The sequence below is a fragment of the Triturus cristatus genome, chromosome 5_1 (assembly GCF_964204655.1).
Source record: "Triturus cristatus chromosome 5_1, aTriCri1.1, whole genome shotgun sequence".
Lineage (NCBI taxonomy): Eukaryota > Metazoa > Chordata > Amphibia > Caudata > Salamandridae > Triturus > Triturus cristatus.
Genome location: NC_140587.1, coordinates 393,280,111 through 393,424,289, shown reverse-complemented (window position 1 = coordinate 393,424,289; position 144,179 = coordinate 393,280,111).

Sequence of the window (144,179 nt, the reverse complement as noted above, 5' to 3'; positions counted from 1 at the left end):
CTTCGAAGGGGTTAGATTTACTATTCATATTGCATTCAGTGAAATAATAGGGAAATAGGGAAAGTGTTGGACTTTGGAGGAGTTGAATTTACTATTCCTACTCCAGTCAGTGCAACAGTAGAGAAAGCATTTAACTTGAGAGAGGTGACATGCACTATTCCCCCTCCAGTCTGTGCAATAGTAAAGAAAGGGCTAGACTTCTGAGAGGTGAAATTTACTAATCTCACTCCAGTCATTCCCACTCTAATCTCTGCAACAGTAGGGAAAGTGTTGGATTTCAGAAGAGTGACATTTACTGTTCCCACTCAGAGCAACAGTATGGAAAGTGCTGAGTTGCAAAGAGGTTCATGTTATTTTTCCTACTGAAGTCTAAACAAGAATAGGGAATGACTTCACTTCAAACACAATACATGTACGAGTAACCTCATGAAAGAAGAAAAAATATTAAACTCTTGATAAAAAGCTAATAATTAACATTATACATATATATGTGTGTATGTATTAAGACAATGAAACAATTAACTCACATCAATGGTCCATTCAATAAAAAATTGATTTTCAATTAATAAATAATTGTTATTAAATTATTAATGTAGTAACTTCCCATCCTCTACCTCTACAAACCTAGCAGTCCACACCTAAAATATAACTAAAAAAATAACTATTCCCTAACTGTAAATTTGAAAATAAATAATAAATTAATAATTATTTCTTAAATATTTATTACTTAGCTAACGTCTCACCCTAGACCCTAACATGCTGTAACGAAAATAAGATGAAATGAACTAAGTATTCCACAATTTACATATTTAAATTTCAATTAAATAATTATTAGTTAACTAATTCTTACTTAACTTTCCACCCTTTACCCAAACAAACCTAGCAGGCCGCAACTAAAATATAAGACAATAGATAAGTATTCCATAAATTACATTAAAATCCAATAAAAAAGTAATTAACAATTAATAATTAATTGTTAAATAATTATTGCTTAATTAACTTCCATTTTCATGTCAACTTTATTTCGGTCACTAGGACCATAAAAGAGTAGAACAGATAAACATACAGAAAAGTACATACACTCTGAATGAAAAATAAAATAAATCAGGTAAAATTAAACCGTAATTATCAAGAAGAATGTTCATTTACAGTGTTCAATTTTATACAACGGTTGCGGCTGAACCACATTGCTGTTAAAATTTCGCAACTCCGAATACTGTAGAAGCTAATAAATCTGTTTTTAAAATTCTGTAAGCTGGAAGGTGCTGCCTAAAACCCAGGTTTTTTAATAGTGGAACCAGCCAATGTTTCCTTGGTCTTTGGTAGGCTCGGCAAAAAAATATGATGTGCAGGTCAGACTCAGCTGGATGACCACATGCCGGGCATTGTGCTGAAGGCTTCAATTCTGACCAACTGGCCATAAATACCCTGAGGGGAATGGTGCCATAACGCCATTGCAAGTAAAGTTTCCTTGTTAATGGTGGTCCTATATTATCAAAAACGAGCTCTCGATGGTATGTATCTTTACACCTCAGGAAGTAGTCGGTAAGAGACCCAACCCGAACATTCATAAGAGAGACACGTAAGTTATACTCGTAATAGGCCAATGAAATAGATTTGCGTGGGGTTCTGCGGCATGCATTGACCGGATCTGACCACAAGTCAGGTCTTCCTAGTGACTCACAGGTTTGTTTCACGTACTTTAGCCATGTAACTTGGACAACTTTTACAAGGCGCAAGATCTCTTGGAGCTCCATTCTATAATACTGGAGCTCTGGTGTACACCAAATTTTGCGCCAAAAAATTATAGGTTTAAGTCCAAGCTCCTCAGTAAAGGGTCTTAGACCCAGGTCCAATCTTAATGGAAGTAATGGTGTACTAGGCGGTAAGGCTGTCAAGTGTCTTAGGAGGTTGTTTTTGATGACCTGTAGTTTCTGGTTAGCTGTATGGCCCCAGATTTCACCTCCATATAGCCCTGCCGCCCTCGCCTGAGTTTTGTAGATGTGAAGACATGGGCCTAGTGGCTTGTAAGTCGATCCTTGCATCATCCTACAAAAGGCACCCGTCATCTGGGTCAACTTCAGTTTTACTTTAGTATGGTGTGAATCCCACATCATGAACTGATTGAATATAATCCCCAAATATTAAAACGTGTATACCCTCTCCAGTCTAGATGCCCCTATCCGAGGACTCAGTCGTGTTGAGGAGGGCGGGTTGAAGATCATGTACTTAGTTTTTGAAGTGTTGATCTCCAAACCGTGTGTCTTGCAAAAGTCCACAAATCCATCTAGGACTTTTTGTATGCCCATAAGAGATTTGGAGAGCAGCAGGGTATCATCTGCAAACATGATTGCTGGCACCCTGCTGCCAACCAACTTAGGGGCATCAATGTTGCTTAGGTCGTTTAGGTGGCTAAAAACCCCGTTGACAAAGAGGCAGAAAAGGGTTGGTGCAAGCACACAGCCCTGTCTAACACCCCTGTCAACGGGGAAGCTATCTGAGAGGTATCCTCCTCTACCACACCTTACCCTTGCGAAGTTGCCCTGGTGTAGTTTCCTCAAGATTAACAAAAGATCAGCAGGGACCCCTAGATCCGTCAAAACGGCCCATAGTTTGTCCCTAGGGACTAAATCAAAGGCCGCTCGCAGATCAACGAACACCGTATATAGGCTACCCCCCTCAATTAATACAGACTTCCAGTAGAGGAGGTTCAGGCGGAAAATTTGATCCACCGTTGACACACCTCTCCTGAACCCTGCTTGGAAGGGGCTCAAAATTTGACAATCATCAAGCCAGACCTGAAGGCGATTTAATATCAGTCTACCGAAAAATTTTTGTGAAACATCGATGAGACTGATAGGTCTATAGTTGGCTGGGAGCAGAGGCGAACCCTTTTTATAGATGGGGACCATCTCTGCGCCCAGCCAAGTACCCGGGACCTTCATTCCCTCCAAGATAGAATTAAATAATAGAGCTAAATAGGGTGCCCATACATCCGGTACCTGTTTAGAAAGATCGCCCGGGAGGCCATCCAGGCCAGGAGCCTTGCCTGATGCCAACCCGGCGATGGCTACTCTGACCTCCTTTATTGTAAAATGCACCACTTTTACAGGAGAAACCACCAATTCCCCGTCTGGTAGAGGATATAACGATTGGAAGTGGCCTGACCAAACCCTAGCTGAAATATTTGGCTCCACTGCTGAGGCCAAGTCCACGGAGCCGGTATTCATGGTGCGCCAGAATCTGCGTGAGTCCCCCCCTAGCAAGAGAAATGGAGAGAGTTTCCCATTTGGACAGTTCCCATTCGCATTTTGCGTTGCTAATTAAGGTTTTATAGGCAGCTCTCTTAACCCTAATTTCCTCGCTTCCCATACCCGCCTTGATGGAAATCAATAAGTTTGTTTTTGCGTTGCGGCAAGCCTTGTTATACCAAACTGGACCTGCAACACTTCCGTTGGCCCTTTTTGGTAAGCACGTAAGGATTACAGATACTGATTTAGAGAGGTCTTTGTGAATCTGCCCTAGTTGTTTTTGTGCACTCTGAGTTGTACCATGGGCCATGAGTGCCTGTATCCTTTCAAATATGGGAATAACCCTTGCATAAAGCATGGGTAACTTCTCTGGGCTGGACACTAATCTCTCCAATTTTACTCTGCGTCTGTTGTGTGTGAAGCCAAGCCCCGCCTCAGATGTCACACTCTGTCTCACCTTGGGGTCGAGACCAGGATGGTCGTATTCCAGTTCCAGCGCATTGTGGTCGCTGTCTGCCCTAGGTGTCACCCGGAAGTCAGTAATGCGTGGCCACAAAGCTAGTGGAACGAGAATATAATCCAGTCTAGACTCCCTACCCACTCTATTGTAGGTATGTCTAGCTGGTATATCTGAGTTTATCCTGCCATTACAGGCCCGAAGACCATATTTCAGGGTCAGAGAGGTAATTTGTGTAGCTAGGGGTGTCCAGGCTCTTGGTGCCGATACTTGCACGGGAGGTATAGACCACTCCAGGTCCTCCTCCTGAGCCAAGTCCACCAATAGGCCCGGGAGGGGCTCAAAATGGCAGTTAAAGTCTCCTCCGATTACAATAGGAGTACCCTGGGGAATTTCATCTAGAACGAGTGCCAACTCCTCTATCGTGCGTGAAACCTGCGAGATATTAGTTGGCCTGGAGTATACATTAATCAGCAGGAGACTATTTGCGTTTGGCCACTCGAGCCGAACAGCAAGAATGTCCTCCGATTTTTGTCGGTGAACGACAGCCCTACATCCCAGGTCATTAGCCACCCATATAGCCAAACCTCCCGAGGGGCATCCTATACCTCCCCATTTTGCTTGCACGACAAATGTTGCAAAGCCTAGGTGGGGAAGGTGGTCTCTCGCCCAAGTTTCTTGAAACAGGCAAATGTCTTGGGCCTGGATGTAGGCACACCAGTCCGGGCACTTTACTTTATTTCCCAAGCCTGCCACGTTCCAAGATAAAATTTTAAGGGAGGGGCAGTTACTTCTCTCCATTACTAAATTTAAGGGTGCATCCTCTCCCAGGGGAAGCCCTGTAGATGGAATATTAACTAGACTGGCTACTTGAGGTGCAGTTTCCTCTTGTAAGCTGGGATAGGTAGAAGAGTCCCCACACCTTTCTCCATGTCTAGATGGTCCCATCTGGCTTTAACCTACTCTGTTGGAGCTAATTTCCAGGCTTGAGTTTCCTTGATCTTTTTGGGCACTGTAACCTCCTCACCCGCTATCTTATTATGTCAATCCACCATGTCAAGGCTACTAAATCTATTGTGAATAGGTACGCAGTCAAGTCTTGGTGGTCTAGGATGAGGGTTTATATTTGTGACCATTGGAGCCCGGATACCTCCCCTCCTGGTTACTAGTTCCCATCTCTCTTCTTCCTGTACTCGATTGACAAGTGGATAAAAGAAAGATAGGGGGAGTGGGTGTATTGATGTCCCTCGTGCCTGAAGTGTCCAGCTACATATATGAGAGACGGTGAGGGGGTCCCTAAAATTAATCAGGACGCAATCACCTTGGATTGACTTTCTGGTGTTTCCTATCCATGGGACCCGCCTCACCATTAACACCTCGCTATATATTCCTGTCGGAAGAGGCCTATGGGCAGAGAGCCAATGAATTAACTTATTCTTCAAGGCCCCCTGAGGTTCTCGAATAGAGGGGTTTAATTCTGGGATACCAGTTAAAATAACTGTATAAGGTATGGCCTCCGGTGGCAAGTCAATGGATCTATAATTTGCATCTTTATCATGGGTGCCTGTTAAAGGTTCAGCTATCTTCGCATGCTGGCCTATGCCTTGTGCATTCTTTGGGAGGTTAGAATTTGAAGACTCTAGGATGACGGGCATTGGCTGTTGCAAGTGTGTAGCCTTTGATGTCCTACAGCCTTCCTCGGTTAGAGGCACAAATGCGGGGGTCACAACAGTGTCGGGCAATCTTCCACCTTGGGTCTGGTTATTTATGTTTGGTCCCTCTACTAATTGAGTGATGCCCTTCTGAAGGTGCGCTAAACATGTTTCTATCTTTATTAAGCAGTTTTCAAGGGGATTCAGTAAATCCCTCAAGAGAGCATCAATATTCAGCAGGGTAAGGCCCTCCTCCCTCAATGCGACATTTGGGCTGGGGTTTTTCTGGGGCAGAACATTAGAAGGTAATAACCCTTGTTCTCGAGATTTACTCTGGCCCGTTTTAGCCAAACCCTCTAAATTGGTCCCGCAGTTAGGGTTATGTTTAGGATTCTTGGGCTTTCGCCCTCCTGTTGTTTGAGCCCTTCTTTTACTTTTCGGGATGGCTCCTTCCCGCGCGTATTGAAGTGTTTGGACGGGCTGGGAAACCCCAGTAGTGGGTTGCTCTCTAATTGATGTACAAAGTTCGACATTTATGGGAGGTGTGGGTAAAGTAGGTAGCGGATGGGGTAATGTGCTGAACTCTGTAGAAGCAGAGATGTCGCAGTCAGTTAATGGAGCACTGAGATTGCTAAGTACAGAATGATCAGTTGTTACATTCGGTATTACGTTTGGTCCCTCCCCTGCTACCAATGTGCAACTAGGCAAAGAGTCTGGAGTTGTGGCATGTCGAAGAGGACCCAAGGATGACCTTCTGACCCATTCTATTTCTTGCGATATACGCCTTTCAAGTGTAGTGATTTCGTCTATGAGGAGAGACCCCGCCTTGGCAAAATACGTGTCCAAAGTACCTTTAGGGGCCCCCGAGGCCAATGATGTTTTGCTCCTCGTTTCTCTAGCAGACATCTTCACCAACTCGATTTCGCAGTTCGTGGCGCAATCTGGAGCCAAGGATACTGGCCCTAGCCCTACCTCGACCGTTCTCGAACGGCCTCAAACGGCCCGCTCTTTGCCCGGTCTTCGCCCCGAACTTTGTCCCGCTCGCGTTCCGCTTCGCGAAGGGGGCGTACACCTCTTAAATACAAAGTGTAGCACAGTTGGGAGAGGTGGGAGGGAAGATGCACCAGCTGTGCTGAAGATCGTCAATGCGCTAAGCAGGCTGGTCCTCGCCGTCCCGCCCGTCAATGGCAATGTCTGTAGTCTCCCCCTGCGGGATTCAATCCGGAGTAGAAGCAAAGCACCAGTGTTACAGCCGCAGGTGAGCTATTTAAGGCGGCGAGCGGTTCCTGCGAAGCGGGGGCCGCGAGTCGTTGTTACACTGCTGGGAGAGGTGGGAGGGAAGAGGCACCAGCTGCGCTGAAGATCGTCAATGCGCTAAGCAGGCTGGTCCTCGCAGTCCCGCCCGTCAATGGCAATGTCTGTAGTCTCCCCCTGCGGGATTCAATCCGGAGTAGAAGCAAAGCACCAGTGTTACAGCCGCAGGTGAGCTATTTAAGGCGGCGAGCGGCTCCCGCGAAGCGGGGGCCGCGAGTCGTTGTTGCACTGCTGGGAGAGGTGGGAGGGAAGAGGCACCAGCTGCGCTGAAGATCGTCAATGCGCTAAGCAGGCTGGTCCTCGCAGTCCCGCCCGTCAATGGCAATGTCTGTAGTCTCCCCCTGCGGGATTCAATCCGGAGTAGAAGCAAACCTTTACCCCTACGAACCTAACAGCCCGCAATAGCATATGATGAAAATAACTCAGTATTACATAAATTACATAATTAATATCAATCATATAATTAAATAAAAATGTATTAAATAGTTCTTAATTATATATTACCTAATTAACTCCCATCCTATCCCCAACAAACCCAACAACCCCCTACAACACTATAAATTACTATTAAAAATTAATGGAAAGGTCTAAATCATTAGAAGTACAAGCTCTATTTTAAAAACAAATAATATTGATATAAACAATAGTAGCACACAACATTGATATATCAACTAGAACAATTTAAAAACTGTATTTTCACCCGCTATAATTGTGAAAACAATATTAAAAACATCAATGTTATTTACAATGATATTACGTACTTCAAAAACGAAATTCTTGTCAACAATATTTCTTCATCATAATATTTGTGTGTCATGATATTTAATTTCTGATATTTTTGTCTCCCAAAGTTGTTAAAATGATACAAATTCTTAAAACACTCCCCAGTCCGATTCGCATGGAACTTTGGAGTTCCTTGCCTATGAGGCTAACGATGGCTGGAAATTAGCTCATTTTCAGGAAACTTCTTAAGACTTGGCTTTTTGTGTATGAGCATTTTTTGCCTGAATGGTCCAGAGCTGGGAGGCCTGATTCTGGTAGCCATGCACTTTATAAGCCTTATAGAACAGTACAGTATAGAACCCTATGCAAAAATCAACTCATTAATCTATGTCTGCAGGTTTAGTGCCATATAGGTGTGCATATATACACATGTGCACTGTGGGAAGTCTTTGACAGCTGTTGGGGTTTCTAGAGAACGCCTGGAAATGTTTCATGAAATCCAGAATTGCATTTATGCTGAAACGTAATTGTATGTTAGCTAAAATTGCACATGGGGAAATGTAATCTCATTCGTATATTTTTTCCAGACTGGTAAAACAGTTATCTCCACAGGGAAATCTTTTTACTGGCACCTCAACCAATTTTAGGAGAGTTCTCTTTCAATTGCTGCCCTTGAAAAGAAAGGAAAAAGATTTCCTTCCACCCTTGTCAGTATTACAGTTCCAATCAATTTAAGGGCGCGGGTGAGTCAGAATGTTTTTATCAACGCCCGCTGCCTCCCACTAGAGTAAACATTTCTCCTACATAATATTGCATGAACATGGGGTACTATTGCCCACATGCGATTAGACTTATGAGGGCATTTTTTTAAAATTCATTTGTCTCATAAAGAAGTCGTTTGCTTTGAGTTGCATGCACAAATGACTTTGTGTATTGTGCTCCTATATTTTATAATATTGTTTTTGTTTTACCTTGACGTGTATGGTGTCATTTCGACCGTGCCAGTTATCTACCTAACATATATTTTATTTGCTAATACATTTCTCACTTTCTCTTTAAAAACAACTATTTCCATTAACGGTCTGCTGATTCCCTGAGTAATCTAAAAAAACTAAAAGAATCCTTTCGCTTTTTCTTTTAGTTGCCTTTATAGCCAAATTTCCTCTACCTTAATATTTGGTAAGGTCTGACCCAGCCATGGCACAGTTATACTGTGTTACAATCAAGTTAATAGATACCATGTATACTTAGGTAGCAGCTTTTGTTTATAATTTTAAATTGCTTTTTCTCACAATGCTAGCCCCAGAATACATACAGTGAAAGCACTCTACAGTTTAAGTAGCCAGCCGTCATATTTTTTTGCAGTAGGGCAGCGTTTTCCTAAAGTTGAAAATGTGTTCATATTTTCGCCTCATTTGCAGAAAACATTCTCCACATCAATGCCAGGATTCTCCTGGCTCAGTACTTAATCTGGACAGGGCCAACGGCATGCAATATGTTTGTTGTAGAATTAAGTTGTGTTTCTTTCATAGCCAATTCTGAGCTTTTACTTGAAAAGAATGCAGTCGAAAAGTAGTCTTTCGTCAGTAAAAATGTGTGTATGCTTAGCTTCTGTCTTTCTTCGAGTGTGGAATTCCTAGATAAATTACAGCAGTCTTTTTGAAAATATTTTTAATCTTTCTGTGCTTCCCGTATTGATTTCGGTGCTCTAGCTACGAGCATACTGTGTAACTTGTGCACCCCAACTAACCCACAGAGCAGAAAGGGCTGATATTTCCCCTTTTTACCAATTTTTTACTGCTTGGACCGCTGGACACATGAATTACACTGAGATGTGCAGCTGCCCTTGCCAGCAGTAGCACTGTTTCTTTTGATCTATTTCAGGATGTAGTCCTTCCCACTATTTGTATGAGTATTGTCTAAACAGCCCCTCCCATACACAAATGTGCTTCGACACCTAAAGACAGAAGTGACACTTTCAATGCAGCATTGGGATTGCAGACGCATGTAAGGTTGCATTAATGTAAAAATGTTTCAACGTCATAAAATTTGCAAAGGAGGTAGGCGGAAACAACTGATTTATTGATTGTAAATGATGATCGTGTTTTGTTTGCAAATTTAGCATCTATTTCGAACAATATTTACCTTTAACTCATGGTTAGTTATGAACTCCCTGGGAAATGTTTACCACCAAATTACTGTAGGCCAGATGTACGGCCCCATTTAGGGGTCTCAAATGTGATGTGAGGAAATGGCCTTTTTGTAGGATCAACTCCACTTTTTGCCCTCACGTTTTTCTAAATTTAGTGCTGGTCTACTGATCTTGAGTACTGGGTTGTTGACGCCCAATGCCCAATGAATGTGCTCTGGCCTCTGAAGTACATGTGCAATTGGCTAATCCCTGATTGGCATATTTAATTTATTTAGAAGTTCCTAGTGTATGGTACCCAGTGTACCCAGGGTCTGTAAGTTAAATGACATGAGTGGAATGTAGCACACATTGTGCCACCACTAAAGCAACACATTGCAAAGCATGTTTTCAAGCCTGCCCCTAGAGTGTGCATTTTTAAGACTGAAAAGTCAACATGGCAAAGTAAATATTTCACCAGACCCAAACCTGCCTTTCTGATACTTGTTAGTCTCCCCTAAAGGAGACCCTACATTTCCATAGGACAGGGTGCAAGGTATTGAATAGGCAGGATTTATGTGTTTAAGTTTTACATATGCTAACAGCGAAAAATCTCCAAAGTCATTTTGTACTGTAGGCAAGTTGGCACTTCCAGAGAAAGCACTGGGTTACATTATAACACTTTATAATGTTTAACTTCAATTTTGGAAAAGCTAAAACCATGATTCAGGGACTCAAATTAATAGTAATTTAAAATCCAAACTTATGGTAACGTCGGATTTCAAATTATTATTTAGAAAATGGCACTTTTAGAAAGTTGGCATTTTTCTGCCTAAAGCCCACTGTACCCCTTCGGCGATAATCCCCAGCTGTTGCCAGGCAGCCTGCCGAGACATGTGAATGGCTCTCAGAAAAGGGAACAAAAAATACCTTGGCTGGGAGGAGGTGTCACTCCATCTTGACAGGTCATGGGGATGTGGCCACAACTATACAAGCTTCAAAGGAGCAGCCCCTGTCACAGGCAAATGTAACTCACATCTATGTCTGCCCCTGCCATTAACTAGACCTGGGTGGAGTTCGCGGAGTTGCACTAGGCGGAACTCCACGATGTGGCAAAAAAAACTCTGTCGTTCTACTTGGAGCTCCGCAAGCAGCGGAGTTCCAGAGAAAATTGCCATTCGCGGTGCAATCATTGCGAATTGCACCTTGGACAGCGCAAGTGGTCCCGTCTTTCCTTTTCTGCCACTAGAGTAAATTTTTACTCGAGCGGCAGCTTTCTCAATGCGAACGGGCAGTTCTCAACACAAGCATATGCGACCACTCGCAATGAGAAACCTGATCCCCCCGCATTGAGAAATCTCACCGGGAGGCTTATTTTCCATGCGTGCGCTCTCCAACTTGATGTTGCCGATCGCGAACGAGGAAAAATCTCGCTGGGAGGTGGATTTTCCTCGCTCGCCAACTTGACATTGGCGAACGTGAGTGAGGAAAAAACTCTGCTCCGCTGCGCGAAGCGGAGTTTCTTGGAACTCCGCGTAACACAGAGTGCGGAATTCTCCGCAAACTCCACGAGCAGAGCGGAGTTCACTGCCTAGGGTTACCATTAACTAAGTAGTTATTAGTTTGGAGTCATGGGCCAATGCCTCTGCGCTCATATCGAATACTCAATATGGCTTCAGGATGGGAATGAGAACAAACGAACAGTGCCTCAATCTGTCCCTGATTATGGGAAAGTACATGAGGGCCAGGGGCGGGTCAATCCACCTGCCATTCATGGACTTGTCCAGTGCTTTTGATACAGTAAGTCGGGGAAAGTTGTGGACACTGATGGAAAATATGAGTTTTGAAGAACCTCTCGTTACCCTGTTGCGCAGGCTACATGTGTCTACCATTGTAGCTATTCGTTTTGGTCCTGGAGGAGAGGAGACTAGGCCCATCGGTTTTACTGAGGGGGTACGCCAGGGTTGCATTTTGGCCCCTTTTTTATTCCTAATATATACAAATGGATTGGAATCATTTCCGTTAGAACAGCAATTGGACTTACCAAGTATAGGAAGCAAAGTGGTTCCATTGTTGTCATATGCTGATGATACCTTTTTGATGACTTTAACAGCTTTACTGAATTTATGATGGCATTGGACCTAAAAGTAAATTTTAGCAAATCATTTATTATGGTATGCGGTCCCAATCAAACTAAAACAAGAACATTTATAGTGAAGGAAAAAATCATTGATAAGGTGCCAAATTTTGCCTATCTGGGGAATGTTTTTAGTAATAAATTGAATTGGGACCATCTAATTGTGGCTAGGGTTCAACACACTAACAGAATAATAGAGGGGCTGTTTCGCTTTGCTTGCAAGCTTGTACATAAATCGGTAGCAGATATGATAACTATATACAAATCAAAATGTTTGTCAGTAGCTACCTTTGGGGCAGGAGTATGGGGATACCATAAAAGTTGCCAGATTCTGATTTTAGAGAACACATTCTTAAAAAGATTTTTGACGAACCCTAGCAGTTCTTCAACACTTTTCAGTCACTCTGAAGTGGGCCTGGATTATGTAAAATATAGAATAAATATTGCCCCATTGATTTTATGGGGGAAAATCTGGACTTCAGAGCACCTATTATTTTCAAGTTGTATCCTTAGAGATTGCATTAATCTTGATAATGCACTCCCCTGGCTTCGTTATGTCAAGGATACTTTTTATAAAATAGGCTTAGAAAAATACTACGATAATCCTGATAGTATTCAACCCAACATGAAACTGGTTATAAAAAATGCATATCGCACTGAATGTCTAATCAGGATTGTGGAATACTACATTGTGCGTCCCTAAGCCATCAGCAATTTTATTTGTCTTTCACTATGCATGTTCAATTGCGTTTCCTTATGACTAGATTCCATCTTTGCAAATTGTACTTTCTTGTTGCTCTTCCCAAACAGGCAGGTTGGTGTGAGAGACTAACCCCCTGTCTCTGTAATAACTTAGCCCAACAGAGCACAATGCACTTCAAGCTGTTTTGCACACTATATAAAGATCCAAGGGCACATTTCATCAAGCACGTTTTGAAGGAAATCCGTCACTGTTCTTGTCAGGAGGGTTTTAATTACTTGCGGTCACTATCTACTGCTGTTATTTGTAGCGCTGTGCTTAACTTCATTAGAATTGCTTTTTCCAATCAGGAAACGGTATGAATTGTAAAATGAATTCAAGTTTTAAGTGATTTTTTTTATTTTTAATATCTCGTATAAATGTGTTGTAGAACGATAGGAGGCTTTTACATTTGATAGAATCTGTGCTTGCGTAATATGACTTAGGAAAAGATAATATTTGTACTGTATGTTTAATCTCTGTATAAAGTTTTTTATGAATATTCTCTCTTATTATTTTATGTAGGTATGCAAAATTTTTATGATTCGAATGAATCGAATTAACTTATTTGAACTAATGAATGAATTAACTAAGTAGCCAGAGTGGCACCAATGCCAGTGGGGGAAAACACAGGGTTTTCCTTGAAGTGGTTTTCCAGGGGGAGTTCTTCACTTACCTTTTCTGAAGATTGTCATAAATGAACCAGAGGCTACTATGGGATCACCGTCAACCGCAGTTGTTACATCAGCAGCTGAACTCAAGTTACTGGGTTGTCTCACTGAAAGCCGCCCAAATTCGAGAAACGTTTCTAAGTTTCAATGTGAAGGGCTTAACCGGGACTAACGCCAAGCAGCACTCTGCCGTCTCTGAGCCCTCTGTTAGCTGAAGCCTGCAGCACACCACACAGATGCAAAAGTTTCAACAAAAAAAAGACTAAGTCAGAAGGTAAACTCTTCGCCGGGATGAACCTTGTCCCTTTAGCTAACCTGTGCTCCAATTCGGTTGATCTTGACTGTTGACTTTGACCTGTTGTAGCCCCAACCAGAACCCCTGCTTTTTGGTTTAAGAAAACTCTAAATGTCCTAAAAATCATATCTTTGGTTTCCTACATTGGATTGTAGTCATGTTTATGTCTGTTTAAAGATAAAAATATATGCTATTTCAATAGACTGGAGTGGAGTTCTCCACAGCTGGCCATGACTGCGCTAAGGTTTACATTAAAATGACTTAACTGCACCTGATACAGAATAGTAACTTTATTAATATTACGTGAGATTTCACAACCACCCCAACAAATGATGATCCACATTCTCACACCTGTGATTTGCTAAATCAAAGGTTTGCAGCTCCAAAATTGCTTTTTTGGTACTTAGTAAAACCAATTTGCAATTCAGTAACAGGCTACCGAATAGTAAAATTGGTTTAGAAGGGATAATGAGTCGCTATTGTTAAGCGTAGTTTTTAAGATGACCCTTCCAAACACCTTTTCTTTTTGATATGTATGATTGTATTTTGACCAAAATCATGTCAAAATACTGATTCATAGCACAGGGTGGTAAGCCATTCCCTTTCTGAATGTAAACAAATGTTTATTGGGGAGTAGTCAGTGTTCAGGGTGACCACTGTTCACAACTTTTACTTAAACACAGTCATGCCACCTTTACAGAAAACAGGTTGCATTCACAAAACAAATACAAAAGCGATCACAGATGTGGTGGTCTACTGACTACACATGTGATGGCCACCAATCATAATGAGAAGCAATTTGTTAGCTACCTCATGGTACGTCAGATTGTGATGCACAATGATTTAAAATCTTGTGAACCAACCTACTAGTACATGGGTCGGTTTGCAAAATTCCACACTGGACACAAAAATACTGGGTTCAATTTGTGACCAGTAAAGTGCAACCAGTGTTTTTTTTCAGCTGGCCCTAATTTCCTCCAATGTTTGCAAATGTAATGATAAAGAAGGTGCTTTATCTCATATGATCTTCCATTGTAAAGCTGTAACAGCATATGGTGTGGGAAAGTTGCTGTATCAAAAACATATTTATAAGTTGAAAGGACCGCGTTAAAAATTATCGCCGGTTTGGCGGCAGAAAACTGCCGCTAAAGCGGCGATAATGGGCTTGATAATATGCCCTTAAGAATTCCAATAGAAGTCCATGTTCTAGTGTGAACATGGGCTTCTATGGGAATTCTCCAGGGCATATTATCAAGCCCATTATCGCCGCTTTAGCGACAGTTTTCTGCCGCTAAACCAGCGATAATTTTAACACCGTCCTTGATAATATGCCCCTGAAATCTTTTGTAAAAACAGAAGAAGTAACCTAATGGGTTTGAGAATTAGATCTCTTATCACCTCTAATTGGAAGTCAGAGATGGGTCTATCATTTAACGGTTAGTGAAAGTGAGCTAGCTTGAAAAAAATAAAAGAATGAACATGAATATATCTCAATTATATATGCGATTTTAAGAAGTTTGTCTTTGTGTGTTCCTTTAGATGAATGTATGAACAAAGCATTGTTGGTGTATTAGTTGTTCTGTTTCTCTGTACCTGAAGTCATTATATTCCACTATATTTCCCCAAATATGGATGATGCTATCTATCTATTTGAACCTGTTTTACTTTCAAAACTTAAAAAAGAACTTTAAAAAGGTTGCACTACTAATATTCATGTGGGCTTAAGACTTTTAGTAACAATATGGTCTGAAATCGGTGGAAGTATACTTGTCGGAAGAGATGAGTCTTTAGAACTCTCTAGAAGGTGAGGTAGTCTTTTGCTCCCAAGTTGGTAAAAATTACCATTCTAAGACCATTTCTCTATCAGCCATTCTTCTGTGTACATAGTCAAAGTGCTAAATGATCTGAAGAGCATATTTGGCCAGATGAAAACACTAACAACACAAAAAAGAAGTAGGAGTAAATGAATTTATGCTATTAAGTTAAGTGGCAAGAGTTGTCTGTTTGAAAAACTGCCCTCACCCACACATTTGTGGCATGCTTCATCACAGGGCTCGCTAAACAACATTCCTGCACAGACCAACGTCTGGGATGGAGCAAAAGGGAGGAGGAAGACAATATAAACATAAAGAAAAGTAGGGCTAAATAAAGAAAATTATAAGTGCAGATTATAGAGTTTAAAACGGCTCAGTAATATCCAGTTTACTACTTTATTCCCAGATATCCTGGTCAGGATTAAAAATAGAATGAAGGATGGTGGTGATGGGGCTGATTCGTAACCTTTCACCCCTCCAATCTGCATGTATGCCAACATATTTCTGCTGGTTATCGTGTCTTTACGAAATTTGTCAGGACTAACAGATCCCCTCTATGTTACCCTCGTTTCCTACCTTACTTCAATAGTTCGAGGTTAGACCCTCTTTGGTTTGAAATTGTGTAGTCACACTGCAGTAGAACTTGTAGGTGGAAATATAATCGTATAAACAAGTAGTCCATGTAAATCATGTCATATACAAACACGCTAGTTCCACTTATATTGCCCATTGCAAGCGTAAAATAAACTATGGGGTGTAGTTTGCATGCTCCCCTGATTCACCAAGTTTCAGGTTCATGTATTTACCTGTACGTTCTAGTAATTCTATAAATTTACATGCTTTGCATTATCATCTTAACATGACAAGGAGAGAGCCACACCCGATCTCATCAGGAGTGGGGGTACCTTTACACAAAACAAACTAAAATCTCTTACCGAGTTTCAAAGTTGAAGCTCGAAAAGGCGTGAGAGCGATGGTGACTCCCTGTAGTCAAACAGTGCTTATAGTGGGCGGTAATGCATATAGTTAAAACACTGCTGCTCGGCTTTTACTCGAAATTCCTAGGAGCAGCACAGTGTTTGCCCACCTCATAGACTTGCATTGGTTCCCGGTCAAGGCAAGAGTGAAATTTAAGGGACTGACCTTAGCTCACAAAGCTTTCTGTAGACTGGGCCCCACCTATCTGGCCAAGCCTCCAAGAACATTGCACTCTACGGATGCTCTAGTGACATTAGTGCTCAAGACAAAGAGAAAAGATGGGCTGATTCTTCATTCTTTGCCATGGCTACCAGAGGCTGGAATTCTTTGCCCTGGTCTCTCAGAGCCATTAAGGTTCCGGAGATTTTTTAGAAGTCAGTTGAAGACTTGGCTTTTTAGTTAGATGTTTTAACTCTCATTTGTAGAGCCTCTCGCTTTTCTGACCTATTAGCGCTGGGACATTCTATTTATTAGCCGTGTGCTTTATAAACATGTTTGATTCAATTTGATTTGAACTGGACTTCAACCACTGTTGTTTCAATAATCATATGCATAGGTATACATCTATTTGGGGACATTAAGAACATGTTGCAAAAATGGAGATTATTAAAGATTCATGTGTGAAGGCACAATCATTTTCCCTCTACGCGGTATATACATGACACTACTGCCAGTGCCATGAATCATGACATCCTTAATCAGATCACACAGCTTGTAACATTTGCAACATAAGAGACCTAGGGCCAGATGTACGACCATGGCATTTTGAGACTTGCAAAATGCGACAAATTGTGAGTCGCAATTTGTGAGTTGCAAAATGCTATAGAGAACAGTGAGACTCTGTTTGCGATTCCCAAATTGCATGCCACATGAATAATAATGAGGCTGTCGCAATTCGCGACCCCATTGAGAATGGCTGGCACTCGCAGGGATGGTGGCCACCATGTCTGGGACTGCTTTGTCAATAAAGCAGTTTTTTTTTTAATGCAGCCCTTTTTTCTTAAAGGAAAACGAGATGCATTTAAAAAATAAAAATGAAACTTCTCAGTTTCATTTTTTAAGACCACTGCCTGCTCTTAAAAAAAATTGCGCAAGCATTCCCAAAGGGGAAGTGATACCCTGGGGACCCCTTCCCGTTTGCGAGTGCCTTACCACCCTTCTGAGAAGGGTGGTAAACTGCGAGTGTTTTGTGACCGTAACTGCGGTTGCAAAACATTCATACATGGGTTCTCGACTCGCTATTAGGAAGGGACGCCCTTGGCACATCCCTTCCTAATAGCGAGTCGCTAACCCTATTTCGTGAGTCGCTAATTGATTCACGATTTGCAAAATAGGGTTGGTACATTGGCCACACGTTGTTTGCGGTCGCAAACGGGACTAAAACCTCTTTGCGACCTCAAAAAACATTTGTACATCTGGCCCATAATGAGCTGAGGAAAGTATTGTACACCATAGTACTTCTGCGTTCCATACACACATCAAGTTGTTATATGTTTTCCACATATACCATTGACTGTAATGCGTCCTGTACAGTTTCTTAACACAAATTTCTTTCCTACGTTTGATAGAAAGTCTATTTTCAAATATAAGCATCATATACACATACTGTAGCGGCAGCTATCGGGCAGTAGTGGTGAGGGTGAGGGGGGATGTTAGAAAAAAAGAAAAGGGGGGATGTCGGCACTCTTCCATCCTCTTCGTCCATGAGTCACACAAGAACAGGAAGCACTCAGGCTCCCCCAGCCAATCACAACGCTGCCTTACAGGAATGTTGTGATTTGCCTGAGAGCAGGGGTTTAGCGTTCAGACGGGTACTGGGAGCCTGGGAATGTTCTCCACCAGGCTCAGTAATGCAGCCTGGTGGTAAACATGCAAAGTGCACATGACTGTTTGGCCGGCACAAGGCGGCCGACCAAGAGGTCATGCACACTTTAGAGTGTGCTCTTCACTCCTCCCCCTGCTCTGTGGCCAGCTCTTCCCTGCCCCGCCCGCACCTTTTCAGAGCCAGAGAAAAGTGAAAAAAAAATGATAATAACATTGTTATTATCATTTTCTTTTTCTGGTGAGGCGACACTCCTCCGCCTTAGCGGAGGAGCCGCCACTGTACACCTACCTTTAGGTTCAACATCATCTTTGAACAACATTGTAAGACATTTGCCACTTTCATACACGTACTTTAGTGCGCAGACTGTTTAGATTCCTCTGGCTGCAGTGGCAACAATCCTAGCCTTAACAACTTTAGCTGTCTCACAGTCATAATGCAATCTATACAGAACGAGGAAAAAAGCACCTCTGAGCCATTGGTGGCTGTGCCATTCACATCTTGATCAACCTACATTCATTAGTTATTGACTGATTATCACTAATATTCAGGACACATGGAATTTGGTTATTGCACATTCTAAGCCGAGCTCCTCAAATTTCAGTGGTTCTCAGGGTTAGAAAATGTCAATAGTGAGTTTTGGAGGATGCAGTGTAATTAAATAGTACAATACAGAGGTGGTATGTCTGAAATAAGATTGAGATTGGTTCTGATACTAGAATGACCAGCTTTTTTATAGCACATTTGGAATACTTCTCTTCTTCAAGAGAGCACTGCAGCACTGTGGGAGAGTAACGGTACACACCTGACCATGCAAAAGCAGTACTGAATATTGTCAGAGCATGCACTAAAGTTTAATAAGTAATGCAATATTAATCAATCACACTTCTTGTTTTTAGATTTGTATGAACCATAATAACAGTCCCTACAGCATTGCACAGCAATACAATTCGTAAAACTAAAAATCAAATGCAACAGCTGATTTCCATAACAAAAAAACAACATTCTTAAAAATCATAGCAATTGAAGCTAGTCTTTGTAGTGGGTAGCAAACTTACTGCAATGTATGTGGACATTAGTGTCACACTTGCCAACATGTATTTCCTCACTGCGAGGCAAAAGACATGGGTCTCCAACATTATTAGCCTGATATAGGAACGGTAGAAGGACAAAACCCCCTTGTCCGCATTAAAGGCTAGATAAGTCTGCATCTTGACGAAACATAAGAGTTGGCAAAGAATAAAAAATGCACGTTGAACTGCCTTGAATGATGGTCCCATGCATAAAAAGCCCTTTCTTCCAACAAAGGTCAAGTAAGCTGAGTATAAAGTCCTATAATGCCCCTTCTAAAAGCTATCAGGAGGTTTTTCATTAAGATTTCCAACCAATGAAAGACATCCTTCAAAGCCGTGCGATATGTAAGTTGTAATTGTCATTTTAGAGAGGCCAGTAATCTCTTTTACTTCCCATCTTTGAGAGAAGGTGCGTCTTTGATGGGGCTCTGTCAGTGGCCATGACTTGTATGTGGTTTGGAATAAAATATAGGGCTTCCTAGGCTTGTACTACTAGAACAAGAATAAGCCGGCAATGGGATTGTGGGACGGATAGGTGGAATGTTTCTTAATGGTGGCGTATTTTATTGAGTTTTATAAAAAACAATTGTTTCTTATAGGTATGAGAGTTGAAGTCAGTGTTTCTGCTAACTTCCTCTTACTTCTTTTCTTCCTCTAGACCATCTACTTCGTCCAGGTGCCAATGTGAGGATCACAGAAACAAAATGCATAAGGTAGCGGTAAGTAGTCAGTTCCCCTTAACTTTGTGCAGAAGAGGACCCTTACACCAGACCCTTGTGACAGCACGAGCCATACTACTCTGGTGCAGTGGGAAAAGAAAGAAAAAAGCTTTCTAACTATTTCTACTCATTATTCCCTTTCACTCCTTAATTCTCCAAGGTTGGAAAAAAGACAGTCATTAGATTTTGGACTGTTTCATCCTGAAATGGCTCCAATTAGATTGAACTATACGACCCATGCTCGGGTTTATGTTCTTTTACCCCATGTGTCCGAACATGAGCAAGAAGGGGAGGTAACTATTCTGGTTTCAGCAGGCTAAAATTAGGGTGAGACTCTGTGAGAAAAAAGTGTGCTCCAATTACTCGTCCTCCCCATTCTGTACTTCCCTTCCCTCCTTTCAGTGCAACCCACATTACCCTCTCCCGTTTGGTTCTGTTGGTTCTGTCCCTGACCCACGTGCAGCGTCTGCCAGAACTCTCCTGAGTTGCGGCAGCTTGTGCGAGTCCTTCGCCGGGTGACCACCACTCCTCGCTCCAATCTTCCGAGGCTCCATGAGGTCCTGCATCCTCAGGTCCCACATCTTCCTACCTGGGTTCGTCTGCTTCGAGTTTCCCAGCACACTCTGACCTCTCCGGTTGTCAGTCGCTCACTGTAGTGTCCTTCTGGACACGTTCTAGAGTCTCAACAGGCACTTGTATTTCCAGCCACTCCCTCGAGGGCTGGACACACATGCACCCCACACCCATCCATCACAGGCGTCATGAGTGACGTGACCCTGTTGATAAAAGGGCCCAAATGCATGTGCTCGTGGCCAGTTTCAGCACCCAACTATGCCAAGTCATTCCCAATCTGATAGCAGCCTTTCTACTAAACCATCTCTTACTACTGCTCAGAACTCCCTGCATCTAGATTCCCAGGAACAGCCTGCTATTGGGTCACCGGCTGCGCCTACTATTATGGCTCCTTGTCTTGACACCTGGCCCCTTCTTAATATGGATTCCCTTAATTTAATTCTAAAAAAAGTAAAATCTGGTTCTCCCAACGGCCCTCTACCTCCTGCTATTCTCAAACAGTTAGAGTCTTCCCATATGCATACTGTTCTGAATGTTCTCAATGCATCTCTCAGCGAATCGGTAGTTCCAACTCTGTAGAAGCACGCTATGGTGACTCCCTTATTGAAAAAGCCATCTGCTGATCCCCTCATTCTGTCCAACTACCGCCCGATTTCTCTTTTGCCAATTTTTTCCAAGATTTTAGAGAAACACATTCACTCTCATTTTGCCCATTTCGTCGAACAGAGTAATATCTTTCATCCTTCTCAATCTGGCTTCAGGCCCAACTTCTCCACGGAAACTACCCTCTTAGGCGTCACAGAGAAGATCCGCCACCATCTTGACTGTGGAGAAACCGTGACGCTTGTTTTACTCGACCTCAGCGCAGCGTTCGACACCATACTACATTCTACACTTATTAAAACTTTAAAATCTTTGGGCCTAGCAGGCTCTGCTCTCGATTGGATCGTCTCCTTTCTGAGTGGTCGCACTTTCCAAATTTTCTCAGCCACTCACAATTCTGACACTCATTCCTCCCCTCATGGGGTCCCTCAGGGCTCCATACTTAGCCCTCTGCTTTTTAATCTTTATGTAAGACCTCTTGCAGATATAGCCGATCAAGCTGGCCTCACTCTTTTTTCCTATGCAGATGATTCACAAATCATCTTCTCCCTCTCTTCCTCTGATTCCCATTCAACATCTGACCTTCAACATGGCCTGACTAACATCGCCGCATGGATGGCCAAACACCATCTTAAACTTAATGGTGACAAAACCGAGGTCCTAGTACTAGGTAAGGAGAAAAACCTCTGGGGTCCCTCTCATTGGCCTACTGAGATGGGTACCCCACCAATACCCTCTAATCATGTAAGAAACCTGGGTGTCTACATTGACGACACTCTGTCTTGGCACCAACAGGCCGTCAGGGTCGCAGCAACATGTTTTACCATCTTGAGATGGCTGCGTAAAATCATTTGGATGCTACCCCCTACCACTCAAAAAACCGTGATCCATGCCCTTATAACCTCAAGGCTGGACTACGGAAATATCTTGCTACTTGGTGCCAATAAGACTGTAACCCGCAAACTGCAGCTTGTTCAAAATGCTGCAGTCAGACTTCTATGTAAAATTCCCAGAAGCTCGCACATTTCTGGTTACATTCGTGATTTGCACTGGCTCAGAGTGGTAAGTCGCATAAAATTCAAAGCACTGAGTTTTATGTTCAAGATAAGACAGGGTTCAGCGCCACCGTACTTGCGTTCTCTTATCAGCCCTTACATTCCCATACGTCACCTTCGCTCCTCCACACAGGAGAAATTCACGATCCCTCGTTTTCGACTTGCCAGGATGGGTGGCAAATCCTTTTCCTACCTTGGCCCCTCCCTCTGGAACTCTTTGCCACTCACCATTCGCAAAGAAACCAACTACTCCTGTTTCCGTAGATCCATAAAGACCTGGCTTTTCAATCAATAATTTCTCTCGTGTACCTCATTAGTCTGTTTCACTGCCGTCTTGGCGCCGGGAAACCCTTTTTGGGTAGCTGTTGTGCCTTATAAATTTAATAATAATAATAATAATAATAATAATAATAATAATAATAATAATAATAATAATAATGTCTGAATGGTCCTTTTCTCACCATGTGGGCCAAGGACCCATGACACGACATTGGCCACGAGGGTGGGATCCCTCGCTGTGCCACCTGCAGCCACCATTTGTGGAATGGGAAGATAGCCCTCCCAATATACCACCGGTGTCACCCGGTCTGAGAAAGAGGTCACGTCGCCCTAAGATGAAAGGCACCCTCTTTGTACCTTGAGGGGAGGAAGGAAACTGCAGTGCCTCTGTCTCCTCGCCAGAATAGTTATCACTCGGTGAGAGTGCTTTGAAGGGAGGATAGCGCTATCATCAGGAGACTGAAGATGCATTGTCCTGACCTCGCCTATTACAACGGGGCCCAGCCAGGCAAGGCCTGAGCCGGCCGACATCCATCCCGACAAGAAGGGAATCGGCAGCGTGACCAGAGAGTGCCCCTGATGCGTCCCTGGTAACACCACTGCCTGTGAAGAGAGAAGGGACTGTCCTTCCTTTCCACCCATCTACTGCCACAGAGTCAGCAGTACCCCTGGAGAGAGGCACGTCAAAGTGTGCACTGCAGGTCTCAGATTGTGGCCACATCATAGTGGAGCAGCTACCCACCTGCACAACACCGTGTTGTGCACAGGAAGACTGCTGCAATCAGTGAGCTGTCAAGAACCAGACCAAAAGCACACCCGCATTTTCAAGCTCCGTAACTGCATCTTCCGTACTTGCCTGGACAGAAAAATGAATGAAGTCTGCCGTGGCCGCAGCGGCACCTAGCGGTCTCATGTTTACACCGCACCCATTGCTTTGTGAAGGGGCCTCTAACAATACCGTAACTGCATGTGGTGAAGCAGAAATATCCACTAACAGTAAAACACACTGACGGACGGCTGTTTTGCAACTGCTTTGCCTCACCTGCCTTCTAAACGTCATGAGGTGCCAAGAAGAAATGGCAGCCTGGTAAGTGGCTTCGTCATCCATGCAGCCTGCTACTGTTTGAGCACCTACTCACAATGAGACTGAGCCTGCATCTGCAACGAATGTACTGAGGCTGCATGTGTTGGATGCCCCAGCGCCCCTCTGCACACGCGAGAGCTTCATAGCCCGCAAGTGAATAAAAATTCTGCAGCTGGAAGGGAATCAGTAGCTGCCGCGCCACCTAGTGGCAGCCTGTTATTAAGAACCAAATCAGCAAGTGGCTCACATGCTGCGGTGAGAGAAAAGGTAGTGCAATCCGGCCTCCTGCATGGAGAAAAGCCTGTGGCACCCCCGCGATGTTGCACTACACAGAGGCCCCACTGTGCACTCACAACAAAGAGCATGCAACAGCACACACTGTCGTCAAGAAAGCTGCCCAGCTGAACTGCGCTGTATGTGGTGCCCACTCCCTGGAGTCGAACAAACAACTGTTGCTCCTAGCAGACCTAGCATGACACTGACAGTGCCCTGTCTCTCAGCAGGGAGAGAAGATATCTGTTGGGCATACCCCCAAAGCAAGAGAAAAGCACTGACTTTGTCTTAGGCATAGGAAGGAGGGCCTAGCTAAGAGTGCTCCACTGGTGCTTATCTAGTGGTTGGAGGGGAGTGACTGTAAACCCCTGCAGAGAAAGTGCCCTAGGTAGCCCACAGCAGCCTCAAGAACCCAAAGTACATTGAATTCACAACACACAGAACGCTGCATGTGTACTGGCCAGAAAGCAGAGGCCACATCTGGACAAGTAATGTCCCAGGTGAGAGAAGACAGCGCAGCAAAGTAGCGAGCTCCCGCCACCGCAGTCAAGATGACATAGCTGAATGCCCCTGGTGGTGAAAAACCACTACCGCAAGCAAAGGTACAGGCATCCAAGGCACCAGCTCACCAAGGTGCCCCCTGGCAAAGACAAGGTGCAGAGAAAATGCAAGAGCCCCAAGATGCCCAAATCTGCATCAGCCCAGACAAGCATCAAATAGACATGAGTAGCAAAGTCCAAGAAGACACCAAGCCCCACATAAAGTAAGCAAAGAATGTGTATAGAGCTTGCACCCCCAGTGGCTGTCTGACGCCACCGCATGTGAGGAAACTGCGCCACTCGCCCTCAGTGGTGAGTGGGCATGCCAAGCGCCAAAAGAGGGCGACCATGAAAAAGCCAGAAGTGCGCAGAGAGCTGCACTAGAAAACCTGACAGCACAGGCAGGCTTCCGGGAGATACCAACATCTCCACAGAGAAGAAGCAATGCCGAAGGCAGCAAGGAGAGCATTCATATCTCGTCCACATCAGCGAAACCCTGCAGCGGGCCTAAAGCAACAGAGTGTCCTCCCTCATACTGCCTCAAGACGGAGTCGCCGGTGACCCAAGACAGGCAAGAACAGAGTCGCACACTCCATGTGGCAAGCTGCCACCACACTATGGTGCTCCAAGGACACCGCAACACGTGGCCAGACGCCACATGCGTACTGAAAGCATGGAGCGTATCACTCAAAGTGACCAAACCTGCTAAGTATGCCTGAACAGACGCAGAGGCAGATGCCAAGACCTCAAAAAGAAGAGAGAAGAGTGACTGGAGGTCTCGCCCACAGGGCCCAGAGACCATTGAAGTTGCTAGGCCCTGTTTGCCTGTTTGCAAGAAGGTGCATGCTACAGCACCAGGAGGAAGAACCGAAAAGAAGAGTGACAATCCTGTCACCATGAAGAACCGGACAAACACAGGTGCGCTGGAGAGAACAAGAGGAGAAGCACAAGGAGGTGTATCACCACAAGCCAAGAACGCACCCAGAGACACCAGACAGCCATCAAGGCGGACCAACGTCCCCGGAGACAGCCCCATGGGAGAACCAAATGTAAGCCGCAGCAAGTGCAACCACATCTCTCCCCAACGCTTCCCAGTGCAACCCTCCACCCCCGAGTGTCAGCAGTTCAAGTTGCACAGCATCCCAGCTCCTGACTGCAGATGCCATGGGTGAAGGAGCAGCATCAGCAAGGCAGAGACATGTAGCTGCAAAGTCCTTCCAGAAATCTCCTCTCCTAGAAGACCACCTATCATCCATGTCCAATGACAACCGGAGGGTCTACACTAGGAATCTGACGACCGACCAAGTTCAGGAGGGGAAGTCGTGAGTGGCTGGGTCGGATGTTGAAGAGAACTTGAGCTGCTAAAGGAGTGCATCCCGACACACCTACAGCAAGTGAAGTGGGTGACAACCAGAGAATGGTCTGGCACCCGCTTAGCAGGAGACCGAGAGTAAGCCACAAGCCTGCGCGAACAGAGTCTCATGCCTTACATTTCTCAGCGTGTTCATCACGCCACTGTCATCGATGTTTTAGTAGCCCAAGAAGTCCAAGTGCAAGGATGCAGATGCCTCCCCAAAGGAAATGGAAGCACCTGGCCACCCCCACTCTCGGTGATCGACTCAAGAGCGAAGGCCTGCAACCATCACGGCAAGTAGTCACCAACTGTTGTCCAGATTCACCACATGGCTGGCAATGCCATCACGCCAATCCTCGTCAAATGCGTCAAACACTACCATCTCCAGAGTATCAATGGACTGGAGTCCTACACCATTGCCAAACCAGCTGACAAGAAGAACCAGAGGCTACCTGCTAACCTGGCTTACACCTGAACTACGGCAGCGAGAGCGTGTCTTGACCAAGACTCATCCACCCCAGAGGTTTGTGCGAGCGACTAGGTACTGGCTCCTCGGTGGTCTTGCAGCTGCCCCCGTATTGGCACACAAGCAGCCCCAGCGCAGCCTACAAGCAGTCCCATACCAAACCCAACAAAGGGGCCTCCCCAGGTGGGAGAGTTGGACTTGATATTGCCCCATTGCCAGATTACAGGATACAGTGAAGTTGTCTAACAGGAACTTCAGTCGACATAGCAACACATTTGTGAACCTTCACAACGGACTTCAGCCATGCTCAAGACGCACCCTGTTTTAATGAACTGTTCAAATCCACCATAGACCATCCTCAACGTCATCAAAGGGAAGCAACTTCAGACCAAAGGACAAGTTCCCACTGGTGCGCGACCGGAGTGCAACTGATATCTCCAAGCCAGCATTCGTGCCCTGAACCAGTCAGGTTAAATTAGGAGTGCCAGCGAAGATTGTCCAGCTTCTGTCAGTGACCAGCCCCGTGTCTGCTGTCTTCCCCCTGCTCAACTCATGGGGCTGATGGACCCTGTGGTGTTTAGTTGACTGTTATTTACCCCGACAGGTTGGACTGGTGGTTTGTTTTGTTCTTCAATAAAGTTTGGGAGGAATATGGTGTCCTGCTGGACACGTTCTAGTGTCTCAGCAGGTACTTGTCTTTCCAGCCACTCCCTCGAGGGCTGGACACACATGCACCCCACACCCATCCATCACAGGCGTCACGAGTGACGTGACCCTGTTAATAAAAGGGCCAGAGTGCACGTGCTCGTGGCCAGTTCCAGGACCCAACTACGCCGTGTGTGAATGGTCCTTTACTCAGCAAGTGGGCCTAGTGCCCACAACTTGACACTCACGTCCCATGTCTTCCTGGTTTCTCTCTCTCTCTCCACCTACAGTCTTCATCTCCTTTTTCACCTCTTCCACACCCGGTGATCTTCTTCTCTCCACCTGATTTTCTCCTGCTTCCTGCTGCTCCACCTTTTCCCTGCATTGGACAATGGTAGTCCTTCTTTACTTTTGTAACTCTGGCTACTGTTTATTTTTTCCTGTTCCAGGCTCCAGGGAGCCTGTGGAACTAGACTCGAGGAGACTTTACCCGATAAGGAGGTAAGAAAGGGGGGTTCTTATCAGGGTCTCCCTGCCCTCCCTCACAGGGATGTGACCAAAATGTTCTCTCTATAATACGTCTTTCAGCTGTAGGTGAAGTGGATTTCTAGCTTCACTCATATCACTATCCACAGTATCAGCGCAGCGACTAACACAAAATCTTCCAAGAAAGTAAAATATGTCTCATGTTGCAGACCATATGATGAGGCTGAATGGTGGAAAGCAGAACACAGACAGCATAGGAACCCCTGCTATAATGAAATATAGTTAGTGTAGCTGCACACCAAGCCCATAAGCCACCAATGGGACACATTGTCCGTGGTGCACTTTAAACAAAGCAGCAATCTGAGCTGTTGACAGGTAGCTTCTTGAGCATGGATAAAGCATACATGTATCTCTGCAAGGAACTGCCCCATTTCAAGCTGTTTGCAAAAGTCAGCCCTGGGCATGTGAAGGAGCTTGCAAATCTTAAAGGGTGTAGTCTGAATCCTTATGTTAGTTTTATTGGACACAGTCCAGTCCCCATGTCCTCTGGTAAGATTAGCTGCGACATCTAGCTTATATTCTATGCATTCATTGCTAAACTAGATATTAATCTTGTTCTATGTGTGAAAATATGGTTTGCAAGAAAGCATTAGTCACTGAGTTAATAATTGTTGGTTTCAGAGACAGATCTCAAAGTCCTTGGTTGTAGGAGATATGACTCTACATACAGTGAAAATTGGGTCAACACAATCCCAATTCAGATGTTTCTGATCTTTGCATGAGCGAAAGTTAGGCTCTGAGGCAAAATAAACTTATAAGCTTGATCTATATCTGGGGAAAGTGAGTTATTATCACTTTATTACTTGTTGACGACCGTACAGTGTTAAATATTTGTTATGATGCCAAGGAAAATTGAAAAGAACATCAATAATTGGGTGTTTTCCTCTGGCCTGATAGGTTGGGTTGATCTGGAATTTCTAGCAAAAATACCATTTTCATTAAATATATCGAACTAGGCCAACAAGCCATAATGTTTACCTCATGATCATCTACAACATACATAAATGGCATGCCTCATCATTCCCAAACCTCTGTCAAACCCCAGAAAAATGTCACAGTTGCTATTTTACAATTGCAACTATCATCCATCATCACACAATCAACACAATCATATTTCTGGTGATGATGAAAGACTGCTAAGCATTTACTTGATAAACTAGTACAACTGTGAAACCAATAGAGTATGGTATTGCGAAAAAGAATTATCATAAAAAGTCAGAATGCTTCAAAATATCTACAGAGCAAGTTACAAATCCCAGGGGCTTGTATGTTAAGGAGATGTCCAGCAGAATTATAGCACCGCAAATGTAAACATATATCTACATTTGTAATCCCTGCATCTGTCTGAAGAGTAAATTAGAAGTTTATTGGCCCAAATGTACATAAAACATGATAGAAGCCATAAACAACAATAAAAAAAAATCAAACATGGTACTGAATAGAGCAATCAAAATTAAAGTTCACAAATTCCTGTTGGCTATACTTCCATATTTGATACAAAGTAGGAGATGTGCTAAACCTACAGCAACATCCTAAAAATTCATATGAGACATCAGTAAAATTGCTTCATATCTAGACCCTGCTTGATCTTTATTCGTCTGCACGTAACTAGGGAACTTCACATTCTATCCCAGCGTGTCATTGCATTCTTCTCTATATATATATATATAGATTTATATGTTTATAGAACACACAACATTTAATAGAACCATAAAAATAAGTGGGCACATAACGTGTAAGACCAGTTATGTTGTGTACATTCTTAAATGTCCTTGTGATAAACTATATGTCGGGAGTACAACACTGCCTGTACACAAAACGGTGCTTCAGCACATTCGTGCCATCACAAACAACGGCCGTAGTTACCCCATTGCATGACATTTTGAAAGAAGTCACTGCAGCAATCCAGTATACCTGAGGTATAGTTTTATCACCCAAATCCCCTCAAAAAAGAGAGGAGGGGACAGGGAGAGGGAGCTTAGGAAACTGGAAACTCACTAAATATTGGAATTGGACAGCAAAGAACCTAACGGCTTCAACATTGACGAGGAATTGTATGCCTATACTAGTTTTACTCTCAAGTATTCTCTTCATACAAAGACAACCATGTTTCATGTTTTAAATTTATAGAAAAATGCTCTTTAAGGGATGCACTTAGACACTTTGTTCCACCTTAAATATAGTTAGCCTTGCTTACATCCACCAACCCCTGTAAAAATAATTACAAATATTAAATGCTCACCCACTTTGTAAATCAAAGGATAATAGAGTTGTTCAAGCTTTCTGTATCGTTTATAAATAAGAGGGGAGGCAAGAATATTATATATAGACCGGGGATGCCTGTGTATTTGGACATTACGGGTGTATAGAGTGTAAAAAACAGGGACTTTAGCATCTTTACACCTTTAAGTACATATAGGCAACAATGGATTTGCTGGAAATAACCTGAATAGTTTATTCTGGGGGTTTCAAATCATAAACAAAACTCGACAAGTACCATGTGTAGCCTATGCAATAGGGAGAGTATTTATTTTCCTTGATTTGGGGCGCTTTATAAATCTTGTAAATAGCACTTTAGAATATAGGTAATGGCCATTTGTTAGTAACACGTCAGCACTTCATCATGAGTCCTTTGAATTAATTGTGATTTTTTTATATTATTTAAAAATTATATAATGCTTCATTGAATGTACAAATTATTATTTATTTTTATATAAACACAAGAAGTAGAATGCTTTTTTTATTAACTTTTTTAAACATAATCATGAAACTGATCAATAATGCTGTTCCAGAAACATGTTCAAAGGTGATGCTGAATGAAATTGCTTAGCACTGTCACTTCAATATAGTCCTTTCCCTATTTTCATAGATTGTACAATCCATTAATATAATTTAGGCACTGGCCAAGAAAAAGCAATACATCAGCACTTTCTTACGCCCATCGTATATTGACAGTAACCTCAGTACAGTATGTGTAATTGAATGAAGTCTTATAGAAAAGTATATATAAAGTAGAATGTTTTACAACTCACTTTTAATTATGTAACTTTTATGTCAAAATGAAATTTAGAAAAAAAGGTAATGTCATTTTTAAAACATGCTCAAATATGGCGCTGAAAGAAATTGCTATGCACAGGCACTTTATTTTAGTCCTTTTTTAATTTTGTTGATTGTACAATCCATTTAAATTATCAATCACATGGTGTTTGTTGTCATCATGAACAAGGCTATGGAGGTGGCCGAAACGTGTGGATGCAGTTAAATGTTTCGTAAATAAATTACTTTTGAAAATCCTACCGGAGTGCTGATAGCGTCCTTATCAAGGATTGTTGTTCAAGTGGAATATCTATATATATTTTCTATGTCTCGTAACAGCCCAGCCACATACACCAGACAGGACTGGTGTAATCCAACGGGTACGGGTCAGGTAAATTAATATTGAAGATGGCGTCTCACAGGTCAGTTAAAGCACACATGAGATATTGCACCCAGCGTTCAGTTTCAAAATGATTTATTCACAGCAACACATTTCGACCTGAACAGGTCTTTGTCACAGACTCATTACAAAATGTGTGCTCCATCAGCCATAGATATAATCCTCCACCGTTATAGCCATAAACAAGATACTATAAAGTGCATGACAGAAATGGAATGTGCAAAAAGTGACATAATGAGATTCAATGATACAGGGAATGTACCCAAAAGAATTTAAGAATCACAGGTCAATCACAAACACATATTAAAAAAATATATATAAGGGATATCTTGATACATGTTGGTGGCTAAACTCGTGTGTGTACTGCCAGTATTGTGCCCAAAAGTGCCATATGAGTTCATAGGTCAAACTCTATTTAGGCACCAGAGAACATTCCAAACTTATGATAGAGCACAGAATATAGCCAAGCGGCCTATTAACAGATAAAATTATAAAAAATATTTTTATTATAATATTTATCCGACCCAACTAACCAAGTGGTGTGTGGTGAAGATCTCTCTATGCACAGCATTAATTGCCTCAATGTTGTCCAGAATCTGGCCAATTGGACTATTGGTAGACAACACATGTTGCCCCACACACACAATTGATACAACATATGTTTGCTAAATTGATCCAGATACCCGCCAAGTGGCCCATTTCAAATCAATTATACGTAACCTATTCAACAACAATGAATTAACTCATATAGTCACATCCCAGGTTTCTGAATCCTAAAGTGCTCACCCTCTCTATAAAAGAGAATAACTGTGTCAGTGTGCTTGCACTGAAACTAAAGAAAATATGTGAAAAACATATATAAGAAAACACAACACAAAAGATGCTTCAAAGGATGAGCTCCAAGATATGGTGGGGGGGTGGATGATAGTAGGCATTTTGGGAGTATTTATCAGCATAAAGAAAATGGTAGTGGGCAGAAAGAGCGAAAATAATACCCTCAATTTCATAGACCCTCAAGAAATGGCCACTGCATCACAGCAAGGGGTAATATGCTGAGACATGTAAATCATGGAAGACAAACTGGGGCCCGGGGGAGAAAGATGCGTGAGGAAAAATGGAATGACCACACTTCAGTAAAGTACAACATCAGCCAATGAGTATATGAAGCTCCTCACTCTCATTCAGTCCTCTGGCCAGCAGAATGATGTATTCAGACTCTTTCTGCCACAAGTGGCTCTCTCTGTTACCACCTCTGACTGTCTTTTCTCTCCTGTAAATAGCAAAGAAAACAAGGAACTCAGCATTTTGTTGATGGAACTTGGCCCAATGCTAGCAACTGGGTATGCCTGATCCAAATTCTTAATTTCCCTGTAGTGTTCTAACACTCGCTTTTTGACAGGACCTATAGGACAGCCAACATATTTCAGACCACATAGACATATGAGGACCTAAATGCAGAAATCAACTCCACAGGTCATAAATTTGTTGATGCGTCTCTGTTTCCCAGTGGCTGTGGTAAATGCTCTGGTATTGCTGCTCTTCTTACAATCCTTACACCTGCCACATTCATAGTAACCCTTTTGCTACCATTACCAACCCTCTCTCCTGCTCTGGGTATCTGGATAACTGTGTACAAGGATAACACGTAATGTTTTAGGTTTGCGATATGTGATCTGGGGAAATTGGCTCACCGTTTTGCCAATGACCGGGTCACTTTTGACAAGCTGCCAATGTTGAGTAATGACCTTTCTGACCTCCTGGCTTTCACTATTGAAATTAGTGATGAGTCTAACCGATGTCTGGCCATCGTAATTTATTTTCTTTTTCACCAGTAGAGTGTCCCTCACCACCTGTAATACCTTGTCACTGGCTCTTCTACGGATTTTACTGGGATAACCCCAGATGTTTGAGCATCCTTTTCTCTTCTTCCTCATGCATAGTAACAGTACTGCAATTACGTTTGGCTTGTAGATGCTCGCCATTCAGGATACTCCATTTTAGGTTCTGTGGGTGATGGCTATCAGCATGTAAAATGCTCTTACCCGCTGTTTCCTTGCGAAACAGTTTGCTGCGTACTTGCCCTGCACTTATCTCTACTGGATTATCTAAAAAGTTCATCGTAGTGTGATGTATTTTATGTGTAAAAGACAAATTCAAAACATTCTGACCAATATGCACCGGAAACTCCTCCAAATCATATTTAGGGCCTTCAATTATGATAAAAAGGTAATCAATGTGCCATGTCGACAGAGTAATGTGCCTAGTCCACTTCTCATTCTCTTCTATCAAAACATGGTTTGCTTCCTACCACCCCATGAAGATGCAGGCATAGCTTGGTGCAAAACAACTGCCTATTGCACTGCCGACCAACTGTCTATACCACAGGTCATTGAAAACAAAGATATTGTTAAGGCAATATTCCAGCATTTCTAGCAACATATTAGTGTGGTAAAATCTAGCAATGGGTTTATACCTAAAGAAAAACTTGCATGCTTCAATGCCCAAAGTGTGAACAATGCATGTATACTATAGCTACTTGGAGGAACTTTTGTTTCGAACATTATAACATGTGTATGGTTCTTAGGGGGTGTTATATAGGGAGTGCGAAGGTAAATTTGTGTGTATGAATTTGGTATTTGGAAAATGGAAAGCACTGACTCTTACGGGTCTGATGGCGCTGGGGGAGTAAGGTGAGGTGCTGCTGGAGTTGGGAATAAAGCTGATGAACTACTGACCCCTATTGTGAACTTTTAACGTGCACGTGCCGTTGAATGTACGATAAAATGTTGCAAAAGTATATCGTTAGGTTAAAAAAAATATGATGAAATTTTAACCTGCAGGTGTCATAGAAGGTTCCAGAAAGTGTGGTGATGAAATAGGTTGAACTTGTGACCTGTATGTGGTGCAGAATAATAAGTAGCTTTTCCGAAGGAAAATTCAAAATTAACCAATGGAGGTAAGTTTTGGAATGTCGTTGAAGGAATGAAGTATTCTGATTTGTTCTTTACATGTATTAATCTTTGGAGTGACAGAGAAATTGTGCCATTCCTGGTTTCATTCTTGATGAAGTCGGAGCTTTACATGTATTATGTGAGAAAGAGAGAATTGTATGTGTGTGTCATTTGAAATTTGGATAACAACTACAAAGGTGAGTTAGAAATGAACAAGGTGTGTTATGTGTTTTACAGTATTGATTAAGTATTTGAGGTGATGTTTTTAATTTTGAAAGTATTTTTATTTCAATGTAATATAGTGTTAGTAAAGTGTGGTGTTTGATATTGGTTATGAAATATGCATAAAATTTGAGCTTTTGTTTTTTTACGTATTTTATATATGTTTAGGAATTTTTCACAGAGAAGAAGTGTAGTTTGTCATCTTTATAGAACTGTATTGTTTTGAAAATGAGGTACAGCATTAATTTGAGTTTGTAATGTATTTGGGGAGATAAAGAAAATGTTGCACGTTTGCAACTGATACTTTTTGTAGAAAAAGTGGGGTGGGGTGGTGGTGGTAGGAGACGTATGTGTTATTAAGTTAAAAGCGATAAAATGAAATGCAGAAATGTTATGTGGGCAGGTTGTGGTCTTATTTTTTAAACTGAGAGGTAGGTTTGAATGTCAGTCAGGGTAGGTTGTTGTACAGTGGGGCCGTGTACAGTGTTTTGAGATTACATGGAGAGGAGATGGAGATAGGAAAAGTGATACGTTCCTTTTATATCTATGCATAGTTTGAATCATGTGATCCTAAGTTGAGATAAATATGAATATGTTTTCTGGATTGCATTTGGGTATAGTGAATAGTTTTTGTAGTTTCTGACTAGTGAATAATAAAAAGGTAGATGTACTAAAATATATGGTAGTAAACGTATTAATTATTGTCTGTTCTTATGGAATAGAAGTAGTTGGAGAGTTCTTCTTTAGAAGAGATGTTTTATAAATGTTTGAGAGATAAAAAAAAGTAAATGTGCAGAATGTTTTCTGTATGAGTTTGTTGACATTAGAGAACTACATGTGATTATAAGTGAAACTATTTGTCAGGCTGTGTCGCTGTGGCGGATATATGTAGGTGTTGAAGTGGTTCGTGTTTTATTGATGGTGAGCTTCACTATCCCTTTTGAGACACTTGTCTATTTATTCATTCCATTTAATATCTTTAATATAGATACAGTAAAGGGACTGTATATCAAAAGTTTGGGAATTAGAACTTTGTTTACTCTCCCCATGCCCTGCTATACACTCGACAGAGTGTTTAAACGACTTTCGTAACATATAGATATCTAGCCAGTAAAGGTGGTGTAGTTCGACTGGGCCCATTTATAAACCGTGCTATGGGATGGTTTATGTCTTACCCGCCGATTTGCATGTTTGAATACTTTTTGCTGATAAGTGTTCCGGCAGACACCTGTTAAAATTAACGTTTTATATGGGTATAGTGGCGCTTCTGGGAATGGTGGGGGTTTCTGTTTGATTTCGTACGGTTAAGCAAGGGCGGGGGTAGGTGTGGGGGAGGTGGTTATGTTGCTGATTGAAACACAGAATATAGTAACGTGCAGAGCTACTAAAGGTGATCTAGTACCACAGGGAGCACTTATAAAGCGCCCTATGGCATGGGATATGTTTTAGTGGCAAATTTGCATGTTTCAATACGTTTTGCTGATGAGCGTTTCGGGAGACATCTGTTGAAATTAAAAATAATCCGAACAAGACGATGTGGGTCCAAATGTTAAGTGCACTGGCAGGCTATTTAAACCAAATAAACACCTGCTCAATATTCATTGTGTTACGTTCTACTTCTAGTGGTCCATCATCAACCAACCACTAATCTGTTGAAATTAAGTCTCTGTTTGGCTATAGTGGTGCTTCTACGTTTGCTGGGGCTCTTTCTTTTATTGCGTAAATTTAAGCAAGGGCGGGTGTTGAGGTGGTGTAGTGGTACTGTGACTATTTATAAACTGTTTTATGGTATGGTGTATGTTTGAGTTGCAGAATTGCAGGTTTTAATAGGTTTTGCTGATGAGCGTTCCGGCAGAGACCTGTTGACATTAAGTCTATGAATGGCTATAGTGGCTGTAACGGCAGTGCTGGGGCTCGTTGTTTGATTTCGTAAGGTTAAGCAAGGGATGGGTGGGGTGGGGGTGGTGCGTATGTTGCTTATTAAAAGACTGATATTCGTAACGTGGGCATGTGTAGTTACTAAAGGTAATGTAGTTTCACTGGGCCCATTTATAAACAGTGCTATGGGATGGTTTATGTTTTACCCACCAATTTGCATGTTTGAATAGTTTTTGCTGAGAAGTGTTCCGGTAGACACATGTTAAAATTACACCTGTGTATGGGTATAGTGGCGCTACTAGGAATGGGGGGTTTCTGTTTGATTTTGTACTGTTAACCAAGGGCGGGGTGGGTGTGGGGGAGATAGTTATGTTGCTGTTTGAAATACAGAATATAGTAACATGGAGATGTGGAGCTACTAAAGGTGATGTAGTACCACTGGAAGCACTTATAAAGCGCCCTAGGGCATGGTATATGTTTTACCCGCAAATTTGCATGTTTTAATACGGTTTGCTGATGAGCTTTTCAGGAGACATCTGTTGAAGTTAAGGCTGTGTATGGCTATAGTGGTGCTTCTACGTTTGCTTGGGCTCTTTCTTTTATTGCATAAAGTTAAGCCAGGGCGTGTGTTGAGGTGGTGTAGTGGTACTGTGACTATTTATAAACCGTATGGTGTATGTTTGAGTTGCAAAATTGTAAGTTTTGATAGCTTTTGCTGATGAGCGTTCCGGCAGACACCTGTTGACATTAAGTCTATCTATGGCTATAGTGACGGTAACAGGAGTGCAGGGGCTCGTTGTTTGATTTCGTAAGGTTAAGCATGGGTATGGGTGGGGGATGTGCGTATGTTGCTGATTATAAGACGGACATTTGTAACGTGGGCATGTGTATTTAGTAAAGGTAATGTAGTTTGAGTGGGCCTATTTATTACCTGTGCTATGGTATTGTTTATGTTTTTCACGTGAATTTGCATGTTTGAATACTTTTTGTTGATAAGTGTTCCGGCACACACCTGTTAAAATTATTCCTGTGTATGGGTATAGTGGCGCTACTAGGAATGGTGGGGGTTTCTGTTTGATTTTGTAAGGTTAAGGAAGGGCGGGGGTGGGTGTGGGGGAGGTGGGTATGTTTCTGATTAAATCACAGAATTTAGTAACGTGCAGATGTCAAGCTACTGAAGGTGATGTAGTACCACTGGGAGCACTTATAAAGTGCCCTATGGCATGGTATATGTTTTACCCGCAAATTAGATGTTTTAATACGCTTTGCTCATGAGCGTTCCGGTAGACGTTGTTGAAATTAAGTTCTTGTATTGGTAAAGTGTGTTTACTAGGTTTGGTGTGGCTCTTTCTTTAATTTTGTAAAGTTAAGGAAGGATGGGGAAGAGCGTGGTGCAGTGGCAGTGTGCCCATTTATGAATCGCTTTATGGTATGGTATATGTTTTTCTGGCAAATTCCCATGTTTTAATACATTTTGGAGATGAGTGTTCCAGCAGACAGGTACAGAAATTACACAAAATTGCTGTGGATAAGACATCTTCGTGCTGATAGACACTCTTGTACTGTGGTAGAAGGCTGATAGCGTTTGATGGAAAATTATGAAACTTGTTGCCATTGTAGATTTTAATGGAAGGTTATACTGTTTGTTTGCTACTATGGTGTAGTTAGGGTTCTAAGTGTGAGCTTTGCAAGTTGGGGCGTGGTCTAAATCAAGATAAGTATCATTGTGTGCTTTAGAAAATCCTCTCCAATTATCGTAGGTTCGGAAAAAAACATTGTTTAAAGGATTTCCTTTTCTTCTACAACGTGGATAACCAAGCGTGATGTCTCCAGTTCTCAATAGTGAGCAAAATAAGCATGCGTACATCGATGTGCATGCTATTACTGCAGTGCAATAAAAAAATGTACTATCTTTGAGAGGGCCGAAAATAGAGCCTGGTAGAGAGTCGTTTGGAGGCTGCCTGAAAATAAGTGCCGGTCCCCAGACCCGGCCCAATTAAAGCGCAGTATCTATGCATCCTAAGCACTGCGCCATTCAACCATCTTTTAATTGATGGATATATTCCTACTTATATATATACATAAATCTGTTTGTCTGCTTATCTTAAGCATCTATGAGCGCACTCGCCTATAGTAAGCACTGTGCCATTCATGCAGCTATACGCCTATATATGCATAGATATATCTGTCCCAGAATCAATCCTAAGCATTTATCAGCCCACCCGTCTATCATAAGTACTGGTCTTTGCATTCATTCATCCTTCCATCCATCCATACATTGATACATTGATCTATGTATCTATCCATTGATGCATCTGGCCATGCATCCACTCGCCCTTTATTCAACTATACTTTCTTATTTCCGTGCATCGGCCACCCCGATCTTAAATATGACGTATTATAGTCATCCAGCTACCCTCTTAAGGAGTTGAAAAGGCTTGCGAAAAGCATTGACAGGCATATTTTTTAATAAAGAATAACAAAGCTTTGAGTTACTCTTTGTGGAGCATACTTCAACACCCTTCTCTGGTGGTGTTTTAAACAAAGGTACATCTAGCGAAATAAATGTAAAGGAGCTTTTAAGTGTAATACGTTAATTTAGAAACATAACGTTTTGTCGAGTTGTTTATAGGTACACTGTTTTAAAGTGGCCGTGACTGACAGATACTGAATACCTGTACTTCTAATATTTGAGAGAGTATACCAGAGGGCTAATTTGGGGTGGTAAGAACCTTGAGTTCTATATTTCCATGTGAAGTACAGTATAGGAATATAAAAGTAATTGGAAAGCTTTTATGTTCATATTAAAGAAGGGGTGTGAGAACTTAGTGAGGCAGGCACAGTGTGTGTTTTCGTAGCACTAAAACAAGACCGTGTGTAAGGTGAGAGCAGGTTCGTGCTGGAATTGCCTTGTTGTGGTCGTTTGCAGAGGCGCAACCAGAGGGAAATTTCGGGGGAGCCTAATTCATTCAACAATAGGCAGAGTGGGCATGTAGGGGTTGTAAAAAGGGGTGAAAAAGAACAGAGTCTCCTTTACAAAAAAAGGATGTTTTGAAGACCGGTGAAGTACTCGGGTGCGGCTCTGTGTGTGCTCCTGAGAAGCTGTGTCTGAGAGTCCGGGGCAATGGGCGTTGCGCACATGGTGGTCTGTCTGCTGATCACCCCACGATGATGTTGCTGGTGGGTTGCAAAAAGAGAAGGGAAATACTGAGAGAAAATGGCTCTCTTTAAAGGATTTCCCTTCTCCTACAATGCGAGTCGCTTGGCATGATGTCTGCACTTCTAAGTAGTGAGCAATGTGCATGCTCTAACAGTGTCACTGCAGTGCAATAAAGAAATAAAGAAAAAAAACGGATTACGTTTGTGAGGTCGGAAAATAGAGCCCTATAAAGACCTGTTTCGAGGCTCCCAAAAATAAAGTGCTGGTGGTCAAATCCCCACAGACACCCCCCAGTTAAAGCCCTGGGTGCAGTGTTATGTTTGCGAAGTTGTTGATAAAATTGTTAGGTAATAATGGAAATTTTTATGTGTGCTGTTTGGTTGATAATATCATTCTAAGTACATAGATTAAAATTTTTAAAAATACTATTTATAAAGTTGTGTGCGGTGGGTTGCAGAGAAAGTGGTGTGGGGTGGTGGGGTGTGGCAGAGAGTTGAAAAGTATGAGGTAGTGCAGTTATATATAAATTGTAAAGGAGTATGTAAATAATTAAATAAATACTTGCTGTATGTTCTATGGCACTACTTGTCATCCTAGTGCTCATCTGTCATGCTCCATCATGTTGCAGCACTGGGTCTGGAAGTTGTTAGTGGAAGTTTTGCAATTGTATGGTATCATTTTAACATTGTGAAGAAATGTGAAAAATAATTGAATCTATTTTTGTTTTTCAGAAAATTATTTTGTTTGGATTGAAATGTGGAAATGCCTAAAAGAAGTGAAAAAAAAGAGAAGAAAAATATATATTTGACAAAAAGGAACGATCTTGAAGTAGAAAAAAATGCGAGTAGTATAGAAACTGTTTGTTCAAGTAAAAGCAAAAGACAATTTTTGAAAAAATATTAAGAACATTTAATCAGAAAAACATCACACAAAGCAAAAAGAAGAATTTTTCAAGTAAGATGAAGCAGAGTTCAATTTCAAATACGAGGAAAAGGAAAGATGATAAAGAAATAGTGTCTGGTACTCGGAGACAAAATTTCCAGAAATTCATCAGAGACTTTTTTGATTTAGAGTGATTCAGAATTTATTGAAAACATGCTGCAAATATAAAAGAAGAATGTTCCAATTCAAAGAGAAGCAGTGTATTGAATGTATAGTGGATACTGCTTTCAATTTGAAACAGAAGTTGTTCATTTTGATTTTAAAGACATTGAAAGTATTGGATAAAATCGTCAGAGTATTGAAAGACAAAAGTAGAAAAAAAAACTTGTGAACAGAACCAACTTTTGTAAAATCTTTAGTGGACATTGGAGACATACTTCTAGTACTGAGCCTTTTTTTAATGGGGAAAGTCACTTCCAGGAAAATAGTTTAGCATTTGCAGTTGATACTGGAGGTCATTGCTACGAATTTCAGGATGGTGTTGCTCTTCCAAAGGCGGAAATGGTTGGTAAAAGTGCAGAAGAGTTAATAGCTGAAGAAGTGCAAGGGAAACGTCCACGAGCTCCTGTGTATAAGTGGAGTTGTAGTAGCATTTGTAGTATTCGACAGGAATCCATTGATAAAATGCGAAATTTGCTACGAGAATATACTCAGAAAAGTATAAAACAGAAGATTAAGTTGTTACAAGGACTAGATCCATGTAATGTAAGATTATATACTGAGAAGTATGGGCATTCTCTGGCTTGTCTTTCAAGAAAAGTTTGTAAAAGTGTTTTTCATCATTTGAGGATGTTAGAAGTACACCATTCAGAAATGCAGAACTTTGTAAAGAAACTATACTATGTAAAAAGTCCTGCATTAAGTTTAAGTGAACTGAATAGAAGTCTTTTATATGGTTCTTTATCAGATGTTCCAAAAAAGTGTGATGATATTGAATTGCAATATTTTGGTTCAGAAGAGCAGTTCATAGAAAGTGAAAGTTTGACAATTACAGATGTTGGAGGAGATGAGAAAGTGATTAGCACTTATCAGTTTGAAGAAGAAATTGGAAAGTTTAATGTAGTGTGCTGTGTTTGTTGTCGACGTACTCATTATAAAAGTCAAAGTAGGAAAGTTGATTTGTATTTGAAAAGTGAAAAGGAGAACAATGGTAAGTGGGAAGAATTTGCAACTTACTTGTTTGTTGAAGGTTGATTTGAGTTAGGTAGTGATCAACGTATATGTAAATATTGTTACAACAAATTAGAAGAGAAGAAAATGCCTGCTAGAGCAGTCCATAATAAGTTGGAGTTAGTAGCTATTCCGCAGGAGCTGGCCAAATTGAATACATATGGGTCGGTTCTAATTCAATCTGTTCATCCTTTTCAAACTATAATTCGGATGGAGCCTAAAACAGGTAAACTGCCACCAACAGACTTTCAAAGAGGGCTGAAAGGAAGAGTGGTGTACTTACCTTTGGATTTTAAGAAAAGCATTGAAACTATTGCTGGAGAGAAAGAGGAAGATGAGGCAGTAGTTATTTTAGTAAATGGTGTACCCACAAGGAGTCGGAAAATATGGCAAGAATTTGTGGATGTTACTAAAGTTGAAAAGGCTACCTTATATCTTATAGAGAACAATATTTATTACAAAAATGTAAATGTGGCTGAACAGGTAATACGTTTAGAAGATGATTTTGAAATGTCAAGTGGTCAAATAGAGATAGTGGACAAGTCAAGGACTGAAGAGATTTTTGAACATTATACAATATGTCCTTTGCATTCAAAAGAAGTGATAGGAAGTAGCATTGAGTTATTTCAAAAGAAAAAAGCACAGGGAACTCCAATGAGTGTATGGGAGAAAAGCTTGGAAGCTCGTTGTTTTCCACAGTTGTTTCCTACTGGAGAAGGTGGACGATATGATGACCGACCTGTACGGATTCCAGCTTCAGAATATCGGTCAACAAGATTATATTCTGAAGATCCTAGATTTCGACAGTGCATTCCATACATATTTCACCTTTTGTTTGAAAGTGATCTGTCTTCTCTCTCGTATGCAGTGAATCATATACTTAAAACTTCATGAATCACTTCTTTCTGCGAAAGAATTTGTAGAGAAAGTTCAAGAAACAGATGAAAATTTAGAAGTACAGTTGATCAATTTGATGGCATGTCAACGTAGAACAAATTAGAATTGGTATCGTCGTCAAGGAGAACTCAAGTCTATGTTATGGAACTTAGGTACACCAACATGGTTTGTCACACTTAGCTGTGCAGAGTATGCATGGGAAGATTTGCTAGAGTTTTTAAGAGAAGCAAATTCTAATATAAAAAATGTTGAAATAAAGACTCCTGGTGAACTGTGTTCATTGGATCCTGTAAATGTGTGCAGATATTTTAATCATAAGTTTCAAGGTATGATGTCTTTTATCTGTAATAAAAAAGAATCCACCTCTTGGAGAAGTTACCGATTTCTTTTGGATAAAGGAGTACCAAGCAAGCGGTGCACCTCATATAAATGTGCTACTATGGGTCAAGGATACATCTAAATTTGGAACTGATTCTAATGAAGCAGTATTGTCTTTCATCGAACAGTATGTGACATGTGAGATTCCAAGAGCAGGAGGAGATAGACGCTTGAGACAGCAAGCTTTACGTTTCCAAAGTCACCATTGTGGAAAGTACTGCAGAAGAAAATACAAGTAGGCCTAGGCGGTAAATTCCGTTCCGCTCGCGGAATTTGCGGAATTTTGATAATTTTGCGTTCCGCGGAGAACGCGAAATTGCACAAAATTCTGCTTTCCGCGACTTCGTGAAATTTTTTCTTGTTCGCGTTCTCAAAATGCGTGTTCGCGAGTTATTTCTCCCCGAGCACGCAAACAGCAACTGTGAACAGGAAAAAAGCATCGCGAACAAGCTATTCCGCGTGTTCGCGGAATTTCTGCATGTTCGCGGAGATTTTTTACCGTTTCGCGGAGATTTGCGAAACGCGATTACGCAAATTCCGGCCACCCCTAAATTAGGCCTGGGCGGCAAATTCCGTTCCGTTCGCGGAATTTGCGGAATTTGGGTAATTTCGCGTTCCGCGGAGAACGCGAAATTGCCCAAAAATCTGCATTCCGCGACTTCGCGAAATTTTTTGCTTGTTCGCGTTCTCAATATGCATGTTCGCGAGATATTTCACCCCGAGCACGCAAACAGCGATCGCGAACGGGAAAAAAGTATCGCGAACAAGCAATTCCGCGTGTTCGCGGAATTTCTGCGTGTTCGCGGAGATTTTTTACCGTTTCGCGGAGATTTGCGGAATGCGATTACGCAAATTCCGCCCACCCCTACCCTAAATACAAGTCTAAAGGAAAATTTTACACCAAATGTCAGTTTGGTTCTCCCCGTCAAGTCATTTGTAAAGGAAGAGCAAATTCTTTTTTTTCCTCTGTGAGGCACACAATAACTCAGAAATCTCCAAAGAATACCTACAACTTAAAAAGAACAAAAGTGTCAAAGTATATCAATGACTACAATCCAGTCATTTTAAAAATGTGGAATGCGAATATGGACATCCAATGTGTTGCGGATAACTCAATTGCTGTTGCGCATTATGTTACATCGTACATAACAAAATCTGATAAAAAAAGAGATGAAACAAATGTGGGTAGAAATTGCACAAGAGAATAGTCTTAGTAAATAATTGCACAGCTTTAGTTTGAAAATGCTTTCCCACAGAGAAATTGGATCGTATGAATGTTCAGACCGCTTGTGTTCTTCAAGTTTATATTCAAAGTCACGAGGAATCATTTGGGTAAGTTTAGATCTTGCCTGCAAATGAAATAGAGTGTTGAATTCATTGGAAGAAATTGAACAATTAGCAGCAAATGAGCCAGATAGTACAGACATTCTTAAAACTAATATGATAGACACATACTATCCGAAAAGGAGTCAACATCTGGAACAGCTATGTCTGTATGAAGTACTTCAACATTACAGCTTCAAAAGAAATGTTAAAGAGAATTTAAAAGAAGGAAAGTTTGCAGTAGGTGGATGTCATGGTTGTTTAGTAAAACATGCAAAGGGTAATCTTATAAACCAAAAGAAACTTAGTAGTGAAACTCCAGATAAGCGAGAATTTTACTATTTAGCATTTCTGCAGCTGTTTAAACCATGGCGTAGCGAAAGTGAATTACTTGGAGAGTTTGACTGCTACGAAGATTCTTTTAATGCTTGTAAAGATAGCATTCGATGTCCAATTTTCCCAACATATTTAAAATGTTGAATGATGAAGTTGAACAGGAAAAGACTATTGTAGCTGAAATAGCCCATGAAAGTTCTCAAGATAGTCAAAGTAGTGGTCCATGTAGTCAAGATCCTCTTGGACAACCAATGCTGGAAAATGAAGCAGCGATTGCTATGCATGAAGTCGAAATTGCAATGCAACAAGCACACGAGGAGAATATAACATTGGAAAAGTTAGAAGAACAAGTAAATGTCGAACAGAAAAAAATATATGTGCAAGTGAGGGAATGGATAGAACATGGTTTGTTGCATGAAAAAAAAGAATGTCTGTGTTCACCTTTTAAACCTCTTCTGATGTACATCAGTGGTGAAGCTGGGAGAGGTAAAAGTTTTTTAATTAAAGTTTTGACCAGTTATCTTAAAAAAACTACTGGTTCACATTTATGTTTTGTGGTAACAGCTCCAACTGGATTAGCTGCACACAATGTTAAAGGAGTTACTTTGCATAGATTATTGATGTTACCGGTTGAGTATGATAATAAATTAGAATATCAGAAGTTGTCTGGAGAAGCTTCTTATGAAGTGTCAAGAGTGCTGAAGAAAATGAAACTTTTAATTATTGATGAGGTGAGCATGGTCTCAAACTTAATGTTTGCTTTAATACACTTAAGAATGCAAAAGGTATTAAAAACAGATTACGACATTCTCTTTGGAGGAAAATATTGAATTGTATTTGGAGATCTGCTACAACTAACCCCTGTAAAAGGAGAATCAGTGTTTAAAACTCCTCTACGTGAAGACACAACAAAATCTCTGGGAAGAATTGGAAATGTGAATCTGTGGTTAAATTTTGAATATAAAGAATTCACTCAGAATATGTGACAAGCAAGAGATGAAGATTATGCAAATATTCTAAAAGATGTAAGAATTGGTGTTCTAAGCGAACATAGTAAAGAAGCTTTTCAAAGTCGCCTACTAAAGAACTTGTTTACAAATGAAAACACACCAGCAGTAATGTACAAGAAAATGAAAGAAATAAAGTCTATAGTTTGCTTAATGCCTACAGTGGAAGAGTGTTATACATTTAATAGAGAGTTTATGAAATTGGAAAATCAAGAAATAGTTCACATTGAAGCTAATGATAAAATAGAGCATCAAGGAATAACAATTGTTCTTTCAGAAAAACTACAGACTAAATTGGATTCTTTAGAAAAGTCTGTATCAAAAACTGCTGGCTTAGCAAAAAATTAAGATGTATGTTTAAACTGTCGGGTAATTTTGAAGCATAATCTGAATGTAGAAGAAGGTTTAGTGAATGGAGCAATGGGGAAAGTTGTTGATTTTGTGAAATATCAATATAGAAATGGAATTGAATTTTTGAAAGTTACATTTGATCAGATTGCAGAGGTAAGACAAATTGCACGTTCTGCCGCACATTTTTTGCTTGTAAAAGACTTGTATGTTCGTAGAAAACAGTTTCCCTTCTGTTTAGCATATGAAATAACTATTCACAAATTACAAGGTTTAAGTGTAGATAATGCTTAGGTAAATATTGGAAAAACTGTGTTTAAAGAGGGAATGGCATATGTTGCATTATCTCGAGTTAGAACGTTGTCTGGTTTGTATTTAATTGATTTTGATGAGAACAAGGTTAGTGCTGATGTTAATTGTGTAAGAGAATATAATCGTTTGAGAAGGCTTTATGCTCCCCATTTAGGTGAATATCCTATTTATGAGAAACGTGTTGTGTGTTCAAAACATAAATATGTTGAATAGTTAACTATGGTTGAAAAGCAGAAAAAAAATCAACAGAAAAGAAAAGATGTAAAGAAGGCGAAAATGCAAACAAGTGATGATGTTGTTGGATACCAATTAGAAAATGCTTCTGGTTTCAACTGCTATGGTAATGTCATTCTAAATGTTATATTTTATCTTGAAGAAGTTAGTGGTGAAATTATGGAAAGTCAGGAAAAAACTTTATGTTCTGCACTCTACACTTTATTTCAAGAATTGAGAACTGATAGAAGTAAGATTCATTCTGCTTCTGGTATTCGCCAACTTTTGGATACATGTACTGGATCTTTAACGTTCAGTGCTAATATACAGCAAGATGCACAAGAATTTCTGATGGTTATGCTTAGTACTAAAAGATGAAGGAATTCAGATTGAGAGTTTATTTGGACTCGGTTACAAATGGGAACATAAATGTGAACAGTGTTCATTAACTTCAAGCACTATAGTTGACAGAGAAAGATTTTTATATTTAACAATACGTGACTGTAAATCTGTACCATTTTCCAAATTAGTAAAAGAAGCTGATCATGAGATGATGTGTTCTTGTTGTAAATCAAGAATGCTATCTGCATTATGCCTACAAAGATATGGAAAATATTTGATTATAATGCTGCAACACTGTCGACCAAATGGAAGAAAAGTGGAAACCAAAACTAAATATTTTGTTGCTAATCAAGTATCTATTTCTGGAAGAACTTTTGCAATAGTTGCTATTGTTTTCCATGCTGGAAGTACTACTACAAGTGGACATTATACAGTTTATTTAAAGTGTAATAATGGTTGGAGTCACTGTAATGATAGACACTTGGAAATGAAACCGAGATTGCCTTATGAATTACCCAACTCATACTTAATTTTTCTGAAACAAAGATTTTAGATACACTATTTGGCTTTAATGGGAAGGTGTATAGATCTTTAAGGAATTCATACTGGATGCTTTCAAAGCAAATTTTTGATACATTATCTGGCATATTGGGAAAATGTGCAGAGAAATTACATAAGATCTTTAGGGAATTCATACTGGATGCTTTCAAAGCGAAATTTTTGATACATTATCTGGTGTATTGAGAACATTGTGCAGAGAAACTATGTAAGATCTTTAAGGAATTCATACTGGATGCTTTCAAAGTTAAATGTTTGATACATTATGTGGTGTATTGGAAAATGTGTGCAGAGAAACTATGTAAGATCTTTAAGGAATTCATACTGGATGTATTCAAAGTGAAAATTTTGATATATTATCTGGCGTATTGGGAAAATGTGCAGAAAAACTACATAAGATCTTGAAGGAATTCATACTGGATGCTTTCAAAGCAAAATTTTTGATCCATTTTCTGGCGTATTGGGTACATTTGCAGACAATCTATGAAGTAAAGGTAAGCTTTGAACATTTGAAGTACTATTGGATGTGTTATTTGTGTTGATTTTGTATTATATTTTTAAACAATCTAGTTGATTGTTTTTTTTCCCCCTGCTGTTTATGATGAAACTACACTGGCATCACTGTGAATAGTGAAGATAAGTAGTAGCTGATGACAGCAAAAAAAGGGAGAAAAATTGTTATCTGAATGTTAAATAGTTTTGTATTATTTAAAAACTCATTGTAATTTGTGAAATGTATTACGTTACATAATACTTTTGCAGTTTATTTTATGTAGTTGAAAAGTTAGAAAAATAGTATTAATGACAAATACACAATAGTAGTTCGATATTTAAAAAACCTTTGAAATTCATTGAAAAAAACATAGGTTTCAGAGATGTTATACTTAGGAATTAGCATTTAAAAAACCTTCGAAATTCACTGAAAAAACATAGGTTTTACAGAAGTTATAGTTAGGAATTCGCATTTAAAAAACCTTAGAAATACACTGAAAAAACCATAGGTTTCAGGGGCGTTAAGGTTAGTTGGACATTTGACTCATATAAAACCAGTGAAATACCCCTGTTATAGTTAGTTGAGCTAACTATAACTCGTGTGCCCGCAATGCACTGCGGATGATATCACATATTACATCACTCATGACATGGTCCGTGACATCACTGATGACATCACTGATGACATCTCAAATGACATCACTGATGACGTCACTCATGACATCATCCATGTGACAATCTGATGCACATACTGATGCTCTAATATAAACTTTGATACACCCATTGTAAAATGCTGACTACTATTTTTGAAACCATACACTGAAGAATGCCATATACTACATAACACTCGCTATTTCCTAGGTCTACACGTACATCCAGTCACTTATACATGTAGTTACTCATCAATAGAGGACTATAATATGCACTCATACATCTATACATGCAGTCACACGCTGCCACTCATCCATAGAGTTACTCACACGCTTAGTCAGTAATGCAACGAATGAATCACATACCCATTTAATCATGCATACAGTTATACACACCAACTTTGTTATTTTTAGACATACCACATCACTTATCTATACAGATACTAACACATATTTACTGTCTTATACAATGACTGATGGAAGCAGACACTTAGTTATACACCCACTCTTGAATCAAATTAGTCTCACGTATACTCATTTATATAATCCAACACTCACATATAGTGGCTTAAAACATATGTAGTTAGTCACAGATATACCACTGAGACATGTATTCACTCACCAACACACCCATAGACACACTAACCCACACAGCCCTTTCCAGATGCACTTTTTAATCCATACAACCACTGAATAACCCACTCAGACATCTATGCACAGACTCATACACCCACCCACCCACACAGACACTCAGGGACCCATACAGATACTCAGACAACAAATCAATAACCTATATAGACACTCATGTAGGTATTCAGCAACCCATGCAGTTGCTTACACACCAATGGAGAGACTAATGCAGACTTTTACACAGTTTAGTCACTAACCCATGCATTCAGTAAGACACGTTCAATCACTCACTTATAAAGTCAGTCACACACATACAAAATAATTCCTTTAGGCACTTGTAAATGCATTCATTCTCCAATACTCCTTGGCATATATATATATAAAACATATTTACATTTTATAGAAACACACATTCACTGGATGATGTCATGAGGGATTTCATTTGAGATGTAAAAACAACAGTTGATAGACAGAATGCAGGACAATGTCATACATTCACCCCAGTACAGAGATCTGGGCCTAAATCCATTGTTTTTTTGCTCACCATGCCGTTCCAGTTTGAACCCAGCCATATGCAAATCAGTCTTGAACCTGTGCCTCATGGGTACAATCCAGCCTGAATTGCCAAGCCAGGTCCTCCCTGGACTGGAAACAAGCATCCTAGGACCGGTTTCTGGGTTTCACCCCTCTTCAGCCAGGGTAGCTTGATTCCAGTGGCATGGAGAGCACGGGACCCACGTCTGGGCATACCCTTCCCACTCGGGGTAACAAATGCAAAAACAACAGGTGATGTACAGAATACAGAACAATGTCATGCATTCACCCCAGTAGAGAGATCTGGACCTAAATCCATTGTTTTTTTGCTCACCATGCCGTTCCAGTTTGAACCCAGCCATGTGCAAATCAGTCTTGAACCTGTGCCTCATGGGTACAGTCCAGCCCGAACTGCCACGCCAGGTCCTCCCTGGACTGGAAACAATCATCCTAGGACCGGTTTTGGGGTTTCACCCGTCTTCAGCCAGGATAGCTTGATTCCAGTGGCATGGAGAGCACGGGACCCACGTCTGGGCATACCCTTCCCACTCGGAGTGACAAATGCAAAAACAACAGTTGATGGACAGAATGCAGAACAATGTCATACATTCACCCCAGTACAGAGATCTGGGCCTAAATCCATCGTTTTTTTGCTCGCCATGCCGTTCCAGTTTGAACCCAGCCATATGCAAATCAGTCTTGAACCTGTGCCTCATGGGTACAGTCCAGCCCGAACTGCCAAGCCAGGTCCTCCCTGGACTGGAAACAAGCATCCTAGGACCAGTTTCGGGGTTTTACCCCTCTTCAGCCAGGATAGCTTGATTCCAGTGGCATGGAGAGTACGGGACCTACGTCTGGACATACCTTTCCCACTCGGGGTGATAAATGCAAAAACAACAGTTGAAGGACAGAATGAAGATCAATGTCATACATTCACCCCAGTACAGAGATCTGGGCCTAAATCCATCGTTTTTTTGCTCACCATGCCGTTCCAGTTTGAACCCAGCCATATGCAAATTAGTCTTGAACCTGTGACTCATCGGTACAGTCCAGCCCGAACTGCCTAGCCAGGTCCTCCCTGGACTGAAAACAAGCATCCTAGGATGCTTGTTCCCAGTCCAGGGAGGACCTGGCCGCCATTAATTTGGATCGATCTCGATCTGTTGATCAGTGACAGCTCTGATATTTATATAAGCGGGGTTATTTATATCTCCACGATAAGGACTGATCGTGTTGAGTCGGATTAGAAAAGGGTCCTTCCTCATATGCAATATCTACTGTCCTGAAGATGGTCTGACGGACTGATGCCATTTAAGACTGAAACTGCAACTCCATCATCTGTTTCCGAAATACTTATTGTACTCAAGTGACCATTATTCTCAGCAGGAGATATGTCATTGTTGATTTTTTTGGAAAAGATATTTTTTTCCATGAAGAGTAGGATACATTTGATTTCACCTCTTTCATGAGCTATTGCTGAATTAATTGTTCATATGTACTCCTTTTTAACTTGATTCATATATATAAATATTTTTGTATTTTCAACAAAAGATATCCCAGTGTTTCGTGCTTTGTATATTCATTTATTGGTTTTGTCAAATGACAATTGGGTGTGTGTTCTAATTAGAATTACTCGCAGAGTAATTCCAGTATAAATAATTATAGAATTTTCTTGAAACAAAGTCCCTTGTAGGCATCTTTACCTGACACACAACTTCTAAAAGTGGTATTCCTCCACCAGTCACCATAAATCTGCGCACACCATTGCGCAGCATTCTTTCTCACGAGTTCATACATACTAAACTCGACCTTGCATTCCCCTCATACCAGGAATTACCATGGACACATTTATCCCCCGTGCATTCCTATGGGAGGGCAGGCCAATCTCACCACACGCACTCAGATAGCGCATGCACTTTACACTGGGCCACAGTGCTAAAGTGTCCAGAGGCCTAAAACCACTACCACCATGTCAGAGCTTAAGACAAAAAGTTCAGGGGTGAACCTGCCAAAAAGGGCCAAGTCCAACAGAACCCCCTTCCAGCCAAACCACAGGGCAGATCAATCACCACCGTGATGGGCTTCCCTGCTTGCAGCGATAGAACACGGATGCGGGCCCGCACTACAGGGACACCCTCCGGTTCTACGCCACTCTGAACCCACGTGGTTCCCTCTGAAAAAAGAACTCTCAGGCCCAACTAGGCTACCCCACTGGTACTCCCTAGTTGTCCACGGTGAGGACCAGGCCCTAGGCTACCCAGACGTCACTGGTCCTTGCCAATTCACAGAGTGAGTGACATAAACCCCTGGTATCCAATAGCCATTCTCCACTTTCCCTCTCAGTGTAGTTACAAACTACCACTGATCCTTCAACCTAGAGTCTGCACCCTCAGGCTGACCAGAGGTCACGGACAAAGCGTCTCCTCACCCTACCTCTACTTCTAGGGTTACGCACCCTCCCAGGGGAAGCACCCACCAGAACACACTCTCCCACCAGTTCAGGACCTCTCTCCATCAACTGGTCTACCACCTGGGATCCACATTCGCCGGATGCACCGGGGTCAGAGGCGAGGACTCCCTCCCTCTGCACTAGGGGTGGGCGGAATTTGCGTAATCGCGTTATGCCAATCTCCGCGAAACGGTAAAAATTCTCCGCAAACATGCAGAAATTCCGCGAACACGCGGAATTGCTTGTTCGCGATGCTTTTTTCCTGTTCACAGTTGCTGTTTGCGTGCTCGGGGAGAAATATCTTGCGAACACGCATTTTGAAAACGCGAACAAGAAAAAATTTCGCGAAGTCGCGGAAAGCAGCATTTTGGGCAATTTCGCGTTCTCCGCGGAACGCGAAATTATCGAAATTCCGCAAATTACGCGAGCGGAACGGAATTTACCACCCAGGCCTACTCTGCACCCCCTTCCAGAGTTCTGCACCCTCCCACTGTAGAGCAGGGTCCCTTCACTTAAGATGGGCTCCACCTGCTCTCAGGGTAGTACTACCACATTCATCCAGGGACCCTAAGGATCCCGGCTAGGCCTGCACCACCCCTTCTGGGAAACACAGGGTCCCTTTCCTTTAAGATGGGCCTCACCTGTGTTCAGAAGGGTAACCCTAGAAGGCAAACCGGCCAGGACACTGATTACAGCCGCCCTGCCGTTCAGGTCAGGAAACACCTGCTCCTGGCTCCCCAACCCAGGGACGGTACCCTTTGGTCAGATGCCCAGTGAACCAGTACTTCACAGGGAGCATGCATGCCACCCCTAGGGTGACACATAACTAATCTGTCGTGTGACAGTCGGCCTGGCGCAGATCTCACAACCTCCTGTCCATCTGACAGTGCGTGCAGATCCCCCAGGACAGAAGTGGCGTGACCATGGCCAATCATTGGCAACTCAGCCCTTCTGGCTGGCCCCTGACCCACTGGTTCTTCCACTGGGGACTCTTTCCCCCTCTCACCTCTCACTCTGGACTTCTGCACCCTCCCAACTGGAGCGGTACTGCCAGACACCAGAACAGCTGGAGCTCTGCTTACAGACGCTCTATGTTCTCCAGACACTAGGAGATCCTCCTCAAATGGCCTATCAGTACAGCCTAGGCTCCCAACCTGGTGTTCCCCTAAAGAACCATCCAGGCTCTGAGACCGGGTTTCATGGACCTTGGGACACGCAGTCTCACACTCACTTCTTCTCCTCTGAGACAGGACGTGAGTCCCTACATCCCTCCCACTACACCGGGACCTAGCTGGGCTACTCTGAACCTCTTCCACCACTCTTGGCTGGAAGACACCTCAGCCACTTCTTTTGGAATCACTCCCCAATGCCTCTTCAGATCCTCTAACATGGGGAGGTCCCCCACACAGAACAGTCCAACAGGACAGACTAGGTTCCTTTCCAGGTGTTCCCTATAAGAACCATCCAGTATTGGAGACGGAGGTTGAGGCTCGGAATACGGCCCAGTCTCACACCTACCTCGCATGACATTATGTGAGGCCTTGCAACCTCCTCACTATAACGGTACCTAGTTGGGTTCCTCTGAACCATCTCAGCCACATGGGTTGGGAGACACCTGCACCATTCCTTCAGGGTCACTCCCCCATGCAAGTTCCCTGCAATCAAATCAAAGAACTCACACCCAATCGTCCAGTGCAACACACCACTTATCCACATACACCCCCCCAGACTAGTGAGACAGTTCCTCACTGCCCCTGAATCTCAACTTGAACCCCTCTTAAACGGGAACCAGGTACCATACTCTGGGAACTGGGACTGAGACTTCCTGCACTGCACTACATATTGCTGCCACCACTGGATCCCTCCCTTACTGGTGAATCCAGACAACTCACACTGCACTTAGGGGATAATCTACCCTCCCGAGCTAGTTACTCCATGCCAATTAAGTCACCACTGTAGGCCAACTCTAGAACCAGAAGACAGCACAGGGGCAGTCACTCCTTCAGCATCAGGTGAACCCAAGAACCAACATGATGGCACAAGGGCAGTCCCTCCTTCAGCTTCAGGCCAACCCAAGAAATAGCAGTCTGCACAAGGGCAGTCACTCCTCCAGATTCTCTGGTTTCTGTCCTTGGCAGGGCACCCAACTCATAGTGCAACAAGAAGCACATTTCAACAGAAATGACACATTAACCGAACTCAGAAACAATGGTCCCTTTCCATGTGACTATCTAAAATGCAGAGCTTTGTAATCCAGCCAGTTGGCGCTGTGGTACTGGGTAAACGCAAGTCCTATCCTCACCACTGACAACCAATGTTAGAAATGGGATCTCTGGTTGGCTAAGGCTTGCGCCAAAGCCAGGCAGAGTCCACCACTCTAGTCAGGGCAAGGGAGATACACAACAAAGATAACCCCTGCTGACCCCCTTGGTAGCTTGGCACGAGCAGTCAGGCTTATCCCGGAGGCAATGTGTAAAGCATTTGCACACACACACAGCAACAACATCCCAGGCACACTACAAAAGGAACTCCACACAAGGTTATATCAAAAATAGCCTTTGTATTCTCATAACACATTAGAAAAGTAATCACATAATATACATTGTGCCACGTGGCACTAGGTCATATCTACAAGAGATTATTTACACCTGACAGGGCTCTCTGGACCACTGTCAGAACCATCACAAAGCAAACTTAGTAAAAGTAAGACGTATCATAAACGCACAACCAGTAATCACTGGTAACCACTGTACTCTGCGTCAGCCTGTAACATAAACCACATTATGCACAGTATCACATTAGGCGCAAATTACATTCTGCACCAACCTCACCAGCCTAAACACATTATGCAATCCCCTCATGAGTCTTAATGCATTAGACAGTAAACTCACACATAAACACATTATGCATAAAACAGGGTGCGTAAATCATAGTACATGAATCACATTTCCTAGCACCACATAAATCACATTTAGCACATAGTCTCCTAATAAAGGCTATAGTAGAGAAATTAATCACATTAGGGCCTGGCACCCTATTAATCTCACAGGCCAACTGGCATTCTCAAAGGGGCTCAAATGCCCTGTGTCCAAAATGTCAGGGCTGCTGCCTGGCAGTGGAATCCATGGGTGCAACTGTGCAAACCTAAACGTAGCAGCTACCCACTACTTGCTGGGCAGCTGGGAAATTCACTGGCACCTCTGTGCCTCTGGTCCTCTCAGGGACATCTCACACTTATTCCCCTCTCGTTGGAGCTGCCCACGCTGGTGTGGCACATCTGTGGCACTTTGTATGAAGGTGGCCCGGCACCTTGGTGCCCTCTGGACCCCCTAGTGGCATTAAACACATGCCCCCATCGTTGGGGCGGCCCGCTCTCTGGCGGGACCGCCCAGGTGCCGACAATGCGCCTCGATCTGCCCCCGAGACTCTGGAGCCCTCTGGGGTCTTTCATGCACAGGAGAAAATTGCCCCCAAGCATTGGAGCGTCCCGCTCTCTGGCGGGTCCGCTCTGCACCAACATCGTCAAGGTGCCTCGATCGGCACCAACAATGTGTCTCGCCATGAGGGGGGCACCGGGCCCTCTAGACCCCTGTACTTCGGGTTGGAGCGGCCCACTGTCAGGCATGGCCGCTCTGGATTCCCCCCAAGCACCGGTCATCTGCCTCGATCTGCACTAAAACCCAGAAACATCACGGAGCCCCACTCACTGGCTGCGGGCAGGACTCCTCCGGTTGTCGCTCTGGGTCTCTTCCCTTCGCAGGTGGGAGCGGCAGTACTTCTCTCGCGGCGCGGGGCTTCCCTTCACTCCTTGGAGCCCCGCGCTGCCATCGGCGGCCTCTGCTGCCTTTTTCTCTTCACCCGGGCCCCCTCCTGGGACCCGGGACTCTTCAGCGGTGCCCGTAAAGGCGGGGTAGGCTCCCGTCTTCCTTTCTTTGCCGGGGCTCTCCTCTCACCAGCGGTGTGCGCAAGACTTCCCTCAAAAAACCGGAAGTCCCGCCTGCCGTCAGGCACCATGTTGCCTGACTTCCTCCCGGCCGGGGCGGTGATCGTTTTTCCAATGCGGCAATGAGGGGTGGGCTCCCTCTTGAAGAAGGCACATGCGGGGTGGGCACCCACCATGGCATAAAAACGGGGGCTGGGCACCCGCTCCTCTGGCCTAACGCGGCCACAATAAACATAAAGCGGGTGGGCACCCGCTCCCCCAGCATCACCGGGGGAATCCCTCACACCGGGATTCCCTCAAAAAAGGGCGGCAGCACAGCACTGCGCAGCCCACACTCTTTGCAGATAAGAGCTAGGGGCTCTTTAAAAGTGAAAGTCAAGCGCTCCCAAGGCGCTTAGGAGAAAAGTCCTGCAGTCAAAAGAATCAGTCCTCTATGAAGAAGGGGCAATGCAGTGCCCAGGGAGGCTAGCCCTACTGGCAGCCCCTCCTGGGCCCCAGCAGCAGAAAGCCCAGCAGGTTCAGAAACAAATACAGCACATCTTCATGGGGTCACAGCCCCTATATTTATATCACAAAATCCCTTTGTGTCATAGCACAGGGCGTGGGGATACCAGTCAGAACTGGTTGAGGGGGGATTTGAAGCACTTTGTTTTGTCAAGCTCCTCTTCCCCTTTGTCAGGTGGGGGCTCAGTGATCAGACACACCACAGGGGGCAGAGCCAGCATTGTACTGCCTGGGCACAGTCCTATTCAGAGTCAGGAGATTTCTCCTCCCACTACTCTCAGCCCCGGTGTCCTATTCAGCCTAGCTGACTCTCCCTGCCCCTCCTGGAGCCACCCACACCTCTCAGCTCCTGTCACTCACAAGCCGGACATGCAATTCACATCAGGTAGACAGACACATAGCACAAAGAAATGCCAACTTCTAAAAGTGGCATTCCTCCATCAGTCACCATAAATCTGCGCACACCATTGTGCAGCATTTATCCTCACAAGTTCATACATACTAAACTCGACCCTGCACTCCCCTCATACCAGGAATTACCATGGACACACTTATCCCCCATGCAATCCTATGGGAGGGCAGGCCAATCTCACCACACGCACTCAGAGAGCGCATGCAGTTTACACTGGGCCACAGTGCTAAAGTGCCCAGAGGCCTAAAACCACTACCACCATGTTAGAACTTAAGGCAAAAAGTTCAGGAGTGAAACTGCCAAAAAGGGCCAAGTCCAACAGTAATCATGTGTGAAATTAAACCTTGTGTTATAACTGACTTATGACATACAAGTTGTGGGGTAGCATAACATTTCTGTATGCCTAAGGTGGGTGAGAACACCCAAATGAAATCTGATTCACAAATCCCTTCCTTTCTTCTAGTGATGTGCCCTCAGGGGACTAAGAAGAGCACAAGTAGTAAAAGAGAAGAAAAAACAATTAATGAAAATGCACGCCAAAATGCACGCCAGTGGGAAATGCTATGTTATGTTATGTTAGGATGTCTTGTAAATCGCGCAGATGTCCCAGCCAAGGGAAGTCCCGGCGCTAATAGCAATAAAGGCAGCTGACAGCGAAGGTAACCTATCATGACAAAAGAAAAAAAGACCAATGGGCTGTTACAAGCCACAGAGCCACAGAGATGGACAGAAGGGCATGGACTACAAAAAAATAAAAGCCTAAAGTGAAGGAAAAAGATGTGTCTTCAGTGCTTTACGAAATGCCAGATAATTATCCATACTCTGGATATGTACAGGTTTAGGTGCCAGTGAGCGAAAGGAGCTCCCCCCGGCGTGAGCCCTCCTGACCCGGGAGACAACTACCAGGTGTTGACCCACTGAACGAAGATGGCGAGTGGGAGTGTAGGAGGAAAGCAGGCCCGCTAGAATGCGAGGGGAAGGGGAATTCAGGATCCTAAAAGCAAAACGGAGGGACTTGAACTCCACATGTCTCGCCACTGGTAGCCAATGTAGCTGGCGAATGGCACTGGAGGTGGAGCAGCATCTAGGCATGCCGAGAAGAGTTCTGGCGGCTACATTTTGGACTCTTTGCAGTCTCAAAATCTCCATCTTGTTGTGCCCCAAGTAAAGCGAGCTGGCATAATCAAGTCTTGACAGCACAGATGCTTGGACAATCATCTGTTGGATGGAAGGGCAAAAAAAAAAGCAAAGTATTGAGCCCGCGAGGAATACCAAAGCATGTTGCTGCCACCTTCTTAGTTTGGGTTTGGAAACTAAGAGCTGAATCGACCCAAACACCAAGGTTTTTCACCACCTGTTTGGTGGCGGGTGCACAGCCCAAGGTGGCGGGCCACCACTGTTTGCCACGGCGGTGTATATGAGGAAATTAATGAAAATATCTAATAAAACACACGTGTGTGTGTGTGTGTGTGTATATATATGTAGAGATATAGATATATATAGATATATATGTATATATCTCTCTCTATATATATATATATATATATATATGTGTGTAGGTCAAGTCCAGCTGGGTTATAGCATAACTGAAATGGCCTGAATATAAAAGACAGCTAAAATACTGCGATGCTGTGCGGCATGCATGAAAACATAAGCCCCAGTGGGCAATGACAAGCCTGCATAGATGAAACTGGGCATCCCTGGAGTGGGAGGGCAGAATAGTGTCCCCAACTATGTAGAAAAGGATATATTAGCTCTTTTGTTTCCGTGTGCCATGAGGGTAATCCCTCTAGTGTCCAATGTAAAAGCCACTTGAAGAGACCTAGTGCAACTCCGAAATCCAATACAGGTGCATACCTAAAGGTGCAACATAAACACAAACCCCTAGCTTAAAAAAATGTTAAAAACACAGATGACATAAACCCTTCATCATACAAGGATCCAACAAAGTTAATCAGATAAAGTTTATTTTAGTCCATAGTTTACACAAAACAGATCCAGATGCAGTTGAGCCCCCATTACTTAAACAAATACCTCAACTCAGATGTACCGACAGCTCTTCATCCAGGTTGAGGCCAATCAGTTGTAGGGTGCTGTACCTGATAATCATCCTAAATTATAAGCTCTTGAGTTCTAATGTCCTATTGGCCCTCTAACACTAGACGGTATACTGTGAAGTACAGCAAATTTGAGGAGGTTAAGCTTTCCGTCATGTTCCAATTCGAAAGGTCTAGCCTCTCTTCTTCGCTTTATGTATTGTACTGCCAATTTAATATTTATCACATTGGCAGAACACTGCTTAAGAGCTTCAGTATTTTGAGCTGCCTCCAAGTGGATGGAAACTGAATCATTTTCTTGTTCTCACTGTGCTTGCATTCCTTGCAGCTACCCAACTAAAAAGCCGTGGATATTTTTAGGTGGGTGATGATTTTACTACTGTGTTGTGTCTGAGGGAATCTTGTAAAGGGGTACTTCTCCTAAATGTTAATTTGGGGAGGTCCTCAATGTGGCACCCCAGAAATTCATCCGTCCTGACAATGTGCCAACATTTGGAGAAAATCTGTTCACAAACATGCACAATTAAATCTCTTCAATCAATCTTTTGGCACTTTGTTTGTTTGACCTGATCTTGGAAACTGGGAGCTGTCATCACCATTGTTCAGGATATCAGTTAATGGTGTAGAGGCAACAGCAGTCATTGATGTTTCAGACGCACTCTCTCCTTCAGCAGATCTCATGAACGATTTGTTAAATGCCAAAAATGAGTAGAGTCTCTGGTAATAAACTTCCCAGGGTGCTGGGCAGACACCATGTGTCCCTTGGTAGACACCACTTGAAAAGGTCCTGCATCAGATGGAGCATCAGATTTTCTGCTCTGCATTTGTTGTGAGAGCACTAGATCTTCTTTCTTAAAGATGTTGTTTTTCGCATGTTGTCTTTTGTCAGCATATGCGTTGACTTTTTGTTTGTTAACCAAGTCCTTCTCATGAGTCTTTCTCATCTTTCTCTGATCTGTCCACTGTGGTAACTTGGTGTTGATTGCTCTGCTGAACATCAATGTCACAGGACTTTCACCTGTGGTCCAGTAAGGTGTTGAACGATAAGCTTTCAAGGTACAATTTAACATAGTTTTCAAATTGAGCTTCTCAGGAGTAGTACGCTGCACTGCTTTCTGTACCATACTCCTAAAATGCTCAACAGGTCCATTGGTCAGCGGCCACAAAGGTGTACTTTTCTGAAGCTTTATATTCAAATGCCCCAAGAAATCTTTAAACTCTCACCTGTTGAATGGAGGGCCCTTGTCAGACTTCACTATGGCTGGAACACCCCATGTCGCAAAGATGCCATCTAGTCTTTCAATGACTCGTTCTTTAGTAGTAGATGAAAGATCTTCAATTAATGGAAATTGTGAGTATGCGTCCATAATCACCAGCTGGTGATGTCCATTGTCAAATGAACTGAAAATGTCAATAGCTATACTCTCCCATGAATGCTTTGGGGAGTTATGGCATGTTCAAGGTCTGGTGAGTAGTTTTTTTTAGAAAGGTAGTTGCATAGATGAGAGGACTTTAATTCCTTTTCAACCCTGTCATCAAGATAAGGAAACCAGATTTGGTCTTGGAGAGATCATTTTGTGGCAACAAGTCCATAATGTCCTTTATGGACCACTTCAATTATTTTCTGTCACAGACTCTCCAGAATCAGAATTCTTGACCCTCGTAGTACAAATTCTTCCTGATTTATGAACAGTTCATCCTTGACATTTTGGGTATTCACTATCACTGATGAGCTGTTGGATGTGTTTCGTTCCATGACTGATGTGTAATTATATCCTTCAACTTGAACATGCCGCTATCATAGCTCGTAAAAAATCAACACCGGGTTTTGGCTCAAAAAACTCAGTTGGACTGAGCCCAATTAACTGGAAAAACAGAACAAATAGTACAAGCTAAGACTAACTAAACCTTATACTTTTATAACTCCTAAAATGAAATGAAACATGAAAGGAGGGTTTTATGGATTTCCTTATTAATCACAGGAAATGATTTTGAGGACGGTGCAAAACAAGGACCAAACTGGTCGACGCGTTTCGAACCACTATCTTTTGGGTTCTCTTCAGGACCAACCAATTTCTTCAAAAAGTGCCTCCACAATGGAGTTCTAGCTGCCTGAAATATGTCCGACTCGTCCCAAACGATGTGGAACCAGATTAGGGGATGATGCCCTCTTTTCCGGCTGAGAAACTTGTTTACTGTTTCTTTGCTAGGTGAGTTCGCTCGTTCGTCTCACGTAGGGTACCCGCGCCGGATTCGGGATTCTCCTCTCGTAGCTCGATGTCCGTGTCACTCCATTGGTAAACGCGTCGACCAGTTTGGTCCTTGTTTTGCACCGTCCTGAGATTTTTTTGATTCAAAATAATACTTGAACTTTATTGTTTCAACAAAAAAGACAGAACACTTTTGTTGTACAAACTGATTTGTAGTCAATCTACCAGAAAAGAAAGGGTGCTACTAGGACCAGGTTTACAGTGCGTGTGTAGTTTTGTGTATGTAGGAGTATATTGGCCATGAATGTCTGAAGAGTGTATGTGTGTTTGTTTTACTCATTTAGGGGATCATGAGTATCATGTTGATGTATTAAATGTAATGTAAGATATTGTTTTGTACAAAAGATAAATGCGCAATGAAGTAATGTTGCAGCGCAAAATTGTTTAGAAATGTGAAATAAATCAAAATCATTTCCTGTGATTAATAAGGAAATCCATAAAACCCTCCTTTCATGTTTCATTTCATTTTAGGAGTTATAAAAGTATAAGATTTAGTTAGTCTTAGCTTGGACTATTTGTTCTGTTTTTCCAGCTATCATAGCTCGTGGCAGTGATAATCTAGGCTAACAAAAAGAAAGCTGGTGTGTTCAATTTTACAATGTAGTTATTAAAGGCCTCAACCGTCTTGGATGGAGTACTGTGACCTTGTATAGGCACTCCAGAAAAGTAGTCAGCAGGGCTCTGATCCTTCCCTGGACAATGCACAATGATATAATTATACTCTTGAAACTGTATGCTCCATCGTTCAATGTGAGGAAGCATTTTGGCCCTTGGATTGCCAAATTTAGTCAGTAATGCTTGATGATCACTTACCATTGTAAAAGGTTTTCCATACAGGAATACATGGAAATGTTCACAAGCCCATACCACAGCTAAACTTTCTTTTTCTGGTTGCGAGTGAGCATGTTCTGTCTGGGACAAACATCTGCTTGCATATGCCACAATAAGCCTTCTAGCATTTGGGTCTCCACTGTTCTGTGCAAGGATAGAGCCTAACCCAACTGGGCTATCATCAACAACTTCTGTCTGAAGTTTCGGATTGAAGTGTGCCATTTCAGTAGCATTTTCAGTGGCCTGTTTGATTGTCTAAAAAACATTTCTCGCATTCATGTGACCAAAGAAATTAAACATTATTTTTCGTCTGCTCTTTCACTGGAGCACTTACAGTGGCAAAGTTTAGCTTCGTCTTATGGAACACTTATCTGTATTTAAAGTCAAACTCTCCTCAGCAAGTAAGCAACATATATATGTAAGAGTTTTATCCGGTTCCTTTTGTGTAGCTCCGAAAACCAATATGTCATCGCTGTAATTGAATGCATTCATGAAATGCTGTATGATACATTGAATGAGGTCTTGAAATAGTTCTGCAGCCGATGACATACCAAAACTTGGGGCCTGAATACAAGTTAGGCGGACAGGGTTACCCTCTCACAACCGTGACGGATATCTTGTTCGCTGTAGTACAATTTCATTATATCCTATGGAACTTATAATACGGAGGATGGGCTATCCGTCACGTTTTGACAGAGTTTCCCATCCACCAAACTCGTAATCAGGCCCTTAATTTTTTGTATCAAACGAGACCAACATCTGTAGAAAAGGTTGTAATGCACTAACCATCTTCTTCAATTTCCAACTGACGATAAGTTTTATTTAAATCAAGGCTAGAGATGACCTTTGCACTATTTAATTGTATTATCATGTGAGCAATGTGTGGACCGGAATGTCATTTTGGTCCATTTCCTTGTTACCTGACGCATGTCAGCGACTATGTGTACATCTCCTTAACTGTCCTTTTTAGGCACTACTATTATGGGAAAATAAATGGGTGTTGGGCGTTGGACCAGTAGACCGCTCAATAATATCATGCTTAAGTAACGATTAAAGTTCTTCTTCAACAGCTTCTTGCAAATGAAAAGCAATTTGTCTATGTCTTTGCACAACAGGACGGGCATCCTTATTAATATGCAACTTTAATTTCATAGTCTTAAACTTTCACAAACAATGAAATAATAAGCAGAACTGACTTACTATTTTGTGATGACCATTCATGTAGTAATTCACAGAAATCAACCCCATATCAGCAGCTAAGCTGAAGGTGGATAGACAGGCACTTGATGCTGTGCCTTGAAGCAAATGGGAGCTTGCACCTTTGTTTTCTTGTGTTTCATTGTTGCTACAAATAAACCATGACTTTTTAAAGATGTTGATGCAGCCCATGTATACACTCTGATTTTCAATGGCATAAGTTGTGGCAATGGAGACAATTCATTGTATTTCTTCTCCTGCATAATGTTTATCAATGCACCACTGTTGATAATTAAAGGTATCAAAAAGCATTTACTTTCAGTGTAATCTTTGGACAATATTTGAATGACTTTGGTGATTTGGCACATTGATGTTTCTTTGACCGACATTTTTCTTCACAAGCGGCCAAACCAATATGCACACGGTTTTCTGAGTTAAACATCAACATGGCACAATAATGTTCATCGCTTTCGCTAGATACTGACACAGAAGAACTGTTTGACAATGATATAGAAGATGATCGACTTCGTTCAGTGTTGATTTTTCTTAACTGATGTTGCCTCTTGCCCTTGTGGTTGAGTATTGAACGCTGATTCTGGAACGTTCTGGCGTCCATTTTTTTTTCATGCCATGATGCACTTAAATTTCCTTCACATTACAAACCATTGCACAATGGTTCTCCTTCCCACAGCCTTTACAAATCTGTCCAAGAGAGGGACATTTACCGTTGTGTGAAATCTAAAACCCAATTTCTTTTTACATGTAGACATCACTGTGTGTCCTTCAGTCTTTTGTTTTGTCTTACTTTTCATACTCATGGTGGATTCATTCTGGGAACCTCTAACTTCCATGTCAGCAGCTTGTCTATCAGCATGCAGTTCAGCTCTGGCAGCAATTAACACTTGGTCTAGACTCAGTGTATTTCTCAGCATTCATCTTCTGAATGAATCTGACAAGCATCCGTCAATAACTCTCAGACGCACAGCTTTATCATTAAACTAATAGAACTTACAATGTCTGATGAGTGTTGAGTCTCTCTACAAAGTCATCAATGGTTTCACCAACTTTCTGGCCTTCTTGGATGAAAATGTATTGTGCGTAATAATATTTGGCATTGGGTTAACCTTGAGATTCAATACCTTTATAATCTTACGATATGAGACTTCTTCATCAGTTTGCAGCATTTGTTTAATGATTTCTTTTACATCATCACCAGCAACATTTTTGATAAACTTGCCTATTTTTTTGTCATCAGTCTCTTCAAGTGCATCAATGAAATCAACAAATGTCTCTATCCAAGCAGTTCATCTATTGCCAATATTTTACTTTTTGGCAGTATTGAATGGTGGTGGTGGTTTCCGGAACACTGCAGCATTGTAGCCTTTTCTGAGAGTGTCTGACTTCGAGGGTGAGCTCTCTCCGCTTTTCTCAACTGTTCATCTTGAACCTGTTCATGTGAGCCATCTTTGAGGCCTTGAGACGTGCTGACCTCTGGATCATCCTTGATGACTTTTGAACTGACGGCTTCTGTCTTTACCTCCATTGGAAAAGCAGTGTTTCACTATTCCAAACTATCTCCAACCATTCTGATTGTCGCCCACTGCTATGTTTGCGTTCTGACCACCTTTATGTCCCTTCAGTCAGCTTGACAAGTTTCATCAGTGTTATAAACACAACCCTTGCGCTCTTCCTGGGTTGCGGCATCTGATGCTGAGGTCGTACTGGCTCACTTTACTCATGTTCTGTTGAGTAAATAAAAGTTTCATCTTTTGGCGTCTCTTTGCACTCTCTTTATCTTCAACACTTTTAATTGTGACACTATCTTGTAATTTGTGATTATCAATAGCTGCTTTCTGAAAGCTTATTTGTATCTGCTTTCAGCATTAATTCTCCGGATTATGTATGATTGTATTTCACATAGTAGCATGGTACCTTTATGTACAGTCTGACCAGCAGGTTCCCTGTCCCCAATATGTAGATTTCTTTGCAATACTTTTGTTGTTTTCAACTTATTTACAGCAGCTGAAGTTGTGCTTTGACTCCACATGCGTTAAGTGTTGGTTCCATACTTCAACTGCAACACACATGGCATGCATGAGCAGTTTGCTTGGACCACGGCAAACTCTCTGGGAGAGCACTGTTGATCTTTGGGTTAGTTATCCCCTAACTTACTGTTAGTTGTAGCGTCCTCCCCAGCCAAGGTTCCCACCAATGGCTACATCACACATGGAGCTGAGTAAAACATGTCTTTATTCGTCTGCGTGAAACTGCAAACTCCACATTCTGAACTAGCGTTCACTGCATTCCTCTCCAACACTTGCATCACAGTTCTACGGAGTCCATCAGGAACCAAAAGAATTCCATAATTTCGAACTCACAAGACACTACAGTAGCTTTGATATTTCCATTGACTATTGATCGATATACAGCTTATAAAGGAGACTTATGGGGTAGGAACCTGCCGTAAGGTACTAAGATGTTAGGTTACAAATTGAACCATGGACTCCATGGGTAAACTGAATAGCCATATTAAGGTTACATTCTCAACTGACTCCCAGATATGTCTAGGGTCCAAGCATAGAACAGCCACCCCGTTCAAGACTAAAAGAGCTATTTTCCCACTCCATGCTTTCAGCCGCGGTCGGTAGTAGGAGTAACTGCAGGGCGGTGACGTGGGGAGGGGGAGGGGCAGGGTGGGGGGTAGTAAAGTATGGATTATGGAGGTTTACAGGTAAGTTAACATATAAATTAATAAAACGGCTGCATGCTTTCATAAGAGGATCCAATGAAAGCCCATAATACATCTGATCAAATTCAACAAGTGATCCAGTCTATAACAAAACCCTTGCTTTTACATGTGGGCTTCCCAAATTGTGTTACTAGAAAATGTACGACCTAAATATTTATATTGTTTCACTAATTCGATCTGCATTGCATCAAGTTGTCATTTAAAGTTTTATGTATGTGTTGTGAATTTCTCAAAAATCCCCCCAAAAATATTAAAATTAAGTTAGCATATAAAGTTACTTACTTTTTTCCCAAAAATCATAATCTTGTTTTCTCAAGATTTATCTTCAAACAATTTTCTTTATAATATAATCCTAGAGCATTGAGTTGCAGCTGTAAAAGAATAACTGTATAATCTAAGAGGATAAAATCATCCACATAGAGGTTACAGGGTATATGCGTAGAGTCCATTTTGGATATCTGCCTATTTCAAGAGAAAGGAATGGTATATTCTAAAATGTTTGGTATCATCCAGTAAAGAGCAGTAGTGAACGAGGTTTGCTTAAATATCAATAAGAAAAATCTTTTCGCAAAATGTATCCTGGAGTCTGGAATGCACAGCTTCTTTGTTTCATGGTATCATCTTACATGTTGAATTGTGTGGCAGCGGGCCATATGAAGTACCACAAATATGGGCAGGAGAATTGCCACTGCAATTTGAGGGTGCAGGAGCTCACAAGTCAGTTTGTGTCCTCCATTTTGGTGAGCACATCATAATGATCTAGAAGAACAGGGCCAGGGCCAGCGGAGTGACGAAAAATGCATTAGATACCTCAAATGTGAAGTTCTGTGGAATGTCAGGGCTGTCACAGCCTTGAACGGAGTTATATTATCTTTTGAATTCACTAATAATGGACATTGCCATTCAAACTACCTATGGAGGTTGTGTTGTTGTCGACATTGGTCGGGTTGACGTAGAGTAAGAAGATGGGATTGGAAGGGCTGTGTTCTTGGCTATAACCTTCTCAATTCTGTGTAACCTTGGAGTTATCTTTTGCACAATGGATTTGAATGATAATAGCGCCTTGTGAACATTAGCCAGGCAGTATAGAGAAATGGTAAAAATCTAAGCTAGTCATCAGGATTTTTTGAGTGATGGTGTATGTCAAAATAAGCAATAAGGATTAAAGAGTGATGATGACAATCCAAACCTGCTCTAAGATTTCCTGTGTGAAGGGCAGCTCTGAACATCCATGTAGGATTAGAGAGATATTGCAAAACTAGGCATGCATTGAAGATTAAGGAGAAATGGTGCAAACCTATGCATGCATTTAGGATTACTGGATTTCCAAATATGTATAAGAACTACTGAGTTATGCTGAACTTATTGACATGAACTTGGGGTTACTGAGTGGTGGTGAAAATCAGAATTTGTACTAATGATGACTGTATAATGGGGTAAAACTGAACATGCATCAAAGGTTACCGAGAGATGTTGACAATCTGATCATACAATAAGGAATAATAAGTGACTGCAAATATATATATGTTACCTACTGGCGGTCGCCAGTAGTTAGTTATATTTAGGACCTTGTTTCTATTCAAAAAGCATTTTTTCTTTTCCCAATAACTTTAGCGCCGGTTGATGAATCATCGTGAAATTTTCTAAACTAGTGAAGCGCTCTGGTCAGCTCCTGTCTTGAAAGTTTCGGGGTGATTCGGCAAATGGGGGCAGAGAAAAAAGGGGGATCCTAAATCGTGTTTTCTCCATGTTATATCCCATAGGAAACTTTAGACACAACTATAGCCCGAACTGCTGAACGGAATTACACCAAATTTAGCAAAAAGGTAGCCCTTGCTTCAGAAAGAGACCTTTTTGTTAAATGGTGTAAATCCGTTCAGTAGTTCCTGAGAAATTAAAAAAATAGAGGTTAAAATATCAATTTTCCATAGGAAACTTTAGACATGGTTACAGCCGAAACTGCTGAACGGAATTACACCAAATTTGGCAAAAAGGTAGCCCTTGGTTCAGAAAGAGACCTTTTTTTAAATGGTGTAAATCTGTTCAGTAGTTGCTGAGAAAATCAAAAAATTAAAGTTTCGATATCTATGGCCGCAGTGGATCCGCGGACCCTCCCAACCACGAGCTTTATTCTAATTGGCTGTCAACGCTCCAAACCAGGAAGTGTTGGCAGCCATCTTGTGCCTCGGTAACCGAGGCACAAGAAAAAAGAAAAACAAAAGGTAAAAAATAACAAAAGGGGGCAGGGTAGAAACACCCTGACCCCCTGACCTGCCAAAAAAGCATTTTTTTAAAAAAAATAATCAGCCGAATTTGCGCTGGGTACGTGAATCCGGCAGGAAGAATAAAAAAAACAACAAAGCACGGGCTCCGCGATTCGTTGTATTAAAGCCCCTGGTTGGGCCAGGTCCCGGGGGCAGTGAAAAAAAAAGTGTGGGGGGGGGAAAATCCACCTCCCCGGGTCAAGATTATTGAGTTGCGAGGGGGCACACAGCCCCCCCGCGGCCCCAGGGACCGCCACCCCGGGCATTCTTTTTTAATCTGTGGGGGCCTCCAAGGCCCCCCCAAGCCCCCACCACCGCTGCCCGGGGATTTCATTAATTATTTGCGGGGGGCCCACTGCCCCGCCACACACCCCGGGGACCGCCACAAACATTTAAATTTGAGGGTCCGTAACGGACCCCCAAGCCCTGGGGACCACCACCCCCTGGGGCTTTGCGCGGCCCCCCTCATGGAGCCAGTGATGGCCCTGGGGACCGCCACCCCCCAGGTCCGGCTCCTGCAGTGTCCCGGGGTGCCCACCCCCAGGACACTGCTGTTTGCTATGGCAGGGTGGTAGCCGTGCGGCTCCCGCCCTGTCATTGCAAACTGTGGTTTGGGTTTTGAAAGCGAGAGCAGGAAACCTGCTCTCGCTTTCAAAAATCAATCCACATTGATTTTCCACACGGGGAGCTGCATGTCAGCAGCTCCCCATGTGGAAAAGCAATGCTGGCTCCCGCAGGAGGCGGGGAACCGGCAGGGACCGTGGGGGCATTGGGGCTCCCCCCACGGTCCCCAAAGGAGAGGGCCAGCCCTGGGGATGGGGTCCCCCGGGCCATTTTTGGCCCCAGAGGGGGGCCACGTGGCCCCCCCTTGCCCCCAAAAAATAATAAATAAAGGCGGGCCCCGGGAGATGGGGTCCCCAAGGCCAATAGAGGCCTTAGGAGGGGGTAGCCATGCAGCCCCCTTCCTATAAAACACCATATGTTTGGGTCCCTGGGGGTCAGCTAGCCCACCAGGAACCTCCAGTATGTGCCAGGGAGCTGCGTTGCAGAGAGGTGTTCAAAGGCTATGCCCCTTTTTACACCTCTCTGCAATGCAGCTCTGTGGCACTTACTGGAGGTACCTAGTGGGCTAGTTAGACCCCAGGGACCCTCAGGATTCAAGGGGACTTAATCCCCCAACTTAAAACACGCCACAGGGCGCATTTGCGCAGTGGTGAAGGGAGGGGGCGGGGCCTGAGGTGACATGTGTGCAAACATGCCCTATGGGGCATTTTAAGTTGGGGAATTAATTCCTCTTCAATCCTGAGGGTCCCTGGGGGCAAACTAGCCCACCAGGTACCTCCAGTAAGCGCCACAGAGTTGCGTTGCAAAGAGGTGTAAAAAGGCATGTGGCCTCTGAACACCTCTCTGCAACGCAGCTCCCTGGTGCATAATGGAGGTACCTGGGGGGCTAGTTGGCCCCCGGGGACCCTCAGTATTCAAGGGGAATTAATCCCCCAACTTCCAACGCACCAGGGGATGCGTTTGCACAGAGGTGCAGGGAGGGGGCGTGGCCTGATGTGACAAGTATGTAAACACGCCCTGTGGCGTGTTTTAAGTTGGGCAATTAAGTCCCCTTGAATCCTGAGGGTCCCTGGGTGCCAACTAGCCCAGCAGGTACGTCCAGTAAGTGCCACAGAGTTGCGTTGCAGAGAGATGTAAAAAGGGGCGTGGCCTCGGATCACCTCTCTGCAACACAGCTCTGTGGTGCTTACTGGAGATACATGGTGGGCTAGTTGGACCACAAGGACCCTCAGGATTCAAGGGGACTTAATCCCCCAACTTAAAACACGATACGGGGCGGGTTTGCACAGTGGTAAAGGGAGGGGGCTGGGCCTGAGGTGACGTGTGTAAACAAGCCCTGTGGCGCATTTTAAGTTGGGGAATTAATTCCCCTTCAATCCTGAGAGCCCCTGGGGGGCAACTAGCCCACCAGGTGCTTCCAGTAAGCTTCACTGCGCTGTGTTGCAGAGAGGTGGTCCAGGCCATGCCCCTTTTTACACCTCTCTGCAACACAGCTCTGTGGCGCTTACTGGAGGTACCTGGTGGGCTAGTTGGACCCCAGAGACCCTCAGGATTCAAGGGGACTTAATCCCCAACTTACAGCGCACCAGGGGGCGCGTTTGCAGAGTGGTGGAGAAAGGGGGCATGGCCTTTGTCTACATCACACCAATCCCACTGCATGGGGCTAACTGGAGGTAAAAGGTAGGCTAGTTGGCCCCTAAAGGACTCCCAGCAGTGAAGGGGACTTCAATCCCCATCCAAGAGCGTGCCAGGGAATGCGTTTGTAGACTGGTGGGCAAAGTGGGCGCAGCCTGGTACGAGTACTTACCAGTGCTGCTGTGTGGGAATGACTGGAGGTAATAGTTTGGGAAGTTGGCCCCCAAGGATGTCCTTGGGGGTCAACTCAACTACCCCTCTTGTTACCTCCAATAATGCTAATGCAATTGCACAAGGAGCCCCTGTACCAGTCTCGTGGAAAGGAGCGGAAATAATCCCTGTGTACAAAAAAGGTGATAAGTCCTTGCCGAGGAATTACCGACCCATTAGCCTGATTGACTCAGTACAAAAAATAATAGGGAGACTGATCCTCAACAAAATACAGGACTGGGTTGAGGAGTACAGTATATTGTCACCCTTACAAGCTGGTTTTCGTGCTTCCATAAGCACCATTGACCAGGTGTTTGTTTTGATTTAATACACTGGAATGCGGTGGTCTTGGGCAAAGGCAGTCTGTATGCTGCCTTTGTCGACTTAAAATCCCCCTTTGATCTTGCTCCCCACTCTAGCCTCTGGGCAACCCTCCATGAACTTGGCATACCCACTGAACTCCTGACCCTCATAAAGAGAATGCATGAGGGTAATTATGCTAAGATACAATGGGGTTCCCTGGGACAGGTTACTAGCTCTTTCCCTGTTGAGCAGGGGGTGCGCCAGGGTTGTGTTATGGCGCCGACCTTGTTCACTGTGTTTATTAACAGTGTAGTTGACTGCATGACCCGTGTGAACACTGATGCTCCGATTTTAGCTGGGTCTAAAGTCTCGATTTTAATGTTCGCGGACGATACGTTGATAATTTCGAAGACCCCGAGTGGGCTCCAATAAGCTCTGAAAGTATTTGAGGATTTATGTACTGCTCGGGGTCTCGAAGTCAACGTCTCAAAAACAAAATGTATTACTTTTAACCAACACAAAGTTTTTAAAGGTGGCATCATAATGAACAATCGCCCTCTGGAGCAAGTTAGGGAGTTCATATATCTAGGGGAGAACATACAGAGTGATCTCAAGTGGAATCACCAGATTGATGTGGCCACACTGAAACACAGGCAACTTTCGGGGGGGACCTTACGTCTTGAGCACAACAGGTCCTTTACGAAACCTATCAGACCGGTGCTCCAGGTATATGACACTAAAGTGGTAAGCTCAGCTTTATACGGTGTTGAACTATGGGGATTAGATAACATATCCAAGCTCAGTTTGTCAGAAAACAAGTTCCTACGGGGTATTACCAACCTTCCACTAAGCACGCCATTGTGCCCGCTGTTTTATGATCTTGGGAGAAAACCCCTTTGTGACACTGCAAAGCTACGTATTGTGTTATACTGGTGTAGACTGTGGACTACACCAGAACTGGCACCATATGCCGCTGGCTTTGCGGATATATTAAAATCTGACATTTTCCACAAAATCAGCTGGCTTCGTGGCATTAAAGATATTTTAGCCAAAATTGGTATGTTGATGCTTTGGGAGGACCCCGCTACTGCTTGTTTTCCCTCAATAAAGGTTTTAAAAGAAAAGTATTGGGAAATGGTCGTACTCAACAAATCAATGACTAGCGAATCTCCCTCATTAACAGGAAGATTCTTGGATTTTAAAATCATCCCGAGTCTGGAATCTTATTGGGATTCTGTCACTAAACCACGGGACAGGAAGCTGTATTTTCAGCTGAGAGCAGGTTCGCTGCCCTTAGGGTCTTTTATATCAAGGTGGAACAAATCAGGCAACAGTAAGTGTTCTAGTTGCCAGGCATGTAATGAATCAGTTACACACATGCTATTTGTTTGTCCAGCTTATGAAATACCACGAAGGGTGTGGTTGAGCCCTATTTGCAAGACCAAGGGGACAAAAAGTAGTTTGGTAGCAGAAAGAATCCTGCGCACCAATACCGCACCCCTTATCTCCCTAGCAGTTGTAAAATATCTAGGGTGGATGTGGATATTCAGGTTGAAATCCAGCCCTGCCCAAAACGTGCTTGCTTAATTGATTGAAACATCTCTCAGACACAGTGATTTTATCGTTTTAGTATGAACTTTCATTCATAGTGTTTCATGAAATGTGATCTTTGTGCTAGGGTCTGACCAACTGCTATAGTAGAGATTGTTCCAGAAGAGAACTATCTATTGCTGTTTTTATGATGTACATAATTGTTTACTGGTCAAACATGCTTATTTTATAATTCGTTGATATTTATTGTATTATTGTAACACTTTATAAATGTTTTATGTGCTTTTATGGCTATACGTCGACTAAAGCTTGCTTGACTGACTGTTACCTCCAATAAGACCCACACAGTGGGATTGCTAAGACGTCTTTGGAGGCCATGGCCCCCTTTCTCTACCACTCTGCAAACGTGCCTTGTGGCAGACTACAGGTTGGGGGATGAAGTCCAATTTAGTCCTGAGGGAGTTTTGGGGCCAAGAATCCCTTCTGGTACCTCCTGTAAGTCCTACGCAGTGGAATTCCTGAGCGTTGGTTGGACGCCCAACACCCTTTTTCCACCACTCTGCAAACGCGACTACTAGTTAACCCCTTTGGTTCCGTCATGCGCATCGGTTGCGCTGTGCGGATGACGGAACCGCTCCGCCATGGCCCCGCCCGCGCACGATCCCTTCAGCACAGCGCGGTAATCCGCACCGTGCTGAAGCGGTTAAAGTAGCATATTTCTGCACCTCTGAGTGAGAGGTAGTTTTAATCCCCCTGCCCTATTATGTACTAGGGCCTTACAGAGGAGGTCATCACAGGGGTACCCCAATGCATAGTGTTCCCTAGTGTATGTAGGTGTTTCCACTGTATTCTAAGTGTCTTTTAGCATAGTATTTGCTCCGGTCCTGGTTAGTCAGAGTCAGTTACCACCAGTACCTGTCACTAAAAAGTTGGGGGCACAGGAGGACTTTCTGCTCCTCTGTTGGTTCTTTCTGCACATCTCTTGCATCTTCATGCACTTTTCTTTGTCTTTCTGGACTTCTGTTGCCTCTTTCTGCATTTGTCTTACTTCTTGCTGCGCTTTTCATCCTCTTTCTTCACAAGTCCTAACTTTGTAGGCATTGTTAGAAATTAGCATTTAATAAACCATTGAAATTCACTGAAAAAACAATAGGTTTCAGGCACGTTATAGTTAGAAATTTGCATTTAAAAAACCATTGAAATTCACTGAAAAAACCATAGGTTTCAGGCACGCTATAGTTAGAAATAAGCATTTAAAAAACCTTAGAAATTCACTGAAAAAACCATAGGTTTTAGGGAAAGTTATAGTTAGTTGGACATTTCACTTGCACAAAACCATAAAAAGTCCCCCGTTATAGTTATTTCAGCTAACTATACCTCGCGCCCCCGCAATGCACTGCTGAAGATGTCACATATTACATCATTCATGACATGGTCAGTGACATCACTGAAGACATCACTGATGACATCACTGATGGCATCACTGATGTCATCATTGTTTACTGGTCAAACATGCTCATTTTATAATTCATTGATATTTATTGTATTATTGTAACACTTTATAAATGTTTTATGTGCTTTTATGGCTATACGTCGAATAAAGCTTGCTTGACTGACTGTCACCTCCAATAAGACCCACACAGTGGGATTGCTAAGACGTCTTTGGAGGTCATGGCCCCCTTTCTCTACCACTCTGCAAATGTGCCTTGTGGCAGACTACTGGTTGGGGGATGAAGTCCAATTTAGTCCTGAGGGAGTTTTGGGGCCAAGAATCCCTTCTGGTACCTCCTGTAAGTCCTAAGCAGCGGAATTACTGAGCGTTGGTTGGACGCCCAACACCCTTTCTCCACCACTATGCAAACGCGACTACTAGTTAAAGTAGCATATTTCTGCACCTCTGACTGAGAGGTAGTTTTAATCCCCCTGCCCTATTATGTACTAGGGCCTTACAGAGGAGGTCATCACAGGGGTACCCCAACGCATAGTGTTCCCTAGTGTATGTAGCTGTTTTCACTGTATTCTAAGTGTCTTTTAGCATAGTACTTGCTCCGGTCCTGGTTAGTCAGAGTCAGTTACCACCAGTAACTGTCACTAAAAAGTTGGGGGCACAGGAGGACTTTCTGCTCCTCTGTTGATTCTTTCTGCACATCTCTTGCATCTTCATGCACTTTTCTTCGTCTTTCTGGACTTCTGTTGCCTCTTTCTGCATTTGTCTTACTTCTTGCTGCACTTTTCTTCCTCTTTCTTCACAAGTCCTAACTTTGTAGGCATAGTTAGAAATTAGCATTTAATAAACCATTGAAATTCACTGAAAAAACCACAGGTTTCAGGCACGTTATAGTTAGAAATTAGCATTTAAAAAAACATTGAAATTCACTGAAAAAACCATAGGTTTCAGGCACGCTATAGTTAGAAATTTGCATTTAAAAAACCTTAGAAATTCACTATAAAAACCATAGGTTTTAGGGAAAGTTATAGTTAGTTGGACATTTCACTTGTACAAAACCAAAAAAAGTCCCCCGTTATAGTTATTTCAGCTAACTATAACTCGCGCCCCCGCAATGCACTGCTGAAGACGCCACATTTTACATCATTCATGACATGGTCAGTCACATCACTGAAGACATCACTGATGACATCACTGATGGCATCACTGATGTCATCAGTCATATGATAACTTGATGCATCTTCTCACACCTTAATGTAACCTTTGATACACTGTGTCCAAAATACCTAATACCATTTTCAAAAACATAGACACACCAATACCAGTTACTACATATGTAGTAATTGATTTTTAGGTCTACACATACATCCACTCATTCACCCAAACAATCACTCATACATGCAGTCACTCATCAATACAACACTATCATATGCACTCATACACCTACACAGACACTCATACACCAGCACTCATCCACAGTTACTCACACACCTAGTCAGTCAGGCAAATAATCAATCACACTTCCATTTACTGACCTATACAGTTATACACACACCACCTCACTTATTCAAACATATACTAACACATACATACTCTATTATACATTCACTGATACAAGTACACACTCATCCATACAGCCACTCTCAGAATCCCTGACTCTCACAAATAGTCATTTTTATACACCAACTCTCACATACACTGCCTGTTACATATGTACTTAGTTGGACATGTACCGCTGAGACATCCATTCAGTCACCAACACACCCATACACACACTCGCCCACCCATACAGCTGTTTCCAAATGCACCCTTTAACTCACACACCCAGTCAATCAACCACTCACACATCTATGCACACAGTCACACACCCCCCACCCAACCACACACACACTCAGTCTCCCATACAAATACTCAGGCAACTAATCAATAACCCATATAGAAACTCATGCAGCTACTGACCAACCGATGCAGCAGGTTACACACGAACAGACAGACTGATACAGACATTCACACAGTTTAGTCACTAACCCATGTATTCAGTGGGACACATTTAATCACTCACTTAAACAGTCAGTCACGCTGTTGCAGAGATTCTGCTTATGCACAGAACTATGCACAGGAAACCAGGACCTCAGTGAATTGCGGTATACCAAAAACTCACCTCAGTACCCAGAACCCCTTATCCGACCAGCATCAGTGTCCCATTCATTATCCGAGGTTTATCTCGGCGGTCCCAATGTATAGACAACCCAGAACAAGTGACTTAGTGTATTTGTCAGGAATGGTGGGAATCAGAAATACCTGTTCGTAATTATTCTCATATCAGACCACAACAGAATAAACAGAGACACAGTAAAGTTTAAAGAGTTTATTTTATAAACCTCGTGTCCTAAGATGCAGTACTTTGGCTAACATAAGCAGACAAATTATTAAAATCAAAACCATCAGCATAGTTACAATACCATAGAAAATGAAAGGAGTAATCATACTAAAATGACAGTGGATCTCAGCCACCTTCCTTTCGCTAGCAAACTAATATTAATATTATTAGACTCGTAAAAGGCCTCTAGGCTTGAATGGGGAACCCCATACCGTAAAGATCAGCTCAGTGAAATCACATCACAGGATCAGCTAGGCTCTGCTCCTGGGAAAGCTCTTCTTCCGAATGTAATGAAAAACATGTAACACTGCAATATTAAAAGCACCCGACTTTCAGGTATTTGCAGTTGCATGCATGTTATGGCTAAATAGTGGGCCGATCAACCTGAACCCAACAACATGCACCATCTAGCGACCCAGACTGTTTCTTTACACGATGTGCAGACCAAGGTCGCTGCTCACTGTCACTGATGTGAACAACAGACAGTTCTCATGTGAAGCAAAGTCGAGCAAGCATTTCTCAATTAATAACATGTAACTACAGTGTCGTGTGCAAAAGCAGCAAAAGCGGCAAGATAGCTTTCTAACATCTAACGCGGTTGTGCTAACTTAGCATTATACGTATATAGGAAGACAAACACTCACAGTGGAACCTTCACTAAGCCAGCACCTAACCCTGTATCACTCTCCCTATCAAAACCCTATATATTAGGGAAAGACGTGTGCACACTCTGTGGCACCCACTGCAACAATGCCTATTCCCGTAGGAATCAGAGTATATAACAAAAAACCCAAAGGTGCACCACATACACAATATAAGAATAAGAAAGTCCTTTGTAAATAACAATTTTCTTCAGAGGTCACTTATTGTAAACATTTTTAATTTTCATTTAAATAGAAATTCCAAAACATATAATCAATCCATCAGTGTGATTTAATGAACAGTCCAGCCGACGCGTTTCGTCCTGAAACAGGACTTCTTCAGGGCATAGATTGATGATGTAATTCATAAATGGCAGAGTCCTTATGGATAAGTTTAATCCTTGTGAAGAGTAAGCAAGGGTCCAGTGTATGATTCTATCAGATATAGGCGTCAAAAGCAAGTGAAAAGCTCCTCGTGGATATGTATCATTCCATAGCCTCTTATATTAGATGGAAGTGTAGTACTAACAGGGCTTGAGATTATTAAAAAGACCGCCACGTCAAAGTAAGCAATGTAGCTGCCAAAATCTGGGGGGTAATAATCCCAGGGGTTCCACAGTCAAAATTGATCTCAGGCGGACAACATGTTTATATTAAACATCATTCCAAGGTTCTGCAGAGCTGGAAGCTGCCGGCGGCTTCGATCGGAGCCGCCGGCAGCTTCCAGCTCTGCAGAACCTTGGAATGATGTTTAATATAAACATGTTGTCCGCCTGAGATCAATTTTGACTGTGGAACCCCTGGGATTATTACCCCCCAGATTTTGGCAGCTACATTGCTTACTTTGACGTGGCGGTCTTTTTAATAATCTCAAGCCCTGTTAGTATTATACGTATATAGATAGCAATCTTCACTACACCCCCCCTTGATCGGACCACTAACCAGTAGGGGCGCACTTGCAAGAACGCAGAGTTCAAGTTTGATAGAACGGAACCAAGGGCATGAACTGTAAGTCCATATAAGGTAAGTGAAAAAGTTCGAAGAGAAAAAACAAAGAAAAAATAAAAATAATTGAAAAAAACCATTTAAATGATCCAAAAAAACATCATTGAAGGACGTATGATGAAATGAAGGTGCAAAAAGGTCAATCCATCAATGTATAAGCACAATAAGTTGCAACAGCTTCCAAGAGGAAATCATTGGAACGTTCTGCAAAATTTTCTGCATCCAGTTCAGCACGGGGAAGGAATACACATGCTCCTCGACCACCGGAGCCTCCAGCACTATTCGAGGACAACTGGCGTGCTCTTCAAGATAACTTCTCGCTAACAATTCAGTTGCAGCCGTTCCGATGTCCCAATTCCCAAGGACTCCACGTGCTGCTCCACAGGCCATAATCCCGACGCCAGAACAGTCCAACTCATGAACCACTAAGGGACTCATCAGCCGATCATAATCCGGGGCAGGAGACACCGAGTTCGACAGGCACAAATCCAGAGCCCATTGGAATGGACAATCTAGGCAATGAAAGACGGGCTGTACACAAGTAAAGTAGGGAAACCGGAAGGACAATCCATAGGCTATGCTTAAGGTCGTTAGTGGTAAAGTGCCATAGTATTCAAGCATCCGGTTACGAAGATGTAAGAGCCGGGACCTGCTGTTGTGAGACGCAAGTTGTGCATCCATAGCGTAGTGCGCAGATCAACAAACGTACCCCAGCTACGAGGGCGAGAAGCAAAGGGAGACCTCCGAAGACGCTGGAAAAAATAGAATGAAAAATTGCCAGGATCACACCAAAAATAGTTTGAAAGGAGGTCACGAGGCCGGAGCCCACAATTTTAAAAAAATGAGCCAGGCCACTCGTTGACGAGGCTTTAAAGATAGTCTGAATCAGGTTCCCAAAATGAAGTTGGAAATCAGTATTCAAAAGCGCTTGCACCTCAGTTCGCGTGTTTGCTACGTGAAGGACAAATGTTTCCCGGGATGAAGTCAATGCGACTTCTTTTTGAGACAATAGAGCCCTTATTCTGCTCATCTTATTGAACTCTGCTTTCAAGGTTGGAATGGAAGGCCAGATGGATACATCGAGCCGTCCATGCGAGGGTGGGAAAAGGATGTTATTACAGCAAACAACTCTCTGTGATACAGTCACTATGTAGGGAATTCCCACTAACATCCCACAGCAAGCTTCATTATTTAATAGCAAATAACTACCATTAGCAAGCAGTGTAAAAGATGGTGTTATAACTGGCACAGGGATCCCTTTCAGGACGCAAGCTAAATTAGGAGCGGGCACATTACATGCACCATGCAATTGAATGTGCCTACACACTACAGAGTGATCCGGAGTGGAAGTGCACTCTTCACCTTTTAAGTATACTTCCTTTCCGTCTCTAACACATCTATACGTGAATGGGAGTGACCAAACTTCGTGCAGGAAGGCAGAACCAAGTTTTTCATATCTGCCAAGGGCATAATGTTTCATGCACGAACTGAACTTAAACAGAGGGAACGGTAATGTGATCAACCCGTGGATAAGCCACACAGCGGAATTTAATTCGGCAACAGAGAAAGGTAAAGGTTCTAACTTTTCAATGTGTAGCAATGAATATGTCGCATCTTTCATGGACATGAACTGTTGTTTTGCAGTTAAATTAAAAGGAAGGAACAAAGATGAAGTATTCATGTAATCCCAAGGGACTTTCCCAGCCTTTAACGTCTGCAATGTCCATGCAAACTGCATAATAGAACGCAATTGATTCTGACCATGATACAAAACAGACAAATCATCCTGCACAATGTCTACCACAGATGAAACAATATTATCTAAGGTATAAATTCTGGAAGACAGGGTGTTAATGCTATTATCTATTACAACCAATACCTTTTCCATATTGGCTTGATCAATAGCACGTAATCTGGATGCAGCCTCAATTTGTGATAGCTTCCAAACTTCGTTATAAACAGCATATACCCATCTTTTGGACCTGCCAACCGCAGGACCCTTAACAAAATCATTCAAATCTATTTTGTCGTTTAATCGTGCTAAATGAAGTTTAACAGATGCTAAGGTGGAATGTTGCAGCCAGGATTGGCATAACTTCCCTACTGAGTAGGTAGTTACAGTGTGAGAAGACTCAAAACGTGGGTCTACACGAACTTGTGTATACCCCGGCGCTAAATCCAGAAACTGATGTTGACAGGAATCCGAAATCGTTTGCCACACCAACCACCCTTCCAGATTCAATTCAGTAATATTGAAGGATGTGTTGGAAATGCATGACTGCAACGTAGCAAGGGACAGATCCGTATGATTACCCCAATTACGATAAGCACCCAGACCCGGAATGGAGGGAGAATTTAATTTTTTAGAAGTAGCCAATCCAAAACAGGTGGTCTGAAAAATTGACAAATTTCAAAATAACATGTGGTTCGGTATAAGGCAGGCACGATGCAAAGCTTCTGTTCCCTGTACCTGCCATGGTTTAGAACCCCAAACCGATTTAAGATCGATAGTAGCTTTCCATAGATCATATCCACCAATTGCCAACTCGTCCATAAAGGACTTGGAATACAATAATTTGGTGTGTGTCAGTCTAACTTTAGAAGCAGACTCAGCCGCAACCTTAAAATAAAAGGAGGCCGGTTTTGACACACTGAAATCAGAAAAATATGTGAATTTGTCTACTAACGTGGTGGAGCTGGCCAGCCTAGGGGCGGGACAGTGTTCCCATTGTGTATAATTTACAAAATTTCTAAACGTATTTGCTTTGTGTAGGAAATGCGTGCCATAATGTTGATAGCAGAATTGCTCATCATAATTAGCAGTATGTAAATACAAATCCTCAGCATCAAATGCAGTATAATATTTCAAATCAGAAAACAGCGCTTCTATTGCTTGTACATCCCAATCATCTGAGTGGATGTTCTGCTTGACTACATCACCCATAGAAACACAAAATACATTTGGCACATTAATTGCTTCAGTGGGGCCATGAATTTGAAATTTTACAGCATCCCAATCGATCCCATCACGTACAGGCCAGGCAGTAATGTTCACAAAAGTCTGGTCCCTTTTCATAATATGTGATGAGGAGTGGGGGGCCAAAGTTCCATCAATTAGTCGAATTGTAGATCTTTCTTTCAGGTAGTGTCCATTGATAAGTCTAAAAAACACTACCACAAAGCCAATGGACATAAACAAAAAAATACATAGGAGCACCAGCCAAATGTAATTCCAAGGGGGAATTAAAAAGTGTCTTTTGAACCAGGCCACAAAAATCGAAACTTTGGACGGGGCAATGGAAGTCACCGAATTAGTGTCAAAAGAGTATCGTGACTGGGTAACTGTGGTGGATTGCAAAACAGGCAACGGAACATCCGCAGGATAAGCATACTCAATGGGCCCGATTCACAGAACTAACTTAAGTCAAAATCCTAAACTTACTACCATTTTGGTATTCACAGAAGGCACTTACTCATTTTGGTATTCACAGAAGGCACTTACTCATTTTGGTATTCACAGAAGTTAGGAGTCCTAACTTTAGGACTCCTAAATGCCTTCTGTGAATACCGAAAGTCTTAAAATTAGGATTTTTCTCCGTTTAGTAGTAGTATAGTTAGGACTCCTAACTTTAGGACTCCTAAATGCCTTCTGTGAATACCGAAAGTCTTAAAATTAGGATTTTTCTCAATTTAGTAGTCCTAAGTTTAGGACTCCTAACTTTAGGACTCCTAAAAGCCTTCTGTGAATACCGAAAGCCTTAAAATTAGGATTTTTCTCCGTTTAGTAGTAGTATAGTTAGGACTCCTAACTTTAGGACTCCTAAATGCCTTCTGTGAATACCGAAAGTCTTAAAATTAGGATTTTTCTCAATTTAGTAGTCCTAAGTTTAGATTTAGGACTACTGAATTGAGAAAAATCCTAATTTTAAGACTTTCGGTATTCACAGAAGGCATTTAGGAGTCCTAAAGTCAGGAGTCCTAACTATACTACTTCTAAACTGAGAAAAATCCTAATTTTAAGACTTTCGGTATTCACAGAAGGCATTTAGGAGTCCTAAAGTTAGGACTCCTAACTTCTGTGAATACCGAAATGAGTAAGTGCCTTCTGTGAATACCAAAATGAGTAAGTGCCTTCTGTGAATACCAAAATGGTAGTAAGTTTAGGATTTTGTCTTAAGTTAGTTCTGTGAATCGGGCCCAGGATCTTCAGGTAGACCACCAGGTGTCGGTGGCAATAAAGGACCAGTAACTGTATGCATCTCGACGGCAACATCAGGCAAGGTGTTAGAAGCTGGGGCCACAACAGAATTTCTCAGCATCGAAGGGCAAGAAACTGCCGGTGTCATACTAAGAAGAATCGGCCACTCACTGTAGCTTGACATTGTCAATAGAGATGTACCTGTTATCCTTTCGACCAGGAAGTGGAGGTAAAATTACTGTACGTGTACCCTGCACTCCAAGCACTGGAACTGGTGCTCCTTCCTGTTTTCCACCTTCTCACAGACCAGATCACCAACTCGAGGTAGCCAGCCAACTACCGGAATCTGAAGCGCAGCATCAGATGAGGAGGGTACGTGTTCCTTCGCTAGACTGTCTCTGGCTTCTTGAAGATTCTGCAATACAGCACAGTGATCATCTACGTCAAAGGGTGCGGCCGCCGCCGCCATGTCTAGACCATCAAGGTCCGGGACAAACATTCGTATGCCAAAGAGCATCATGTATGGGGTCCGCCCACCCAGAGACTTTCTAGGGAGATTATTAAGTGCACGTTGCACGTCATATAAGTGGGCTAGCCAGTTCCGTCCAGTACCTAAAACCCTGGCTGTCAAAGATTGCTTTAAGTCACGGTTCATTCGCTCCACTACACTATTACCCTCATGTCGGTATGGAGACGAAAATTTGACTTGGACCCCCAAAATTCTCATGGCATCTTTGTACGCCTTAGAGGCGAACGCAGGACCCTGATCAGAATGAAAGGTACCACATGCAAAACTTCCAACAAAGACACGCAAATCCTTGATGACAGTACGGGCATCAGCACTCCTTTGTGGCCACACCCACAGAAAACGTGTGCACGAATCCACTGCAACCAAGATGTATTTGTACGCAGTATCAGAGGTAAACGGACCGCAATGATCTAAATAAACACATCCCAGTGGTTTATTAGATATGTACAACTGAGTTTGTGGTGGGAGCGCCGCAGTTGAAGGTTTTATTTGCTGGCAAATGTCACAATTAAGAACATAAGCTCAGGCTTGTTTATATAAACCGCACCACCAGTATCGTTGTTGTAACAGAGATACAGTAGCTGCAACGCCGGCATGCGTGGACGCCATGCCCTCGTGAGCTGCTAATATCAAAGATGGTCTGCAGTCCGCGTTGGGAATCAATCTGTCACCAATGTCATTAATCCTCACTAATGGGACGTTATCAGGACTTAAGCGATAATGGTAACGAGAAGGGAAACCTCTTGGATATTTCGTTCCCTTCTCTGTAGCAGCAATAGCTGCCAAGATGTCATCATCGATCTTACTTTTGGATCTTGTAACTGCTGCTACTAAGTATGTTGCCACTGCTGTTTTTGCTGCCTCGTCAGCCAGGCTGTTGCCGACAGCATGGACACCAACTCGTTGGTGACCAAGAGTGTGAATAACATTCACGAGAGGCAGATGTTCTTTAAGTTCTGCCACTCGAACCCAAAGCGTTTTATGCTTAATCGTGCTACCTTTGGAATCATGGCAGTCATCCTGAGACCAAAAATGTAGATTGTCGTTGTATGATTGGACACAATAAAATGAGTCACTCACTATAAGGGTAGTGACTCGGGGATCAGCAAACTCTAGGGCTAGCACCAGAGCACGAAGCTCCACCAACTGTGCGGTACAATCACCCAATGACTGCGTATGCATGACATTGGATTGCAAATCACCATTTACGAAAGTACCGACCACAATTGCGCAGGCCGCTGAATAGGCATGCTTTGATCCAGTTGCCGGTTGTGCAGAACCGTCAGTGTAAATGACACAATGGTAATTCTCGAGCGGGCGCAAAGACAGAGGAGCTGGATGAACTAATTCATACTGCAAAAACTCCTGAGTCTGAAGTGCCGCATCAAAGATTTATATGACATCAGGCAATGTCAAGGAAGTGGCCCATTGTATCCACCTTGGATGCAAAGCCTTAGAATTTGGTACACTTGCTTTTGTCACTGCCTCAAGGGCAGGATATGGTGTTACCACCAGCATGCGTTTTCCTTGCGATAGCGCTTGCTCTTTCAGAATCGCCATCTGTACTGCCGTCAGAACTTTCTCAACAGCGGAAAATCGCAGTTCAGCCGAAGTGTACAAGTGAGATTTGTAGGCAATGGGGATGGTGTCGCCCTCATTGAACGTCAAGTATGTGAAACCCACTGCGCCTGGCACAATTCTTATGACCAGGTTACTGTGGTTATCACACGTCAGTAAGTATTTTGAAGCAAGAAGATCAGCTTGCAATGATTGCAATATAGCTGAATGCTCTGGCAGCCAACATAATTTGGAAAAAGTAGGTTGTATCAAGGCATAAAGCGGCTTGATACGCTGGGCATAATCTGGAATGTAAATTCGACCGAAATTCAGTAAACCCAGCAGAGATTGTAATTTCTTCAGTGTCGTGGGAGCACGTAGGCATGCGCATTTCTCTAGGAAGTGCGGAACCAATCCTCGACCTTCAATGTTGAGTTCGTATCCCAAGAACAACACTGTATATTCCGCAATGTGTGACTTTGCAACGTTGAATTTGTAACCGAAGTCTGCAAACAAAACAATAATGCGATCAAAGCGACTGAGATGCGGTCCCAACTCGTCATCTGTGAGATAAATATCATCCACATACGAGTACGCATCAGGGTCTATGCTCTCTAACAGAGAGACCACGTGAGCGGCGAAGACACCAGGGCTGTTTTTATAGCCCATCGGTAATCTTTTGAAATATTTTTGTTTGCCACCCGAGGTAAATGCCATCCACTCACTACTAAGAGAGGACAGGTTATGGCTGTAAAAGCCATTGGAGATGTCAAGTGTGGTTTTAAACCGTTTTCTCACGAGACTATCGACGAGAGCCGAACTGTGGGTATTTTGTACTGCGCATGTCCGGCAATGAGAGTTTAAATGCCGGTAATCCAAAATTAAGCGGTACGACCCGTCAGGTTTCGTCACAGTGAATAAAGGATTATTCATTGGTGAAGTTTCAATTACCCCTTGATATTCCAATTGTTCAAGGATAGCCGCGACGTGAGGTCTTGCTTCGCGACGCATGGGATATTGGGGTTGTGGCTGGGGAGTGGACCGCAACTTAATTTCATGGCTGGGGGACAATTTATCCAAGCCTACCTGATTACGATACAGAGCAGGTGCAAGCACCAGAGCCCACTCCTCGGCGAACTTTTTAGCTTGGTCCCTTGGCACCGTGTGCGCAAAGGACGGGAGGAGTACCTCCTCCCCTCTAGGAGCATCTAAAACGAAAGCTGGGGGCCAATCTGCCTCTGCTAATAGAATATCATATGAAGTGGTCAGATGATCCCAAAAAATCCCTTTAATCGTGCGTTGTATGTCACCCTCAATTAAAAGGACTATGTTATATAGTCTGTCAGGGGGAGCCACTCTAGTGTCAGCAGTTTCTACAGTTATGAGCGTATCAGTTGCTGTCCCCACCAGATATGGACGCAGTGCTTGTCGCACTACTGTAACTTCCGCCGCACTGTCGAGCATCGTTAGTGCCCATGTCAGGTTCAGAAACTGCGTCCGCACCATCTGTGGCATACCTCGCTGTTAGCACAGCAACTTTCTTCTTCTGAAACGGGGGTCATTGACGCGCAGATTCGTCCTGCTTGCCTTTGCCGTCAGTCTGGCGGGGTTGCTCACGACCTTGGGCACCCCTTCCTTTCCCACGGTCTCCGCCACCGGATTGTGAAGCCGATGTTTCCTGTGAAGAACGAGGAGAGCGTTGTTCAGAAACCTGAAATCTATCAGGTGCCTTAATACGAGATCGATCGCGCAGATCATATGTGCGTTCACTGGACGACTGCACGGACGATGCAGGACGAGACCCTTGTTTCTGTTGCTGCTTACCCTGTTTCTTTGCTCGCCAACTTTGTTTGGGAAAGCTTGGTGTTCGTCTTTAGTTGACGAGCTCACCTTAGTTTGCTGTACTATATCAGGAATAATAACGGCTGGTTTAACACCCAACGCACTACGGCCCACTTGCCTGTAGGCTTGCGCAATTATTTTTGCGAACTCCTTGGGCTTGTCGAGTTCATCCACGCTGTCCAACTTATTTAGTACTTGGAACTGCATGGCATCGCCTTTGAGGTTGCCCATTACCATGGAAGCCACCACATCGAACACTCCGACAAGCCTCATTCCCAATTCAACAGCAGCCTCCGCACCGTGATTCTCTTCACCACGTTTGATGACGGAGGGTAGTACAGACATAGACGGAGTGCCGAAGCACTTCGAGTAGGTCGCGGCAAAGACCTTGACCCAGTTAGTGCAATCAGCCATATCTGGGACCAAGTCTTTTGGCAAACTAATGGTGAGTATCCTGTGTTTCTCCACAGGAGTTGTATGCGGAAAAAACGCCTCCAGTTGGTCAAATTTCTCAGCAAGCCAATAAGGAAAATCATCCTTATTCTGTGGGCGCTTGCCCATAACCAAATTAACCATAACAGGACTAATAACCACCGCATGGTGGTCCGTTGGTTGTCCCGCAACAGCAGGTGTCCCCACCTGCACGTTGCGCGACACGTACTGCACTAAAGCCCTATGGACTGTAATCAGGGCTGTGTGTAGTACTCGCAACTCAGCCACCGCCACCGTGAGATAGCGGGGATGAGGCGTAAAGCCGGCCAGCACAGGCCATGTGGCCCCTGCAATGGACAACGGGCCCATTCTTGCCGGTGCAACCACATGGGGAAGGGCGCCATTAAACCAAATGGTATGCTGCCAGGCAGAGATTGGAATTTCTTGTGTCCTATACGGGGTATAGACCGCAGGCAGCTGTGTGGGAGTAAAGGTATGAAACGTATCATCGTCATCCACTGCCGGAAAAGTCACCCATGAGTAAAACAACTCATACGGGTATGACGCATCCGCGCTCACCACAAAAATAACAGCCATCCCATCATCTGGCACCCCATACGTCGTCAAATGACGGCGTAGAGGTGCACGACTATGCGCTGCAATGTCTACCGCCATTAGGACACACTAAAGAGTATCAACGATATCAACAGTAGCACTGGGGTTCAGTAAAAATAACCTTTTTAATGATCAAGCTTGAAGGAACCTATTAGTCTAAACACAGGTAGGTTAAACCGTCACTCCCGTCAACCGGAAACTAGAGTGAGGGAGTTGTGGACTAATATAAACACTACTAAGGCGTTTCAAATCAATAGACCAAACGTTAGGTGCGCCATGTTGCATGGATTCTGCTTATACACAGAACTATGCACAGGAAACCAGGACCTCAGTGAATTGCGGTATACCAAAAACTCACCTCAGAACCCAGAACCCCTTATCCGACCAGCATCAGTGTCCCATTCGTTATCCGAGGTTTATCTCGGCGGTCCCAATATATAGACAACCCAGAACAAGCGACATAGTGTATTTCTCAGGAATGGTGGGAATCAGAAATACCTGTTCGTAATTATTCTCATATCAGTCCACAACAGAATAAACAGAGACATGGTAAAGTTTAAAGAGTTTATTTTATAAACCTCGTGTCCTAAGATGCAGTACTTTGGCTAACATAAGCAGACAAATGATTAAAATCAAAACCATCAGCATAGTTACAATACCATAGAAAATGAAAGGAGTAATCATACTAAAATGACAGTGGATCTCAGCCACCTTCCTTTCGCTAGCAAACTAATATTATTATTATTAGACTAGTAAAAGGTCTCTAGGCTTGAATGGGGAACCCCATACCGTAAAGATCAGCTCAGTGAAATCACATCACAGGATCAGCTAGGCTCTGCTCCCGGGAAAGCTCTTCTTCCGAATGTAATGAAAAACATGTAACACTGCAATATTAAAAGCACCCGACTTTCAGGTATTTGCAGCTGCGTGCGTGTTATGGCTAAATAGTGGGCCGATCAACCTGAACCCAACAACATGCACCGTCTAGCGACCCAGACTGTTTCTTTACACGATGTGCAGACCAAGGTCACTGCTCACTGTTTGGGATGTGAACAACAGAAAGTTCTCATGTGAAGCAAAGTCGAGCAAGCATTTCTCAATTAATAACATGTAACTACAGTGTCGTGTGCAAAAGCAGCAAAAGCGGCAAGATGGCTTTCTAACATCTAACGCGGTTGTGCTAACTTAGCATTATACGTATATAGATAGCAATCTTCACTACAACGCGCGTACTAATTCCTCCATCCAGACACTTATACATCCACTCATTCTTCATTACAGCTTGCTATATATATAATACATATTTACATTTGAAAGAAAAACACATTCACTGGATGATGTCATCAGTGATGTCATCAGTGATGTTATTTGAAGATGTCATCAGTGATGTCACTGACCATGTCATGAATGATGTAATATGTGACGTCATCAGCAGTGCATTGCGGGGGTGCGAGGTATAGTTAGCTGAACTAACTATAACAGGGGAATTTCTATGGTTTTGTACGAGTGAAATTTCCAACTAACTATAACTTTCCCTAAAACCTATGTTTTTTTCAGTTGAAAAAAACCCTATATATATATATATATTCACTGAAAAAACCATAGGTTTCACACATGTTATAGTTAGCGGAAATTTTACTGATAAAAAACCAATGAAATTCCCCCATTATAGTTAGTGCAGGAAACTATAACTCACGCGACCGCAATCCTCTGCTGATGCTAATACTGTATTTAGACACTTATTTGCCCATGTCTTCTTCCATAAATTTTTAGCTATACATATATTACAAATATTTTTTTTTCATAAAGACACATATGTCATCAGCAGAAGATTGCGGTCGCGTGAGTTATAGTTTCCTGCACTAACTATAACGGGGGAATTTCATTGGTTTTTTATCAGTAAAATTTCCACTAACTATAACATGTGTGAAACCTCTGGTTTTTTCAGTGAATTTGCAAGGTTTTTTAAATGCTAATTCCTAACTTTTAACGCGTGTGAAACCTATGGTTTTTTCAGTGAATTTGTACGTTTTTTTAAATGCTAAGTTACTTTACGCCATTCGTGGCGTGCGCGCCCACTTAACGCAGTTCGTTCCGTGCGTGCACGGTGCGCTTCGCGCACCGTGCGCGCACAGTGAGCACGCGGTGCGCTTCGCGCACCGCGCGCCCACTTTACGCAGTTAGTGGTGTGCACGCACGGTGGGCACGCGGTGCGCTACGCGCACCGTGTGCCCACGTTACGCTAGATGGGCCATGTACGCACGATGCGCTTCGCGCACCGTGCGCACATGGAGGACATATTATGCGCTTCCTTGTGATAGGTAATCTGTTGAAATTTTTTGGGGAAATGCTGTGCTCTTATATGCCATGCACAAATGGTGGCCTTCGGCCACCATTTGCACACGGGGTGGAGAGAGTGGGGTTTTTTTTTTTAATAAATATTTACCGTACGCGTACGGTAAGCGTACGGTAAGCGTAATCGGCGAAATTTTCGAAAAATAAAAAATTACCGTTTTTTGCCTTGGGGGATCTTTGAAGACTCAACTAACATGGTTATGTGCATGGGCGCTGTCTAAACAGCCCCTTTATATGTTTTTGGCATTTGTTTATCAGCTCCCCCCTCAGAGTGCGAGAGAGAAAATGGCGGCCGCCGCTTCCTGGTTTCGACCGATTCGAATGTTTACTAAGATCTAAGGGCCAATCAGAATCGCGCTCGCGCACGCCACCGTACGCGTACGGTAAGCGCACCGTAAGCGCACCGTAAGCTGGCTCAGATATATATATTGATTTAAAGGCTATTTTCTCAGAATCTACTGAACAGATTTACACCAAACCTACAAAAGGCACTTCCTTGACCTGAGGACTACCTCTCTGCCAAATTTCAAGTAATTCTGTTCAGCCGTTCGGGCTGTAGCTGTGTCTAAAGGTCCTATGGAAAAATGCATGGGAAAAATGCGTTTTGGGACCCCCCTTTTATCTCAGCCCCCGCTTGACGAATCCCCCCGAGACTTTCCGGGTAGGAGCGGAGCGTAGCGCCCCACCTATTTTGAAAAATTCGCAAGGATTCGTCGACCGGTGCAAAAGTTATTCAAAATAGAATGTTGCGGATTTCCGATGGAAACGTGGTCCTAACTATAACTACCTACTGGCGACCGCCAGTAGGTAATATATATATATATATATATATATATATATATATATATATATATATATATATATATATATATATATATATTCACTGAAAAAACCCATAGGTTTCACACAAGTTATAGTTAGCTGTACATTTCACTCGTAAAAAACCAATGAAATTCTCCCTTTATAGTTAGTGCAGGCAACTATAACTCACGCGACCGCAATCCTCTGCTGATGCTAATACTGTATTTAGACACTTATTTGCCCATGTCTTCTTCCATTAAATTTTAGCTATACATATATTACAAATATTTTTTTTTCATAAAGACACATATGTCATCAGCAGAGGATTGCGGTCGCGTGAGTTATAGTTGCCTGCACTAACTATAACGGGGGAATTTCATTGGTTTTTTACGAGTGAAATGTACAGCTAACTATAACTTGTGTGAAACCTATGGTTTTTTCAGTGAATTTGCAAGGTTTTTTAAATGCTAATTCCTAACTATAACGTGTGTGAAACCTATGGTTTTTTCAGTGAATTTGTACGGTTTTTTAAATGCTAAGTTACTTTACGCCATTCGTGGCGTGCGCGCCCAGTTAACGCAGTTTGTTCCGTGCGTGCGTGTTATGGCTAAATAGTGGGCCGATCAACCTGAACCCAACAACATGCACCGTCTAGCGACCCAGACTGTTTCTTTACACGATGTGCAGACCAAGGTCACTGCTCACTGTTTGGGATGTGAACAACAGAAAGTTCTCATGTGAAGCAAAGTCGAGCAAGCATTTCTCAATTAATAACATGTAACTACAGTGTCGTGTGCAAAAGCAGCAAAAGCGGCAAGATGGCTTTCTAACATCTAACGCGGTTGTGCTAACTTAGCATTATACGTATATAGATAGCAATCTTCACTACAACGCGCGTACTAATTCCTCCATCCAGACACTTATACATCCACTCATTCTTCATTACAGCTTGCTATATATATAATACATATTTACATTTGAAAGAAAAACACATTCACTGGATGATGTCATCAGTGATGTCATCAGTGATGTTATTTGAAGATGTCATCAGTGATGTCACTGACCATGTCATGAATGATGTAATATGTGACGTCATCAGCAGTGCATTGCGGGGGTGCGAGGTATAGTTAGCTGAACTAACTATAACAGGGGAATTTCTATGGTTTTGTACGAGTGAAATTTCCAACTAACTATAACTTTCCCTAAAACCTATGTTTTTTTCAGTTGAAAAAAACCCTATATATATATATATATTCACTGAAAAAACCATAGGTTTCACACATGTTATAGTTAGCGGAAATTTTACTGATAAAAAACCAATGAAATTCCCCCATTATAGTTAGTGCAGGAAACTATAACTCACGCGACCGCAATCCTCTGCTGATGCTAATACTGTATTTAGACACTTATTTGCCCATGTCTTCTTCCATAAATTTTTAGCTATACATATATTACAAATATTTTTTTTTCATAAAGACACATATGTCATCAGCAGAAGATTGCGGTCGCGTGAGTTATAGTTTCCTGCACTAACTATAACGGGGGAATTTCATTGGTTTTTTATCAGTAAAATTTCCACTAACTATAACATGTGTGAAACCTCTGGTTTTTTCAGTGAATTTGCAAGGTTTTTTAAATGCTAATTCCTAACTTTTAACGCGTGTGAAACCTATGGTTTTTTCAGTGAATTTGTACGTTTTTTTAAATGCTAAGTTACTTTACGCCATTCGTGGCGTGCGCGCCCACTTAACGCAGTTCGTTCCGTGCGTGCACGGTGCGCTTCGCGCACCGTGCGCGCACAGTGAGCACGCGGTGCGCTTCGCGCACCGCGCGCCCACTTTACGCAGTTAGTGGCGTGCACGCACGGTGGGCACGCGGTGCGCTACGCGCACCGTGTGCCCACGTTACGCTAGATGGGCCATGTACGCACGATGCGCTTCGCGCACCGTGCGCACATGGAGGACATATTATGCGCTTCCTTGTGATAGGTAATCTGTTGAAATTTTTTGGGGAAATGCTGTGCTCTTATATGCCATGCACAAATGGTGGCCTTCGGCCACCATTTGCACACGGGGTGGAGAGAGTGGGGTTTTTTTTTTTAATAAATATTTACCGTACGCGTACGGTAAGCGTACGGTAAGCGTAATCGGCGAAATTTTCGAAAAATAAAAAATTACCGTTTTTTGCCTTGGGGGATCTTTGAAGACTCAACTAACATGGTTATGTGCATGGGCGCTGTCTAAACAGCCCCTTTATATGTTTTTGGCATTTGTTTATCAGCTCCCCCCTCAGAGTGCGAGAGAGAAAATGGCGGCCGCCGCTTCCTGGTTTCGACCGATTCGAATGTTTACTAAGATCTAAGGGCCAATCAGAATCGCGCTCGCGCACGCCACCGTACGCCTACGGTAAGCGCACCGTAAGCGCACCGTAAGCTGGCTCAGATATATATATTGATTTAAAGGCTATTTTCTCAGAATCTACTGAACAGATTTACACCAAACCTACAAAAGGCACTTCCTTGACCTGAGGACTACCTCTCTGCCAAATTTCAAGTAATTCTGTTCAGCCGTTCGGGCTGTAGCTGTGTCTAAAGGTCCTATGGAAAAATGCATGGGAAAAATGCGTTTTGGGACCCCCCTTTTATCTCAGCCCCCGCTTGACGAATCCCCCCGAGACTTTCAGGGTAGGAGCGGAGCGTAGCGCCCCACCTATTTTGAAAAATTCGCAAGGATTCGTCGACCGGTGCAAAAGTTATTCAAAATAGAATGTTGCGGATTTCCGATGGAAACGTGGTCCTAACTATAACTACCTACTGGCGACCGCCAGTAGGTAATATATATATATATATATATATATATATATATATATATATTCACTGAAAAAACCATAGGTTTCACACAAGTTATAGTTAGCTGTACATTTCACTCGTAAAAAACCAATGAAATTCTCCCTTTATAGTTAGTGCAGGCAACTATAACTCACGCGACCGCAATCCTCTGCTGATGCTAATACTGTATTTAGACACTTATTTGCCCATGTCTTCTTCCATTAAATTTTAGCTATACATATATTACAAATATTTTTTTTTCATAAAGACACATATGTCATCAGCAGAGGATTGCGGTCGCGTGAGTTATAGTTGCCTGCACTAACTATAACGGGGGAATTTCATTGGTTTTTTACGAGTGAAATGTACAGCTAACTATAACTTGTGTGAAACCTATGGTTTTTTCAGTGAATTTGCAAGGTTTTTTAAATGCTAATTCCTAACTATAACGTGTGTGAAACCTATGGTTTTTTCAGTGAATTTGTACGGTTTTTTAAATGCCAAGTTACTTTACGCCATTCGTGGCGTGCGCGCCCAGTTAACGCAGTTTGTTCCGTGCGCGCACGGTGCGCTTCGCGCACCGCGCGCCCACTTTACGCAGTTAGTGCCGTGCACGCATGGTGGTCACGCGGTGCACTGCGCGCCCACGTTACGCGGAATGGGCCATGTGCGCACGATGCGCTTCGCGCACCGTGCGCACATGGGGGACATATTATGCGCTACGTTGTGAAAGGTATTCATTTGTAGATTCCGTTACTACATATGCCATGCACAAATGGTGCCCTTCGGGCCGCATTTGCACCCGGGGTGGGGAAAGTGTGGATAATTGTTTTTTTTTTTAAATAATTTTTACCGTACGCATACGGTAAGCGTAATCGGCGATTTTTTGAAAAAAATTGAAATTGTTTTTTTGGCCTTGGGGGTTGTTGGGGGACACCTATATCAATGCTGGGTGGTTAAGAACTGAATATACTGCCCCTTTAGATGTTTTTTGACTTTGTTTATGCTGCCCCCCTCAGAGTGCGAGAGAGAAAATGGCGGCCGCCGCTTCCTGGTTTCGACCGATTCGAATGTTTACTTAGATCGAACAGCCAATCAGAATCGCGCTCGCGCACGTCACCGTACGCGTACGGTAAGCGCACCGTAAGCGCACCGTAAGCTGTCTCAGATATATATATATTGATTTAAAGGCTATTTTCTCAGAATCTACTGAACAGATTTACACCAAACCTACAAAAGGCACTTCCTTGACCTGTAGACTACCTCTCTGCCAAATTTCAAGGAACTCTGTTCAGCCGTTCGGGCTGTAGCTGTGTCTAAAGGTCCTATGGAAAAATGCATGGGAAAAATGCGTTTTGGGACCCCCCTTTTATCTCAGCCCCCGCTTGACGAATCCCCCCGAGACTTTCAGAGTAGGAGCGGAGCGTAGCGCCCCACCTATTTTGAAAATTTCGCGAGGATTTGTCAACCGGCGCCAAAGTTATTCAAAATAGAATGTTGCGGTTTTCCTATGGAAACAGGGTCCTAACTATAACTACCTACTGGCGACCGCCAGTAGGTAATATATATGTATATATATATATATATATATATATATATATATATATAGATATACACACACACACACACACTATGGACTGCTTAGTCTTGGTGCACATTAAAACATGTAATAAGGATTTAGGAGTTCTGGGGCAAACCTGAACATGCACTAAAGATGGTGTAAATTTAAGCATGCGCTAAGTACTACAGGCTGAACTTTCCATGCACTAAGAGAGAAGTGCAGCTCTCCACATGCACTGAGGATTATTGATTGACACTCTCAGTCTGAACATATATTTATGATTAGTTAGTGGCGTAGCACAGCGGAACATGCACTAAAAAAGTCTGGAGGCAAATCAAAACATGTTCGGCTTTGCTGCTAAAACGGTCCGCTGTCCTACAAGCTCATTGCAAAGTGAGATCAAGCAAATCTGATTGTTCAAATGAGTTTTACACATAAACACTAGGGAAATGCATAACCAGAAATCTTGGTGCCCATCTCTGAAACTCGCTGCACCTGGAACGTAGGAGCCACTCAATCTTGCCATCATTGAAAAGAAAACTGACTTCTTCTCCGTAGCCTCCGTCTACCTGAGTAGATAAGATGGCACAGGGGCCACCCTTCCCCCTCTCGTTAGAGAGAGGACCTGTTGAAGGCCATTACCACCTGTGATGAAGCGCTACAAGCTATTCTTCTTTGAGAGATAGTCCGACTTTACTGATTTGCGACAACCATTGACTGAATGGGTGAACTTCTGAATAAGCCAACAGGGACTTTTGAAAAGCCCAGTGTTACAAAACAACTACACGGTCAAGGGAGCACTATATACATCAATAAAATAAATAAAGTAAATAAGTCAGAAATTCTTCACGTAATAATGAGAAAAAAATAATTTAGTATTTTTTTTCTTTACATTTGGTTATAGAGAATCACTTTTACCACCGTTCTATGCAGCTTCCTGCTATAAGGTATGCGTTAAACCTTTTACTCAGCGGTATTGTCATTCACAGTACTGAAATGCTCAAGATAAGCGCACCATATATGCCCGTGTCAGAAATATCTGCATGCCATATTGCCTCGCCCCCAATATGCCCGAATTGACATTGTTTGTGAATCGCCAAAGCACGAACTGTTTGCAATAAAGGCAAGTCCAGATTGCACCCGCATCAATATCTCTTTGTGAATAATATCGTGAATGTAAATAATTCACATGCAGAAATGCACGGAAGTGGGCCAAAAATGTGTTTTATCAAAATATTTTAATAACAATATAAAAGATAACAGTAACTTGTTGTCACATCTGCCTGTCTCATGAATGCGACACACATGAACACATATTAACAAAACATCCGATTTTGTGTCAGGGCTAGAGCATGTTTACCACTGAGGTTAATACAAATCCATTTTCAGTATTTTGAAATATTGGGCAAAATTCTCAAGTTTACTAGCCAGTTGACTAAAACAATCCCAGTCAAGCTGGCATAAATCTAAGCGGTACCCATCTGTTTTGTATTGCTTCTTCTGTTGCAGCTAAAGTTTGAGCAGATGTATGGTTCACAATCCACGCACATTGGCCAAAAGTCCAAGTGAGAGTGCTGTTTTCTATGATTCAAAGATGTTTTTCTAAATAATTTAGATTTCAAAGTGCAGCCATTTTAGTTTCATAGTTAATTGCAAGTATAACCAGACGTAAGATATCTCCCTTTCCAAAACGAGAACACACTCTTTGCAAACAAATCAATTTTTCTAGATAACTGATAATGGTAAAATTAGCATCAGTGAAGAGTGACTTACCGTCAGCTTTCTCAGTAAGTTTAATGGGTGTCTTAAAATGGTACCATTTGTCATCGAACAGAAAATTGCTCTGTGCTGTTCTCAAATATTATCACACCAGCTGCTGCTACTGTGTGCTAGATGTAGGCTAATAAAATATAAGAGTCTATTTGTTCTTGGTGGGAATTACAGGTGTTTGTTGTTGTCCAGCTCAGTGCTACGAATTTTATCAGCCCATGAAGTATTCAATCCTGAATAGACCAACCAGGATTTGAAAACTGTAACCACAGGAACCCACATGCCCAGCGAAGTGAATACATTGGTCCACCGAGACATAGACAGGACAAAACAGGTTTGGCTTGGCGGGACATTGCCCACCAAAATGTTTTGTTTAAAAATATTACTATTGTTATCAGAAATCACATGGTTACTCAGGAGATTAATTCTTGCCACAGGGCTACTGGCCCTTCAATCCAGACTTTTGCTTCTCGAATCTGTTATTTTTCCCTTAAGTTCAATGCAATAGAGAACATGAAAATGAGTCTGTCTACCAATTAGAATTTTAATACTAACACTAATTACTGTAAGTTGATTTTACCACTACTGGTAATACTGCTGTGACAAAATGGAAATCACATCAAACTCACTCTGGCAATAGCCGATGAAAAGTAGAATATTTATACACCCCCAACCCGATAGCAGAGCATGAGATCTACTGACACTAATAATCAATAGGGGCTGGTTGCGCAATTGGCAAAATTACTCTTGTAATATAGCGTTCCAGCCAAATTCTGCCAATTGCCGAATGGCAGAAAAATTTCCCATGAGCAACTCTCAACAGTTTCACTTACACTGAGGTTAGTCAATTTTTGTAACTCCTTGCTCACTCTCTCTTGCATGCTAAGGTTTTTGTGTATAACCTTGGCCACAATAGGTGTGGCATCTCTTTTAAGTCTAATGTAATGTTTGTACCCAACCAGATGATCCAAACAGACACTGATTAGTTGCTTAAATTCTGGCTCAAAATCTACCTCTTTATGTTTATGTTCATTCACATGTTCTTTGAGACAGAGATTTGGGTTTAACTTTAAACCCTCTGATGAGACCATTCTAATTAATTGTCCACTTGATGGAAACATAGACCTTTCCTATTGTGCTGGTTTTCTTCAAAATGAGATTTGCCGTGAAAAATCCAATCATTTTGGTGGGAAATTCTCTTTACCCTGCTGGGCATGCTTCCAACTCAAATGAATCAACGTTTCCCTTAAATGTCCCCTTAAAAGTTTATTTTGATATTATTGTCTAGTGAGAGCAGGAGTCAAATCTCATGAGAAGAGCTGTATGATCACCCAAGGCCGCTTTTCCTGCCGACACTGCTGCTGCACTTTCACCCACCTCTGGACCCAGACAGCCACCACCAACCCACCGGACGCCAGCGCACCCAAACCCCTGAGCTGCATCTTCCTCAACGTACGTTCCCTGCACAGACACGCAGTAGAAATCTTGGACCTCCTCAACACCCTCTCATCGAACGTAGCCTTCCTCACAGAGACCTGGCCAAATGCCAGCTGTGCACCCAACATCGCAACCACCATCCCCAACGGGTACAAGATCCAGAGGAAAGACCGCCCAACCACCCCGGAGGAGGCCTCACCATCGTCCACAAAAACTCCCTCCGAATGACAACCTCCATCTCGAACGACTCCGCACCGCCTATGGAACACATCCACTTCCAGATCCAAGTCAATCCCGGAACAACCCTATGTGGAATTCTCGCCTACAGACTTCCCGGACCCCATGCCGCATTCACCAACACCATCGCAGACCACATCAAGGCCCACGGCCTTGCTTCCACGGACTACGTACTGCACGGAGAACTGAACTTCCACCTTGACAACCTCAGCAACCCCAACTCCACAGCCCTCCTAGACAACCTCACCAACATTGGACTGAAACAACTCATCATCACCCCCACCCACAGCAGGACACACCCTCGACCCCATCTTCTCTAGAGGAATCAACATTTGCTTCAGTCACACCATGCAACCACTCTGGACGGACCACCACTGCGTCCACTTCTCCTTCTCGAAACCCACCGCACACAATCCAACGGCACGCCCCCATGAAGAAGCTGGAGCAAGATTACAGAAAAGCACCTCACCTCCACCCTCAGCCGCACCCCTCCCCCACCATGTCTGATGCCAACTCTGCAGCCAACGAACTCCACAAATGGATTGCCGACTGTGCCAACATGCTCGCACCCCTCCAGAACTCCGACAGACAACACACCACGAAAGCCACCTGGGTCACCACGGACCTTCAAGAATCCAAGCGCTTCTGCTGATGACTCGAGCAAGCTTGAAGAAACAGCAAAACCCTAAGCACACACCGCCTACAGGACCACCACCACAAGACACCACCAACTCATCAGATCTACGAAGAGGAACTTCATCCAGAACAGAATCCTCTCCAACTCCTACAATTCCAAGGAACTCTTCAACATCATACAAGAATTCACCAGACCCCCCAGCGAAACCTCTTATGTCTCTCCCCCGAGGACCTCTGCAATTCAGCTACCAGAAGATCAGGATACTCTACGACAACTTCAACAAACAGGACCAAAGCACCGACCCAACTCCTTTCACCACCAACTCCACTCAGCTGACCATCCTTGCCTGGACCCCTGTCACAACTTAAGACACTGCAAAGACCATGAAGAGCATACACGCCAGAGCACCCACTGACCCCTGCCTGCTGCACATCTTCCACAGGGACGCCTCATCAATCGCACCAGAACTACGACGGACAACCAACTGCACCCTCGAAACGGGCACGTTAACCGATAACTAGAAATGTGCATATATGAAACCCCTCCTCAAGAAGCCCTTTGCAGACCAGACGGACCTCAAGAGCTACAGGCCCATCTACCTCCTTCCCTTTGCCACCAAAGTCACAGAGAAGATAGTCAACATCCAGCTAACGAACTTCACAGAATCCAAAGACATCCTTGACACCTCTCAATCCAGCTTCCGCAGCAACCACAGCACAGTGACTGCCCTTCTAGCAACCACAGACGACATCTGCACACTCCTCGACCAAGGCCACATGGCAACCCTATCCTACTGGACCTCTCAGCAGCATTCAACATCATCTTCCACCGCACACTAGCCACCAGACTCCACAGCGCCGGCATACAGGGAAGCACCCTAGACTGGATCCGCTCTTTCCTCGCCGGCTGAACTCTAAGAATCAGACTCACACCCTTCCTCTCCAAACCCACAGAGATCAGATGTGGAGTACACCAAGAATCCTCCCGCAGCCCCACACTCTTCAACATCTACATGGCCCCTCTCGCTACCATCGTCAGAAGACAGGTACTCAGCATAGCATCCTACGCCGATGACACCCAGCTCATCCTCTCCCTCACCAAGGAACCCGACATCAGCAGGCACTACTTCCAGCAAAGAATGAAGGGTGCCGCAACCTAGATGAGCAGCAGCTGACTGAAGCTCAACTCTGAAAACTGAAGTCCTCATCCTCGGATCCACCCCCTCTGCGTGGGACAACACCTGGTGGCCCCCAGCCCTTGGCAACTCTCCCACTCCCACGGACAACACCAGCAACCTCAGCATCATACTTGACTCTTCGCTCACCATGAACTGACAGATCAATGCTGTATCTTCCACATGCTTCAGCACCCTCCGCATACTCAGCAAGACCTTCAAATGGATCCCCCCAAATACAGGAAGGACGTTACTCACACACTCATCACCAGCAGGCTGGACTACAGGAACGCCCTCACACCGGAATCAACTAATCTCTACTCCACAAACTCCAGACCATCTAGAACACCGCAGCCAGAGTCGTCCTCAGCATCCCATAACAAGACCACTGCACCCAACACCTACGAGACCTCCACTGGCTCCATGTCGAAAAAAGAGTGACCTTCAAGCTACTCACTCAGGCCTACAAAGCCCTCCACAACACCAGACCCCAATACCTCAATGAAATAAACGCTTTCTACGCCCCCAAGAGAAACCTCTGCTCCGCTGACCTAGCCTAGCCTGAAATCCCCTGCATCCACAGATCCAGAATGGGAGGCAGATCTTTCTCCTTAATCGTGGTCAAGACATGAATTGAGCTCCCCTCAGCATCAGACATAGCCCCACACTGCAAGCATTCAGGAAAGCTTCAAAACCTGGATTTTAGATGATTGGAGCTGCCTGTAACCCTGCCTCCCCAGCGTCTTGAGACCCTCATGGGTGAGTAGTGCGCTCTACAAATCCATGATTGATTGATTGACTGATTGATTGAATGATTATTACTTGCACCACTGCTCACTTCACTAGCTTGAAGGATACTTTCTTGTGTGACGTCTTTTACACCCCTACTCTTTTTTATTCTTACTCCAGAATCTCCCAAAGGGACTTCTCTTACCACAAAGGTTGCAGTTACATGTAATACTGGGCAATAACTAGCATTGGCTCTGTGACCAAGTCTACCACACCTGAAACATTCTGTTGCAACCTGTATTCTACTTCCTTAATGTATGAAGCTGGCTCTGTATATACTATACCAAAATGAGGTATAGTGTGCACAGAGTCCAGTGGAACCCCAAAGGTAGGCAGAGGTAAAAGTAGATAGCACCTTACTCTCTATTTGTGGTAGTGTGGGTGAGCAGTAAGGCTTTATCAGAGGGTAGTGTTAAGCATTTGTTGTACACACTCAATCAGCAAACGATCTCACACACTCAAAGACTGAACTCAGACCAATTTTGTTTGTACAAAAATATTATTAAGTTCTTTTATTTCTAGAACCAAGCCAAGCCTGACACAGGTAATTGAAATACATGCTTTGCAAAATCGTATGCAATGTTTTACAATTCAATGCTGGTTCAAATGCAGTTGATTGAAATACAGGTAAGTAAAAATGTCAAAATTACTTTTGAGATTACTTTTCAGTTACTTTTCAGATTCTTTTTTAAGTTACTTTTTCTTACTCAGTGTGATATGCCTAGATATCACAGTGGGACATTTCCAAGAGAAAGGGTAAGTAAAATCAATTTTCCACAGTTGTTGTTTTTCAGGATTTCATACAAAATAACTCCACACTTGGAACATTTTTCGAGGAAAAACATTCAATGTATTTCTATGGAGAGAAATGAAGTTATTGGTTACCAGGTAAGTACTCGGACTTTGGGGTTGAGTTTCTGGGGTTAGAACAAGGGTTCCCCCAGGGTCAAGGATGCACTGTCAAAGCACCCTCAGCAGCACTAGGTCAGCCGGGTGCAAAGTGCTGAGGCCCTATGTTATCAAATGGGTGATGGGAGGCCTCTGGTTGGTGGCTGCTCATGAACAGGCCACAGGGTTGTTGGAGCAAAGCTCCTGGTGTTAGGTTCAGGGAAAAGGGGGATCCAAGTAGGCACCCAAAGTACACCCGCAGTGGTGCAGGGGCGGTTGGGAGCAGGATGCTGTTTTGGCATTGGGTGCCCTGTTGGTGGCAATGGGGAATCTCTGGTGTGGACAAAGACTGCAGGATCTTCTGGAGGTGACCAATAGTTGGAGAGGTAAGTTGGGATGCCTGGGGATGCTGGGACACTGTTGGGTGGGCCACCCAAGCCCATGGGACGTCAGGTGCAGGGGTGTCCTTAGAAAGAGACTGCAGGTGTCGTGGAGAGGGTTAAGGCAGGTCAGAGATCACCAGATCTCAGGTCAGGATCGCCGGGGAGACCCCCTCGCGGTGTTGGGCCAGCCGAACCCGGGTCGGGTCATCAGGTGCAAAGTGATGCAGACTCTCTGATTTGGCCGGGGCCAGAGTCTGTGGGTGAGCAAATATGGTGCACACGAGAGACAGGGTCTTTTCAGTGGAAGGCAGGGCAGGTCCTCTGGGTTCTTGAGGTTGCTGGCTGCGGGACACACTGGGAGTTTGCTTCTTCAGGATCCAGGTGGGGACAGGCCGGTAGGCCTGGGGCCACGTCAGTGGGCTTCCTCCTCTTCTTAGCTTTGGCATGGCTTCTTCAGTTCTTCATATTTTTGTCTTCTTAGTCGGTTATTGTTTGAGGGGGCAAGGTTCAGGGGTGCCCCTAAATACTAGATTTAGGGGTGTTACAGGTAAGTAAAGGTAGGGACCAATGGGTCCCTTACTTCGGGTGGGTCCACCACCTATTATTCGACCCTCCAGTGGAAGGGGGCATCTGCCTCACTCTGGTTGGCTGTGTCCCCCCATATGAAAGATGGTGGGGACTGAGCGTTGCGCTTTACCTTGCCTCCCCCATCTGAGGGGTGGGGTTGGCAAAGGTGGGCACACCTCCTTTCCTCACTTAGTTTTCTCGCTAACTCTCCTGCCCAAAGTGGGGGTCAGAGCCAGTGGGGGCCAGTTGCTGGAAGCAGAAAAAGGCCTGGGGAAGCTCAAAAAGGTGGCAAGCCTTTGAAGCTTCTCCTTCGTGGACCCTGCCCATCCTGGGGGAAGAGGCTTGGCACCTCGTACCAGGATGTGCATTGTTTCAGACCCTCTTGAGCAGCAGGCTCTCGACCCAGGGGTGCAGAAACATGTCTGGTGGTGGCAGCTGGTGAGCAGCCACTCAGCCTGGACACTAGTGTTAGGTCGTTTTTCAGGGGGCATCTCTGAGATGCCCTCTGTGTGCATTTTTCATTAAATCCAACACTGGCATCAGTGTGGGTTTAATGTGGTGAGAAGTTTGATACCAAACTTCCCAGTTTTCAGTAAAGCCATTATGGTACTGTGGAGTTCATAATGACAAACTCCAAGCACCATATACTCTTACTGACATTACTGCACATACAATGTCTTAGAATTGGCTTAGACACTGTAGGGGCACAGGGCTCATGCACCTGTACCCTCAACACTGGTATAGTGCACCCAGCTAGAGGGTTGGCTGATCTATGCCAGGACAGTGGATTGTAGGCATGGCACACAGGCATGTGTGCCATGTCGACTCTTCACTTTGTTCTGCATCAAAATACGCAACTGGCAAAGGCTGTGTGTGTATGTAAAGGTACAGGGCCTCCAAGGGTGGCAAAATAAGTGCTGCAGCCCTTAGAGGCCTTCCCTGGCCTGTGGTACCATTTACAAGGAGCTGACCTGTGGCCCGAGAGTGCCAATTGGGTTTTGTTTTCAGATTTAGGGAAAGACCATAGGCCCTGGGTACCTGTCTGGCAGGAACCCAGGTCACACTCAGTCAAAGTACATCAGCAGTTTAACAAAAAGTGGGGACAACCATTCAAAAAGAGGGCCCTTTCTTACACTTAAAGAACAGATTTGCCATACTTTCAACCTTTTTGTTTATGCAAACATTTTCCTCAATCTTTTCTTGTGTTGTTTTTTTTGCACCTCTCAATTCCACTGACTCTTCTTTCCGTTGTACCCTTAGTCCAAAATATCTCTCCATGATTGTGTGTACACATGGGAGATAATGGTGGTCTTGTTTCAAAATGCACATTACAAATCCATTTAAGCATCTTTGTTCCTCTGCACTAAGATCGGGCAATGTCTCTAAGACGTCTTGTCCTTTGTCACCTACGTCTAGTCCTTTGTCAACTAGAGAATGTAGTAGAAGAGAGTACTTGCATTCAGCAATAAGATTCATCCCAAAAACCCTAGCATAATTAGTAAAAATCTTCTTCCACTTGTTCCATTTTATAACTGGAAAGTCAGGACTATTAAAAAACTGGAGGTGGTGTTACATTTTGAATGGTGTACTACTATACGGTACTTTTCTTAACCAGGTTAAAAATGTGTTTACGTACTGCAATTCTCTAGTTTGTATTATTAGTTAAATTGTAACTTACCATGCAATAGAATGGTATGTTATGGAATTTAGTATAGCACACGACTCGTCTTCAAAAGGGCATCTTGCCGCTTAGACAGCAGGAGAAAAAGCTCTGTGCACTTAAAAGAACCAGGTCTTAAGGTGTTTTTTGAAGCTTGAAAACTCGCTGCAATCCCTTATGTGAAAGGGGGGCTGGTTTCAATTGAGTGGGGCAAGGTGTGAAAAAGAACGACCACGGGTTTTTAAAATTTGAATACGTTGTGGTTGAAGCAGAAGCTGATTAGTGGATCTGAGTTTCTTTGAGGACATTAGGGGACTAGTCTATCCTGCAGATATCGTGGTCCCCTGCCTGACCTCACTTTGAAGGTCAGAGAGTAGTGTAAAGATTGCTCTTTTCTTTATAGGAAGCCTGTGCAGGGACCTAAGCTGGGGGACAGATGGAGTGGCTGGTGGCTCTTTATTCACCAATCAGGCAGCTGTGTTTTGCACTACCTGCAGTTTAGATATACGAGATTTGTTGGATGCTACAAGTAGTGCATTGCCTTAATCCAGGTGACATATTATGAGTGCCTGAACAAGGGTCTTCCAGGAGGACGCCCGGAGCCACTGAAATATTTTCTTAAGGAGGCGCATTACCCAAAACACGAGCCACAAGTGGCTGTGACTTGCTCTTCCATCGATAGTTTGTTACCTATCAGAACACCTAGATTTCTTACTGTTTTTTTGGGAGGGGCGCAGGGCCACGTTCCGTGGGCCACCAGTCTGATGTCCATAGAAACTGTGCTTTTCCAAACACCACCATCTCAGTCTTCTCCCCATTCAACTGTGGTAAATAAAAATTCCTTTACCGGGACTGAATTTGATACAGAAACATTATAAAATAGCTCAGTAAAATGAGAGGCAGAATCCGTGATATTAGAGTTTCGGAATGGGCTTTATTCCAATAAACGATTATAATCGGATGCCTCAAGTTCCATCACCACGGGGGTTCAGGAAGTGAAGTACACACTTTATTGACAAGAAGTAACTTTTATAGTCCATACATTATAATGAAGTGAATACAGTAGGCGTAACAATTGATAAGGACATTGACGTTTGGTTTGCGTAACCGAAAAATGGGTGTAATAATGAGTAGAAAGGAACATGATTGGTTATGACGTAATACATAGGTGGATCTATAAGATAATACTTGGCATTGATGCGCGCGCAGCAGCATGACGTGTAATTGACGTGTAACTAGGGGGTGACGGGGGACTTGACATTTAGCTCTACATGTGGAGACAAGAGGTCTGGGGGGTCAAGTCAACCTAATCCTAAATCATATCTAACATCCTATGTTTAAAGAACTATGTTATCCATAAAAGAAGGACTCTCGGACAGAATCTATTCTATACTGACTGTGCGTGCGTGTACAAGCGTCTGAGTGTCTACACTGAATGCGAGGGGGTAGGAATATTCCATGGTAACAGGGCTATGAATTGCTTGCATGAGGACAGAGAAGGTGGGCCTTTTTGCTTGGTAACTGGAAGAATGTTTACTTAAACTACTAGGCAGGAATGCATCGGCTGAGGGGGAAGCAGATAATTCGAAGGTGAAATACAGTTCTTGGCAGAGAGTAGGCTGATGTCAGGCTTCGTGAGCCGCGCAGAGAATGAGACAAAGTTCATGGTCACAGATGCAGGCTCGGGCTGGAGCTTTCAGAGGCAGAAGGCAAGAGGAGTTTTGATGACAGAATCAGGGCCTACTTGTCTGGACTGTGAAGTGGCATAAGTGAACCATATAAAGCCGATGGCTTTTCATACTTAGGAATGGAATATCCGACCTATTCATGGCGGATCTGACAGAGGACATGTTGACGGTGGACGCACATGTGTTTGCGTCTTTATAACTGAAACTAGAGGGAACACACATGTACTTGTGACATGCACATAGAACCGTTGGGGTCCAAGATAGGGGACATAACTGACCAGGAAAATCCACATATCCACATTCCCTCCTTGTCCCCTCCTTGCCCTTCAAGAGATATCAATCTTCATCAGTCCATTGATCTGTTCATATAGCATCATTTGTTCTTCTTTCTTCTTCCGGAATCTTGAATGAAAATCTTGATGTGGAATACATGATGTGGCACACAGACCACAAATCGCTGGTCCACATTGTAGACATAGACAGCAACTGAATAGTATGAGAAGGCCAATACCTAGGAAGGATAGAACTCTCCATCCCCAGGCTGATACCGCATTCCAAAACCAACTGGACCAAGTCCAAGTGCCTGGGTTCTGGTGTATCTGGCTTACAATCTTATGAAGGCGAGTGATGGCTTTATATACAGATGGCGAATTTTCTGGTATGAATACGCAGCAACTTGATCCGATGACCCTACAAGCTCCGCCCCTATCAGCCAGGATGACGTCAAGGACAAGACGATTTTGAAGCACAACAATCCGCATAGCAGACTGCTCTTCCGTTAAATTGCCTAAGGCGGAAATAGTCTCATTCACTACTGCTTCAAGGGTTCTAGTTAATCTACGTATCAGCTTACTATTAGTAACAGTACCTATATAGGGAAAGATGCCTTTATTAAAATCATCATACTTGTCCCATGCCGTCTCAGTGTAATCGACAATGGGGAGATCTCTCCGTTCTCTGTTATGTACTAAATGAATATTTCTGTAATAATCAGGAGGAGCTAGGAAAACAGGTGGCAAAAGGAATGCAATGTAGCAGGTACCATCCCAATCTAGAGGTAGACGCATATATGCAGTCTGACCACATATAAAGTAGGAGTGGCGAGAAGCTCTAAATGAAGATTTTCCTTGATCACTGAATTCTACTATAGTAGTGCATTTACTATGGCCCATATGTATGGAACCAACCTTTCTTACACACAATTCACCTTTCGCTGGGAATACTGACATGGTGGGTAAGACTAGCTCAACTTCGGATACGACATTTAGAATCATGAGATTAGGTGTAAAATTACCTAATCCATACACTTCATTTTCTAGATCAGTTCCTGTTCCTTTGGGGCGACCCTCCTTGTCAGGGTAGCAGACTTTGAGTAAAACTAGGTTCAGGTTTCCCCATATCCAATGATCTTGGTAAACTGCTGTGTCTGAGTCTATGGAATTGATTAAACTGAACCATGCTCCACAGGAGCCATTATGTGTGAATGGATGTGGAAAGAAAGGCAGGACTCCTTCATAATTCTGATAGGGAGGGAGTCGGCCACACACCCAACAATTAGTAGCATTACTAGTCTGATGGGAATGATGTAACATACTAATGAAAGTGTTATTGCGCAGCGCAAGTCTATAAGACAATTCATGCGGGGGTAAGTCACTAAAAGAATGTTCTGCAATAACATTGTGAACATTTCTGGCAATAGGGTAATATATGTGCAACAACATACTTGTAATAATTATTAAAAGACTTAAGGAAAACAAAATTAATAATGTCACTATGCAGTGGCTACGCAGTGATTTACAATACGCCTGTCGTTTCAACATTTTTCGCGACTGTTCATGATTCAGGTCTAGAGGATTCATGTCAGAGACAGATTCAACCGCTTCACCTAGGGGAGGACTTAAACAATCAAACCGTCTGACGTCCTAGGCCTTAACTTAACTTTGTAAAGTTCGCTTTCAGTTTTTTCCACCAAAGGAAGTTTTGAATCAGTCTGTGAGGGAGTGCAGGGCACAATGTCTATATCCGAGGATAGTCCATGAAATTTCTTGATGTGGCTTGAATGAATCCAGCCCTTGCGGCCCTCGATCTTCACGGCTGTTCTTGTGGTCAACAGGACCAACTTGGGTGCTTTCCACCTGGGCTCCAGCTGAGTCTTTCGGTCGAAATTCCTCACAAAGACAAGATTACCCGGAACAACGTCATGGGGTTTCACCTCAGTGTTGTCGGGAAAGGCTGCAGCTACCTGTGAACGAGAAGATTGTAGTGCAGACATCAAGGAAGCAAAGTAATCTGTCAGCATATTACAGTCAATATCAGTTATTTTGCGTGGTATAGGCGTCCCCCACATATTCGGTGGTCTACCGAAGATCACCTCATACGGGGATAGCCCTGTTCGTGAATGTGCTACCATTCTCATGTAAAAGAGTGCAACTGGTAACGCTACTACCCAGTCGACACCTTTCTCTCTGCATATTTTGGACAATCTGATTTTCAGTATCTGATTATGTCTTTCTACGAGACCTGCTGCCTCGGGGTGTCGGACACAGTGGAATTTCCACTGATAACCTAACAGAAGTGAAACGTGTTTCATTAATTCGGATGAGAACGGCTGGCCGTTATCTGAGTAAACAGCACGTGGTAAACCGTATCGTGGGAAGAATTCTCGAACCAACTGTTTGGCAGTAGTCGGGGCAGTGTAATCTGAAACCGGGTATGCCTCCGTCCAACGGGACAGAGCGCAGACAACTACGAGAACATATTTGAATCCTCTGCATCGTTCCATCTGGATATAATCCATCTGGAGTACTTCAAAAGGATGATTAGGAGTATGAAATCCACCCTGTTCTACGGGAACGCTTTTTCCTGGGTTGAACTGACAACAGATCATACAGGTACGGACCTTTTGTTTTGCTGCTGCTCGTAAATGTTTATTGAACCAAATGTGTTGAATGCTGTCTAGCATAGCTTTTTCTCCTAAATGTGCTGGACTATGTATAGTGTTAATTATAACTTGGACCATTGAATCAGGAAGGAACCATACAGACCTTTCCTTCATCATCCATCCTTGGTCCGTTTGGATCCCTCCTAATTCAGTCCATTTCTTTATTTCGTCTGGTGTAGCATGTGTCTGTATGTCAATTACGTCAAGAGTAGGATCTTTAACTGTCATACAATGTGTCGGTGTCGGGACTATTGTCTTTGTCATATCGGGGGTTTGAGTTTGAGCAGTCAGTTTAGCTGTTCTGTCGGCTAGATCATTGCCTTGGGAAATGATATCAGTAACCTTTGTATGGGCCTTACATTTCATAATTGATATTTTAGTGGGTAGATGTATTGCATCTAATAATGCATGAATGAGGGGTCCGTGCTGAATGTGGGCACCGTGGGAAGTTAAATAACCTCTCTCTCGCCACAGCACGCCGAAGTCATGTACAACTCCGAATGCATAACGTGAGTCAGTGTATATGTTGACTTTTTTATTCATGGCTTGAATACAGGCTTGTGTCAGAGCGATAAGTTCTGCGGCTTGAGCTGACAAAGTATTTATACGATTAGTTTCAATGACTTCAGTATCTGTTGTGACTGCGTAGGCGGCTACTAACTCTCCTGTACTTGTTCTCATGCATGAACCATCTACATACAAGGTCAGGTCTGGATCTGACAAGGGGACATCGGTTAAGTCTTGTCTGGGTTTTGTTGTTATTGTAATAACTTCAATACAGTCATGGGCTAGTGGGTCTGTTCCGACTACTGGTAAAAGTGTGGCAGGATTCAATGTGTTACAGCGTCTGATTTCTATATGTGGCTGAAACAATGTAAGTTCATACCCTGTAAGTCGTGCTATGGTCAAGTGTTGTGTTTGCGTTCTATTTACAAGAACCTCTACTGCGTGTGGTACTTGAACTGTCAATGGATGTCCTAACACTATGGCATCGCTTTGTCTGATTGCTAAAGCTGTCGCTGCCACTGATTTCAGACATGCAGGCAAAGCCTGAGCTACGGGATCTAATGTACTAGAAAAATAAGCACATGGTTTGTGTGCTCCTGCTTGTTCTTGTGTGAGTACTGACAAGGCAGTACCTTCGCGTTCTGTAACAAAGAGTGTAAACTGTTTTCTGTAACATGGTGTTGCTAAAACAGGTGCTTGACATAAAGTTTTCTTTAGGCTTTCAAAAGCTTGTGTATGTTCTTGAGTCCAAGGGAGAACAGTCGATGTGGCTGCCTCCTGTGTGGTTAACTGAATGAGTGGTTTTGCTAGAAATGCATACTGAGGGATCCACTGCCTACAATATGAAGTGAGGCCTATGAAAGCCCGCACCTCCTTTTGTGTCTTGGGTATTGGCATGTTAGCTATCAACTGAATGCGGTCTGGTGTAAGCTGCCTTCCCTCCTTGGACAGCGAGTGTCCAAGATAAATAACTCGCTGGACACAGAATTGCAGCTTAGAAGGGGACACCTTGTGCCCTTTTTCGGCTAGAAATTGTAAAACTGTCAGTGATGCTTTTTCACATTCCGGTTCGCTTCGGGCGGTGATCAGCAGATCATCGACGTATTGAAGCAAGGCGGTGTTAACTGGCATGTGGATACTGTCAAGTTCTCGTTTCAGTGCTTGGCTATAGATGCTGGGGCTTTCTGTAAATCCTTGAGGTGCGCGTGTGAATTTAAAGCTACGCCCATTTAAACTAAATCCGAACAAATATTGACTTTCCGGATCTATTGGGACGCTGAAAAAGGCATTCTTGAGATCGATTACAGTGAAGAATGTCGCTTCGGAATCAATAGCTGTCAGTAATGACGAGATATCTGGGACCACAGGGAATTGTGGCACAATGCATTTGTTTAACTCGCGCAGATCAATAACCAATCGATATACTGGTGGAGCTGTAGGATCTGTTCGTTTAAGAATCGGAATTATCGGTGAATTACATACATTGGAGTCTGTTTCTACAACCACTCCTTGGGCAATGAGTTCGTCAACGATTTGTAGTAAAGCCGTTACAGCATCTGGTGGTAACTTGTATTGTCGCATTCGTGGTAGCACCACTCCTGCCTTTAGTGTGACTCGATATGGTGTAATATTCATGCAACCAACATCAGTAGGGCCTTGTGCCCATAGATGTGTAGGTAAAGTCTGCAGTCGGGGATCCATGTCTCTAGATACATAGTGACCTTTAAAATCACGTAAAAACAACCTTACTCCTTCCGGAGAACAACATATTATGGCTCCTAGAGCTTTCAACGTTTTTATTCCTAACAGATTTTCTGGACATGATTTAGTAAGCAATAAATCTGTAGTTTGGGTCAGAGGTCCTATCGTAAGTGGAAGAGGCTGTGACACTTCATTAACAATAGGTTTTCCTGAAAAACCAAGGGAAATATTCTGTGAGCCTGAGAGGGGTGCCCCTGGAACTTCACTACGTTTTATGGTCGTTCGACTTGCCCCTGTATCGAGTAGAAATTTTCTATCTTGGCCTAATAATTCACTATGTACATAAGGTCCTTCTTGGTCTACTGGGATTTCAATAAGGGGTAAGTCAACTTCCCTCTCTAGGCTTGTTCATGCGTAACGCTGATACTCGGGATATTCATACTGTGCGGTCTGATACATTTGTCGTGTTGTTGTCTGTGTGGCAGCAGCAGGCAACGGTGGTGCAGCTGGCACAAACTGTATTGGCTGTTGTGCGGCTGGCATGGCCTGGGCATGCTGCGTAGCTCCTTGTTCATTCTGATCTTGTCTAAGTGGCCGTGATCTTTCTTGTGTTTTACCTATGGCGATATTATGTTTTAAAACTGGACAATCGTGTACGTAATGGCCTGGCTTTTTACAATAATTGCATGTCCCTTTTACAGGTCCTGCTGAATCGGAATGTGTCATACCCTTTTTATGTCCTTCAGCTGGAACTGTCTGGGAAACTAGCATTTTCATTTTCGTGTCTTTCATGCGTCTGTGTTCATGTTCTTGTTCCTCTTTAATTCTATTGTGGTGGTACTGTAACATTTGTAACATTTGTGTTGGAGTGTTACCTTGCCAGGTACTCTCGAATTTTAATACTCTATTCTTTACTGGGGGCAGAGCATTTTCTACTAATTTTGTTACAAACAGATGTGGGTATGATTCGCTACTTGCTTTTATGCCACTATTTATACCAAAACATTTTTCAAATCGGGCATAGTAATCACTAGTGTCTTCATCTTGCTTCTGCTTACAGGCTGAAATTGTACCCCAATCTTCCTTTTTCGTAGTTAATAATCGTGGCAGTACCTGTACTAGTAGACCTGGTAGTGCTTTAGTTTTGTCCCCAAGCCCCGAACCTGGACCTCGGGCCCTTTCTTCTGCTTCTAATGCTGACCATTCTATCTTTTGATCACCTATCTCCCACTCTTTTTCCTTGAGTTTCTCATAAATGCCAGCAGGCATCAACACCTTTAATATTGTCATAATGTCGGGGTAGGTATACTCTCCCATGAGTAACATGTCTTTAATTTCTCGGTGAAAACCCGCTGGGTCTTTGTCATGACTGGGTACCACTTTCTTCATTTCTAACAATTCTATTTTCGATATGGGCGTATATACAAATACGCGTTTAAACTGATTGTCCTCACCCTTTATTGGGTGGACTTCTCGTAAGGGATTCTGTCTATCTATGTGATACGTAGTTCTTTCCTTGACGGACAATGGAACATGTTCTGAACATACAAAAAGAATATACTGCTTTCTTGATTCTAGAATTTCTTTAATTAATTCAGTACCTGGACCTCTCCATTTATTCATAAGTAATTCAGTCAGTATGTCAGGCAAGGGACCAGGGTCCGAATGCTGACTCCGATATAGTATAATGAGTTGTTGAATCATATAAATCCCAGCTAACCTTTGTTCATCTGGGGTAAGATTCAAAAATGTGCGTACTACTGTATCATCACTATATTTTCCGGGACTGTCCACCCAATGGACAGCTGCCCTGGCTAAATCTTGTTCATCCATAGAATCGAGGAAATGATAACCCCTTCGTTCTCGGAGTAGTTTGTCGGCGGTTTGGAACGAATGCTCGTTAGACCTTATATTAATTATAGGTATTTGAAAATTCCTGTTATTATCTGGACATATCGGATGTATTGAGTCAGTATGATATCTAGTCTGATTCCTATTACAAGATCTTCCTTTACCTACATAGGCTATGGTGTCCGATGGTCCTGTGGGCAGTCCTGACCCTTCTTCCTCGTTTTGTTCGAACTCGTCTACCTCTAATCGCTCTTCGTGTAGGCGTTCTATTTCTTTACGGATCTTTCGGCACATGGCTATTATACAGTTTTGTTTATCATGTCTCCCTTCCGATATATTCTGGCTCCATCTCGTAAGAATTTTCATTGCTTCCGGGTCTACCCCCGGTCGGTCTTGATTTCTGATCACACAGTTTATGAGGAAACGTAACAGTTCCCCCTGTATCTCTACTTTCTGGTATTCCATAGCTCTGTAAATACATTCTGGATCTCGCCCCGTTTGGACAAAATGATATATATTATCTAGATGCGCAGTAATTCCTGGTAACTTCGCTAAATACACTGCGGCTCGTCTGATACGCAATGATGCTAGGGTCATTTCGTCCTCTTTTCCAGGCACCGGGTCATATCTACAATCTATAAGAAGTTCCTTAAGCGCACGGGTACTAAGGAGTTTGGGGGTACGTGAATGCGCTGACTCTTGAAAAGTAAGTTTATTTATTCTGGGTGGCGTAGAAAAGATATTGGTAGCTCCTCCCGCGGCCCCATCTGGGGCGTCGGGTGTAAAAGGATTCGTCGAACGTGACACAGCAACTATAGGTGTGGACACAGCCATAGAAGTAGCTGTAGGAGCGGATACAGAAACAGATGTGCTTGCCGGAACTTGTGACTCGATTTGTTGCTGTAGGGATACGGGCACTGGATCTTGGCGTTGAACCTCCCTGGTATGCGGTCTACGTGGGGCGGAATTAGCATACTCGGGAGCTGCGTCATCTAAATATGAGGAAAGAAAAACATCTTCTGCGGTTCTAGGATGCCCCTTAGGATGTACCTTGATTGGGAATAATGGGGGTGGCAAGTCTTTCGGTATCTCTGGAGTAGCCTTAGGTAATCCTTCGGCCAGAAGGGGATACATACCATTCATAAGGGCATTTCTTTGTCTGTCTACTTGTTCTGATTTCACTCGGATACCTTCCTCAATTAATAGATTCTCTCGAACTTTATTGGAATTCTCTTTGCTCTTCTCTTCCTGTCTACGTGCTTTTTCTGTTCGTCTATGTGCTTCTTTACGCCATAATTCAACGGCGTCTTTCTGTGACTGTCTGACTTTCCTTTTCCATAACTCTTCCTCGACTTTCATGATGCACTCTGCATCCCAGGTCCCCGCTGTGGGCCACCTCTGACTTTCTGGTAATCCCTTGGTATAGTCTACCCATAAATCAAGAAATAATATAGCGTCTAAGCCATGTTTGTGATACATAAAGTGCCCTGGAGTGTCCCTAGGAGGAATAGGGACTGCTTCTTCGAGAACCCCTTTTCTGGTAGTGATCTGTCTTAATTTCGAAAAGAGCGGCATATTGAGAACTGACCTTATACTTGATTTTGACCTGATACTTGAATTTGAACAGACTTAATATAATAAACACGATAATGAACAGTCATTCATACCACGATATACAGAACATACTTAAACACTTTAAACATTTAACATTAAACCATTAACTGAAACAACAATGATGATCGTCTGCATAACTAATCACCAAGCTTAATTCTCGACAATAACTAGACAATAACTAGACACTTCGGAATACTTCGGAATACTTGATATACTGCTAAACAGTACAGATACACTGCTAAAACAGTGCAGACCGGATTTGTGTACCCAAACCCGTCTTGACCGGCACAACCTATGTGCACGTCAGAAATGCCTCCCCAGCAATGGTACTCACCGGGTAGCTTCGGAAACGGAAGGCCTCAGTAACTTGAACTTGAACCGGACCGGACTCGACTCGACTCGTCGGACACTGGGCTTGACTTCGGACTGGTGGGTCTCTGTATACCTCGGATCTTGCTCTCTCAGCTAGGCTCTGGTCGGGATACTTCGCACTTCTCACCGCCTCGTCTGGGTGTTGATCGCAGTCTCAGTCGCCCCCGCTTGACCGGAGGGAGATACAGGAAATCCTGCTGGTACGCGTTATTGTCCGTCCAGTTGTGGCAGGAGACCGGGCCTGCAACGCACCGCCGGCGCGTGAGATGAGAAAGTGTCCCTGTTCGGGCGCCATCATGTGGTAAATAAAAATTCCTTTACCGGGACTGAATTTGATACAGAAACATTATAAAATAGCTCAGTAAAATGAGAGGCAGAATCCGTGATATTAGAGTTTCGGAATGGGCTTTATTCCAATAAACGATTATAATCGGATGCCTCAAGTTCCATCACCACGGGGGTTCAGGAAGTGAAGTACACACTTTATTGACAAGAAGTAACTTTTATAGTCCATACATTATAATGAAGTGAATACAGTAGGCGTAACAATTGATAAGGACATTGACGTTTGGTTTGCGTAACCGAAAAATGGGTGTAATAATGAGTAGAAAGGAACATGATTGGTTATGACGTAATACATAGGTGGATCTATAAGATAATACTTGGCATTGATGCGCGCGCAGCAGCATGACGTGTAATTGACGTGTAACTAGGGGGTGACGGGGGACTTGACATTTAGCTCTACATGTGGAGACAAGAGGTCTGGGGGGTCAAGTCAACCTAATCCTAAATCATATCTAACATCCTATGTTTAAAGAACTATGTTATCCATAAAAGAAGGACTCTCGGACAGAATCTATTCTATACTGACTGTGCGTGCGTGTACAAGCGTCTGAGTGTCTACACTGAATGCGAGGGGGTAGGAATATTCCATGGTAACAGGGCTATGAATTGCTTGCATGAGGACAGAGAAGGTGGGCCTTTTTGCTTGGTAACTGGAAGAATGTTTACTTAAACTACTAGGCAGGAATGCATCGGCTGAGGGGGAAGCAGATAATTCGAAGGTGAAATACAGTTCTTGGCAGAGAGTAGGCTGATGTCAGGCTTCGTGAGCCGCGCAGAGAATGAGACAAAGTTCATGGTCACAGATGCAGGCTCGGGCTGGAGCTTTCAGAGGCAGAAGGCAAGAGGAGTTTTGATGACAGAATCAGGGCCTACTTGTCTGGACTGTGAAGTGGCATAAGTGAACCATATAAAGCCGATGGCTTTTCATACTTAGGAATGGAATATCCGACCTATTCATGGCGGATCTGACAGAGGACATGTTGACGGTGGACGCACATGTGTTTGCGTCTTTATAACTGAAACTAGAGGGAACACACATGTACTTGTGACATGCACATAGAACCGTTGGGGTCCAAGATAGGGGACATAACTGACCAGGAAAATCCACATTTCCACACAACTAAAGGCAGTTTAGAGACATCCAGTTGGCAATGTTTCTCATACATGTAGTGAAGTGGGTTTTGACATTCTGTAACTCAGGTCCAAGAACAATGATCAATTGTGTGTCTTCAGCATATGAGAGTATTTCAAAACTGTGAGGATTGACCAGCTTAGCTAGAGGAGAGACATAGATCTTAAAAAGTGTGCGACTCATAGCTGAGTCCTGAGGCACTCCCCTTCCTAGGGACAAAATCTTAGATTGAAAAGGACCAAGCTTGATTTTTTGAGTCCTGTCTTTGAGGAAGTCTCTTAGCCTTCAGTGTAGTACCATGTATTCCCATCTCAAACAAACGTTGGATCAGAATGGGATGAGACACTGTATCAAATGCTGCTGACAGATCAAACAGGACATGCATCATGGGCGTGCCTGCATCCAAAGAGACGCTGAGTGAATCAACTACCGCTACAAGAGTGGTTTCTGTACTATCAGCAGGGCAAAAACCCGATTGGGAGGAATCAAGCAGATAATGTGCTTTTAAGTATGAGGAAAGTTGTCTGTTGACATGAGATTCTAGCAGCTTGCTAATCGAGGGCAATAGGGAAATAGGACGCTAGTTTGACACATCCATGGGATTGGTCGAAGGCTTTTCTAAAATACAAGTAACAAAAATGATTTTCCAATCTTTAGGCAGAGTTGCTAAATGTAAGGATAGATTGCATAAAGCAGTGACCGCTGGTGCAAGAGAACTTGATGGCAAGGCTCTGATATGAGGAGGCAAAGATCTGCTAGAGACCCAGATTTTGTTTTAGTTAGAAGTTCTAGTACTTGAGAATGCATGATAGATTAAAGTCTTTCTATAGTGGCCTGAAAGCTGCTTCCTGATGCGTTGTCCAGATCTATATATGTTGACACCAATAAGTCGTTGTGAAGGTTACTATAGATACTATCTATTTTATTTCAAAATATGACGCCTAGGAGGCAAACGGGTTGGTGTGCTCCTATGCGACTTTGAACAGCTCTTTTGCAGAATTTCCAGCCAGATCAATTCTACCAATGGTGTAAAGTATTCTAGCTGATTTGATTTCTGCCGTGGTAAGCCCCTAAAGCTTCTTTGTATTGGTGCCTGTGAAGGGTACCTTTCAAAGCTCTCCATCTACGTTCTAGTTTTTTACAGTTTGATTTGACAGTTTTTAGTTCTGCTGTGTACAAAGGGGTGTTAGATCTTGTTGATTTAGACATATAAGTTTTGTATGGGAAGAGAGTATCAAGAGCCTCAGCAAAGGACCCTGAGAACTTATTCCAAGCGGCATTAATGTTTAGTGTATTATCCATGCCTGGGGTTTTCAACACATGTTGAAATCTGGCTGCAGATAGCTGCTTCCAGCATCTAGTCCAGCACCAGATATTGAAGGGGAGTGTTCAATAGCGATATTAAATTTAATTAAATATTGATCTGTCCAAGTGAGAGGTTCAGGTTCGTCAGTATATATAGACTTGGAGTTGGAAAAAACTGTTCCAGAGTATGACCAGCAATGTGTGTGGGCCCTGTTTTTCCAGATGAAGGTCAAGCATTATAATATTGGAAAACAGATTAGGAATGTCAGAGTCAGATGCTAGTTCAGCATGATAGTTAAAATCTCCAATTAGGAAAAATTGGACGAGGATATCACACGGGGGAGCTAACTATTCAGTTAATTTGAGACTGAAATCTTTCTTGGGGCCTGGGAGATGATATATCAAAGCTCCTTTCTATTTCACCCTGTGGGGTAGTTGCACTTTGAATATTGCTATTTCTGCCCACTTTGAGAGTTTTGTGTCGATTAGTTTTAGCTTGAGAGTATCTTGAAAAAGAATTGCTATTCCACCCCCTGGCCTGGTTTCCCTGTCTAGTCTTGCCAGTTTTAAGTAATCAGGAAGTGCGATGGGAACATAAGAGAGGGCCGATGTGTGAAGCCAGGTTTCTGTAATAAAACATATGTTCGGGAGCTGGTGACTAAGTATGTCCTATATTTCTTGAGATTGTTTATGAATAGTCCTGGCATTTAGATAAAGACAGTTTAACGTAGGGGAATTTGCAGAGGGTTGACTTGAAGCTACATCTATAGGTAAATTATTTAACTGCATAGACAGTACCCTAGAAGAGGTACAGTACTCCTCCTTCCTCCTAGCAGTATGAGTTACATTTGGGGTACCTACATATTTGCAGTTTATGCAGCAAAACGGTCCTTCTAAATTATCAAAAGGTATTGGAACAGCTTAGACCCTTAGACAAAACTTTTGTCTAAGGGTCTAAAATGTTTTGTCTCAATACCTGTGTAGAATAACCTATGAGGAGCACAGTACAGGACCTAGTGGGACTAGTAACCAAACCAGTGCCTCAGCATTTCTACATTTTAGAACGTGGAGGCCGGTCAGCTAAGAGTTCCATGTGATATCAATAGACATCACAGACAGACGTTCTAGAGAAGCTCAAGAGGAATGTACCACAATGTGCCACCAGCAGCACTAAAGAATAAAAAAACACAAATATTTCCACTCCAAGAATCAGGAAGATGCATCAACAATTCCTGCTCACCAGATGGTGGTATGCTCAGAAACCCTAGGTCAATGGGCTAAGAAATGTTGTATAAAGACAATCTCACCCGCTATACACCATACCTTACAGTCTGCAAGCAATGGGAAAGAAGAGAAATAGGGATCCCATGGAGTGAAGGAACATTGACCCCTGAAGCAGAACTCGAGAGGCAATGAACCACAGGGAAGACCTCCATGAAAAAGGAAAATGGAGTAAAAAGTGGGACAGGATCCACAGGCCACTAAAATGTTGTGGCCAAAAGGATAGCCACCACAGAATTACAACATACCACACAAATTAACACACCCCAGGGTAAGAAAAGTGTTAATAGGGCCATATAGTTTAAAACAACATCAAAATGAATCATACCAGAATACAAAAAAAGCAACCACTATTTTTTTTTTAAATAAAACTAGGCTACCAACCACCTAAATGACCAGAAGCCCTCTTGGAGATCAAGGTAAGGGATAGCATAAAACCCCTAGAAGTGCCCCAGCCATTCTTCCAGTCCAGTTAGGTCTGATCTGTACTTGGAAGCACTGATAAGGTAGTGGGCAAATTGCTATGTAGATTATAATATAAGGTGGGATATGAAGGTAAAAAAATAAGAGATCACATGAAGGAATGAATACGCCACTAATTCCTAAATTTAACCATGCAGGGAGGAATATGTAATTCTTTGAAATAAATGGGAGAATTTCTCCAAATGTTTACATACCAACATATACGAGGCAAAAAACAAGGCTCATGAACTGTCCTGTGGAGAAGGTCCTTCATGCACTATTAGAGTGCACTGAACAGAGAAAACTACATGAGAAAGCAGTTTGTTAATGAAGACGTGACACAGACTCCAACCAGAACTATAGCATACATAGAACTTCAGAAACACTGCTAGCAAACAAGTACCCAGCGAATAAAACAGGCAAACATTATCAATATGCAGATGACACCCAACTATACTTAAAGTTCTCCTCTCCAAATGACAACTTACATCTTGCTAACTCTACTGTTCAAGACTGGATGACTTCACACCACCTAAAATGAAAACCATTCAATTCTGAATTTCTCTTCATTTCTTCATCAAAACCACCACCTTCAGTACAGTCCTGGATGGACACATTCAATATCCTAGCTACCACCATTGTTAACAGCACAAAATGTCTTGGAGTCATCCTAGATAAAAACGAAACCTTCAATTGCACATCAACACCGTGGCCAAACATTTGCGGTATCAACTATGTCTTCTCGGGAGAATCCACAGCGACATCTGAATATGTGAATGCTCATGCTCATGCTCATTCCTTAGTGGTGTCAAAACTTGACTACTATCACTCGCATGTCTCACTCCCTTTAAATCATTACTACATTCAGCAGTGGGGCCAAAATATATGTTATGTTATGTCAATTTGAATAGCACTCTACTCACATGTGAGGGCATCTAGGTGCTTTGGAAATTGTGTAGATGTGTGTTGTCCCCTTGGAGTTAACCGAAGAGCCAGGTCTACAGCTTCTTGCGGAATTCTAGAAGTAAGGAGGAGGCTCTGATGTGCTGAGGGAGGGCGCTCCATGTTTTCAGTGTGATGTAGAAAAACCGGCCTCCTGCTCTGCTTTTACAGATGTGGGGTGTGTGTGCTAGTGAGAGGCAGAGCATAGGCGTCTGGTGGGCTGGTGGAAGTGCATGTGACTGTTCTGGTATTCTAGCCCTGTGTTGTGCAGGGCTTTGCATGCGTGTGTGAGAAGTTTGAATTAGCTGCGCTTGTGAATAAGGAGCCAGTGAAGCTTTTTGAGGTGCGGTGTGATGTGGGTGCAGCATGGTAGGTTGAGCATGAGTCTTGCTGCAGCATTCTGTTCTGTATGGTCTGGAGTCTGAGTAGGAGCTGTTTGGAGATTTCGGTGTAGACTGTTGCTGTAGTCGAGCCTGTGGATGATGAGTGCTTGTGTGATGGTCCATCTGGTTTCTGCGGCAGCCATTTGAAGATCTTTTGCAGCATGCATAGGATGTGAAAGTAGGAGGTGCTAACTGCATTTATTTGTGCCGTCATGTTGAGCATGTAAACTAGGATGATTCCTAGGTTTCTTGCATGGTCTGTGAGTATGGGTGTTGGTCCTAGAGCCACCAGAAACCAGGTGAAGTCCCATGGGGATGTCTTATTGCCAAAGACCAGAAGTTAATCTGGTCAGAGTTAAGCTTCAGGCAGTCGGTTTGCATCCAGTCCTACCATGGTCATGAAGTTGGTTCTGATGTAGGTTGTCTTCTCCATCAGAGAGAGGATGAGTTGGATGTCATTGACGTAAGAAATGATGGTGATGTCCTGTGAGTGGATGATGTTAGAGAGGGGTGTCATGTATATGTTGAAGAGAGTGGGGTTTAGGGACAAACCCTGTGGGACTCTGCATCTCAGGTTCTTGGTGTTTGAGGTGACAGGTGGCAGCTTGACCCTTTGGGTTCTTCTGGTTAGGCAGGCAGGAGCAAACCCACCAGAGTGCAATCCTTGTTGGAAATAATCACATCTTACCAAAGCCGCTTACTCCCTGCATGCTACCCATTCAAGTCAGGGCCATATTCAAGGCTGTATCACACACAAGGCCCTATAAACATCCACTCCACACTACCTGGCAGACAGACTCAAGATTTCCAGGGGCACCATACCATCGTGAAATGTTGAAGAACTGCTACTTGAACCAACCTTTGAAAATGATTGATTCATGACACAATCCTCAGGAAGTGCAATCAGAATATGGAACTCCTTATCTCCAAACCTACTCATCACCATTTTTATGACTGTCTTCAAATCGAAGCTGAAAGCCCGCCTCTTTCAAAGACATTTGAGCTAACCTCTCCTTCTTACTTTTAATCCCGAGTGTGTAGTCTCAACAATACACCTTACCATGAGACTGACTGCACTACTTCCTCATCTCGAATCGGACATCAATGGTCAAGCTGTTACCTCTTTAATATACATACCGTTCAGGAAAATTTGACTTAGTGTCTTTTTTATAATTTATAATTCTAGGTACATATGCCTCAGGTAACTCTAGGGTTTGTAATTTTGTATCTTTGTAACAAATCTTGTTCACTGCAAAGTGCTCTAACACCTTTTGGTAATGTTGGCACTAAATAAATAAATAACTATAGAACATCCCTTCTAAGTGCTTAAATTGCACATCCAAAACACTATAATGTCCACATGTGCCAGTAAGAATAAATACTTCAATAATAAAGACAACTTCAAAAACACTGTTAGCAAACAGGTATCCCATGAATGAAACAGGCAAACATTAACAGAGCTACTGGTCGACACAAGTGACTTGGATGAATGTTTGCTGAATACCTTGCAATAGGGGAAAGGTGGAGCTACTAAGAGTATGCATAATAGACATTTCTGCATCCTTTTGTCTACAGCGCATTGCTTAAAATTCCTGCTTCAAATCAGGACCAAATCTTTTAAAATTTCAAGATTAACTTCCATATGGACTCTTCCACATGGATGTGTTTTTGCCAAAGGATAATTCACAACTCCCACTTCCTCATTTAAGTCAAAGGGGAGAATAAAAGAAGCTAACTTCCCCAAATGGCACTAGTCTTTTGAAATGCCAATGTCCATCTCAAGGGACCTAACCTGTGCTACTTGCAAAATTTTAGATGTGATGTTGGTTAAGTTAGTGTTTTCCATTCTGACCCCCTCCCAAAACAGATCTTAAACTTTCACAATACCTGCTAAGAGTATTTAAGTAAAAACTACACTATGAATACATTTTTATTTGTCATGCATCTCCACGTCCTTGGGCATGTTTACTAACATTTCTTGCAAAAGAGTTAAATGGGGAGAGCAGAACAGAGCCATATTTCCAAAGATGCGATGCTGTTCTGTGTTCTGCTAGGGCAATTGTGACTGCCTAGCGCCAATGCAGGCACCCTTGCATCGTGCATTGTGGTCAGGTTAGTTTTTGTACTCTTTCCTTTGAGGCTGGTTCCTCATTGTATGCATGTTGCAAGATGCTGCACACAGGCAAAGATGAAGTAATACTGAGAAATAAAAACATTTCTCCTTCTTACGCTATCCTCAGGTAGGCACACAATGTTGATGCAAACCCATGTTTACAAATATGGTAAATGTTAGTTTACATCAACGCATATGGATGGGTGGACAGTAGGGAACGCCCATGCACCATCCAAGTATTGCTACTTGACACAAGGCATTGCAAGGCAGCGCTATGCACTGCAATACATTACATTTTTTTACAAAGACATGCAAATCAGGATCTGCATGGCTTTGTAAATCCCAACATGGATTTTGCATGGGGCTGTGCCAAATAAATGACGCTACCCCGAACAAAATCTTAGGAAATTTAGGCCCTAATCTTTGAGAATGGGTGCCCGGCAGACATTCCACATGAGTAAGGACTACATTTTTCTCCACCAAAAAAATATTTCTATAGTTGGACAAATCCATTCGTCTACACCCCAAATAAAATGGGCATATTTAGGACCTTTTACAACCATTTTCATAGAGCCACCGTTTATTGCTTGTAAATGTAAGTATATGCTGAATTGGAATAAATATTGGAAGCTACATGAATAGCTATCACGTTACGGCTTTATCAGTGTGCAGTATCTTGCCAATGGGCACTATAGCCCTTCACCTGAAAACACCCGTGCTCCCAACCACAATCCTTCAAATTAGAAGTGCAGAAAATCTCCCATGACTGCAGAATTTCCTGAGTTGTACAGTGCGCCTGTGACCATAAAGGTTCACAGAACCTGAACCTATGAATCAGAATCTAGGATTTGCAACCATAGTTGTTGAGCGCCTCAAATGTACTCAAAAAAGTGTATAAATCAAATTTATTTATTGAATTTTTATGTCTATTAAAAAATATAAGGTGGGTTTTAATTACAGAAAAAGCATACTTAGGATAAAATCTTGCGAAAATAAACACGCAGCTTATTATAAAATCATAAAGTGTTGCTGGACTTTTTATAAGCAGTTAGACAAAAGAGCCCTCTACCTTCTCTAACTAAGAAATAACTAAACTGTTCTAAAGAAGTTATTTTCCAATCCATATTTATGAACTGTGCCAAGGTACCTTTACAGTTATAAAAATGTTTACTTTTTTTACAGAAATTCCTACCTGCGTTTCGCACTGATTAAGCTTGAAAATAATCCGCAAACTGCAGTTTCCTGAACAATAGCCAGAGATTGAAAAAACGAAATTGAGGATTTCATAATTATTGAAGAGCTACATTGTGAATATCACTCGGTTCATCGAGAAGGATTTCTGACTTCCACATCAGAGTTCGAATGAAGTGATTTCATTAAAGTTCTTGCCTTTTAAATAGCCGAATTATATCTCACAATCTCTGTAATACAGACCTACAGACGTAAATTAATCTTCTATGTATCCTTTTCTTGAAACTAACACAAATTGGCGAATTTTGTCTGCCTTTTTTATGACAAGAACATAAGTTTATTTTGGTCTTTAATTTTAATCGAAGAAAATTTTTCTCTCTATATTGTCAAATTAGCTTTTCTGCTGTCTTTCCTTGTTCAAGGTGTCAAGTCTGTAGATTCCAAAGCCCGAAGCCCCAATTAAGATTCCCATCAAAGATAATTTTAAAACATGCACTGCGACTGCTGATGTGTTGAAACTTCTAATTGAAATCCAGAATAGGATACTTCGTGTTCCAAACTGTCCAAAGAAATTGTGGTTTCCACTTCTACAGAGAGGTTTTTCCCCACAGTGGGTCCCTCCATTCATGTCATGCCTTCCAACCCTTCTCACGTCTTTGACTGCACTTGACAGTTTGGCCCTTTAACTTTAGTCTGTGTACATTGGGAGTTTTTTCTGAGATAGTACAATAGTCTCAGATACTTTTCACTGCTAAGCAACTGTTACACCTCTTCTGTGGTCCTTTGAAGTTTCTGAATTCTCTCCAGGAAAGAATTGTCATGGGTTGGGCAGTGTCTTACCCGTGCAGTTTTTTGGTCTTTCTGCTTCTCATGGGATAATGTAGGTTCCCTATCAGAGTTTGCCTCTTCCCTGCTGAGATTTCTTTTATCTCCTCAGACCAATGATTAAGTTGAATCTTCCTTGGGATTTTACTCTAGTCTTTGGGGTTCTCCCAGTCCCTTTCTCTGAAATATTCAACAAAGCTTCCTCGAAGGATTTTTATGCAAAGACTAACTGCCTAGTAGACAAATCCTCCCACACAGATTGTGGGAGATTGTGGTCTTGCTGTGCATTGAGCCTTTCTTGGGTTTTTATCACTGAAGATCTACTTCTAAAGCTTTCTACTGCCCAAATAACAAGAGATTATGCAATTCACAGTTAAATCAGACATTTCAGTACTAGTACCATATCTGTGTCCTTCTCCTTCATTAGCTGAGGAAATTGTCTTGTGTTATTTTGTCATGGGAAGGGCTGTCTGGATATGCTTGCCACTTACTTCTGAATTTCATGATTTTAAACTCTAATTTGTGATTTCGGTTCTATCAAGACAGTCTATAAATCCTCAGTATTCACTTGTATTATATGGGTTCATATTTCAATCACTATAGTATTTATGGCATTTTAGGGCATTCCTATAGTATAAGAATACCTATTATCCTATTGACTATTGTTTTTGTTTGTGTGGCAACCACATGGGCCTGTTCATACACTTCTCAGCTAATTCTTTCTTTAATCATATACACTTTAGTGAGCAGAATCTGAAAACAGTTTTGAGTCTGTTCTGTAAGGAGCAATGATTATGTAATTCACAGCTATTTTTCTTTATTTAAAATAATGGATGAAACATTAAGGGGCTGATTTAGGATGTTGCGGGCAGAGTAAACTCAGGCAGGATGGCAGAGGACTTTACTCCACCTGCCAAATCTAGAGATGTCTGCAGGCCCTGTGGGCATCTCTATATTGATAGGAGTCGCCATCATTGCGGTTCATGTCAGTGTATGAAAAGTTTGACGGATGGCTCAGTCAGACATGACTGCCAGCTGTCAAACTTTTCCAAAGTTTTTTTTTTTTCGAAAACAAACTCCTAAATAACGATACTTATTTATTTAGTTTTTAGGGAATAACAAAACATGCAGAATTTGGTATTTAAAACAACAACATCAGCATGGTACAGTAAATACCATACATTTTCAGTGTTTTATATATATATATATATGTATGTACATATTATCTACTGGCGGTCGCCAGTAGATAGTTATAGTTAGGACCGTGTTTCCATAGGAAATCAAAAAATTCTATTTTGAATAACTTTGGGGCCGGTTGACAAATCCTCGCGAAATTTTCAAAACTAATGGGGCGCTCCGCTCAGCTCCTACCCTGAAAGTCTCGGGGTGATTCGTCAAGCGGGGGCTGAGAAAAAAGGGGGGTCCCAAAACGTGTTTTCCCCATGCATTTTCCCATAGGACCTTTAGTCGAAGGTACATCCCGAACGGCTGAACAGAATTACTTGAAATTTGGCAAAGAGGTAGTCCTCAGGTCAGGCATGTGCCTTTTGCATATATGGTGTCAATCTGTTCAGTAGTTCCTGAGAAAATTGCAGTTAAAAGTACATAAATATCTATAGGCGCGAACTGTGCGCGCACCGTGCGCGCAAGGTGCGCGCACCATAACGTGCGCGAGCGTAATTCTGATTGGTGGTTACATGTCAGTCAACATTCGAATCGGTCGAAATCAGGAAGTGTCGGCCGCCATTTTGTGTGTTTTGTATGTGACAGTGAAAAAGAAAGGTGGAGAACGTAAAAAGGGGGCAGGGTAGAGAGTTCCTGACTCCCTAGCCTTTGTCAGGGGGTCCCTGAAGGACCCCGAAGGGTGAAATTTTTTTAAAATTTTTTTTCAAAAATCCGTGGGGTGCGCGCACCGTGCGCGCACGGTGAAAAACCTTAAAAAAAAACCACATTTTAAACGAGCCATTCCATATTACAGGATACAGTCAATCTATAACTATATACATAGGTAGCTTATTGTAAAATAAATATATAAAAAATATAATAAAACATACATAACTTAGCATTTAAAAAACCTTACAAATTCACTTAAAAAACTATAGGTTTCACACACGTTATAGTTAGGAATTAGCATTTAAAAAACCTTGCAAATTCACTTAAAAAACCATAGGTTTCACACATGTTATAGTTAGCTGGACATTTCACTCGTAAAAAACCATTGAAATTCCCCCATTATAGTTAGTTCAGATAACTATAACTCGCGCGACCGCCACTCTATCACAAGGATGATGTCATCAGTGATGTCATGAGTGATGCCACTGACCATGTCATGAGTGATGTAATATGTGACGTCATCAGCAGTCATCAGCAGTGGATTGCGGGCGCGCAAGTTATAGTTATCTGAACTAACTATAACGGGGGAATTTCAATGGTTTTTTACGAGTGAAATGTCCAGCTAACTATAACATGTGTGAAACCTATGGTTTTTTAAGTGAATATATATATGCAAACCTTTTCCTGGGAAAATGGGAGGAGGAAATTAGATCCAACTTGAATTTCGTCAAATACTTTGAGTCAGTGATTTTATGGCTCAGGTATATTGACGACCTGTTAATTGTGTGGAATGGTGCAAAGGAAGAAGCGGTTGAGTTCATTAGTGAACTCAACACTAACCCATATAACATCAAACTTACATCTAACATCAGTAAGAAGGAGGTAGAGTTCCTAAATACCCATATAGAAGTTTAAGATGGGAAACGTGTTATGAGTCTGTATAGGAAAGAAACGGCTGGGAACAGCTTACTTCATGCCCTTAGTGGTCACCCAGAACCTTTGAAATGGAGTATTCCGTACGGGGAGCTAATAAGGGCAAGAAGAAACTGCAGTACAGACGAAAACTTTTTAGAAGAACAAAATAACATGCTCGAAAGGTTCCGTCAGAGAGGGTACCCCGAATGGGTCCTTAAAAATGCAGTGACGAAAATTACCAGTGTCAGTAGAACAAAGGCACTAGAACAGAGAGAAAAGGATCAGGATGATGCAGACAGTGGCATTAGATTATTAACTACGTGCAACAACAAATCACAGAAAATAAGCAAACTGCTGGCAGATAATTGGTAGATTCTCCAGACAGATGCTACTATAGGGAAAGAAAAAGGAGAAAGACCCCTAATTACCTATAAGAAAGGTAGAAGCCTTAAAGACATACTGGTAAGAGGCGATATAACCGAACTGAAAAACAATAGATTTCATGATCTAAAAGTGTTCTTCCCCTGTGGGCACTGTAGAGCGTGCAAATTCAGCCACTCTGTTAAAGGATTTAATATCCCGGGAAGAAACAAGGAATGGAAAATTAACCAATTTTTGACATGCAGTAGCAATTTTATTGTATACGTACTTGAATGTCCCTGCAAACGCAGGTATGTAGGAAGCACTACCTGCATGGTAAAGAAAAGAGTTATGGAACATCTGAGAGCAATTACGAATGTAAATGTACAGTACCCGATTGCGAGACTTTTTCTTGAATTCCATCAATCTAATAATTCTCTGCTCCGTTACTTTGCCATTGAACAAATAGCTCTAGGGCCAAGAGGTGGTAATAGAGATCTTAGACTAAGACAACGGGAATCGAAATGGATATTAGATCTGGAAACTAGATTCCCTGGGGGACACAACCTTGACGAGGAACTAGCTTCACATCTCCATATTGAGTAAAAATCGTTTGGAAATTTGGGAAGAGGTGTTATACTTTTGCAGGAATGAATAGTATGTACTTTGCTTATATGGATAATATGTTGCCTTCGGAGATAGGAAGTAATGACTGTATATCTCTTATTTGTGTCTTTTACAGGAGGAAAGGAAGGGGCCCAATCAAGGGTTGATCATCTCACGGGTTCCCTAACCTTTTCTTCCCCGGGCTCGGGACAACATTAAAACTCAGATAAGAGAATTTTATATTGAAATGTCTATTCGTTTCAACGAAACAATTGGTTTCATTTGTTTTCTAAAAAATTCTTTTACAATTTCTTACACTTTGTTATATCACGATTTGGGACGAGGGTATTAATTGAGAATATGATTTTGGTATAGCTATATGTAGCAACAAGTATTGATTAGTGCTAAACCAGTGCATAGAGGATAGAATACATGCATTTCAGGCACTAGACCGATGACATTTTTCCTGACTGTGGACACTCAATGTGTACTAAGAAGCCACTAGAGCGTGTTTATAGATGATGAAACGGGTGTTTTCTGATACTGCAAAAACAAATAAAGTAGTAATGAATGTATCAATAGGAGATTACATTAAGCTATATACAAAAAATATGGTGATTTGCACAACCCTTATGTTTCAGAATCAGAAATACGATTGTGGTGTCCACAATTCAGTAATTTACGAATGCTGGTATAGAACTAACTAGATAAAGTATATCTACTAATGTGGATTTGCACATTCCAACATGTCTGCCGCAATGTAACATCAAAACAGATTACCTGAAAGTATAGTCCTATTTTGTTGTCACTTTTGGGTGAATTCACCTCAACAAACTTTATTTATAATGATGTAAAGTGTATGGACGTTCGTGTGAACAAGACTTCGGTTGAAACGCGTTACGAACATTAAACTACTGCCTATTTGAAATACCTGTGACTCCAAGTGTGCATATTACTGGCGGATTGGATATATATATATGTATATATATATATATATATATATATATATATATATATATATACAAACTGAAAAAAACATAGGTTTCAGGAATGTTAGTACAAAGCCACAGAAATTGCGGCGTTATAGTTATTCAGCTAATAATAACTTGCGCCCCCGCAATGCACTGCTGGTGACGTCACATGTTACATCATTCATGACATGGTCAGTGACATCACTGATGACATCACTGATGACATCTCAAATGACATCACTGATGACATCATCCAGTGAATGTGTGTTTTTCTGAAAATTACACTGTGTGTTTCTGTAAAGTTTAATTTTGTTTTATATATATATGCCAAGCTGTATTGAGGAATGAGTGGGTATATGTGTCTGTATGGAGGATTTAGTAGGTACGTGACTGACTGTATAAGTGAGTGATTAAATGTGTCTTACTGAATGCATGGGTTAGTGACTAAACTGTGTGAAAGTCTGTATCAGTCTGTTGTTGTGTAAGCTGCTGCATGTGTTGGTGAGTAGCTGCATGAGTGTCTAGATGGTTTATTGATTGCTTGCCTGAGTATTTGTATGGCTGCCTGAGTGTGTGTGTGGGTGGGTGGAAGGTGTGTGACTCTGTGCATAGATGTGTGAGTGGATGATTCACTTGGTTTATGGGTTCAAGAGTTCATGTAGATACAGCTGTATGGGTGGGTGAGTGTGTATATGGGTGTGTTGGTGAGTGAATGGATGTCTCAGTGGTACATGTGCAAGTAACTACATATGTAAAAGGCAGTAGATGTGAGAGAAGGTGTATATAAATAACTATATGTGAGAGTCAATAATTGTGACATTGGCTGCATGGATGAGTGTGTATTTGTACCAGTGATTCTATAAGAGAGTAATTATGTGTTAGTATTTGTATGAATAAGTGAGGTTGTGTCTGTATAACTGCATAGGTGAGTAAATGGAAGTATGATTGATTCTTTGCAAGACTGACTAAGTGTGTGAGTAACTCTGGCTATGTGGCAGTGTGTGAGTGTCTGTATAGGTGTTTGAGTGCATATGATAGTGTTGTATTGATGAGTGACTGCATGTATGAGTGACTGTATGGGTGAATGAGTGGATGTGTGTGTAGCCTTAGGAATCAGTCAGTGCGTATTTAGTAACTGGTATTGATGTGTCTATTTTTTTGAAAATTGTAGCCTGTATTTTAGAGTGGGTATATCAAAGGTTATATTCAGGTATGAAGAGTTGCATCAGATTTTCACATGGATGATGTCATCAGTGATGTCATTAGAGATGTCATCAGTGATGTCATCAGTGATGTCACTGACCATGTCATGAATTATGTAATATGTGACATCATCAACAGTGCATTGCGGGGGCGCGAGTTATAGTTAGCTGAACTAACTATAACGCCAGAATTTCTATGGTTTTGTATGAGTGAAATGTCCAAGAAACTATAACGTTCCTGAAACCTATTGTTTTTCAGATAATTTCTATGGTTTTTTAAATGCAAATTTCTAACTATAACGCGCCTTAAACATATGGTTTTTCAGTGAATATATATATATATATATTCACTGAAAAAACCATAGGTTTGAGGGGCGTTATAGTTAGCTGGACTTTTCACTCGTACAAAACCATTGAAATTCCCCCGTTATAGTTAGTTCAGCTAACTATAACTCGCGCACCTGCAATGCACTGCTGATGACGTCACATATTACATCACTCATGATATGGTCAGTGACATCACTCATGACATCACTGATGACATCTCAAATGACATCACTGATGACATCATCCAGTGAATGTGTGTTTTTCTGAAAATTACATATGTTTTATATATGTATATCTCAAGGTCGATGGAAGAATACATGGGTATATAGGTGTCTAAATGGATGATTTGTTTTTGAAAATTTGATTGTATAACTGACTAATTAAGTGTATCTTAGTGAATACATGGCTTAGTGAGTAATGTTTAAATATGTAAATATCTGTATCAGTCTCTCACTTTGTGTATAAGTGGCTGCATGGGTTGGTAAATATCTACATGAGTGTCTATATAGGTTATTAGTTGGTTTTTTGAGCATCAGTATGAGTGTCTGAGTGTCTGTATGGTTCGGTGGGGGGTATTATGTAGTGCATAGGTGCATGAATGAGTGACTCACTGTTTGTATGTGTTGAAGACAGTATGTGTGCAGGGCTGTATGGGTGGATGAGTGTGTGCATGGGTGTGTTAGTGAGTGAATGACTGTCTCAATAGTGTCTTTATGAGTAACTACATATGTTTGAAACTAGTATATGTGACTATTGGTGTATATAAGTGAGTATATGTGAGAGTGAGAGATTGAAAGAGTTCCTGTATGAATAAGTATGTGTTTCTATAAGTGATTGTTTAAAAGACTAAGTATGTGTATGTTTCTGTAGAAGTGAGTGTGGTGGTGTGTGTATAACTGTATCTGCAAGTAAATGGATGTTTGATTCTTTATTAGCATGAGTGACTATGTGTGTGAGTAACTCTATGGATGAGTGGCGTTGTATAACAGGATGTATAGGTGTATGAGTACATATGATGAGTGACTACATGTATGAGTGACTGTATAGGACTGTTGGTGAATGAGTGGATGTGTATGTGGATCTTAGAATTACTGAATAGGTTGTTGTAACTGGTATTGGTAGGTCCATTGTTTTGAACATTTTAGTTTCTATTTTTAAATGTGTGTATCAAAGGTTATATTAGGGGGAGAGGAGGTCTGCCACTCTATCACAAAGATGATGTCATCAGTGATGTCATTTGAGATGTCATGAATGATGTCATGGGTGATGTCACTGACCATTTCATGAGTGATATAATATGTGACGTCATCAACAGTGCATTACGGGCGAGCGAGTTAGAGTTAGCTGAACTAGCTATAACGGGGGAATTTCAATGGTTTTGTATGAGTGAAAAGTCCAGCTAGCTATAACGCCCCTGATACCTATGTTTTTTTCAGTGAATTCCAAAGGTTTTTTAAATGCTAATTTCTAACTATGCCTACAGAGATAGGACATGTGAAGAAAGAAGAAAAAACGCACAGAAAGAAAAAAAAGAAATGCAGAAAGAAGCAACAGAAGTCCTCAAAGACGAAGAAAAGTGCAGGAAGAAGGATAATGTGCAGAAAGAGCAAACAGAAGAGCAGAAAGAAGCCTTGTTGCAAAATCATCCTGTACCCTCAACTTTTTCAGACGGATACTGGTGGTAACTGAGTCTGACTAACCAGTCCTAGAGCCAGTGCTTTGTTAAAAGACACTCAGAATACAGTGAAAACACCTACATACACTAGGGAACACTATGCGTTGGGGTCCCCCTGTGATTAGCATGACCTCCTCTGTCAGCCCCTAGTATATAATAGGGCAGGGGATTAAAACTACCTCTTAAAATTCGCCACAGGGCTTGTTTGCACAAGTTAACTCAGGCCCTGTCCCCTCCCTTCACCACTGTGCAAACACGCCCTGTGGCCATTTTTAGTTGGGAGAGTAGGTTCATTTCAATCATGAGGGTCCCTAGGGTCCAACTAGCCCACTAGGTACCTCCAGTAAGCGCCACAGAGCTGCGTTGCAGAGGGTTGTAAAAAGTGTCACGGCCTGGACCACCTCTTTGCAAAGCAGCTCAGTGGCGCTTACTGGAAAAACCTGGTGAGCTAGTTAGCCCCCAGGGGCCCTCAGGATTTCCCCAACTTAAAACGCGCCATAGGACGTGTTTGCACACGTCACCTCAGGCCCCGTCCCCTCCCTTCCCCACTGTGTAAACACGCCCTGTGGCTGTTTTTTAAGTTGGGAGATTAAGTCCCCTTGAATCCTGAGGGTCCCTACGGGCAAATAGCCCACTAGGTACGTCCAGTAAGAGCCATTGCAGAGAGGTGTAAAAAGGGGCACGGCCTGCACCACCTCTCTGCAACGCAGAGCAGTGGCGCTTACTGGAAGCACCTGGTGGGCTAGTTGGCCCCCAGGGTCCCTCAGGATTGAAAGGGAATTATTTCCCCAACTTAAAACGCACCACAGGGCGTGTTTGCACACGTCACCTCAGGCCCCGTCCCCTCCCTTCACCACTGTGTAAACGCGCCCTGTGGCCGTTCTAAGTTGAGAGATTAAGTCCCCTTGAATCCTAAGGGTCCCTAGGGTCAAACTAGCCCACTAGGTACCTCCAGTAAGCGCCACAGAGCTGCGTTGCATAGAGGTGTAAAAAGGGGCGTGGCCTCAGAACACCTGTCTGCAACGCAGCTCCCTGGCGCATACTGGAGATACCTGTTGGGCTACTTGGCCCCCAGGGACCCTCAGTATTGAAGGGAAATTAATTCCCCAACTTACAACTGGCCAGGGGGCGCATTTGCAGAGTGCTGCAAGGAGGGGGCGTGGCCTCCGGCGCAATGCCGGTCTTTTATTTATTTTATTTTTTTAAGAAGGAGAGCTGTGTGGCCCCCCCTTCTTTTTCTAATTTATTGGCCCTGGGGACCCCATCCCCCAGGGCCTGCACCCTAAGATTTTTTTGTTGAAAAAAATAAATTTGGCCCTCCCAAGGCCTTAATCGGCCCCGGGGACCCAACCCCCGGGTCATGGCCTTTTTTTAAAAATAAATTCTTTAGGAGGGGGGCTGCGTTGCCCCCCTCCTCAGGCCACTTATGGCCCCGGGGACTCCATCCCCCAGGGCCGGCCTTTGTTTTTTATTATTTAAAAAAAATATATATTTATAGAAACACCTAGGACATGCTGGACAAACCGTATGTACCTATCACCATGACGATTTGCGTGATATTCATTAAAAGGTGACTATGCATACAATGAATCCACGTGGAATGTATTTACACCGCTAGTGAAGCTCTGACGTATCTGATGCCGTACCGTGCCTAATCCCGGCGCCCCCGCCGGTGGGTACTCTCCCAGTGGTCACCCTTGTTGTTTATTTATACAAACATTCTTAGCTATTGACGGGCACATTTAATACACACGCACACCAAGCCATTCAAAGGGATTCGACAAAAATTCTACCAAACTATGCAAGAAACCCCCCTCACGGTTAATAAAACATACATCCACCGCCGGATGTGTAATACTTTTTATTTTACTCTCTGGAAAGGAGACAAACCTCACTTGAGAGTCACAGCGTGCTCCTGGCTGAGTCCAATGCTGTGTTACACCCACCAGTGCCCACCGAGTGCCACACACCTCTGTGTTGTATTCCACCAGCTAGTGCGTATGCTATGACACTCTCTAGCCCATGTGCACTGTAACACCACCCCGTGAATATGTCATGCCACACTTGCCTTCGCACGGGTTATATTGCCCCATCTAACGTGCCTTCCTCGATGCCTATGTTATAACGCACAGCGCTATGCCTTACATATTACAATCTGGGAGCCATATCTTTGTCTCAATGCATATGCAATGTTACACTCCCCAGCACATATTTTATATTATAACTTTAGAGACTAGTTAGGTTACACAACACTGCCCTGTGCATATTGCACTCCAAGGCGCATATCGCATAGCACGTGCTAGTGCCTGTGCTATCTCGCGCTCTCCAATGAATCTGTCATTGCACACAATGTATTGCATATTATATTTCACGCCCGGTTCATCTTATATCACGCTTTTTGGTGCATAGTTTATACCATATACTATATCTAGTTTTCATTTTCAATCAAGCTCTCAGGACTATGTTCTATATAACACTGTGTCCACCTACCCTTTACACAGGTATTATATTTTGCGATGGGGGGTGGAGGGTCAGGGGGTGTTTCTGCCAAGTGAGCCCGTAGTCACAGTCACAAACGTCCTCTTCTTCCTGAATAAAAGTGAGATTATACTGCATACTTGTTCATATTTTAAGTAGTTCGCACAGACACACATTTTAAAAACAATAAAGTTCCTAATACCCACCTTCTCTGAACAGTTAGCTTGCTGCCCCATCCACCTCCCCCCTATCCGCTGTTGTCTGAATCTATGGACTAGCCTCCTCCCTCCTGCCATGCATGGTCTGATGTGCTGCCACTGCCCTCCATTTAGCATGATGTACCAGTCCACTCCTCCTGCCCTCCATTGCCCAATTCTATGTCCCATCATTGACCTCCTGTTTGCCTCTGTGCTTAGCTTGCTGCCCCTATTCTCCTTCGCCCTGCCCTCCGATGTCTTTGTGCATGCCCCTGCTCTCTCCTTTTTGCCCACCATGTTCCATGGACCTGCCACTCCTATCTATTCTGAGTGTTCTGTTGAGCTGCCACTCCCCTCCCACCTGCCTAGCATTGTCAGGTGATTGTAACCTCTCCCTGCCACCTCCACCCTGCCTGTCCACATGCCATGCCCCTATCCCCTTCCTCCTGTCCTGCATGGTTCATTTTACTGCCACACCCTTCTGCCCTTCCTGGTCTGTTGTGCTGCAACTGCTCCTCCTGCCTGCCCCGTGCGGTCTGTTATGAGGCCCCTTCCCCTGAACTCTCTTGTCTCTGCCCAGGTCCTGACCCTCCCTTCTATCCTCCATAGTCCTTTGTGTATGCCCCTGTACCATCCTTCTTGCCCATCATAGCCATTGTGCTGCCACTAACCCTCCCGCTTGCCATGCATGGTGTTCTGTGCTGCCATGGCCCCTCCCACCTTCCCTGTGTGGTCAGCTAGCTGCCCCTGACCCCCTCTCACCTTCCCTCCATGGTCTGTGTGCATGCCATCATAGTCTCATTGTTGTTCTCCATGGTGTGTCTTGTTTCTAGTGCCCATCCTGCCTGACCTTCATGGACATATTGCTGCTCCTGCCCTGCCCCCTTTCCCCCAGCCTCCTGTTAACATGTGCAGACCCCTATTTCCTCTCTCCTGGCTTGTCTGTTCCATTGTAATGCTCCTGATCCGTCCCTCCTGCCCTTTATGGTCTGTTATGCTGCAGCTTTTTCTCCTGTCTGTCCATTATGGTCAGCTAGCTACCATTGCCTCTTTCCCCTATGTTCTCTGTTGTCCATGTGCATGGTCCTGTCCCCTCCCTATTGCTTTCCATGGATTGTTGTGCTGCACTCCCGTCCCGCATGCCCTTTGTGGTGTATTGTGCTGCTGCAAACCCTGATGCCTGCCCTGTAGGGTCAGTTTGGTGCACCTATCCAGGTCCCTCCTGTCCTCTGTTATCCGAGTCCATGTCCCTAACCGAATTCCTCCTGCCTACCATGATCCAATGTACTATACTTGCAAACATTTTGAACTTGGTAAGAGGGAGATTTTGAAAAAAACTGGGGTACTGATTTTCCCCTTTGAGTTACATAGAAAAAGAGGAGATTGTAGACAGGAGACAGATCAAATAAAGCCCATTTGAGCTTAAAAACATTGGACGTTTCCTGGCTGAAACGGGTCTGTTGGCATGTATGGTTGTACTACCACTGCCTCTTCCTTCTGCCCATAATGGTCTATTATATTGCCACAGCCTCTCTTGCCAGTCCTGTATTGTTGGTTTGTTGCCCCTGCCCCCCTTCCACTGCCCTCCATAGTCTGTTGTGCTGCCACTGCCCTTCCTGCCTGCCCAGTGTGGTCAAATTGTTGCCTCTACACTCTCCTACTTGCCTTCAATTTTCAGAGTCTGTGCCCCTGGCCTCTGCCTCTCAACAGTATCCCAATGAACAACTAGATTGCTAACATTCTATATTTATTACAAAAGTGTGGAACGCCTGACGTCATCTTGATGTAATCAAAACTGTAATACCTAGAGCATTTCCTTTAGAAATTACATATATGAGAGAGTCTTATTTGCATCAAAATTATGGTTAGTGCTCTAAAAAACTAAAATGAGGACATATTTTCTGAGTATTCAAATAGTGACAAAGAACTTTTAAATTATTTGTAATCTTTATGTTTTTTTATCCAGTTGACCACTTGATTAAATGTTGCACCTAGGGGAGAGGATGTGGTGTTACTTCCAGAGCTGCAGACTTTGCAACTGGGGAACCAGGTTGGAGTTTCTGCTTCAGCTCAACATTCTGTGATTCTGGTCAAATCACTTAATCTCCCCATGTCTACAACCAAAATAAATTTGATCTTGTGTGATGTAACCAATGCTCATGTAAAGTACTCCAATACCTGACAAGTCTGCACTAAATAAAACTGCAAACACACAAAAAATAAGTGTTTTGCACACTTCTGTCATTGGGCTACATGTGGGCTACATCTGGGAGATATTTGTGCTGCATTTGACTTCTTTTGTCTCTGGTGGCCATCTCGGGAGATTTATTTGTTGTGAAGTTTCCTAAATTCCTCATTTACTGCAGTCTCCTCAGTAGGAAATGCTTTCAGTTTTTTACTTTGATTCCATCAAGAAGGTATTCAGATATGTCACACATTTGCCATAAATTCTGAATGTTAGCACTCCAGTTGCTCATTAGATCACTGTAGTAAAGCTACTGCTTACCACGGAAGTCTTCTGCTGGTATTAAAAGTGCATGTTTCAGTCTGCATATCAGAATTTATTAATGAAATAGAAGAGGATTTGAGAAGTCACTCAAAATGTGCCCTAATTTTTCTTTCTTCAGCACTAATCATACATAATTTCTATGGCAAAATGAACCCCCTCATTGTGTTCCTTTTTAAATTAAATGTTTTAAGTGTTACCAGTTTATTCCAATCAAGATGGCTTCAGGTGTGCCATACTTTTGTCATAAGTAAGACTGTTAGCGCTCTAGTTGTTCTTAAGAACACTCTGGAAAATTCTGTCATTGGGCTATACTTGGGCTACATCTGGGTGATATTTGGGCTACATTTGGGCTCCTTTGTCTCTGGTGGCCATTTTGGGAGACTTATTTGTTATGAGGTTTCCTAATTTCCTCATTTACTACAGTCTCCTCAGTAGGAAATACTTTCAGTTTTTTACTTTGATTCCATCAAGAAGGCATTCAGATGTGTCACACATTTGCCATAAATTCAGAATGTTAGCACTCGAGTTGTTTATTAGATCACTGTAGTAAAGCTACTGCTCACCAGGGAAGTCTGCTGCTGGTTTTGAAAGTGCATGTTTCAGTCTTCATGTCAGAATTTTTTAATGAAATAGAAGAGGATTTGAGAAGTCACTCAAAATGTGCACTAATATTTCTTTCTGCAGCACTAATCATACTTTCTATGGCAAAATGACCCCCCTCGTTTTGTTCCTTTTTAAATTAAATGTTTTAAGAGTTACCACTTTATTCCAATCAAGATGGCTTCAGGTGTGCAATACGTTTGTCATAAGTAGGACTGTTAGCGCTCTAGTTTTTCTTTAGAACACTCTCGGAAGCGGCAGTAGAACACAAAGGAATCAACTGACAGTCTCTGCCCTTGTTGGATGTACATGTTTTACTGAGAATGTCAGACTTCATTCTCACATGACTGAGAAAGATAATGTGAATTTACTGAAAATATGCTCTCAGTTTAGCTTATAGATCACCTTCCAAACCTCTGTGGGAAAAGCATGAGAAAATAGTATTCTCTCAAACATGATTCATGATATCACAGCAGAAGGCTTTTTCACATTGTAAAATCCCCTTAGAACACACCACAATTCCTAAAATGAGTATGGTACCATCAACAAATGATTTATAATGTAACTAAAGTCTTAAAACCTTCTATTAACTGCAATGCTTTCTAATGAGGCGCTATCATGAATATTGGTTCGAAGATGGCTGCCAACACTTCTTGGATGAAGTACTGACAGCCAATCAGATCTCATGATGAGATGTGTGGTTAGGCTCCGCCCAGATATATTTATCTTTTTAACTCTAATTTTCTCAGGAACTACCGAACGGATTTACACCATTTAAGCGAAAGGCACAAGTCTGAACTGAGGACTACCTCTTTGCCAAATTTGGTGTAATTTCGTTCAGCAGTTCGGGCTGTAGCTGCGTCAACAGGTCCTATGGGAAAATGCATATGGAAAACGCGTTTTGGGACCCCCCCTTTTTTCTCGGCCCCCGCTTGATGAATCACCGTGAAATCTTCCGGATAGGAGCGGACCGGAGCTGGCCAAAAGTTTCAACAATTTTGCGAAGATTCGTCAATCGGCGCCAAAGTTATTTCAAATAGACTGTTGCGGATTTCCTATGGAAAATAGGTCCTAACTATAACTACCTACTGGCGACTGCCACACAATACCTCCTTCACAACATAAGATGACGACACCTTGTGTTGTTTCCAGATTTTATTGTCGGCCACAATCAAATGCATTTCAACTGCACAGCAGTCTTGCTCACTAAGCAAGACTGCTGAGCAGTTGAAATGCATTTGATAGTGGCCGACAATAAAATCTGGGAACCACACACGGCGTCGCCATCCTTTGTTCTGAAGGAGTTAATTGGATTTGACAGGACCTGCTCTCGTGAGGTCGTTACGATGACGCAACCTCGTTTTGGTGGCGGTTCTGGCTGCACGAGGGAGAGTTCGGATATATATATATATATATGAGTTAGCAAATGCCCTGAAGCTTTTTGAAAAGCACTCGACAGTCCTCTGCCCTCCGGGCTTCAATTCCGCATACCTTTCCGCCTCCACCCATTAATTAGATTCGCCCGACGCGTTTCAGGGTTAGGCACCCCTTCCTCATGGGCTTGCAAAGAAAATCACTCGAAAACAACATTCCTTGGATTTCCGGCTTTTTTATTTTCAACAAGCCCACCAGTGGGCGTGTGCTAAGTGCACCGTCTCACCATCTGTCATCTGGGACTTGTAGTCCGTAATCCTGTAACTTAATAACATCCTTTGAGTGAGGTCGAGTGTTTTTTCCTTCATTGTGCTTAGTCCTTTATATGCCTTGAGTAGGCTGTGGTGCGGTCAGGCATGCTGTTAAACGAAGAGTCCTGTGCTCAAGGAGTTCTTATTCGTTAAGAACTCAGGCCTCATTCCGCTGGTGAAATCTTCCTTCTTCCAGCAGAAGATGGTGCTTCCCACACGGCCGGGCCGCCGTGAAACACATGAGTTAGCAAATGCCCTCAAGCTTTTTGAAAAGCACTCGACAGTCCTCTGCCCTCCGGGCTTCAATTCCGCATACCTTTCCGCCTCCACCCATTAATTAGATTCGCCCGACGCGTTTCAGGGTTAGGCACCCCTTCCTCATGGGCTTGCAAAGAAAATCACTCGAAAACAACATTCCTTGGATTTCCGGCTTTTTTATTTTCAACAAGCCCACCAGTGGGCGTGTGCTGAGTCCACCGTCTCACCATCTGTCATCTGGGACTTGTAGTCCGTAATCCTGTAACTTAATAACATCCTTTGAGTAAGGTCAAGTGTTTTTTCCTTCATTGTGCTTAGTCCTTTATATGCCTTGAGTAGGCTGTAGGCTTGCTTAGGTTTCAGGCACGTTATAGTTAGAAATTAGCATTTAAAAAACCATTGAAATTCACTGAAAAAACCATAGGTTTTAGGGAAAGTTATAGTTAGTTGGACATTTCACTTGTACAAAACCATAAAAAGTCCCCCGTTATAGTTATTTCAGCTAACTATAACTCGCGCCCCCGCAATGCACTGCTGATGACGTCACATATTACATCACTCATGACATGGTCAGTGACATCACTGATGACATCACTGATGACATCTCAAATGACATCACTGATGACATCACTGATGACGTCATCCATGTGATAAATTAGTGCATCTTCTCACACCCTTTGATATACCCAATGAAAATTTCAGACGTACATTCTCAAAACCATAGATACTCCAATACCAATAACTACATACCCACTCATTGACTCTTAGGTCTACACACACATCCACTCACTCACCTGTACAGTCACTCATACTTACAGTCACTCAGTACAGGACTATAATATGCATTTATACACCTATATAGACCTCACACACCACCAATCATCCATAGAGGTACTCACACACCTAGTCAGTCATGCAAATAATTAATCACACTCCCATTTACTCATCTATCCAGTTATACTCACATAAGTTCACTTACTCATATAAATACTACCACATTCTTACGCTCTTATACAATCACTGATACAAGCACACACTCATCCATACAGCCACTCTCACAATCACACACTCTCACATATACGCACTTATATACTCTTACACACATATATACTGGCTGTCACAGATGTAGTTACTCACACATGTACCACTGAGATATACATTCAATCACTAAGACACCCATACATACACTCACCTAACCATACAGTCTATCACTGATGCACTCTTAAAACCATGCACCCATAGAATCACCTACTCACACATCAATGCACAGAGTCACAAACACACCACCCACACAAACACTCAGACACCCATACAGATACTCAGGCAACCAATCAATAACCCATATAGACACTCATGTAACTATTCAGAAAACCATACAGCCGCTTACACAGCAACAGACAGACAGATACAGACATTCACACAGTTTCGTCACTAGTCTGCAGTAACATACGTTTAATGACTCACTTATAGAGTCAGTCACGCACCTACTAAATCATCCATTCACACACTTATACACCCACTCATTCTTCCATAGGCCTTTCCCTATATATATTAAACATATTTAAACTTTACAAAAACACACAGTCACTGGATGACATCACCAGTGATGTCATCAGTGATGTCATTTGAGATGTCATCAGTGATGTCATCAGTGATGTCACTGACCATGTCATGAGTGATGTAATATGTGACGTCATCAGCAGTGCATTGCGGGGGCGCGAGTTATAGTTAGCTGAACTAACTATAACAGGGGAATTTCTAGGGTTTTGTACGAGGGAAATGTCCAGCTAACTATAATGCCCCTGAAACCTATGTTTTTTTCAGTGAATTTCTAAGGTTTTTTAAATGCCAATACCTAACTATAACGCCCCTGAAACCTATGGTTTTTTCAGTGAATTTCAAAGGTTTTTTAAATGCCAATTGCTAACTATAACGTGCATGAAACCTATGGTTTTTTCAGTGAATTGTAAAGGTTTTTTAAATGCTAATTCCTATCTATAACTTATCTCTAAAGATATCATGTTTAATGATTTTCATTGGATTTCTATATTTTTCAATTTCAATGTGTCAATTTCATTAATTATGTTTTTTTGAAATACTTTTTTATCACCATTTTTTTAACTTATTTTTTCAATTAATTCTTTTAAAAATTGTTTTTATTGGGTTTTTAAAAAATATTTTTTTTAAAATATTTTTTAAACTATATTTTCCAAACTTTATGTTTTATTTTTTTTTCCATTTTTTTGGGATCCGCGCACCCTATGCGCACCGTTCTCGATCCCTAAGCGAAAGCATCCACGCACGATATGCGTTGGGTACATGTTTGATTGCCGATTGCAACGCGACTCCAAGCCTATATGCGACACGTACGATGTATGTAATGCTAAGCTTGCGCGCTTCCGCGATGCGTCATATGCGTGTATGACGCGGTGGGTGTGCGGATCCCGTGAAATATTGAACATTTAAAAAAACATATATATATATATATATATATATTTCATGTGAATATTAATTGAAGACAAACTCTAAACTACTCTTAAAAGTAATATATTTTTACATCTAATCCTATATTCCTTTTAAATTCAATTTCACGGATGCGCACTGGATGCGTGCTGCGTAAGTGCAGGGTGCGCAGATCCCATGTGACCTGCAAAAAAGAGATTTGATTGGTTCATTACACTTCCTGTTCTAACTATTGAAAGACCCCACCCATTTCAATCATTCTTCTTTGACCTTCTTTGGAAGAGCATCTCTTTGCAGAGAAGAAGCTTTTTTGACTAAGTTTTTACTTAGCTCAAACTTTTTTCAGAACAATGGCTTCAGGGCAGCAGGCATCTCCTGCATCTCCTCATACATCTGAGGATGATTTTTTGGAAGAGCCACCACGCACACCACGTTTTTCATCTGTGGTGTGGAAATGTTTTACCTATCCTGAGGGGCAAACTAAGACCAATGCCACCTTGGTGACGTGCAAGATCTGCCAGAGAGTGCTGTCTCGAGGAGATCCTAACACAAAATATTCATGCGGAACAGCTAGCATGATGAAGCATCTGAGGACCCTTCATCCGATAAATCTTGCTCGGGAGGAATGCCGAAGAATGAGAGTCGCTCCTGCTCCTTCCGACTCATCGCAGCCGAGCACTTCAAGAGTGCATCCTTCAGCAAAAAATTTGGACATCCGTCCACAATTCCAATTTTTGAAAGTGCTCTGCACTAAATGCAATGCGACTTTATGCTACGGAGAGCAGTCTATCGATCTGATCTGCTGCAGGCAAGAAAGTCACCATTGCAAATTTTATTTATTTTTTTCCCTGAAGTTCATTGTTTTGTTCCTCCTGTTCTGTTTTTTCCATTTTTTTCCAGTAAAACCAAAAAAAATAAAAAATTGTTCAGAATACCCCCCAAAAATATAAAAGAAGAAAGAAGAAAAAAAAAAAGTTCTTGTAAGAACTAACTTTCCTGGTTTAAAAAAAGAGCTATATTTGTTTGTTTGTGTGTGAAAGTTTAGATGAATGTATGTGTAGTACGTAATTGACTGAATGAATGCATTAGTAGCATATGGTGAATGTATAAGTGCAGAACTATGAGGAAGTGCTGCAGCATCACACAGTAACCTCTTTAACTACAGTGTGCTGTAGTACTTCCGAAGCACAGGGATGCAACATATGTACATAAATATGTTGCAAATCTATGCTTCTCTCTGCACGGCTGCTTAAACTGCAGCCATGTGGTGACACAGGCAATCTTGCACCATAGTGCAAGGATATCTGTGTCATGTGCTGTTTGTTTTTGTGCAGGAAGACACACCTTCCTGCACAAAAACAATGAGAAAACACATTTTTCTCCTTCAATGTATGCTGAACATTTTAGCATGCATTGAAAATATAAAAATGTGGAGAAATGAAAACAATTCTCCTTGTTGTGCTTTCCTACACCAATTTTAGAATGGTGCAGCATTCACACACATATCGAGATTTATGATTTCTGATAAATCTAGAGATGTGTCTTGTACTATGAGTATTCAGTGCAATCATGCACAACAACACTTATAGAAAACCCTTTCAACGCAAAGTGGTGTGTATGATGAGGTTGTATTTACATGGAGTAGAAAAAGTACACAGAGTGCCTTTTCCTCTCTTTGTAAATGTGAAAGAGTGTCTTGCACAATAACTATGTTACAAAAAGTGACATATTTCTGTTTTTAAAATTGCTTGCGAATGATAGAAGGTAAGCACAGAGTTTTGTCTGCAAATATGTTCAAAGAAGAATG